This window comes from Mixophyes fleayi, chromosome 4 (genome assembly GCF_038048845.1).
Source record: "Mixophyes fleayi isolate aMixFle1 chromosome 4, aMixFle1.hap1, whole genome shotgun sequence".
Taxonomy (NCBI): Eukaryota; Metazoa; Chordata; class Amphibia; order Anura; family Limnodynastidae; genus Mixophyes; species Mixophyes fleayi.
Window position 1 is genome coordinate 117260799 of NC_134405.1, and position 144179 is coordinate 117404977.

A 144179-nucleotide genomic window follows, 5' to 3' on the forward strand; every position below is an offset into this window, starting at 1 on the left:
ACACAGCAGTCCATGATTTAGGTCCCTGCAAGACATGCTGATATATTGTATGTAGCTGCAAATAACGGTCACAATTTCCAGACCACCCAGCAGGTCACATGTTCCAGGTCAGCCAGCAGGTGCACAGGGAGAGTTCACAAACTCTCAGTTTCCAGAGCAACCAGCAGGTGCACAGGTGTATTGCCAACTGTCACATTTTCTAGAGGACAAAGGTAATGCATTGTTGTAAATGGTGGGCAGATGTTTTGTGATTACAACGCCAATATTTTTTTGCATATATACAGACCAAGACCTTTAATTTGGTATATTGCGTGCTCTGCACAGACAATGGCATCATAGAAATAAGTCGCTCATAATACGATGTCTATTAAATATCGATACTGTGACTCCACCTAGTAAACTAAGCAGTCAGAACCGGTTATAACTGCATACGTAGTAACCTTGAACCGGTCTGAACCTGCATGACAAGCTGCAAAACTCTGACGTTCAGTTGATTGTGAGTTGGTTGTGTTTTGAACGTGTCAATTTTGAAATTTTTAGTAATATTGCACAAAACACCAACAGAATGCTTTCAAATGCTTACTACGGCCTATGGGAATGACTGCCTGTCTCGTGCGCGTGTGTGAGTGGCACAAAAGATTTAGCGAGGGACGTGAGAATGTCGAAGATGATGACCGCCCTTAGACGACCTTGCACTTCAAGAACCGGAGAGAAAATATAGAAAAAAATCAGTCAGATTGTTCGAAAAGACCGCCGGCTCAGTGTTTGAAAGATAGCTGAATCCGTGAACATTGACAAAGACACTGTATTGAAAATTTTGCATGAGGATCTTAACATGATGAAAGTTTGTGCAAAGATGGTCCCAAGGGTTCTCACACCAGAGCAAAAAGAACGTCGCAAGGAATGTTGTGTTGACATTCTGCAGCAACTTGACACAGATCCAAACCTGTTTCATAAAGTAATCACTTGTGATGAGACCTGGATCTTCCAGTACGATCCTGAAACCAAAAGACAGTCAATGCACTGGAAAACACAGTCATCACCAAGAATGAAAAAAGCTTGTCAAAGCAAGTCAAAATTCAAAACAATGCTCACTGTTTGTTTGTTTTTTCGATATTAAGGGTGTAATTTTGGAAGAAAGGGTTCCAGAAGGCACAACAGTTAATCAGCATTATTATAAGGAAGTTTTGCAAAAGCTGAGAGAGTCAGAAAGAAACGGCCGCAACTGTGGAAAAATGGTTTCTTTCTTCACCAGGACAATACTCCTGCTCACACAGCACTTTCTGTGAAGCAGTTTTTGACTGACAAACACAATACTACACTTGAACATCCTCCATATTCGCCCGATTTAGCACCTTGCGATTTTGATCTTTTCCCAAAAGTTAAATCAGTGCTTAAAGCGACACATTTTGAGTCAGTTGATGCTGTAAAGAAGAAAACGGCAGATATGTTGAAACAAGTGACAGAATTGATTTGCTCCATGCCTTCGACCAGTGGAAAACAGGACTACAGCGATTTATTAGTGCAAATGGGGAGTATATTGAAGGGGACAAACATTAAATTTATAATACCAATAAATAAAGGTGAGTTATTTAATCAGTCTTGTTATTTAATAGACATACCTCGTATTTAGCCTTTTTGCGTTTGACCAGAATACCTGGATCCATATTGCCTTTATGCTTAGTTTCAAGCTCTAGTGACTTTGCATAAAGTAGGGTTATTTTAAGTTTTTCTTTCTTTTTACTAGAGACCAGAGGGGTAGGGGAGGTTATTTAGTTCAAAGTACTCGGAGAGGAGTTTTTGATATTGTTTGTTGTAATCTTTATCATGTAGAAGTGTTTCATTAATCCACAAGATCATGGGATGAGGTCGAGGAGTCAGATCATGAAGTTTTGACGTAATAGTGGCACTCTATGGGGTGAATATGTACTGCATCTAGTTTTAAGGTGAAGTAATGGCTTAGAAGAAGCATACCTATTCTTGAATAAGTATTATGAACCATCAAGATGAAAGTATAATCTCTAGATAGTGTCTCTCTGACTCTCCAAAAGTCATATGCATTTTAAATTGCTGCATATAAAATTACCTTTCTTCCACCTCTATATTTTATGTAGACTGTGCACAGTCTATGTAATAAAGATTGTGGTATTCCAGAGGCATGTTCAGTACATGTATAAGGAATATGCTAAATGTGTACTGAGCTAACAAGCAGCAAGACTATCAGAGTTGTTGCCTACACAATTTACAAGGGAACTGTAAAGATTTGCTCCTCACACACAGATCACTTAACCATAGCTTTCCTAATGCTTCTCCAGCTACCCCTCCCCATACATTCCAAGCTCCCCTCACCCTCCTCCATACAAACACAAAACAGTTTAAAAAATACCACCACTACACAAATTAACTATTTTCAGTACAGGATATATCATGTAAACAAATTGGTGGGATTTAGTGCAACAGACCATTTAAACACTAAATCAATGAATAAACATTTTCTTTTGCGAAAACCAGAATTTTAAGGAGATTGCCATCTTTTTACTGCATATAGTGGAACTCCCACAGGAACTTCCTTCGTTACCTGAAGCAGTGACAGTCTTTTGATGTAGGTCACAAAACTGAATAACCCACTAAAAGTCTGCCTAACGCTACATTGTTTTAACATATGTGTAGCTCTGGTACTATACAGAAAACAAATTGTCCCTGCCCTGAAAATTCTATTGAAAAAGTTTATTTCTTGCTATATACAGTAGTGATGCACAAGTTTTATTTTCAGATAGCATATTCATTAATCCTGATTTGAGAATGTGGCATGATGGTGAGGGGTGGGTGTTCTCTGCCAATTTTGATATAGATACGGCTTTTTTGTCAAGATTCTGTCAGAACACATGATCTACATAAAACAACTATCCATGGTTTCTTTAAAAATGTCTTCTTTATTTATTACTTAACATTTTAAATGGGTCAGTCTTCATATAGTTCATTCAAATTATGAAATGACATTATATTATTAATAATAATGACTATATTCAGAAAATCAATAACCAGATGTGCATAGCTGTTATCCAACTTAATCAGTAAAGTATGCACTTAAATTCTCCATATATATTACATTCATTTGCATATATCAAACTCATGATTACTGAAAAGATTCCTTAAAGTGTCCAGTGCTTATAATTAATAACTAAAAAAATATTATAATAAATTAAGCATACCTCTAAAATTTGGGAATTAGGGTGGCTGACACATGCAAAGACTTCATCTCTGTCCCTAAAAACACCTCTTCAATGTCCAGTGACAAATCTCACAAGACTTAATGCTATACGCATTCATTTTATATGGAGGAAAGAGAATTACCTGGTAGCACACCTCCCAACATTTTAAATGTCCAAATGAAGAAACGGCCACACCTCCACAGAAAGAGGAGTATAGTCATGTCACATTAGGGGCGTTGTCATGTCACAGTGGACGTGGCAACCCAAAGAGAAGAGCTCCATTGCTCCATTGCTAATTCTCATTGCTGAAATACAAATACTAGGCCTTGCAGGCTTTTCTTCTGACTTTTCTTTTCTGCCACTGCTGTCTGTCAATGTGTCCTAGATGTGGTAGGAATTGCTGTGTGTTTGAGTCATTGCTCTGTCACTTAGCATCCAGCCAGGTCGCTGCAGTAATTGTCCGAAAGTTTATGAAAATAATATTGTGACCTGTAGGGTGGTCAAAATTGACTGCAAATGACTTGAAATTAGTGTTATTGAGGTTAATAATAATGTAGGATCCAAAAAAGTGCAAAATTATGTGATTTTAGCATATATTAGCAATTTTTCTAAAAAAAAAAATGCAAACCCAAACCACACGAGGGTGGTTTTACTGAAACCAAAACATGAAGCTAATCCAGATGCAAAATCAAAACCACTTCACGGGGGTCAGCGGGCATCTCTACTTTTTAAGTGTATTTTGCTGTTATTATTATCATTGTTTATTTATATAATAAATCGTATTACAGGGCGCTTCACAGAGAATATGTAATCATTTAAATAATAGCTAGAGTCTTGGTTTTTTAAACCCGCCAGAAAACTCTCCGCTTGATACATTTACCCCCTGGGCTGGTTTGAAGGATTTTTCAAAAAAATGTGTCACTTTGCCCATAACTCCATCCAATACGAGTATAAACATGCAAAGGATGGTGGAGGATTACTTTCAAGAGGTAGTTGATATGGAAATATCAGACAGTGCCTTTTCTTACTGGGAAGAAAAGCAGGCCATTTGGAAACCCATGTACAAACTTGCTTTGCAATACCTAAGCTGCCCACCCTGTGTGTACTCTGAACGAGTGTTCAGCACAGCAGGGAACTTAGTCAGTGATCGCCGTAGAAGGTTACTTCCCAAAAATGTGGAGAAAATGATGTTTATAAAAATGAACTACATCTTCCACGAGGAAGGCCTTCACCATCCAAGACATCCAGCACTGACTGTTCTCTACTGGCAGATTCAAGCGGCGATGAATAAATAGTCTGTGATAATGACGTACACACTGATGAGGGTGAGGATGAAGCTGAAGGTGATGACGATAACATCTTTTTAAAACTTTCTATGTAAGTGTAGGGTGCAATGTACCCCCAAAGAGGAAAGGGACTTGTGAAAGGCTGCTGTTTGGGCAATTTATCCTGAAGGGTAGGGTGTCACAGACAGAGTGACCCCAAACTGCCTTTGTCCATTTCTCTTAATATTGTACAGCCTATAACGGCTGAATTTTTTAGTATTTTATACAAGTGGAGGGGAGCCTAGAGAGCCAGAAACCAAACTGGCTTTCTCCATGTCAATTAATATTGTACAGCCTATAACGGCTGAATTTTTTGGTATTTTATACAAGTGGAGGGGAGCCTAGAGAGACAGAAACCAAACTGGCTTTCTCCATGTCAATTAATATTGTACAGCCTATAACGGCTGAATTTTTTTGTATTTTCGACAAGTGGAGGGGGGCCTATAGAGCCAGAAACTAAACTGGCTTTCTCCATTTAAATTAATATTGTACAGTCTATAACGGCTGAATTTTTTGGTATTTTATACAAGTGGAGGGGAGCCTAGAGAGACAGAAACCAAACTGGCTTTCTCCATGTCAATTAATATTGTACAGCCTATAACGGCTGAATTTTTTGGTATTTTATACAAGTGGAGGAGGGCCTATAGAGACAGAAAGCAAACTGCCTTTTTACATTTCTTTACATATTTAACTATTAGTGTAGGGTGTAATATACATCCAAAGACGATGGCTGCATTGCCAATATGCATAGATGGAGAGGAAGACAATCTGTTTTGTGTGTAGAATAAATGAAGGCCTACCAACGAACAATTAAACTGTTTTTTGGATGATTTATTACCTCTACAATTAGATTACTTATCTCTAAAACAGTTGGAGCACTAAATTGGGTTATTTTAGGCCCAAAAACATTGATTTTCCAACAAAATAGCAAAACAAAACCAAAACACGCAATGGCGGTTTTGCAAAACCAAAACCAAAACACAACGGTAATCCAGATAAAAAACCGAATCCAAAACCAAAACACGGAGGTCAGTGACCATCTCTAATCAAAAATGAAAAATTGCCAGATATACTCCTATTCACTTTTGCTCTTATGTCACTGTTGGCTACAAGAGCATCTATGACAGGGATTAATGAATTTACCCTAAACTTGTCTCTTGGAGAAAGTTTGTCTAAGGCTTCAATACTGTCCCATCATTGTTTTTGTCACGTTGTCAGGCGCCGTCTCCGCACTGACACTTGGTGCAGGAGACGGACGCTTGCACCTTCCAAGCAACCCCGTCCTGTTGCCTAGCAGCGGGACGCTATCTCTGCTCACCTGGATACCTGGATACCCTCCAGAGAACCCTGACTCCTCCCGGAGTATCTGTTGCTCCCGCAACCCCTGTTGTCGGCTCTCCAGCTGCACCTAATCCTACTGAATAGATTCCACCTGGCCTTCTTCTCCCGCTTCCCATTCCTGATTCCCCCAGGATCAGCATCACAATGGATTTCATCACTGATCTTCCTCTAAGCCATGACTGCAATACCATCTGGGTCATGGTAGATCGTTTCTCCAAAATGTCCCACTTCATTCCCTGTAAAGGCCTTCCCTCAGCGTCTGAACTTGCTAATCTGTTCCTGAAAAATGTCTTCCGCCTCCATGGATGTCCTCAAGAGATCATCTCCGATCGTGGAGTACAATTTGTGGCTAAGTTCTGGAGGGCTTTCTGTACCAAACTCGGGGTCAAACTCAAATTTTCTTCGGGTTATCACCCTCAGACAAATGGACAAACAGAACGAGTAAATCAAGACCTGGGGGTAAATGTATGAACATGCGGGTTCTTCAACACCCGCGTGTTCGGCGATTAAATTTCAAGCGGCGCTGCATTGTAAATGGAAACTTCCCTTTATAATGCAGCGCCATGTGAAATTTAATCGCTGAACACGCGGGTGTTGAAGAACCCGCATGTTCATACATTTACCCCCTGGAGTGTTTTCTACGTTGCTTCTCTTCGGAACATCAAGCTTCTTAGAGTGATCTCCTTTACTGGGCTGAGTTTGTGTAATACTTACCTCTCCTCGCCCCCCCGCTGCTCCGTCGGACCCGGAAGCCGCACTTCCAGGTTCGGCGGTCACATGACCGCCAGACCTAGGGCAGGGAATTCAAATCTGGGACTTCCTATTTAAACAGTGCTCTGACACTCTAGGAGTCTCAGAGCAACTTACCTGTTCCTGGCTCCTGATTCCTGTGTCCTCCTGGTTCCTGCTTCCTGTGTGTATTGATCTCCTGTGTACCGACCCGGCTTGCTGACCTCCCTGATTGCCTGTGCTCCTGACCCGGATTGTCTGACGTTCCTTCCTCTATACGTTTATCTGCCATTTCTGTGTACCGACCCGGCTAGCTGACTTTGCATCTGTTCTGGTGACCCGTGTACCGACCCAGTTTGATTGACTCCGAGATTGTCTCCCGATTCTGTCTGCATTGCCTACCTGTGTACCAACCCGGCCTGGCCGACTATTCTTATCCTGCTCCTATTCCGCTGTACTACATATTGAGGAAAACCTGAGGACCGCAACCTGCGACTCCTGGCAGCAAAGCCCATCCCGCCTTGCGGCGGTTCTTGGTGAATACCGGGGAGATCGTTAGACTCCGCACCTCAGGTAAGCCAGCGCTAATCAAGATTAGTAGTGTATCCAGTAATCCGTTACAGTTTGCTCATAACAACCTCTCACACTCCTCCTCGGGATATTCTCCTTTCTTCATTGTTTATGGGAAACATCCTACACCTCCCCTCTTATCTGAAGTTCCGGCATCCACGGTGCCCGCTGTCGATTCCCTCATCCACGACATGTTGCAAATTTGGTCCAGGACCCAAGCAAGACTCACTATGTCTATGCAACGGTACAAGTCGGCTGCTGATCATCACCGAAGAAACCTTCCTGTACTAAAAGTAGGAGATCGGGTGTGGCTAGCCACTCGGAATCTCAGACCCCGTGTCCACTCCATGAAATTAGCTCCTCGTTTCATTGGACCATTTGCCATATCCAAAATTATTAATCCAGTCTCCTACAAACTCTCTTTACCTCCTTCCCTTAGGATCCACATTACTTTCCACATCTCCCTGCTGAAACCTCTGGTCCTCAATGAATTCTGCAAAGAACCAGTTGCTCCTCCACCCATCAAGACCTCCCTGGGGGAGGAGTATGAAGTAGAACGAATTTTGAGGGTCCGTTCCATTCATGGCAATCTTCAGTACTTGGTTCACTGGAAGGGTTACGGTCCGGAGGAGAGATCCTGGGTTCCTGAAGTGAATCTTCATGCCCCCCGTCTCCTTGCAAGATTTCTGAAGAAGACCAATCCTTCTTTTGGGGAGAGAGAGGGAGGGGGTACTGTCAGATGCCGTCCCCGCCGTTCTTCCACTCGGCGGGGACGGACGCCTGTCTCCGCCGCTCAGCCCGGACGGTTGCCGGGCAACAGAACAGCCGTGCCCCTCAGTCCTGTCGGGCACATGCGCACAGGTCCGTCCCGTTGCTAGGCAACGGGATGCTCTCTTCGGCACTCGGTGTGCCTGATTCTGCCTCATCCAATCCCTGCCTACCTGTCTCTATTTAAACCTGGCACTGGCGCCATTAGGGTGCCAGAGTAACCGGTTTCTGCCTCTAGCTCCCAAGTGTTTGCTCCTTTGTTGTGACCCGGCTTCCTCGACCATTCTTCAGTTTCTGCCTTCCTGTTGTGACCCGGCTTGCTGACCATCCTCCCTTCTGTGTGCCCCACTGTGTTCCTGCGACCTTGGCTTGTTTGACGATTCTCCTGGATTCCCCCTTTTGTACCACGCATACCGATTGGCTTGACCCGGACCGTCTGACCCTTTTTTCACTACACCGGCAACTGACTAATAGGACCGCGACCTGTGTACCCTGTGCAGCGAAGTCCAAACCTCCTTGCGGGGGTCCCTGGTGAAAACCAGGGGTACGTTAGACTCCGCACCTATTTGCTCAGTAGCGCTAATACTGGTTAGTGTTCCGCTCTATTCGGGCCTGACACTAACCACAACTTGCTGTAACAGATTCTGGATACTATATTACTAATCTTGATTAGCGCTGGCTTACCTGAGGTGCGAAGTCTAACGATCTCTCCGGTGTTCACCAAGAACCACCGCAAGGCGGGGTGGGCTTCGCTGCCAGGAGTCGCAAGTCGCGGTCCCCAGGTTCGCCCCAAGATGTAGTACAGCGGAGTGAAGCGGAGGTAGCGGAGTCAAACAAGCCGGTTCGGTACACAGGAATGGAGTCAGGCAGAATCAGAAGGCAAACCGGAGTCAACAAGCCAGGTTCGGTACACGGGTCACAAGAATAGGAGAATGGTCAGCAAGCCGGGTCGGTACACAGGGGTGGGAGAGCCAGAGAAGTCAAACAGGCAGAGATCAGCACACAGGTAGACACTGGAATCTGGAAGACACTGCAATCCACGAAGAACAGGAGCCAGGAACAGGTAAGTGTTGCTCTGACACTCAGCGAGTGCCAGAGTGAGGTTTTTATGCTGAAGGGGATTCAAAGTCCCCGCCTCTGAGATGTGGTCATGTGACCGCCTCCGGGTGCGGTCACGTGGTCCTGGATGCGGAAGTGCGGCTTCCGGACGGAGCGGCGGGGATAAGGTAAGTCTGTTACACTTACATTTCTTAATATCATAATCAGGGCTGGTATCTAGGTTTGCTAGGGTTTTGGGAGCATCTACAACACTAATGTCACTCATTCATCCCCCTACTGGGCACAAGCCTCTGACATGAAGAAGCATCAGCAGGCAGCTTCTTCCATGAATCCACCCGACTCCACAGATATAGTTTTTGATATAGTTCTTGTTACACTCTTGGCTGGAGGTGTCTCTATCAGCTCTCTGTGCCTCATAACATGACTCAGGCAGATGGTTCTCTTTTCTGTCCAATACAAAGAAATACTCTCTTACTGTGAAGTGGAATAGCAGGTAATAATAAAAGGTGAAAAGTAAGCCAATCAGATCACTGCCTGTCATCTGAATAGCCATATAAGCGATCAAAAGCATTGGTTGTCAGTGGACAGCAACATGTAGCTCATCGCTTGGCTGCCTGTCGCTGCATGGGTTCCACAGTGCTGTGTGGCTGACAGGAAGTCTCACTTCACTTCCTGTCTGCCTGATCTGAGGCGCGACGACGGCCAGAGCGACTAAAGGTAAGTGAGCGGGGTGGGGCGGGGCTGTCTTTAATAAACTATAGGGAGGGGGGCTTCCTAGACTAATCTTTAGAGAAGGAGGGCTGCCTATACCAAACTATAAGGAGAGGGGCCTGCTATGTGAGGGAGGAAGGGTGTATGTTGCTATAATGTGTGAGGGAGTGGGGGGTCTTAATATATTGTGTGATATGAGATAAGGGAGGTAGGCTATTAATATAAAAGAGTTTAGGTGGGGGATAATTAGTTAATGGGTGCTATTTTATTTTAGGAGTGATAGTAGGGCAATTTAATTTATTGGTGGGGCCTATTAAATTAAGATGGGGGTGACAGGACCATTAATTAAATGCTGGGGTGATTTGGTGCTATTAATTGAGAGTTTGGGGAGGATAGCTATTTATTAAATGTGAAAATGTAATTATTTAATGCCAGGCATGATTGTGGGAAATGGTTATATTTAACATAAATGCTATTGATTTATTGCTGGGGCTGTTTGGAGGGAGGGAAATAGGTTTATTTAATAAATGGGAATACTATTACTTTTATATCAGGGCTGGTTGGAGGAAAATCGATCTATTTATCAAATGTGAGAACTATTATTTTAATGTTAGGACTGGAGGGAGGGCTAATTATTAAATGTGGGTGCTATTGATTTAATGCCAGGGCTACTTGGAGTTTTCTCAATTTCATTTACCCAATTTTTTTCAGGATCCAGACAAGCAGCAACTGATCTGAAGAAACAAGCAGCCACAAGTGGTAAAAGTGACAAAAACAGGTAGGAAAGAACAAAATAGTCTGCTAACTGTGCTGAATCTGGTGGGGCAGTCCCGAATTTCGGTGACTGTCTTGCTTAGTCAGGATTTGGTCCGACTACAAGGACAGTTGGGAGGTATGTCCCACTTCACACTGTACTGCTCATGAAGGCAGAGCTACGTTCAACAGTAGTGAACATAGTTTTGCCTGTGTATTTATCTAAAATGTATCTAAAATGATAAGACAGGGTTAAGTCCCCCATGCCCCCCAGAGCCTTATTTCAGCTCTGATGATACTTTAGTGGTTCTTGCATTGATTCCATTGCCTGCCATCTACCTTGCATTGGTCTCATTCTCAGATCACTTTGTAGAACATATGGTTTTCCCCCATTGCACTGACAATATCATTAATCCTTCCTCTTTTGCACTTACTATATCACCAGCAAACCCTAGAAATAGCTCTCCCCTTCACTAAAGCCATTGTCTGCCAAACCTCCCTGCACTGTTAATAATTCAAACCACCAATCACTGGGCACATTTGGGGCTTATACACAATTGTTACAAAAGAAGTGTTTTCTTGCAGATGCTTGCAAAATTTCACCTTTGTGGTGATTGCGCTGGATAGCCATTTATTATAAGGATTATTTTTAATGCTTTATTTTTTTTTTTTTTAAACACACAGTACACATATTCCTATATTATATATAGAGAGATTTGACTGGTAGTTTGCATCTCAGGACATCAGGGAAAGATACAACAGTGGGGTAAGGTGCTCATATGCTGCTATGGCAGGCTGATCAAATACAATTGTGCCAACATGTTTTGTAATAGCTAAACTTGTTAAACAGATAGTCAGATATGTTTCTAAGAAGGGAATTTTGAAAGGATGTGTTAGTAGACAGCTAAACAAGTTTGAACACAAAGGTATAAACCAGTCGCAGATCATCCAAAAGGATTCATGTATTTTTATAGCACAGGACTGGCAACTTTTTCCCTGCATTGCCTTAGAGATGGCCCACTGTGTCTTAAATCATCGCATCCAGGTTTTTCTGTTACTACAACCAAATTCCAGTAGTTCTAAATCCTGTCTCCTATTGTTGGCCCCACCTCCAGTTGACTTGGTGCCACCCACATGAGGGCACTACAAGAATTTTTTCCAGGGCCACTTTAAGTTCCTAATCTGCCCCTGAGTGTCGGAGCAATAGATTTTCCTGCCGGTCTGACTCCCTCTTTGCTGCAGAAGCTGAACTTATCTGTGTCTCTCCCTTGGCTTGTCTCTCTACCTGGTAACCCCTCAAGTACTAGTCCTTACTCGTTTTGACCACTCTCCCTCGGAGACCCTGAATTTGAACTGCACCACTTCATGTGTACCAGATCCCGGCTTATTTTTGGACCTGCCTTCTGCATACTGATTTTATACCTCGCTACCGCCAGTGTACCAGTCCTCAGCTAGCTGACCTGCTTCTTTACTGTGTTACGCAGAGTGGATGATCAGAGGGCCGCAACCAGTGTGTTCCCGCCTGCAAAAGTCCTTCCTGCCTTGCGGCGGTTGTTGATGAAGAGCGGTACTTGATGTTAAGACTCTGCGCCTCTGTTTGGCAAGCGCTAAGCCAGGCTAACACATGTAACCATCACCACAGTGCTCTCCTCCTGAGACAATCGTGACATAAGTATTGTCACAGATCTCTCTCTTCAATGTAGATTAGCTGTCGGCTGAAACAAAAGCTAGGAAACAGAAAATGTTCATTACTGTTGTTTAGTTTTTCTTCTACGTACTACAATTTATGTCCACTAGGTTTGATATAAGTAAGATTTAAAAAAAAAAAAAAATACCAATAAAAATTAAATTTTCAGGGACACAAACATATCTGGGCAGCACAACAGCTCGTATTTATTAAGTGTCAAGACACTATTCACTCTAGTTTATATGATACTTTATTATTATTATATTGTGTACAAATATACTGAACAATGGACATCATGCACAAGTGTTGTGATATATTCAAAGTGAGGTGACCTAAAAAATTGCAGGGCACACTGTGCTCCTTCTTTGCTTCCAAAATAAAATTACCTTAGATATACAGAACAAACTGTACTGTGTACACTTAGTCAGCAGCAGGGGCCTAAGTGGAAATTTAGAAGGAGCGGTATAGAATATATGACTAAATGGAATTTGATAGGTTTACAATTAAAGCAGTAGGAAAATACCAACGTATACTGGTCCACATCGATCACTGGTCAGCAGTGAAAAATAAAGACAATAAGGCAGATTCAATTGGCCGCGATGTTCCTGGGAACATTTTGGCCGCGTTTTATAGTAACGGTTACTTTTGTTCCCACCTCTGTGGCGTGAGCAAAGTAAGCGTTCCTTTTACTAAAAAAATAAATCACCACGTAGTGGCTCACGGCTGTTCTGGTGTATTTTTTTTTTTTATTAATTGAGTTTACCCCTAAGTGACAATGATGGACCTAAAGTTTTATGAACAAATCTTTAACACAAAAAAAAAAAAAAGACTTGCTCTGGGAAACTATGTGTGTAATTATATTAAAATTCAGTTTGGTTATTGTAGTTTACCAATTATCCCCATAGACAGTATTTAAAAAAAAAAAAGAAAAAAGAAAAAAAAACATTTTCCCAAAAGTAAAATGGACGCCAGTGCGTCATCAGGCGCTTCACGTGACTCACTATTTGTACTAGGCATTCACGGACTCGCTTTTCCGCTTCCCTGTCGTGTCATAAAAGTGTCGCGAGAGATAGGGAGAGGTTTAGTTGTTCTGGCCGAGGAAGACTGTCAGCTCGGCCGGGACGGGTAGTGAAGAGGAGCCTACAGTACGACCGGCACCACCTTCTCTCAGGCTGCTTAGGAGAGGGCACTCTATGTTACTGGAGCGGGGAAGATTACCATCCCCCACCGGGTGAGAGATTCGTGATCGACCCCTTTGGGTGGGGAAGGAAGCAGCAGGGGATCTCGGATTGTCTCCGGCTACTGCGGGCAGGGTAATGAGCCGGGCCGCAGGTCTCTGATCGTGATCGGTAAGAGCACCTAGTGCGTTAGCAGCGAGAGCTGAGGGACCTAACATTGTGGGCGAGGAGGTGGATGTGGGGGAGGGGGCTATTTACATCTGTGATCTTTAACCCATTTGTTGCAGCGATGTCCACCATGAGCTGGCTTAATAGTCATACTCTAACACTTCCATTAACCTCTTCATTTATACAGTCGTTCGGTTCTCTGCAGTTGTGTGTCTATGTATGTACGGCCGTCCTAGAGAGTCTGGTGAGATAATCAGCTATTACGCATCTCGGATACTCCTAAACTGTAATCAGTTCATATTTGGCCCACATGTAATATTTTATCTGTATAAAGTGCAGCTCGGTTTTAAAAAGGGCCTTTTACAGACGGCTCTCTTGGGAGAACTGAAGCGTTGCAGCATAAAGATAAATTCTATATTATTAGCAATGTGTTGTTGACAGTTTCGCATATTACAATGCGGAAACATTGGTTTCCCAAGGTTATTTGTGGCATATTTTTGTTTCTGATAGGTTTATAAACAGTGGGGTTACTTATCATATTGTGCAATATTTTAAGCATTCAATGCAATAGCTACAGTATGTGTTGGGTATGCTTTTAATGCATAATAGTTTACAAATCAGTGTGTTCTATTGAAAGTTAATAATTTTCTTTAAATAGGTTAATTTGACCTTGCAAATTACATTACCAATTAACATTTGTTTTCCCTTTTTCCTCTTTTTTACTTCTAGTTAAATGACACTTTATCTGACTGAAAGTTATTTTGGTTGCTGCAGTTGTTCATCCATTGCAGGTTAATCTGACTTGTTTGTAACTTTATTTGGGTAAAACATCAAATATATTTATACAGACATTTTTTATTGTGCTCTGTAATATTTGTACATCAAAAATGCATGGTCACTGACTTTAAAGTGTGCTCACCATCGTAAGAGCAAATCAAGATACAGAACAGGTAATCCTTCCTAATTCTTGGATGGGTCAGACTAATTGCTATAGCAGGGCACATTTGAGACATACATTTTATTGGCTGACCTAATATTAAATCAGATGATCAATTCTCAGGTAGTGATTTTTTTTTAATTTTAATACAAAATTATTCTATTGTACTCTACTCTACCACCTACTAAATCCTATTTCACCCTTACTAGTAGCTGGGTCTAATGACACATGAGATGGATACCTGAGGGTAAATTTATCAAGTTGCAGGCTTGAAAAAGTAGAGATGTTGCCTATAGCAACCAATTAGATTCTAGCTATCATTTTGTAGAATGTATTCAATAAATGACAGCTAGATTCTGGTTGCCATAGACAACATCTCCACTTTTTCAAACCAACAGCTTGATACGTAACGTAAATTTATGAAGCTGAGAATTTTCCGGCGAGTTTGAAAAGTGGAGATGTTGCTTATAGCAACCAATTGGATTCTAGCTATCATTTTCTAGAATGTACTAAAAAAATTATAGCTAGAATCTGATTGGTTTTTCAAACCTGCTGGAAAACGCTCAGCTTGATACATTTACCCCCTGGAGTCTTAATGAAGTTCTCAAGTCATAGCAATCCCATGCATTGTCAATGCTGTTGCCAACAGTGTGAGCGTTCCATTCTGCCCAGAGACCTGTAAAATCTCAGAACAGGTTGTGAGAGGAGATCCCAGTTGACTCTCCTGTATTTTCATTAGAATACAAGGTGCTGAAATCGGCTCTGAAATTAACTCTAAAAAGATTTGTATAGAAATTCCACATTATTGCGCAAAAGTTAGGGAGAAGTGCTCATTAATCATAATAGTGTTTAACCATCACACCTCAAACAAAAATCTGAGCAAAGTAATGTTTGTTTTTTACTCTCCACAAGTGCATATAATCTGTCAATACTACATTTTTTAGAGAGATGAGCAACAAAAGCTACAGTCTTGGAACTACTTATCACTTTGAATAGGAATAAAGTTATCCCTCTTTATACCACCAGTATAAAACACAAGCCAAACAATGAGTTACTTCAAAAGTGGTGGTATAAAAGGTTGATGTATAATGGAATTCATGTGTATGAAGGTATACAGGTTAAAAGTGTGAGGGTTATAATTCTGAAAACTATTTCTAAAGGGGATCATAAAATAAAGGTTATCATTGCTTAGAGGGAATTCAGTTTGTTGTGAGGTGACACAATGTGCTTCCAGAACTGTCCACGGAGACACATTGTGCCCCAGTTTCTACTATAATCCCCACTCATTTCCCGTCGCATCCTGTAGAGATGCAAGGGAAAATGACCAGAGATTTCTGTACCGCACTGGTGTGCAGGCAGACGTTGCGGAATGACTGGCAGCACCCCTCAGTCAATTAAATTCCCCTTTTGTGTTTTGTCCTGTTTGAAGGGCTCGTTCATACTTTACAGTTTTTATGTGTTTCTTGCATTGGTCTGTATACTGCAATATTGCTTGAATGGAAATCTTGCATTAACTGATGGAATATGCACCATGTCATGATGGAAAAAGACAGCGCTCGATACTGTCCCTGTAGTGATGCAAGTGGTGCCAAGGAAGACATTCCGATTTTTTTTTTCCATGCGTTTACTGTGTCTAAAATGTATGGAGAGCAGGCTGAAGTGCATAGGTATGGCATCTGCCTTTTGCTCGTTCACACCTAACCGCTGTTAATCTGTTTTTCAGCCACTAATGCCTGAAAACTGTTAATTATAAGCTTGATTCCACCATTACATTCTACCATTTAATGTTGTGTTTAAAATTTTCATGTGTTTTACATTTTCCCAGCACATATATATTTGAAAGAGCTTTAAGTGTTCCAGTAAATTGTAAGGTAAAGATTTATGGTATCTTTTCATATTGATAAAAATGTTTTCTTTACTCCAGACTATGAATGCCTGTTCTATGTAGAAGTGTAGGGCTTGTGTTATTATTTGGATCAACTAAGCCTTGCTGCTATTAGTTTTAGATTTTTACCTTTGTTATTTTGTCCGCTTTGGATGTTTGTGGCTATTGTGATGTGAAATGGGGAATGTAAAGAGAGCGATCCAGGAGAACTTACGGTGAGTTGAGTCCTATCTCTAGAACTGCTGGTCTCCCAGATGATTGCTATGAATCTCTGGATCAGTGGTAGTGCTGAGTAGTAAGACACCCAATTACACAAAAGTGGATTTTAATGCATAGCGCAGAAGTGTTCAACACTTTCTCAAATTGCTCAATGCTAGAGATATAGCCTAACAAAATGTTTAACTGGAGAAGTATCACAAAGAATAATCATAAGATGTGGGGGAGCTGCCATTTGGAATACTCATTGGATGACATAGTAGTCATATTATTATGAACAATTGCAAGGTGGCATTACAACATTACTGTAATGATTTTTCTTCCCCTTCAGTAAAATACTTATAACTTGTCAAATTGTGTTGGACATATTCTAGTCACTGGGGGGGTATTCAATTGACCGCAAGTTTGTTTTTGTTTCTTTTGTTCAACCCCCCTCACCCCTGCAGCGTTAAAAAAACAAAACAAAAAAACACACGCTATAGTGATCGTTTTTAGTTGACGAAGCGTGAAAACTAAAAGGATTGGCATACATTAGATTGCATTAAACAACTATTCTATTTGATATCTACATTACAGTACTTTCTTTAGCATATTTTTTTATTTAGCTATTTTTTACTATAGAATCATCTATACCATGTCAAAACACATTAGTACATACATATTTGTACCAAAAACATACATAAATATATTTAGTGATTTTTATTTTTTTTTTCATTATTTTTTTCACAAGAAAATCAACTTCTACATGTTAGGCATTACTGATAAACATAGTTTCTTTTTTTTTCATTATTACATAATTTCAAATAGTTTTCTTAAGTCTTTTATTTTTATCACACCCCAAAAAGGTGCGAGATAAAACAGCATATTGGCCTGTTTAACGCGCCGCGTTAAAAAACAATTGAATAGCTTTTAAGGCGGCTGCCTCTCGCACACTCTATTCTTTCAATAGACCTTCTACTGGAGCGCGAGAGGACTGTTTCATGAAAAAAAACGGAGTGTTAAAAATGGAATTGAATCGCGAGTAAAGTTAACCCGTTCAAAAATGATAAAAAACAGCGTTTAAATGACTAAATATTGAATAAAATAACGCAATGTAAAAAAATATCTCGCGGTCAATTGAATTCCCCCACAGACTGTTCTCTACTGAATGGTTGCTCCTCATAGAAACTTAAGTAGCATAAAATGGCAAATATTTACAGTGTAAATATATTTTATTTTTATACAGATAATGTTTTGTTTTCAATGTAAAAATATAATTGCAAGGTTGATAGTTGAGCTGTAAATATGTTCCAATTTCTTCTAATTCCTGCAATAATGCCAAATGCATTATTTTACAACTAGAAGTTTTAGTGGGGCAAGGAGCCTATGATACAAATCAGGAGATTTTCTTGACAGCTGTGTTAGAATAGAATGTTTCTAAGGAGTACAATGGGCATGTTCCTGCCAGTACATGTAATGATGTCACTCTCATTAATGTGTGTGTATATGTGTGTGTATATATGTGTGTGTATATATGTATATGTGTGGGTGTATGTATGTGTATATATTTATATTTCTATCAACATTTATTTATATAGTGCCAGCAAATTCTCTAGCGCTTTACTGGGAGCGAACACAGTAATAAGACAGTACTTGGTAATACAGACAGAGAGGTAAGAGGGCCCTGCTCGTAAGCTTACTATATATATGTGTGTATATATCTCTATGGGGCAGATTCAATTACAATGTGGCCGTGCATTATTAACGTTACTACGGTAATTTCTCAGTGTATTTTTGCCCATTGAGCTGCAAGCAAAAATCAATGAAGAAATTACTGTAGTAACAGTAATAATGCAGAGAAATTACCTTCGTAAAGGTAATAAGGAGAAATTGCCGTAGTAACGGTAATAATGTACGGACCGTGTTTTTCTAAAGAACAACGTGACTAATTGTATCTACCCCTATATTTCCCAGAAGATGGGCAATTTCATGTAGACATGTAAACAAGTGAATTTGGAAGAAGCTATGCAGCAGTAACTAGATAGAGAGGTAGTTTGTGTTTGTTTATATCTTGTTTTACTATTGCATTCTTTTAATTGCTTTTACCTTTTTACAGACATAGGGGCGTATTCAATTGTTAGCGGTAACGCTAAAAAACGAGCGCTCAAAAAATATTACCGTTTATACGGTAATATTGCGCGCGAAAAGCGTTAATACGGTAGTTTACTCGCGAAATTTCAGCTCGCAGCTCAGGGAGCAGCGAGCTGAAATTCTGCGGGTAATTACCGTATTAACGCTAAGATTTTTTGAGCGCTCGTTTATCAGCGTTACCGCTAACAATTGAATACGCCCCTCAATGTCTGACTTAATTTTGATTTGCTCGATGCATATTAAATATTTGTGATTTCTATCCACCCAGCATTTTCAACCACCCCCGTGATCTTGCAAGCAGTGCAAGTTACTCAGGCCCTGGCTAGGGATGCTGCTAGGCAGGGAGCTGGAATCAACAGAACAGTTAGATCTTGGCCTACTGAATTCCTTATACATATGTTTTTTTACCCTCTGTCAGTGCTGATCTTATTAGTAAAGACATGCCTACAGAGTGAGAAGCAAAGAGTGATTGTTACATTTTTTTTAATTTTTTTTTTAAGAAGATCAACTACACTCTGTCCCTCGCAGACCCCAGCTCAGGACGACCAAAACCATGTCTTGAGCTGGAGGAATTTCTATGCAAACAGTGAGGGAAAAAGCAATCATTTAGGTGCAGTTTTTAGGTATATGGGGCTTAGGATTGCAAAAACGGGGTTTGACAGCTGAAGTACTACGTGTAGCTGAAGGGCCTTTTTTTTTTTTTTTTTTTTCTTTGAAGGGTATAAAAAAAGGCTTTTCACCTACAGACATATCTTTCCCTGTGTATACCCGAATAGCAGAAAGGTCTCCTGTGTTAGATCAGTGTCAGTGATAGAGGATAGAAGTACTTCTGATACAGGAGTTGAGTTCTCCTGGGGTGTGGTAGACAGGAGCACTAAATACTAAAATTCAAAGGGCTATTAATATGCTAGGTAGTTATTTTGAACCTCACTAAGAAACTTCGCTCCTACATGTGCCTCGGATTCAGATATTTTTTGTCACCCCACCTCTCTGTTATCTGAGATAGGGTATCGTTACCTAGGTGTATGATATAAACAGTGGAGAACGTCCTTTTTTTTTTTTCCTCCTGATTTTTGCAGAGTTAAACTACTCCTTCCTATACAGTGGCTGAGCAGGGTGGGTTTTATTTAACGTGTACACCCATGTTTTAATGATCTTCGTTTGCTGAATTAAATAGAGATGGTTTTAAAAGCTGTTGTTAATAAGCTAAGCAAGTTTTGATTTTTAAGCTTTTGTTTTTTTTATTTTTTTTTATTATTATTATACTCTTTGTTATGACCATTTTATGACTAAGTGTTATTCCCATTCATGGTATTCCGAACAGTCATGCTGTTTGGCCACATATACTCATTCATTCCTGGGAGCGTATCAAGTCTACATTGACTGGTATGATCAACTGCACGTTCATAGATAACATTAACCATACTTAGAAATGAGCTACATTTTCTTGAAAAAAAAATATGCACATTTATATTCGTGTTGCACGGTGGTGTATTTATTTTTTTGATTGTGCCATATCTGGATGATATATAAAATGTTATGGAGGTCCTACTGACTCATACTAGTGACACTAATGGCTGTTCTGAATATGTAAAACTATAAGCTTAATTTGTTCTTATTTTGTCCATACAGACTCTGTTTGGGTAAAGACTGTTATTTCCTCCTTGGGCTCCCTGGCAGTCCTCACAAATGGGTTAACTCCTTGCTCAACTGAACAGAGAGCAGAAATGAGACTCCGACTTCGCTCATGTCAGATTTTTTTTTTGTCTTTTGTTTTTTCGGTTACTTCAGCTTAAGAGATCAGAAATTAGTGTAGAGGGTAGTTGTTTTGGTATGGGATTTACCTTGTGATTCATGGGATAGATGTCTTTAAAGTCTCATGCTGCGCAATCAAGTGAATGCTAGCCAAGACGGAGATGGTTCCCCGGGCTGCTGTCTGCTAATACAGAATAGCAAATATGGGGGATTACTGCCCCTGTCAAGTAGGAAGCCGAGGACACGAACCAGCATGTCATTGAAGGAGCGCCTGTCAACCTGCACCTACTTCCAGATTGCCTGGCATATACACAGCAGCATGGCTCTGTTGAGCCATAGATTTAGTATACTACTGGAAAAACACTATTGCTACGAAGGAACCACTATTGCATGAAAACTGGACCCAGCACTTGTGCCAAAGAAGAGCATCTTCTCAAAGGAAGCCCCATAGTAATGGTACATTGTTTTCACTTTTACTTAGATACTACAATTGGTAATACTGTACACCTCTCAAGTACCCTATTGGAGCCTGCAGGAGGAAAGAAAACTAGAAAAATCCACAATACAGGGAATAAAGAGAACCAGATCACAAATATATTTAGAATCAATGATATACCAGGGACAATCAATCTATGAATAAGATGGATTATCTGAAAGTAATGAAGGAGAAATAATAGAAGATTTAACGTCCTTTAATATAGAGGCAGTAGATGGGCCACCCCCAAATCCCTACAGGATGCATTCTTTGAGGAAAATCTACTTAAAACTTCAGGAATTAACTGACAGGGGAATATAAACTAGCCCTTTGGTTAAGGCCTTGGGCGTCAAATCCACAATCTAAAAATCGTCTGCCTAAAAATTTTAACTAATGCTACATGGGAGGAAAATTCATATTTTGCGACAAGATATCAGAAAATACTGGCCTGGCAAACAATATACAAGATAGTTTGGTGGCAACATATCCAGACAAACTTTTCATTCCTCTAGTACTCGCAGCTTGGTATCAGTGGTTCTTCGATGTTGTGACGAGAGGTTACAGAACAGAATTTTGAGAGGTTCTCGAGGGGAAACCTCTTCATGAAATTCAAGAATCCCCACTGCATCTGGAGGCTTTGCACATCATTCTGGGAGTTGCTATAGAAAATAGTCATTTCACCAGTCCCCACCAACCAACAAGGCACCTCATTTTATCAAAGACACTTCCTGGTGGGAAAAACAGTCAGGAGGTATCAGGGCAGTCCTGGATTTAAAAAGAAGCAACAGACCTGTACAAACAAGACCCTTTCGTATGGAGGCTGTAAACTCAAGGCTATAGAGCAGAGGTGTCCAAACTCAGTCCTCAAGAGCTACCAACAGTTCATGTTTTCAGGATTTCTTTAATCACGTACAGGCGAGTTAATCTTTTTGGCTGGGTCAGTAGTTATCCCACCTGTTTCTACCAACCGCAAATCCTGAATACATGAACTGTTGGTAGCTCTTGAGGACTGGGTTTGGACATCTCTGCTATAGAGAAATGAGATTACTTAGCATCAATAGATATGCAGGATTCCTACCTACATATTCCTATAGCAGACCAGCATTATCTGTTTCTAAGATTTAATTCTAGGTTGCTACTTTCATTTCCTATGTCTATCTATCGGACTCTCCACGTCCCCAAGGACCTGGTAGTTTGGATTGCAGCACTGAGAAAAAAATGAGTTGCAGTTTGGCCATACATGGGCGACATCTTGGTAATAGGGAAATAAAGATGCATTGATCAGGTGGCAATCTCTTCCAGAGTGGAGAGCTCTACAGATTATGGTGTAAGTACCATTACTTGAATGTCTATCATGGCAAAAAAGTGCTTTGGACAAATCCTGAATTCCTACTTAAAGTAGTGTCAGCCTTTCACATCAACCAAGAGACTATTTCTCCACAACTATTAAGTCAAGAATTCCAGCACAGTCTTGACCTTGCGAGAGTAATCTCTCTTTATCTCTCTAGGACTAAGGAATGTAGGAAGACTTACAAGCAATTCATCCTTTCAACAGGAGCTCAAGAGAATATACCCTATATAAGTATACAATCGCAAGATGGATCCAGGAAGTTATCATTGTTATATAAGGGGAAAGGACTCGTGCATCTAAAGTAGTGGCTGCATACTTGGGAAGTAATTCTCATACTTCAGCAAGTAGCAGCTTTGTCCTCACTGCATACTTTTTGTGAAGATTATCTCTTTGATATGATCTCATCTGAGGATGGTTAATTCGGAAGAAAGATTCTTCTTACATTAGATCAATAAAATATTTTATTTGCATTCATGCCAACGTCAGTTTAACCTTTTTGAGGGCTGCCAGGGAGTCAGAAGATGAAATTATGTACAATTAATTTCTTTTCCTCTACTGGCTCCATGGAAATCCTAATATTTCCTGCCCATGTATGTTATATTCTTCAAGAAGAGCTTGGGAAATTGCCCAGACACACGAGAGAAAGAGTCACATTATATATCTGGTGAGATGTTTACTTTTCCTGTCTCTGTTCAATTCCGTTAATGAAATTGTGATGGCTACCATGGCGTCCTTCAGGGAGATGCAATTAATGGTACATAATTTTGCAAATTTTAGGGATTGATATACTTATTTATTGCTTATAGGCACTGTTTTCAGTTTAAATAGAATCCACAAGAAAATATCTGTACTGCAAGTCCAACTAAGATGTGGCCCCCAGAATGTCTGTTCCACATATTTTGGTTTACAAAAAAAAAATAATTGAGGATTATGTCCAGCACATGGACCGCAGTTTGTCAAGCCTGTTATACATTATGCCTGTTATACATTATCCTAGCAAAACAGAATACGTATTATGGACTAATTATTTATTTTTTTATTTAATTTGTCTTGCGTTGTATCTTATACACAGGCTGTTTTATGTATGTCAAGCTTAACTTCAGTGCTCAAATCTCCTTTTTTTTATCATTTGTTAGCCGTTGCTTCTCTTTACTGATATGATGGTCTCAGAAATGATTAGTTAAGCTATGCATGATATCAAATTAATGGTGGCATATTATTGGCCAAGATTAAACAATAATAATTCTCAGACTGTAATACTCATTAGCTCTAGAATAAGAATTTAAATTTGCAAGATGAGCGAAGTTATAATGCTAGATTTTATAGCTTGTAGCAAGTGGTTAGATTAGTTCACACAATGTGAAAAGCAGGAAGGTACCTTCATCATGGAATGGGATGTCGCTCATAAACTGTAACGTGGAGACTTTACAAACAATGGAAATGTTTAATACAGAATCTAAAGAATAATAACTCTGATGTGCCCAAATTCTATCTGCTTGAATTATGAAGGTCTTGTTAAGGTGTTGGGTATTACTGCTTTGTATAGTAATGTTGTGATTTGTAGATGAGAGAGCGTTATGAGACATAATCTTCTTTTATCTATTTTTCTTTACATGCTTATCATGGTACTTGGGTGCATTGTATTGAATTTGAATAACGACACTGGCTTTCCAACTATATAAAATAAAGCCTATGATGGAGCCAGCTGAATATTTTTAATTTTTTTTGTAAATGTTATTGATATTGTTACGGAAAGAGAGAGGATGGGGAAGGGAGTTACAGGGAAAAAAAAGGCAGAGCACGCAGGTCAGTAATACAATCATATACCAGCTGATTATTTTAAGGAGCATGCAAATATGTGCATCCATCAAAATGACTCCACAAAACTAGGTGCCAGCAGTAATTTTTGTTGGCACATTGACTAGCTGGATGCTGGGATTTATCCAGCACATATACTGTGGTCTGTTATCAAGCTTGGGAGAGAGTTTAACTGCATTTGAAATAAGACCATGGGGTAAATGTATGAAGCTCCGGGTTCTTCAACACCCGCGAGTTCGACGCCGAACTCGCGGGTGTTGAAGAACCCGGAGCTTCATACATTTACCCCCAGAACTGGAGATGACTCTGTCAAATGTGGTTGGGGTTACAGTGATTGGGCGTAAGCTTTGGAGAATGTGAGCATGTGCTAGGTGACGTTTCTTTATATGTCTTTCGTGAGCTTATCTTGCACAGTGGTCAAACTGGAAATTTAGAAGTGGCGGTATGAAAATTGTAATGGGAATGTAAGTGAATGGAATTGGATAGTTGTACAATGAAGGCAGTAGGAGGACAATCGGTATGGCATACCAACGCGTACATCCACACTTTGAGCACTGATCTTGCAGGCACATGCCTTCTAGCTTTTCATGTTGGTTTCAGACCACTCTTCCCTGAAAGCTTTTGTAGACTATTTTTTTTTTTCTTTGTCTTCTTGCCAGCTGTCTTTTTTTTTTTTTTTTTGTTTTTTTTAAGTGGACATCAACGCACAACTATTTAAACATATATCTGAACAGACAGCACGTAACTCATATTTCATTTGCCTTTAAGAGCTGTGTGCAGGTAAGCTTCAACCCAGAGGAAAAACATAACATTTGATCATGTTAGGACTGGTCAGAAGGGGAAGACTTTGGTGTGAACTGGTCAGCTTAACATAGTTCTCATATTGCTATATAGCGTTCCCTGTTTTTAATACAGAAATGTAGTTCTAACCGCATTAATTGTGTATTTGGTGAGTGCAGAGCATCAGTGTGTGTGTTTTATCACCCTGTTATTTAGAAAGGCTTATGACAGATGTGTTGATATGCTGAAACTTGCATTCCTAGCACAGGGAGTAGATCAAGGGAATGTTGCAGATCAGTTGGTTGTAAATGTATGGGTGAGTGTTAAGAATGATGAACACAGGAAATGTACATGGGACCAGTATGAAAAAGCATCTTATTAAAATATTATTTATTTGCTCACAATCTACTATACTGAACACACGTCTCCATTTTTTGAAAGCTCTGCAGCCTATTCCTGTCAAATGCAGGGATCAGTTTAAAGACTTAAGGATGTGCAACCAGTTTAATACCTCTTGAGATGTAACCGTATAAAAGTACAAGTTCTTTTTTTGTATTGTAAATCCATCACTGTTTATTTGAGACTCACCTTTTGATTTATTTTATTGTGAAAATAGATTTTCACTGAGTGAAACCCACAAATGGATCATATCCTAAAAAGATTTAAATATTGACCTATAGAAAATCATTATTATATAATAAGCAGAAAATACGAAGAGCCAAGTTTCAAATAAAACATATACTAAAATTAATTTTATTTCAAAGGTATTTATTTTTTTCTTTTTGCTGCATTTATCATATTTGTAATGTTACTGGTATTGGCTACAAGAGACATAGTTGTATATAACATGCACCATATTTACTTAATGTAGAGCAATCAATTTGGAAGATGGATATGTACTTACTAATATTTTCCAAACGCCCTATGAGGTTGATATAGTCCCATTGTACAAGAATGGATGTTGTAAAGAAAAGGTGATATTTCCAATAGCAACCAGCCAGTGTACATGTGATAGTACATGGAATGTACATTATCCCTCCCAAAAACGTCCTGTAATTATTGTATATAATCTCAGCTTGTGATTGTTTGAGTCCCTTCAACTACCCCACAAATCATATATTATATCTGTAACATGCAAATAAGAATGCTATTACAAAGTAATAAATGCAATACTACACTATGATCTGAACTATAATATACATGCGTAGCTTTAATTTATCACTCAAACCTCCACGTGAAAAGATTCAAACATGCCCTCAAAACCCACCTTTTCATTAAACCCTACCAATCGACCTCCTAACCCCTTTTTACCTCCCCTTTTCTTGTCACCCTCTCGTTTCTACCCCCAACAACTCCCCCTTATGAGCAGAGCTCTTCCTGCCCCTTTCCATTGTGTCGTTATATTCCATGTTTACAATAATTGTTTTGTTTGTTTTTTTTCTTCTGTTTTTCTTGCAAGTTAAAAACATTACTCTCTCCTTCAGTAGTGCATTGAGAGAGGTTCTGTGTCATCTGATATTTGCTTTTACTTGTGTGGCACACACATCTGTGATTGACACAACTGTTTTAACTTGGTATAATAAAATTGCAATACCAAATCATTAGCAATTGTTTGCAAACTATTGCATGTTCAAATGGAAGAGGATGTTCTGCTTTAAAAGTAAAGCCACTGACAGAAGTATATCAAAGCTGGGAACTAAATATAACTTTATAATATTTTTATTTGCCCTTTGTGGCATCAGTGTTGCAAGACACCTTATGAAGGCCTTCAGCTCTAGAACAACATCTGCAGCACTCCAGAAAATGAAGTTTTGCAGTGCAATTGGCCAATTCTTCTGTAGATATGGACCAGGCTATTGGTGGAGAAACTCTCTGCCGTAGGGTTCAAGTCTGCACTTTAGTTTATAAACGCTATAGGAGATAACTAGTAGCTTACATGTTTGATTAAATGCTACAAACTGTTCAATTGTTTGGTCAAATGGAAATGATATAAATTAAGTCTTAGTGGGAGACATACTGGTAGCTGAGCAGTATGGGTTTAAGTTAACCTCTCCTACTACATAACAAGTTGAATATAGGTGGTCCCTTCTTGACTTTTAAACAATGACAAGATTGTTAATTTGGTTTGAAACTATGAACTTGATGCCTGGCCAAGAAACTACTTGCCAAACTAATAACTTTTTCTAAAATCTCCCAAGGTAATGGTTTGGATGTCAACTGTTCAAATGTTGGCCTTTGAGGTCCTCTTTTAAACCTAAAAATAGGGATCGCAGGTTTCTAATATTCTACATAAACATCTGTGCATTCATTTGCTGTTTCATATTTTATCCTATGATATAAAATGTCAAAGTGACTTTTGACAAGATGAAAGTGCTTACTAGGTGTTGTCATTGTTTATCTCGGATTCGAATTCTCTAGGTTAAATAGTGTTGGCTATTGTGGACTATTATCTTTCATCTAAAGCTGGGTACATACCTATGCAATCTTACTTCAGATGAGATTTCTGTAACTATTTTACAAAATAATGAGTCCCGATGAGCATCCTGATTCATGCGTTCACACCGACACAATAGACTGTCAGATCTGAGATCTGCATATCTCGTAACAATATGCTGTAAAGATTCTGACTCTACACACTCTACAGATATCTGCCTACACTGCTGGCCCTGAGTGTGTAGACACTTCCACGTTTGCCCAACATCGTTTTTTCGTTGATCATGATTTTTATGAAGTTTATAAAACCAAATCAAATGATGCAATTTGCTTTGGTACGATCAAACTTGATCGTAAGAGCGTACGCACTCTACAGTTATCGGACCAAAAGGTTGTTGTGTGATCTACACGATAATTGCATAGATTTGTAGCCAGCTTTGTCTCTACATTCTGTTGGTTTTTTACCTCTATTTGATTATTGATGTTCCTTTTCTCATTTTAATGTTCTACAAACTACTTGGAATACATGTAGGAGCTCGAGCTTTGTATGGACTGTGACCCAGCATCTTTTTCTATCTTTGTACAGTTGTCTCTGAAGTTGAGGAAGTGTTGGCAGGCTGGCTAAATTTCTTCTCTGCTATAACCTGTCATTTACCAATTAAACTACATTATATTATACATTGTTGTGAAAATACTTTATTTTTTCAATGCATGTATTAAAAATGTTTTCCTTTTTACTTTTTTAGCTTGTTGCGGCCATCACTAATCAACTCATGGTCTGTTTGTGAGAGACGATACGTTTATATGCGGATATGAAGAGTGAGGTTCCTTCAGATGCACCAAAGAGACCGGAAAATCTAAAAGGGGTATTGCTGAACCCTGAACCTATTGGGACAGCGAAGACCTTCCCGGCAGATGTGGACATGATTGCCAGTAAGGTAGGCAACGAGTTCTCTCACTTGTGCAGTGACTCGAATAAACAGCAGAGGAATTTAAACAACAGTGACACCGATCAAGAGAAGGGCCTTGTTGTGCGAAAAAAGAGGAAAACCCAGCAGGCTGGTCCTTCCTTTTCGCAGGGCTGTGAGGTTAAGGAAAATCAGAGACTCTTAGAATTAAGACTTGACCCTCAGAGTGACGATGACAATGATTCTTCTTTCAGTGACTGCTTGTCTTCGCCTTCGTCCAGTTCACATTTTGGTGACTCTGATACTATGACTTCTGATGAGGACAAGGACAGCCCTAGACATTTCTCGTCTGCAGGTGTAAATACTACAGATAGAACTCCCAGTTCAAGGGCTCAGAAATGGCCCCGTTCTCAGCCAGAGTCTGTGCCTAGTATGCTAATGAAACGGCCTTGTTATCAGGTGAGCACCTTACGGAGGCCGGTGCATCGAAAGACTTTTGTGAAGAAGGGTTCAACTCAAAGGACACAGAAACAAAAAGAGCGGATATTAATGCAGAGGAAGAAGAGAGAAGTGCTGGCCAGGCAGAAATATGCTTTGCTTCCTAGTTCCAGTAGTTCGAGTGAGAATGACCTCAGCAGTGAGCCTTCCTCCAGTTCTTCCACTGAAGGAGAAGAGGACATATTTGTATCTCCTGGGGAAAACCACCAAAATGGTACAACTCTTCCCTCAGGTAAAGCATGCTGTTGTTATTATAATCTTTGTAAAAATACATGCACAAAATGCATGTTTTTCGCAATGCAAAATGGTGATTTTTTAACCATAACCCTAACTAGGAGAACCATGGGAGTCATCTTCATTTTTCAAAGTATGACTGGAGAATTTTGGGTATTAGCAGTGCTATTGGGGTTGCCCGACGTTAATCAGACAGAGCTGCAAATTTGTTTGATCATCTTCTCTTAGACACATTTTAATTAGCACTGAATGTATCAAATGCCACAGTTACACACATAGAATTGTCTTTTTATTGGGAGTGCTTTGCCTTGATCATTCATTGAGGGAAGCTTTAAATATAAATTTGAGTCTTACACTGGTGTTGCTACTGTGTTTTTAATTTTAAATAGGGGTGGTGCTAGACTGAAATGTGTACAGTTTGATTTCAATTGGAAAGAAGTTCAAAAGATTTCAGTTTCAAGTCAAAGGTGAATGACTGCCTTGCCATACAATGTGTTCTCTAGTAAGCAATACAGTTTGCAGTTGTTACATGTCATTTTGGGATCTATTTCTGTTCCTGTGCAAAATAAGTGTATAGAAATATTGCGTATTGCAGAAGTGAAGGAATTTCATTTTGATTTTTTTTTCCCCTTCAGTTAAAGAGCCTTGATTATTGAGCCCTGTTACCAGAGGGTTGTTGGCAATGTATCTGGGTACAGCTGGTGCTGGCTTTAAATAAATCCCCCTGCCTGACAATAAGTAGTTTGTTGCCATGGGTGGCAGTAGATATAGCAGATGGTTTGAGTACAGTGATAGAAAATTACTCTAAATCCGCAGAAAACAGCCTCCAGTAATCGCCTATCTCTAGTATTGCTGTTTATCATGCATTCCTCTGTGCTTGAGACTGTTTAAAAACAGTGTTTGAGTTTTTAAAATGCTAGAAAACAAGCTTATGGGAGAGGAGGTCCCTATTCATTAGGGCTTGTAATGTGCTGTAGATAACTAGTCTAAACAAATGCTGCAACTTATTGCAACCTAGTCTGCATTCCAGCTGTACCACCTTATTAAAAAACAGCAAAACATTGTACCATCCATTATGAGAAGTTTGGATGCATTTAAAATTTTTGATGTTTAACCGGCCGAATGGGCCGTTCTGCACTGCAAGTAGTTCTGCTGCTAACAACCGTTGTGAGTCGCGCCATGTAGCTGGCATCTACTGTCAGAAATTAGAGCTAGTCAGCCCTAGCAGGCCTCATGGAGAAACTCAGCTGATGTCACCATGTGACCCGCTGGTGCTGACTTGCTTTGCTTATGTGCCAGCAGTGGCTCTAAGTGGGTAGTGGTTACATATAGGAACCCCTGTACAGTACTAGAGCTCTGGTCACCAGGCTATGTTTGCTTGGAGCACCCAGAGGGAGCTGCATAAACATGGGCAGATCATGCAAATTTCACATCCATAGTGCCCTTGGTCAGAGTCAAACTTATTAATGGAATCCTTCTTTTAAATGGAACCCCCAGTTCATAAATGGGATTTATTTTCAATTTGTTAATAAAGTATTCAGCGCAATATGCTGGAATAAGCCAGTCTGCCTAAACAGTTTCCTGCAGATTTGCTTTTATTATAGTAGAGCTGTCCCCTAACCACAAGTGCACAATAAACTATTATCAGAGTAGACTACATTTATACATATGCTAAATTTACTGTGTATTGTATCTGTATAGTTTCTTCTAAATTTTATTTTTGGCCATCATCTGGGCACTTAAGTATTGGGGGCCAATTCAGTTAGCAGTCAGGTTCTGTAGTAACCTCATGACTATGTTTATGCTGCTATTAGCCCCAATTACAGTAATGGAACATTCTTTCCTTTTTTTCTTTTTTCTCGCATCTCTATGATGTGTGAGCAAAAAAATGAGTGGAGGTCATTACCAAAGAATCAAGCCCATACCACTAGTGCAGCACGTGGTCACTAATTGTGTGATCCTCCTTCATACTGGGAAGAGCGTGCTTAGTGTGCTTCTATGAGGCTTTTTATAATGCCCTGTTGCAGTCTTGCCAGCTTTCAAAAATTCGGTTGAGAATGATCACATAGGGTTAGATTCACGGGTTCTTTGGAACACACACATTCCCACATTAATCACTTGGTTAAATAATGCTGAAGGCCTTATGGCAAGAAGTGTTAAAGTGTTAAAGGGTTGGAGGCGAAGTGGGCATTTTTATATATTTTCTCGAATGTGTTAATATCTGTACATTGCAACTTTAGTCAAATGTTCTTAATAAGTAATAGACTAATCCTAATTTTGCCCTGTTGAATTGTCCTGGCAGTATCCCACTTTGTGTCTCATTTAGGAAGTTCTCTGAGTAGATGATATGGACATTTTTTGGTATTTGTCTCACCATCCGAAATCTATTTCTTTCTTCCCTGTTAGAAAACAACATTTGTACTTGAAGTAGTTGCAGGTATCCTCTTTTGTTTAGTGTACGGAGGTGCTCATATTCTCTCCCAATGCTTCTATAGAAAATTACTTGTAGGTAAAACCTAATTATAAATAGGTATTTATTCCCTTTTTGCAACTTATTTAAAATTGTTGAGAGTTCTTAGTGCTCCTGTTGAAGTCTTAGGTGGCTGTAAACAAACAGATGCATGTGACGCTATTGTGGACAGTCGTTACCCCTGCATCTATAATCCTGTTACGTCAAGTACATGTTTTCATTTTATGATTTGTACTCTCCCTGGGGGCATTCATGAAAACCAGTGAAAGGGAAAATGGGGTCTATGGAAACAAATCAGATGTTTACTTCTATTGTAAAGTAACACTAGAGAAAATAGTTGGGAAAACAGTTGTTATGGGCAACATACCTCTCTGTACACCTTTTTACCAGTGTCCATAAGTCTTTGTAAATGTACCACTGTACCTAACCAGGGCCGGATTAACCCGAGGTCTAACTGGGCTATAGCCCAGGGGCCTCAGGCATCAAGGGGGCCCTTCAAAGTTTTCAGCAGCATTATTGATCGGTCCGGGGGCGGGGGCGCCCCCAGACCGATCAATGCTGCTGAGCACAGTCAGTTCAGTCCTCCGTCCCCGGCGCTCAGTAATCTGTTTACTGAGGAGATCTCGCGAGTGAACTCTCGCGAGATCTCCTCAGTAAGGAGCTTACAGCATTCTTGTCTGTCTGGTGCCTGAGTTTTACTGTCTTGCAATGCCCTAGTGGAAAGAAATGGTGTGTACAGATTGGTGTATTCACACACAGGAGTATGGCCTGTGATATTTTACAGGAGGTATCGCTTCAATTTCCTCCCCAAACCCTAAAAAATACATGTTCATACTTGAAGCAGTTTGTTTTTGGTAACTACTGTTACTTTGAAAATATTTCAGTTTGTTTTTGAGTGTGTTTTACAGTACTTTGTTGGATGTCAAAAGTATTGCAAGGCATAATCAAAATCACATGTATCCTGCACTAGTTTACAGACCATTGGGTTTCCTTTGCAGGTAGCATTGATGAGGACGTTGTAGTCATTGAGGCTTCATCCACACCACAAGTCCCTGCCAACAACGAAGAAATCAACGTTACCTCAACTGACAGCGAAGTAGAAATAGTGACTGTCGGAGAAACATACAGGTTTGAGCTTTTGATTCCAGATGCCAATTATTGATTCAGTGAAAAAGTAGCGTCAGTCATTTGATTGTATATAAGTTGATAGTGTTTCATTGGTTTATGTGGGGAAAACAGTAGTGTATCACATAAAGGCTGTCTGTGTGGCAGGAGTATTATAAATGTTTACAAGTGACTTAAAGGGTTGTTAAAACTTAGAGACCAGTAAATTCAATATGAATGCATCTTGTCAAATTCCCAAATGTAGATGTAAATGTTCCCAAGATTTGATGTTGAAATATGCTGTTTACATACTATTTGGTTACCAGCCTCTTTAGACCAAGAGAGGTTGGCGGCGATGTTCTTCAGTAGGTTTTTGTTGGCCACCCAGCCGAACCTACCTCTCTGCCCAAGCACCAAGCGAAAGTGTCACTCCCCAAAATATGCCACACATGCGAGTGATCAAATTGGAGAAGATACAGCACTTAGAATGAGCAACTAGATAACTTCTGGCTTATTCAGAGGCCTGACATTGCAGTCAGCAGGTTACCGTACAACGGCCAAGAGCGGTGATCTTCTGACTGTACTTTTTCCAACATGTCCAATAATGATCTGATGACTTTTTTTTTGCTGGCTAATTATTGTACAGTACACCCATTTTGGAAGCACACATATTGCAGTGTGTGAGGCCAGTTTTAGCATGGCAATACATGGTGAGATGTGGTTGTTGCTCTGCATGTGAACCAGAAACTATTATTCTACCTGATTAATATCCTTTTAGAAAAAGTTGGATTTTCATTGGCTTCCCTAGAAAATAGTGTTAACCAGTGATTGTGTATCATGTGTATGTAATAATCGGCCCATTCTGATCTGTTCATCCTGCTCCTTCATAGAGCAACCAAATCTGCAGTCTGGCAATATTAACCACAAAATTGGCCATTCAGCAATCGGTTCAAACAGATTGTGTTGTAATCTAGTCACACACTTTTCAAAGTCTGCTGTGCATAAGTCAATAATATTTACAGCCATCGTTTTACAGAACTTTCTTAAACTAGCTCCTTACTTCTGAAACTTTAGCTTGTAGTTCACAATAGATTTTCTGTCTGTTATAGGAACCAATTAATAGGCAATGCACACATGAGCACTGATTTGTGAATGGTCAAATAGCATTAGCAAAACTGTTTTTCAAGTCCATACATCCCCATAAGTCTCCAAAGGAAAATTAATGTTCACTATGTTGTATGTACTCGGCTTGAGAATACCTTGATGTGTGAAATGACGGCTGGATTGCTGAAGTATAGATGCTGAGCATTCAATCTGTTTGCAATGTGAAATGGAAGAGGCCCAAATAATTTGGAACTCACTATGGATAAACACGCAGTTGGAGCATTTTCCACTGGCTCCTGCAATTTGCTTGGTCTGCAGTTTTTTCCGCACACACAAAGCAAATTAGACTAAAGCGTTTAACCCATTTGCTGACGAGCATTGTGAAGTCAGGTTCTACAGCAGGAGCAGAGTAAATTGGCTACATAGGGCTTATTGACATCTTGATTAGCATGGTTGTAAATTGTTTCTCATTTAAAAAGTATAACGTACACTAAATTTTTCACATAGTGCAGACAGTGTCAAGGAGTAGCAGGGAAAGCCGAAAATATATAACTGCAAATGTGATATGTTCTTTTGGTCAATTGCGTCTCTCCACCCACAATGTCTCGCAATCACATATTTTCTGATGGGAAATATTGTTTAGGTACACTTTATTTAAAAAAATAATAATAATAATAATTGGATAAAAAAAACCAATAAAAATGATGTTGGCCTTCCAGTTCTTCCTACTAAATGACTGACTCCCATGTGTGAATGTGATTGGTATACTCTGTCTATATATTTTAAACATTGTAGGTCTTATGTTTAAAAAAAAAATAAAAAATATATAGACAAATTAATTTCAGAATACTCAAATGATTTAAGCCAAAGGGATTGAAGGTATTTTGCATTGACAAAGCTTAGGTGTAAATCTAGGGAATGAAAGATGATTTAAGACTTGTACAGCAACAAAGCGGCATCATTCAGGATACCAAGAGATTATAGTGGTCGAGGAAAATTGACTTCCTGCTTTGATTAGGACATTGTCAATAGTGTGTTGGACAAATTAAAGAAACTCTAAAAAGTTATGAAGAATTAGTGTATTTACAATTCCATAAATGTTTTGGTATCTGACCATTCCAGGAAAGTTTGTGATTGAACTAAAAGGGCTATTTGGCAATTTACTATTTCTACGGTTTTCCATGCATTATGATGAGGGCACGTTGCATGCATTGTATTCTGCCTAGATCATTGATACTTGTAGTCCTTGCTCTTCAGTGTTCATGTAGCACTGTGTTAACCCTCTCATTGCCAGAGGTATGTTGTATTTTTACACCTCAGTTTCCAAATATCTGTACACATTATTAAAAATATGTATTACATATTTCTGATTTTCTGTAGAATGGCAAAGGAATCTGAGTCTAGTATATTTGTCCCATTTCATTCAATTAGTGTTATGTTAGAGGCAATTTAATCCCCACATTCTGTTGCTTGTTTTGTTTACCAAATATATGAACCTTATAAGAGGTATTTTGCTTATTATATGAGCTATAGTTAAACTACATTTTGTTGTGGCTTTAGGTAGGTTTTTGTTTCCATTGATTTGGGAGCCCTTTTTATTTCCCTTTCCGTATCACCATCACAAGGGGGGGCTGTCAGCTGTGCTCTCTGATGGAAGCTGGGAGTGATCAGATGACCAAAAAGCAGTTAGTGTGGTTAAATGGAGTTCACCCCCTGTTCCGTAACATTAAGTTTTCAGTTGTTAAAGAGGTCCTGACGATGGGAAAAGAAATGAGCTGTCATGCTTATGTGTTTACTGAACCCGGAAATGAAAGTGATCAGATGAGCGATAGCAGCTGCGCTCGCTTTGTGAGTGATCAGTTGGCTGCAGGAGGGGGGAGGTCAATACGTAATTTTCATCCTTCTACTTGGAAATGGTAGTTTGTCTATGCAGGGAAACTACAACATGCTGAGAACACTGCATGCAGCCTTCCTGGAGCTTTGTTTCTAGCTATGTAAATTATCCATTATGGAGACTAAAAGAATTAATGATTCTCAGAGCGCTCTTCAAACTGCATATGTGTAGTCAGCACACTGACTGCACTGTACAGCTAATACTTTGGGAAGAAAGAAGTGAACAAGCTAAGAAAAGACAATCTGTGGGGCTCAAGATTGAGAAGGGCGAAACCATCCGGTGGCAGAGAAGCCTTCAAACTACCAGTGATGGTAGTAACTATTTAAAGCAAAACATTCAGCGGGAATATTGCTTAGAGCAGAGTTTCTCAACCTGTGATACATGTAAACCCCAAACAGTTACAAGGAGTATTCAACCACTTACATATGGCTCGGATTGATTTGTTTTATTTATTACTTATAAATAATAGTATTTGGTCTATACCTTTAAATACCAAATTGGTTACTGTCAAACATTTATCCACATTTAAGGACACTTGCAATTAATGTATCTAATTTGCAGGAGATACACTGATACATAGTAGAGGCTACTTTGTAAACATTTACCATTAGAAGTGGGGGATACATGATGCAAACAAGTTGAAAAACCATAGCCAAGAGAATAAAGTGCACTAAACATAAAAACTTCACTGTAAACCTCCATATAAAAAATATCTACTGCACATGTGATAAATGAGAATGTTAGACTGCTTTTATCTGTCCACATGTGAAGTACTGTGTGTATGTTAAGACTAATGAAAATCATCTTAGAAAACTCATCCTTTGTTCCATATAACTCATCCTAAGTAGTAGACAAAGGCTGTGGCATACATTGTTACTAACAGGGCAATGTTTTATTAATCCAGGTCAATGATTAGGGTGGTGATACACGGGTGCTTTTCACCGTACATATATAAGGGCGGTGGCTAATTGCTCCAGGTTGAAATCCTTAATTTCTATGAGTAATGTATCACAAGCACTCTATCAAATAGTTTATAGCAGACATTCTACTTTACCTCATATTTTATTTATATAATGTTTATATCAGATGGTAGATGAAGCTGAAACTGTCTGTTTCACGCCAAGTTGGCCAGTTGTGGCAGTTTAGGATGGGATAAGAGTTCCCCTTTTCCACATAAGACATTTTTATTTTTTTTGTTACTGCTGAAGGGCTGCCGTTAAAGGCGTTGATCAAATGATATGGTCTGTCCGTCATTAAACCCTCCATCTCACCCTTTATCGCTCAGATCTCGTTCTGCACTTGGACACTCTCGATCTCATTGGGGCCAAAGTTCAAACTCGCAATCTGGAAGAACCCAGGAGCACAGAAGTCGCAGCAGGGTTTCCACCGTTATCCAGCCTCTAAGACAAAATGCAACTGAAGTTGTGGACCTGACTGTAGATGAAGATGGTATGTATGTCTTAAATGTGTTTGTGAAACAAACTAATGCAAATCTGCACATGAATTGCCTTTTCCTTTAAGTTGACACTGTACATTTATTCACAAAGGGAAGTGCTTCACAATTATTATTCACTTGGTTAATGTATTACAGTTACTGGAAAGTGATAGTTTTTATAATAGATTGCTTAGAGGTTTGTATCCTTGTATAGTACATCTTCTGTCTGTAGTCAGATAGATATAGCTATCTACATAATGCTAGAAGATTTATTCACTACCTACCACACTATAGTAAGTTTATTTCCGAGCAAGCCAGACCAACCCAATGGTTCTATTTGCAGTGGCATATTGCAGTGAGTAATCGCGAATGTTTTGTTCCCCCCTCCCTGCCAATTATCAACTTTATTAAAGAGCCAGTAAAGAAAAAAGAGAAACATTTTTCTTTATTTAAACTCTCCAGCATTACATTATTTCCCCTATCTCTGCTTTCTCTGTTGTAAGAGCTTCACTGAGAAGCCTTGCTGGGAAAACTGTCGCACTCTCATTGGCAGTTTTACAAGTGTTTGTTACAAAAAAATCACTAAAATCGAGTGTTTGTAGTGCTTTTTTAGGTTTGACATCTAGAGAAATAGATAACTCTATATTGCTGCTCAAGAACGGTGAATAACCTCATGTAACTGGCAGATAGCATTGATTTCAATAGATCTTATACATATGGTAGGTTAAAACAGTGTCAGCATGACCATCCTGATGGTGACTTGCAGAGGTTTAATAGCAGTGGCATGCTTTCATAACAGCTCAAAGCAGCTGCTATTCCCCTGCAGAACTCCCGTCGGCATGAGGTGCTATGCTCCCGCCTCTCACTAACCCCCCAGGTTTAGGCAAAGACGAAGACTCTGTTGGAGTAAGCCAGCACAGTCTGTCCATGAAGCCCGGGGGAGCAGCATGCCCCGGAAAGACAGGGATAGGAGTATAATAATGCAGAATTCACATTGAGTAACTGCATCGGCGGATGCATAAAAACAGCAAAACAAAACCTGATGGTTCTCTGTTTTGTATACTAGGCACTATGTAAGCCACTAATAAACAGAAAAGTGAATCTTTAACTTAAGTTGATCAACAATTGAAAACAAATCGTTAAAACTAGCTAAGATTTTAAATACCATTTTCACCACATCTAGCTTCCACAAAACATATCGCTGCACAGACCTAAGTTCCATAGTATTTGCAAGTGAGCTATTTACTCAAATGAGAAACTCTTAAATTTCTTTCCGAATACAGTTTAAAAAATAAATAAATAAGGAAATATTAAACATTGACTCATCTAGGCATATTTAGGTCTAGGTTTGAAATGAACCATGAATTAGTTAATCCGGTTATCTAGGAACAGCATATACACCCTTGATAAAATGTAATTTTATGTAGACGTCTTGCTTGAACCTGAATCAAATCAACCGAGTAGAAATATTAAAAGCAGTATTGGAAAAAATAAGTTGTTGGTTTTGCTGGTGATTATAGCACTTGACATTTACAACTGTTGTTTAAATTAGTGAATTAACACCTTTCATATTTGTATCAAATGTATGGATTTGGAAAATGGAATTTGTTTATGTTGGTATCATTCTTTGTGGTGCCGCTTTGGTAGTATAAAAGTGTAGAAGGGAATAAGTGGAGTTACATGCACCTGTGTATTTACTTCATACTCGTATGTAAGAGATTACTGACCATTTCTGATGGGAATGGTCTGCTCAGTAAGTCATGATTCCATCACAAAAATGGCATTCATGTCTGCTTTCATTGGCTCTGTGATGGTGATGATTCATTTAGTATTGTAGTAATGCTTGTTGGTTTTTTTTGTTTCATTCGTGTTGTTTTTTTGCATAGATCCTACAGTCGTGCCAACTGCTCCTAGCAAACTAGAACCCCAGAATGTCACCGCTGTTTCAAGTAGTACGTCAATCTCAGAGCCGGCCTCTGATGCCATTTCAGGATCCTCAGGGTCTCAGGCTTCCACAGTGCATGAGACCTCTCCCATCACCCCTAGTAACAGTACAACAGGCTTGACAGCAGGTGAGTCCATTAAATTGCACTTCTCAGTCTGTGTACTTTGCTCACACTCCAGACCATTCTCACCAGGCAACACTTAAAATTGAGGAGGCGACTAAGAGGAATGTATTCATATAAATAGAATATATTTTGTTTTAAAAGCCTGCCTGGCTGATGTGATCCAAATTAACAAAGCATTTAAAAAATTTAAAAAACACATTGTTATACAAATAATTTTATACAAAATATTAAATTAAAAAAACAAAAATGATTGCAAAATTACAGTTCTGCACAACTTCCACACTATGGGGTGGGTAAATTGTTATCTTGGCCCAGTTTTCTGTTGTAAAATTTTGGTATAAACACTAGGGATGTGCACCGGCCACTTTTGGTGTCTCGTGTTTTGTGTTTTGGATTCGGATTTGCTTGAGGTTTTGGGTTCGGATTTGTTTTGCAAAACACCTGACGAAAGGTTTTGGATTCAGATTTATTTTGAATAAAACATAAAAAGTGTTAAAATCAATTTTTTTGGTTTATTTTCACTCCTATGGTATTAACCTCAATAACATTCAATAACAATCATTTCCACTAATTCCCAGTCTATTCTGAACACCTCACAATATTGTTTTTAGTCCAAAACGTTTCACCGAGGTAGCTTTCTGGACTGCATAGTGCAGTGGTCCCGGTACACAATTTGGTACCGGGGCCACAATACCTCCGCCTTCAAATGGTCTGAATTCCACTGCACAGCTGCTTGCTCCTACATCCTCTGCAGCATATACAGGGTGTAGTTCGAGCGTGTCAATACCTCCTTGTTTTTTGATGATGACAGGTCATTTTCATTAATTTATGATTTGGCAGCAACAGTCAACGTTGTTTAATATCTGATACGCCTCTATCTGGACTGCATAGTGGAGTGGCCCCAGTACCCAATTTGGTACCGGGGCCACAATACCTCCTCCAACTTTCAAGTGTAGTGTTTATAATTTATAAAAACTACAGTAGTTATAGCACGTCAATACCTCTTGTTTTAGACGACCATGGTACAGAGCATTCATCATTGAGATCCCATCAAGTATGTGAAAGACAGACAGGGTCGAAGTGTTATTTGTTGACTTTGTTAACAAAAAAACTGTCCCTGTTGCAAATATTTGTGCAATGAAGAGTGACTTTTTCATTTAAAGGCTCAAGCTTTCAAGTGTAGTGTTTATAACTTATAAACACTACAGTAGTTCAAGCACGTCAATACCTCTTGTTTTTGATTATGACAGGGCATTTTACTTTTGGTTTAATTTGTTGAATTTGTTTTAATTTTGTTTTACTTTGTGCTCATGGCAAACGACTGTTGAATGGTCACATAATGGCAAAAAAAGAGTTGCAAGATGGAATTGTCCTTGGGCCCTCCCACCCACCCTTATGTTGTTGAAATAGGACATGCACACTTTAACAAACCAATCATTTCAGCGACAGGGCCTACCAAACAACTGTGGCTGAAATGATTGGTTTGTTTGGGCCCCCACACCAAAAAATCTATTCATCTCTCCCTGTACAAACTAAACAGGCTCTACTGAGGCAAGATGTCGTCCTCATCCTCAACCTCTGATTCCTCTCCCCCTACAGTGTGTACTTCCTCCTCCTCACACATTATCAATTCGTCCCCGCTGGACTCCACAACCACAGGTCCCTCTGTACTATCTGGAGGGCAGTGCTGTACTTGATTGAGGAATTGATAATTCATTTTTATGAACATCATTTTTTCAACGTTCTGAGGAAGCAACCTCCTTCGCCGCTCACTGACCAGGTTCCCCGCTGCACTAAAAACTCTTTCCGAGTACACACTGGAGGGGGGACAACTCAGGTAAAATAGAGCCAGTTTGTACAGGGGCTTCCAAACTGCCTTTTTTTCCTGCCAGTAACATAGCAGTACCACTGGACTTATACTGCAGAATCAGTGAACTTTGTAATATAGCAGTACCAATGGACTTATACTGCAGAATCAGTGAACTTTGTAATATAGCAGTACCACTGGACTTATACTGCAGAATAAGTGAACTTTGTAATATAGCAGTACCAATGGACTTATACTGCAGAATAAGTGAACTTTGTAATATAGCAGTACCAATGGACTTATACTGCTGAATCAGTGAACTTTGTAATATAGCAGTACCAATGGACTTATACTGCAGGATTGTTTTGGGATATTTTTTTTTTTTTTTTTTATAACTTGGGAATAATGGGGAAATAACAATGCCCTTAGAAGGACAGAGCACAGGACACGGCACCACTGGACTGAACAGGACACAGCACAGAACTGAACAGCACGAGATATAGTAGGTACAGAGGACCACCTAACACATACTCCCTCTACCTTGATCAATGCCCGAGTGAAGATGGCGGCGACTAGCGGGGAATTTATAGGATCCGAGTATCGCGAGATCCGACAGTGGGATTATGACTCGGAGCCTCGGTTTCAGTTTTGCAATTGGCGGGAATACCCGGATCTGTCTCGGATCTGCAACGTTCGGGTGGGCTCGGATTTCAGAAATCCGAGTGCGCTCATCTCTAATAAACACCACTGTTATATAGAAAATAAAAATGCCCTGTTTGCACCAAGCCCACTTTTTACATCACTGGGATTATACCAGCTCACAAAAAAACAAAAAATCCTGCAACAAATACTATGCAGTTTAAAAGTGCTCAATGTGAGATTGTTGCAGGCTTCGCTCTCGCTTTTTAGAATTTTTGGTCCTAATACATATTGGATGCAAAGAGCAAAATGTTGTCAGAACATGCCTTTATGGTAGGGGTACAGTACATATCGTCATTTTTTTCTGTTTGTATTTGCACAACTGTTTTTTTTGGTCAGTGAGAGAGAATAGAACATTTCTGCAATTCGTTATACACAATAACATAACCAGCTTACACAACACATCATAAAAAGGGGAGATTAAAGTGAAGGAACTGATGATAAAACGTTGTTACTTGGTGACTAGACCAGTGGATTCCAAACTTTTTCAGTTCAAGGCACCCTTAGGGGGGTATTCAATTGACGGCGGGATCGCCGCAAAGCCCGTGCTCGAAAAATATTACCGTTAATACGGTACTATTGCGTGTAAATACCGTTAATACGGTAATTTACTCGCTGGATTTCAGCTTGCAGCGAGATATTACCGTATTAACGGTAATATTTTTCGAGCGCAGGATTTGCGGCGATCCCGCTGTCAATTGAATACCCCCTTAGGGTCTCCAAAATGTTTTCAAGGCACCCCTAAGCCAAAATAAATACCAAGTAGTCCCCCGCCTTGCTTACCACTGGCCTTGGCCGTGGCACCCCTGTGAGATCTCCAAGGGAGCCTAGGCACACAATTTGGGTACCACTGGACTAGACTATAAAGAACATATATAAGCGGTCGTATTGGTTATACAGTTGTGATGAGATTTATGACGTTGTTCCCCTTGAATTGTGCAAACTGTGTGTGTGTACATCCATACATAACTAAGGGATAGTAACTTTTCCAGTTTGAATAGCATTGGGTTAATAACACTTTGCGTTATGCTGTCTTCTATGGCCGATGATAATGTGTAAATAGCTATTTTCTGATAGTGGATACAGATCTTTATTTTGAAATTTGATGCCAATGGATATAGCACTGTAATGTGGCAGAATTTGGCACCTTTATGGGGGAAATTGTAGTTAGTGTAGTGCAGTGTTATAGGAGGAAATGCTAGTGGGTGCATGTTGGGATACTAGAGGGTGGTGGATGGGGCTGCCTTTGGAGGTATTCGTGTAGTATTGTTTGGAGATTTGTGTTTATTACCGTATTTGCCGGTGTGTAAGACTACTTTTTTGACCTGAAAAACATGCCTCCAAGTGGGGGGGTCGTCTTATACGCCGGGTGCCAAACTCAGGGGTCTCAGGGGTGCCGCGGGCCAGCCATAAAAAAAAAAACCAGAAACACTTACCAATCCGCGCGGCGCCGGGACCCAGCATCCTCCTCTCTCACGCAGCCTGTCATATATCAGTGACAGGCTGCGTGAGAGAGGAGGATGCTGGGTCTCGGCGCCGCGCGGATTGGTAAGTGTTTCTGTTTTTTTTTTATGGCGAGGGGGCAAAGGGAGAGAGGGACAGATGAGAGTGACAGGAGGGGGACAGAGGAGAGTGACAGCAGAAGAAGGTAGGTAAGTGTTATTAGCATGTGTTATGTTATGTTTGTTTTATGTTATGTCATGTCAATGCAGAGTGTGTGATCAGCATATATGAGTGTGTGTGTGATCAGCATATATGAGTGTGTGTGTGATCAGCATATATGAGTGTGTGTGTGGGCCAGTGACTTCATGCAGTGTGTGTGTGGGGGCCAGTGACTTCATGCAGTGTGTGTGTGTGGGGGCCAGTGACTTCATGCAGTGTGTGTGTGTGGGGGCCAGTGACTTCATGCAGTGTGTGTGTGTGTGTGTGTGGGGGCCAGTGACTTCATGCAGTGTGTGTGTGTGGGGGCCAGTGACTTCATGCAGTGTGTGTGTGTGGGGGCCAGTGACTTCATGCAGTGTGTGTGTGTGTGTGGGGGCCAGTGACTTCATGCAGTGTGTGTGTGGGGGGGCCAGTGACTTCATGCAGTGTGTGTGTGTGGGGGCCAGTGACTTCATGCAGTGTGTGTGTGTGTGTGTGGGGGCCAGTGACTTCATGCAGTGTGTGTGTGTGTGTGTGTGGGGGCCAGTGACTTCATGCAGTGTGTGTGTGGGGGCCAGTGACTTCATGCAGTGTGTGTGTGTGTGTGGGCCAGTGACTTCATGCAGTGTGTGTGTGTGTGGGGGCCAGTGACTTCATGCAGTGTGTGTGTGGGGGCCAGTGACTTCATGCAGTGTGTGTGTGGGGGCCAGTGACTTCATGCAGTGTGTGTGTGTGTGGGGGGGGGGGCCAGTGACTTCATGCAGTGTGTGTGTGTGTGGGGGGGGGGGCAGTGACTTCATGCAGTGTGTGTGTGGGGGCCAGTGACTTCATGCAGTGTGTGTGTGGGGGCCAGTGACTTCACGCAGTGTGTGTGTGTGGGGGCCAGTGACTTCATGCAGTGTGTGTGTGGGGGCCAGTGACTTCATGCAGTGTGTGTGTGTGGGGGCCAGTGACTTCATGCAGTGTGTGTGTGTGGGGGCCAGTGACTTCATGCAGTGTGTGTGTGTGTGGGGGCCAGTGACTTCATGCAGTGTGTGTGTGTGTGTGGGGGCCAGTGACTTCATGCAGTGTGTGTGTGTGGGGGCCAGTGACTTCATGCAGTGTGTGTGTGTGTGGGGGCCAGTGACTTCATGCAGTGTGTGTGGGGGCCAGTGACTTCATGCAGTGTGTGTGTGTGTGTGGGGGCCAGTGACTTCATGCAGTGTGTGTGTGTGTGTGGGGGCCAGTGACTTCATGCAGTGTGTGTGTGTGTGTGTGGGGGCCAGTGACTTCATGCAGTGTGTGTGTGTGTGTGGGGGCCAGTGACTTCATGCAGTGTGTGTGTGTGTGGGGGGGCCAGTGACTTCATGCAGTGTGTGTGTGTGTGGGGGGGCCAGTGACTTCATGCAGTGTGTGTGTGTGTGGGGGCCAGTGACTTCATGCAGTGTGTGTGTGTGTGGGGGGGGGCCAGTGACTTCATGCAGTGTGTGTGTGTGTGGGGGGGGGCCAGTGACTTCATGCAGTGTGTGTGTGTGTGGGGGGGGGGGGCAGTGACTTCATGCAGTGTGTGGGGGGGGGGCAGTGACTTCATGCAGTGTGTGTGTGTGGGGGGGCCAGTGACTTCATGCAGTGTGTGTGTGTGTGTGGGGGGGGGCCAGTGACTTCATGCAGTGTGTGTGTGGAGGCCAGTGATTTAATACAGTGTGTGTGTGGAAGGTGTGCGGAAGAGGGGGTAGTCTTATACGGCGAGTATATAACAAACTCTATAATTTTGAGTGGAAATGTTGGGGGTCGTCTTATACGCCGGCAAATACGGTAGATAAGTACAAGGCTGTGTTCTGGGGAGTGATGATGGGTGCTGGACTGTGTTCTATGAGTAATTATAACATGATCTGTGTCATTGCTGGTTGATTTTGTTTGTGACATTTTGATGCTTTGCTATTGTGCCTAATTGTATTATTGGTGCTATTGACATGCTTTTTGTGGTTATTGGTTCTAGCAGGTTCTTCTTCAGTTGATGTTGGATGTGATTTTTGACAGTAACTGGATTTTGTATGCTTTCCTAAGAATCCATATTAGTGTCTGCTTTTATTCCATATATAGATAGGTTTTTTGTTTCTCCCAGTGAGGTGCTTAAGAGCTGTTTGTTTCGATGTGCACTTTAGAAAACTGAAGTGACTATATTTGTTGAATGCTTGCCCCTATCAGTTGACTAAGTCCCTCTTTCTCAAGCTAACATAGATGTCCTTTAAAAATGTTGAGTGGAACAAGTGCCACATGCTTTGTTGCACAGTCAACAGGGAATGAGGCATTGTATTTTCAGGACTTGTACAAGTGCGTTGGTCATTTCATACTCCAGGGTAAAAGACATATAATTTATTTTAGTATTTGGATTTAATAATCCTTTTAAACCATGGTTACTGTAAATTTTTACAGCCTTCCTATTATCAGTCACCCTTTTTCCACTGGTAAAAAAGTGTTATCCATGACCTCCTCAAAAGGGTGTACTCGGTTAGTGTTTCAAGAGTGGAGTGAACTTTAAAAAAGGTTTCCAGACCAATAGCCAAATATCTGTATGTACCAGTATACTTTTAGTTTATACTTTTTATGTTTGCTTTTTTTTTTTTTTTCTAATGCACAAATAAGGATTTCCAAGCCAAGTAATAAGTGCATAAGGAATCTAAAAGTAGAACGTAGATTGTTTTTGTATTCACAATGAATGAACAAAAAGAAATGAGGGTTTTCCCAAATGTCAGTAATTAGAAACCAGGCAGTTTGAGCTTTGAGGAGAAAACTCCAATCTGCTATAGACGTGACATGTTGACAGTACACAGTTTGTATGTGCATCCGAGAACACATATGAGGAATAAGTAAGTAATCATTCTATCTGCATAGGCGTTTTCAGAAATTTAGGTAGTGCTTGTCCATTACTTGTTCAACAGTATACTTCAGACCAGTGAAGGGTTCCTTGTGTGGAACTTAGCTGGAGGATGCTTTATATAAAGTGAAATTATTTTATTAACCTTGATTTTTATTCATTTTATAAAAGCAGACATTAGTCTTCATGCATTACAGTAATATTCAATACGTAGAAATGTTAGATATGTAGAACTAGAGCTAAGCAGTCGCACATTATTTTATATCGTGTGTATCATCTAATTTAAATGTCTTTACATTTATGGTTAATGATTAATTAGAATACACTTTGATGTGTGGAACTAAAGGAATTAACATCTGTTTTTATTTGTCTTGAAGATGACCCCAGAAGGACTATGGGCAGTGCTGCAGATGCTGGGCCTCCAGCAATGCCACGATTACCATCTTGTTGTCCTGAACATTCACCCTGTGGAGGATCCTCACAGAATCCCCATGTCCCAGGACATGCTCATTCAAGTTGTTATCCACCACATAGTCACCACTTTCCACATCACCATCATCACCACCATCATGGTTCTCACCCCACCGTTCCCTTGTCTCCTCCTCCTTTCCCGGACTCTCATTGTCCTGTGGAAAGAAATGCCCCTGTGCCTCCACCTTGTGGAGCAACAAGCAGCTCTTCCACCACCTATCATGACCCGGTAAGAATCAACCTAAAAAAATGGGTGTTCAAATGGTTTCACCTTTATATTTATCTGATGTGCTTTGTATTTTTTAGGTTTTTTATTAAATTCACTTCAAATTGCTGGTTATTGTCCATGTAATTAGGCGTCTGTTAGCATTACACTGACCTACAATCGTTCAGACATGTTCTACCTTTATAGTGTGTTCTGCCACATGGGTTGTATTTCTTGCTCATCTGCATGAATTTAGCAGGTATGATTTATTCAGGAGTATTATAGGAATGTAATAGGGACCTCATCAAAAGCCCACTGGACTACCCTTTAAAGAGAGGATAAGGAGATTTGAAATATTTGTTACAAATTAGTTTTTTCTGAAGAAGTGCCATGTGTATGTATATCTTCCTGTAGAGGGCTATTACTAGTCTAATGCCAGAGTTCTCTACCTTTTCAATGTAAGGCTTCCCCTTCTATTTCATAGAAAGATGTTTGACAGTTGTTATCTCTCTGTAAACGTTTAAGCGGTCAAACTTTGTGTAATGATTATATAATTTACTTTACAGCAAGCCTTGCCTGTTGATCTGAGCAATAATGGTATAAGAAGCCACGGAAGTGTTGGATTTCATAGCACTTCTGCTTTTGACCCTTGCTGTCCTGGCTCTTCATCACGATCTACAGTATATGGACATCAGTCAACTGCCAGTACAGCCCAAACTATAGCGATCGATGGATTTGGACCTAGCATGGTAGCCCAGGCACAGCCACCTCCTCAGACCTCTCTTTCCTCCTGTCGGCATTATATGCATGCTTCATGTAAGTATATCTTTAAAATGGTCTAAGATTAAAAGCACAACATTAAATGCTTCCATTACGGTGTAGAATTTGGTAACTTAAAGGAATTAACCAAACATTATACAATTTTTAAAACCCATTTGATCAGTTTTCCTTTTTATATACAAGGTTTATCTCTTGGATATGTTTTCTAGGTGATTGGGGTTTTTTTTTGTGCGTTTTTAGATTATGGGTTTTTTCTTATTGTCCCATACATGTTCATATACACTCAAGAAGCAGACCATGACAAGGTGTGTTCTAGCACTTCTTGCTAAGCCTTTCTTTAATGGAGTGCATGAGGTTACGAAGGCAAAATGCATTTGTATATGAAGAGTACTTCAAATAAGCAGCTGTTTAATACGAACATGCATAATTTATCTAGTATAGGAATTGGGTGTCCTCTAGGATTTTTTAGGTGATCCGTTATTTTAACATGCCCACAAAACACCACAACAAGTTTGATGGACCAGCTGCTGGGTGGATGGGCAACTTGACCACACACATATTTTAGTACAAATTCATCAGGTCTGTTTACTTGATAGGTGAGATAAATGGGAAGGGTGAAGGGAACAGTGTTTCCTCATGATTATAAACCATATAATAAAGCTTTATGACTGTGCTCCGAGACCAATGTGGTCATACAAATGTATTGTATCTCATCAGATTGGGTAATCCTATTGATTCAACACACAGCAAATTCCAGCGAATTTAATGTAAAAAGAAGCAAGTTGGTGATTACTGCATGTGTGGGCTGTCTTATGCTGGAGTAAAATGTGTACTAAAAGGAAAAATTATGTGTGTTCTAGAACTAGAATACAAATGTTACTTACATCTTCTAGTATACTGCAGTGGTAGGTGTAGTACCATTAAAGTCACATTGCTTACCATTACTGATTCTGTGGATAGGCACTTGCCCATTTACAGTCCTTTTATAGCAGTTCCCACATTACAATGGTAGATGTTTTATTATAAAAAAAATGGTTTTGAAAATCTCAGTTTTATGAAAACATAATTTAAGGCATACACTTTTATTTTGAAAGATATTTAGACAAGTAAAATCTGTAGCTAAAAATGTAGAACTGCTCCTATATTTTCTAAAAGTATATTTATATAGAGTAAGAGCGCAATGTTGTACAGAGCCTATTTGTTTCCCAGAATTTTCTACATGAGTAGTTTGTGTACAGCCTTTTTTTCTTTTGTTTTTTTTTTTCTTTTAATTTATTTATTTGATCATCTACACAGAGTTGGCATTGTCACAGGTTGAGTATGTTTTCTTTCTTTTTTGTTCACTTTTGTAGATGCTTCGCTTACAAGGCCTCTCCACCACCAAACATCTGCCTGTCCTCATTCACATGCCAATCCTCCCCCCCAACCACCACCATCTCAGATGGACTATGTCATTGCTCATCAAGTACCCCCTTTCCACCCATCTCTCCCCAGCCTTTCTTCCACACATCCTGTTCCTCCCCCGCCTCCATCCCATCATTTCACAAGTGCTGCTGCTCCTCTCTCTCAGCACATACCCACCTCCCACCAGTCCATGTCCCATCATATTTCTGCAACAGCACCTGCAACACAGAGGTTGCACCCTCATGAAGTTATTCAGAGGATGGAAGTTCAAAGACGGCGTCTGATGCAGCATCCAACGTAAGTATTCCTCCACATCCGTCTACCACCCCTTATTCTATCCTCTTACTATGCTGCTAAAAGATCTTTATTTCATCTTGTATTTTTCAGGCGTGCTCATGAGCGTCCACCACCACATCCGCACAGAATGCATCCAAACTATGGGCATGGTCACCATATTCATGTGCCACAGACCATGTCCTCACATCCCAGGCAGGCTTCTGACCGCTCAGCTTGGTAAGTACTCAGAATCCAGAATCTATTGGCCAACAAATGTATGCTCTTGTACTGAACTGACATACCTGAGGTACACATACGGTGATCTATTACGTACTGGCTTGGATTCATATACTGTACATTATTGGCTTTGTCACTTCCCAGGGTAAAGACCAAAAGTGCAACAGAAGTGTAACTGCAAGAATGATGGGTCCTGTTTTAGGGGTTGACAAAAGTAATGTAGTAGTAAAGAGTCTGTCAAATCTAGTAACCAGTGGTGTCTTTTTAAGAAGTTAGGGACGATGTGCATGTATTGACTTCCATGACTGCCAAAGTTGGACACCAGACGACATGTTACATTTGCAGGGGCATAAATAAAACCCCTACTTGATTGAAACCGGAAAGCAGCAGTTAGAAGGCCAAAGTCCATCATTTGACCATTGGTGCCTTCGGCAGAACCCTCTCGTTTTGGGGATTGCTGTATTTCACTAGAACTTGGTATTTAAGCTTGAGTGGGGAATTCCAATCAAATCTATTGTTTGTACATTCTTAGTGGAGTTCTTTAACCTGTATAAAAAATTTGAACTCAAAAACTTTACTTCTGTGATGGTAATTTCTGCTCCAAAAGTATACTACAAACTACTGAAGAGTATATTTCTAAAGCTGCATCTTTAAATTGATGTACATCACTTAAAATGCAAATTTAGGCTAATTTTAGCCAGTAACCATACAATGCCCTAGGTTTGATACTGTGGTAATCTGACTTATCTTTATCCAAGTTGTGTTTCTGCTGCTAAAAAAAAATCTGAATATAAATTATTTTGTTTGAATCTTACAGGGAGATAGCAATTGAAACTGGAGTGACTGCTGCCCCCTACCAAACAGGTCCTTTACATCCCCATTTAGCTCACTACCATCCACCTCCCAGGCTTCACCACTTGCAGATTGGGGCCCTTCCCTTAATGGTAAGATATGTTCACTGTGAAAACTGATGGTTTGAGAGTGATGAGTGCCACACATTGGCTTATTGCTCTGTTCAAGGTCTCAAAACAATTTGTAGAGTTTTCTAAAGCACAAAGCGGGTGCCCTTACAGTTGTAGTACCATGTTCTTATGTCAGGCTTAAGTCTAGGGCAGATGAATAATTCATTATTAGAGGCTGCCTCTCCTCTGTCTTAAAACATTTTGATATGTGGCAGAATGGTGAGTGTAATGGTAACAAATACCCACTTGAAACAGCCACCAAAATCCCACTTTTACTAATTATAGTGTGGCCGGGTTAGTGTCTGCAAAACACTGATATTTCAGCAGCCACTTTGATCAATTTTGAAAATTTTGTGAGTTAAAAAAAAAAAAAAAAAAAGGCATTACAATTTATAAATGCTCATTAACAATTAGCTAAAGTTTTCAGTTTATAAGCATCTTGCTATTATATATTTTTATTTCTTATGACACTATGGGTGCCTGCTTTTCTCTATGCATACTATCACAATGTAGTAAATGCTATGTATTTGTAAATTGTAAACGCGTATGATGAATGGATTTGTCTTTACTACATATCTCTACAACTATTACTTTAGTGTATGTGGACATAAGGGACACAAGTAATGTTTATTTCATGAAGGTGTCAAAATGTAGCCTTTTTCATCCATGTTTTTGTTTTCACCCACGTGGGAAAGCAGCATGTCGTGAAACTCCGGCTGTAGACTCTGAACTAGCTGATTTGTTTTTCTATGCTGTGACATAGCCTTAATTCCAGTGTAATATTTTGCACTAATCATTAGAGGGTGTTGTAGTTAGAGTACCTGCCTCTCTTGCTAGTATTAAGCAAGATCATGGTCATAAAGTTCTGTTATTATAGTGGACAAAACAGCAGCTATTAATGCCAATTGCAGACATCCAACTAACTCATTGTTTCAGGACCACTTCTTATTTAAAGTTTTATACATATGTTTGCCCAAAGCAAAATTCTTTCATATAAATGCAGTAACCATTTTTCTTATAAGATATAACAAATATAGAAAACTTCTCCCAAATGTAGCCTTTAGTGGCATAGATGTCAGGTTTTTTTTTAGATTGGTCTATATTTTATATTTTTCTTATCCAAAATGATTTTTGTATACAGCAATAAACATTTTATTTTAACTTTGGTACTGCAAGTGAAATGTACACTTCATGGCTAAAAGTATGTGGACACCCCTTCTAATTCGTGTGTTTGGCCGTTGCAATGTGACACTGTCGTAGGATGCCTCCTTTCCAACAAGTCAGTTTGTCAAATTTCATTCCTGCTAGAGCTGCCCCAGTCAAATGTAAGTGCCGCTATTGTGAAGTGGACGACCGCACAGCCGTGACATTTTAGGCCACACATTCTCATAACTGTATTGCCTAATGCTGAAACGTGTAGCGTGTAAAAGCAGTCTGAGTGGTGCTACAGAGTCCCAAAATACCTCGGGAAGCACTGTCGGCACAACAACTGTCCATTGGGAGCATGATGAATTGGGTTTCTATGGCTGAGCAGCACACAAGCTTTAGATTACTATGTACAATGCCAATCATCGACTGAAATGGTTTAAAGCACACCAACACTTGACTATGGAGCAGTGGAAAAACGTTTTCTAGAGTGACAAATCCAGTTTTGCCATCTGACAATGTGATGGATGAATCTGGGTTTGGCAGATGTCAGGGGAATGCTTCCTACCGGAATGTCTACTGGCAAATGTAATGTTTGGTGGAGGAAGAATTATGCTCTGGGACTGTTATATGGTTTCATGGTTGGGCACCTTAGTTCCAGTAAAGGGAAATCTTAATGTTAATATATAGCATACAATGACATTCTTGAATATTGTATGCTTCAAACGTTTGGGGAAGGACCTTTATGCCCCCATGCACAAAACAAGGTCCATTAAAAAAAATGGGTTGCGGAGTTTGGTGTGGAAGATCCTGACTGGCCTGCACTGACACAGACATGAATCCCATTGAACACTTTTGGGATGAACTGAAATGCAGACTGTGCTTCAGGCCTTATTGTCCAACATCCGTGCCCAATCATTGCCGTATTCTTGTGACTGAATGGATGTGAATCCTCGTAGCCATGTTCCAGAATTTAGTGGAGGCTGTTCTAGCAGAAAATAGGGGGCCCATCTCCACACTATGGTTTGGAATGAAATGTTCAGCAAGCACATGGATGTGATGTTTTGGTGTCCACATACCGTTGGCCATGTAGTGCATGTAATCTAGTTGCACAACTTTAAAAAAGAAAAACATCAAAGTGGTATATAGTATCCAAACTGAAAATGCTGATGTTGGCTTTAAAAATAGTGTTGTAAACCCAGTGTCACTGGAATATGTCTAGCAATCTAGAAGCCACCAATACTGCTTTATAGCTCTGCAATGAGAAGATGTGAATTGTAAATACATACCCCACCACTAGCTAATGTGCCTAAATGAAGTGGTGTGCCATTAACAGAGCCACCAAACACCCTGTATATTTGTGCTTTAGTGTCAAAAATAATTTGTATGCACTTATTGGTTCACATCATGCAAATTGTTATGAAATTGTGCTTTCATGGTATCTTTAACATTATCTATTCCCAACTTAAAAAATTCTCAGCAGATTTTGGGTAGGTGGGCAACTATTTCCGCTGGTTTAGGGATTTTTTTATGCCCGTTATTGACACTCTGCATCTGATTCTAAAGTCTCTGTACATTGATGGCTGCATATAAGCAGTTTTCCTGTGTAAGACAAGAGATGTTAACATAAGTGAATATTTTATGGATTTATTTAAAGGTTTTGTTTTTAAACTGAATTCCAATTTTATTCTGACTATTCCTTACATTGATAATCCACCTTCAAACACTTGATGACACAAAGCATTGTTTCAAATGAAGCAGTCAAAACCTGATTCATTTTTTCACGCTGTATCTGTAGAACATGGGGCTAACCGTGAAAATGTATATTATGGTATTCTTGTGGCAGATAATTTCATGCTACCTGCATTACACTGTACAGTTGGCATTTTGCTGCCACTTTTTTTTTTGGGGTATTTTGATAATCAATTTTATATATTTGGGTTTTTTTGTTTTTTTTTAAAGATTTGCTTAAAATAAACAACAAAAAAAAGTGAAAAACTGTGTGTGTGTGGGGAATGATGGATTGGCAGCCATTCAAGTGAGACCTTCTCAGAGAGAGCTCTTTGAATATCCAAGACAATCTTTTCTTAATCCATGATTTTCCCCAGCTCCCCTCAATACCCCATGGTGGAGGAAACATCAGAAACCGAAGTGGAGTAATGATCTGTTCTTTCACACCTACACAGATCTGGGGGCCAATCCAAGTACACGACCTCCACAGATATTAACAGTGGATCCCTCCTACCGGGGTATAGACTCATTAGAGACTTACTCAATGAGATCCAACAGCATATACTGCTCCAGACCCCACTAAAACGGGTTAATCCAGACCTTTTTTTCCCCAGATTATCTCCTAACTGATCCGCAACCACCAGTACATAACTTTTTTTGCAGCCACCTGCTTACATACAACTGTGGGTCCTGACTCTCCTTTCACCAGCAGTGGTATTGGTCAAAGCAGCACCTGAACTTGGCAGACTGCCGGCCTAATTACCATCTTGTGGTTGACAATCTCTCCCTCCAAACTTTGATCTGCCTGTATCTGCAACAGTGCCATGAGTTGCACCTACAAACCACTGTAGACGGTGAATTTAAGTCAGCCCTGTACATCAAGAGCACTTCAGAGGGGCGTCCCGAATCTAGAAGATTAGCAGCTTTGAAATTGTTTACCTGCAAATTACTGCAGTTTCCCCATGTCATTCCTGCACATTGATTTCTATATCTGCTTACCTGCATTTGAACTGGGTTGCCAGCATTATCATTACAACCAAACATACTATGGCTTCCATACTGCTTTCAGCCTGAATTCTACTGCCATCTTATGGCTACTTGGCAAAATACAGCTGTCGCTGCTTCTGAATTAGGCAACTTCTGAGCATCAACAGAATTACATTGCTGCCTGTGATACCTGCATGGCAGGAAATATTCTCGTAGCTTACCATAACATACTCTTAATAATTGGTTAATTAAAGAAATAAGTTACCTTGAGCCCTCCACTCAAAAAAATAAAAAAAAAATAACAGAATGCCTCTATTTGTATCCATCAATAAATAGCCAGTCTTAGGGCAATCTCTGGAAGACTAGCTTGGAGCACTGGCATCTTGTGGTAACTGTTAAGTGAGTCAGTCACCCAAGCTACTATACTTTAACAGGTACCACTCCTGCGATTTTTACTCCTGCCTGACGATAAGGGGTCACAACCATCACTCTGTTATAATCGTTGCCCTGGGCAGAAACATCCTTTGCATATTTCTTATTGTTGGTGAGTTATCTACTACTATTTCAGCAATCCCACCTGCTCCTAACACTGGTCCTAAGCTTTCTTGGCCACAATGTCTGTAATTTCACATTAGAACCTTAACTCAGCCAGTTTCACAGGGGTCGCAGTAGCTTTTAGTAATGTTTTGTCAGTGACTGCTGCCATCTGGTGGCAAAAAGAATAATTGGTATTTTACTGTGAGAACTGTTTTGTAAGAGAGAATCTTCAAAGTCACCTTTGCCTTTTTGAGTACAAAGTTGTGTTGCGAGAAGATAGACTTGTAAGCCCACAGAAATATACTCTTGAGGAAAACACTGTTATAACTACGATTCCCAGCACTGTCCACATGGGTCCTCTTGCCAATCTTTGTGCCCCTGCTGCCATCAAGTGACCTCTTAGAAAAGCATCTCCCAGTTAGAGCAAGATGTTTTTATCTAGCAATCTAATACCCCATTCATACTGCACCAAAATCCTGGGTTTTTGCCGGGGCGAGCTCAAACGACCCGGGTCTTGGTGCAGTATGAATGGTACAAGTCAAAAATCCCGGGTCTTTCAACCCGGGTTGCACAGAAAACAAGCTGATTGGCTGTCTGCCTGTCTCTGGAGGATGATGTCATCGGTGGGAGCCCGTGGAAGATTCGAGAAGGAGTTTAGGAGAAATGAAAACTGCTCTGGTGATGACTCCCACAAATTGCCAGGGCACAGACTTGTGCAGTATGAATGGGGGCAACCCGGGAAATTCCCGGGTCCGAGGTGCAGTATGAATGGTGTTTCTGAGCTGGGACGCTCCGAGCCCCGACAAAAACCCGGCTTGAAAAACCCGGGATATTGACGGGGCGGCAGTATGAAAGTGGTATAATTGGATGTTCCAGATGCCTTAAACCGCTCAGCCTCCTAGGGCTTCATTATAAACAGCAAGTTAACGTACACTTTCTTTCTGATTAGTAATTGAGCATAATTAAACCAAGCTGAAAGCTTCAACTAAAAAAAATATAAAGATAACCCACTATGTTACTTGTCAAGACAGAGTTTAGCAAACCTCTTCCCAGCCTCGCCTCAGAGTACACCAGATCTATATATGGACCCAGGAGACCCCTGCCACCAAAAGGGACATTCTAGCACTAAAAAAAGAGGATTCAGAAAACTAGGAGTGTAGTGACATTCCAGAGACTATTGAGATAAAAGAACTGGAACCCGACCTCCTGTGGTTCTAGGCAATGTTTGTTCCATCCCTAAACTAGTAACCGCTTCCTGTTTAAAGGGCCTTTTGGCCCAAATCCAGATTCAGATCCCCATGAAAATCATTTTGAAATTCTTCTTTTTAAAGTCAACAAACAGCTTATATAGCCTTAAGCGGGTATACCTCAAATAATACCCTCTTTAACTGCTCTAAGCTTCAAATACTCCTTTGATAATAACCAAGCGAAAGAATTTAAGAGAAATCGCAAATCAAAATGGAAATCCCTGTACGTCTCCCTAGATTGAAAGGATAAAGGGCCTTAAAATGAATGTCCTTCCAAGACTGTTTTATTTATTCCAGACCCTCCCATTCCAAGTCCTCAATTCCGCATTAACTTCATTACAAACACACTGTGATAAATTCATTACAATTGAAGGGGAGGGGGCGCAAGAAGCCTAGGGTCAAGGGCCATATTGGCTCAGTCAACAGAAGATAGCGGATCAGATCTTCCTATACTTCAGAACTGCAAACTTGCAGCAGAACTCAACGATATTGTCTCCTGGAATTTTAAACCAAGTCTTAAGAAATGGGTTAATATTGGAAAAAGCCTTCCTATTAGCTAGCCTCCTTTGGTTGCCAAAACGCTACAGGCCAGTCTGCCTATGCTACCCCCACCATCCATTTCACCCTCAACGTGGGATAAGGCGAATGGCTGACTGATTTGATTTAGCTACATACCCCTCTACTCTGACCCCAATATGGAAACATCCATTGTTCCCTCCAGGGTTTAATAATAAAATTCCTGTACTCCGGACTTACAGTAACAAAGAGGTTTATATACAAAACTTGGGACCTTTTTGGTTTCAGTTTAACAACTATGACACCTCCACCTCACCCATGGTATGTGTTAATGCTACCACTACTGGCCACCCCATCGTCTCCCTGTACCTCACAAAAAATCTGCTGCAGCATATAACCCATATGTATAACACATCCTCCCTCTCTCCTGTGCTTATACATATTGGGTAGAACCTATAAATAATTACAGATCGGATTTTAGTTAACTGCCTTGAAGTGTGGGAGGAAACCGGAGCACCCGGAGGAAACCCACGCAAACACAGGGAGAACATACAAACTCCACACAGATAAGGCCATGGTCGGGAATTGAACTCATGACCCCAGTGCTGTGAGGCAGAAGTGCTAACCACTAGGCCACTGTGCTGCCCTAGTTTTTGCTTTAAGTCGGGGAGGGGTAGAAAGTACAATAACTCAGGTGGGGCGGCACCGAATTGTAACTGTGCCAAAATATGATTATATTCAGTTTTAACTATATTATATTTAATTCATTTGATCCAAAGCTTCAAAGTCATGATATTGGTTTTTGTCCCAGGATTCAAAAAGATTAAAGGGCGAGGGGTCAGGATTATTGTTTGGGTTTATTGAAGCACCTTCATAATATGTTTTATATTTGTATTATTTAAACCATCTGCTGATGGGGAACTGTGGTAGAGTATGACAATCTTAGGGTCAGCCTTTCAAGACTGTGTTGAATTTTGGCTATAACCTTATTGAGGCTGGTAGATAATGGGTTTTTCCAATGTTGAGCTATTGCAGCTCTTGTTGGTATAAAATGTGGCTCAATAAATGTCTGATATGTTTTAAAATTTGGAAAGGCTCAAGGTGAAATAGTTACTTCTGGGGAACGGGTTATCATTATGCCTAGTACGTTACTGGCCAGGTTAGACCTCATTCCATAGCAGGTGAATTATTGGACAATTTGTTACGCCACATTTTACGCAATTTAGTGGGAGTGCAGTACAACCTGTTTAGTAATTTAGTGGGAGTGCAGTACAACCTGTTTAGTAATTTAGTGGGAGTGCAGTACAACCTGTTTAGTAATTTTATATGCATCTCAGACTGTCTTATGTATTTTGATATACAGTAAGAAGTAACATGGATACATTTCTATTCTATTGGAAAGGTCTTATTTCGATAGTCTTCCCATCGTAGTACAGAAGACTATTTAGATACTGCTTCAAAAGTCAATAAATATTGATATCAGAATATAATACCTTGTTTTTGGTTTCCCTTTGTGAGCTTCGATAATATAGGGCTTGGAGGTAGTCAACTGAAATGGTTATTTTTCATAATTTCAAGTTGCCCAACATCTGATTTTGGAGATATTTCTAGAATTCCTTTAAAGGATCGTTAAACTGTGTTTTTGCAGTAGGGTGATGGGCAATAATCTCTCTGCAGAGAACGAGTTAGGGATGTAACCCCCTTATGCCAAATAGAATGGTTTAAATCAAGGATCAATTTAGATAATGCTGTTAGGAATAGATTTCAGGTGGTCGTTGTAATCTTCTTTAAAGCCACCGTTCTATCCCATGCTCTCATCATGTCTGAAAATAAAATGGTTATAGTTTTAGTAGATGGTCTCAGATGTTTAGAAGTCCAAATTAGGTCTTCATTGGGTTACTCTGGGTTTAAGGCTCTTTCTGTTTCTATCTGATGTTTGCGGGATGACAGGAGTGTCTAAGTTGTGTTATCATGCAGGCATCTTGATTTCTAACAAGGTTTGAAAAAGCATACAATATTATTTCTGCTTCCCACTATAGGGGGACATTATAGAGTGGAGTTTATTTATATATTTCTTAGGGTAATGTATGCTATAGTACGGAAAATATCTATTTGCTTATAGAGTTACATGATCTTGAAGGGCTCAATCAGGAGGCCTCCTAGTTCATCCAGTCTTTAGTTAAGTTGGGGGGGGGGGGGGGGGGAGTTAGCATCCAATATTTCATCAAGTTTGGCTGGAATTTGTATGCCTGGATATGATATGGAACCACCCCCCATATATACATATTTGTATTTATTGTGTAGCTTAGTCAAATTGGCCATGGGAATATTAATTTGAAGGGATTCGTATTTAGTAGTATTTCATTTACATTAAGATGTGTCACTATATTGATCAAAAATTCCATGTGGGGCTACCAACAAAGTCTTCAGTTTGGTAACAAATGAACACAGCAAAGCAACAATGTTCATGGCGCATTCCCCTAAAGTCTTCCCCTTCTTTCACATGCAGCAACATTTTCTCAGCTAGGGGTTCAGCTGCTAAAGGAAAAAATAAAATAAAAAGGTCACAACCCTGCATGGTGCCATTTTCTAATTTTAAACTTGGTAGGTTGGAAACCATTGCTGAAACCTCTGGCAGATGGTAACTTTTATACAATGCTAGAATCTATTTCCATATTTAATCTTGAAAGCCAAATCAATGAGTGCTTCTTGCATATATTTCCAATGAATTCTATCAAAGGCTTTGGTGTGTTTGAGTGTTTTTAAGATGGGAAAAGAAACTTAAGGACTGGAATGAAATAACAATTTCCTAAGATGTAATGGCAGGGGACAGCTTCCTTCCAAAACTGTTCTCTTAAGCTAAGTGCACACAAGCCGTTTTAATTTGCCTGGATTCGGCTCTGTTTTCTATCCAATATACGGAAATGCGGGAACATTATGTATGTTAGATGAACAGTGTTCATGTTAGTGCTTTTTCTTCAAGGTCAATCATTACTAGTGCACTGGTGTCACCACATCTTCCCTCTGTCTACCAGAGGAAAAAGAAACTTACTTCAACATACACAGATTAAAGCTTCTCTTGTACACTAGCCCTAAGAGAGCATATTGGATCCCTTTTGCATCTACATTGCCTTTTATTCTGCACCCCTGAAAGCCTGACAACTCTCGTTACTTTTTAGTGTACCCCATTTTAAAGGTAAAACACATACTGAACTTATAATGTCTCCTACAGCATGTGTATGTGTCCTTTTGCCTTATTTGAATCATGAATGTGTTGATAGGCAAGCAGTAGTTGCCAATATTTGTTTAAAGATGGAAACACATTAGTTCTGTTGACCCCCATAAATGATATTTTTTTATAGGCAGATTAATTTCTAACTGAAATGTTGCCACATTTTGCTTGTTGTCCTCTGTCTTGGATGCTGTCTTTGTAAGAATAGAACCACCTTGTACATTTGTCTTTGGGCTCAAGATTCAACCATATATTTGTTTGGCTTTCTGCTCTCTGCAGTGGATTGGTACATTTAGTGTGTACTAAGTTACACATTACACTGCCACTACTTCTTCTTTCTCCCGCCAATAGAGAGAGCCAATTCCAGACGTTCACAACGGTTGTGTGTGTTAAATATCTTTTTGTTTTCATTTATGATTACAACTGATCACTTTGCTGCCTGGTGGGTGCACACCTCCTACAAACCCATCTAGCAGCAAAGAGGTCTTTTAACATAATTTCCAAGCAGTTGTGTTAAACTTTAACTTACATCTGCTATTTGAATAGGTTCCAGACATGGCGGGCTACCCTCACATCCGCTACATTTCATCTGGATTGGATGGAAGGTCATTCAGAGTTCCTTTCAGGGGCAATTTTGAGGTTTGTAACAGAATGTTAGCTTTCTGCTGTCATGTTTTTAGGCAAAGTACCTATGGAATATCTCCATGAGGTTCCTAGTTCACAGTAAATACACAAGTGATTCCCATAATCAGATGCAGAGTGTTAATTTCAGTTCCCTAAACACAAGAAATGGGCATAGCTTTCAATTTGCTACATTTATTTAAATTTTTTAAGACCTTGGAATGTAGAACCACTAAGCAGGGAAGGGAAATCTCATTCATTTCGGATTTGTTCTGTTATATTATAAATGGCAAAGGTACAATATAATGCTGTTTTTGTGCAAGACATTTTTTTCATTTTATCATTTGTTAATAAAATATACACCATTTCTGTTCTGTAAGAATTGTAAGTTCTGGTTAGTATATACAATATGTGAATACTGCAGCATCAGGCAGAGACTTGTGTAATTGTGATGTGAGTGAACACCATGACTTAATAGGATAAAAATGGTGTTACCACTATTCCTGGTTGCACAGTAAAAACCATATATATTCTATTCCTTCTTGTTCGTACATGACATGCACACAAAACAATAAAGTCCAGCAGTACACAACATCATATATATTATCCTAAATGTTGTTGCATCCGTGGCAAAAACACGCCTGACACTAAATACGGATTCTTCTCATTCACATGTTTTGTATGACAAATGCATCAGGCCGGTCTGCCTGTGCCAGGCAAGTTTCTGTAGGTCTGTTCCTATACTGTATCTAGGTGACTTTATTTACAATCCTAAGTCAACCTGAGCTGGTGGAGAGTAAACACTAAAGGGAGTCGAGTATATCTCATTGTAATACATCTGCAGTTGAATGCTCTACACCCACACACTTTGTTGTTCATGTGCTTTTAATTGAAGTCACACTGAAGGTTGTCAGGATTTTCCCCACTATATGAAGAAAAAAAGCAGGTGAGACCCCAGTTCTATGTATGGATGCTATGAAATACAGTCTAGGACTTGCCTTGGTGTGAAAAGTCTCTATTTAAAGTGACAGACATGTTTTTGCTATTGTTGTAACATAATATAATAGAATATGTTTATATTTAGAAGTGATTGAATTTAGGATGTTTGCACATATCTCCCATATCAATTCCCCACAAGACCTAATTCCTCAAACCCGTTGGAATCTGATGAGTCCATCAGCAAGCGGCGTTGTTTAGAAAAAAAATGAACACAATACCTATGCAGACCTGAGCCCCCCCCGTTCAGCTTGTTTCTCTGCATGCGCCCTCCTCAGCTTTACAAAGGGTTTTCTAACAGATTGGGGAAAGACACTGCAGCAATGGACTATAAAGAAGTGGTTTTTGCATTGGAATTTAATGACTTCAAACTATTCTAAAGGGCAAACAAACATTTGCCAATGTGTCCTCATTTTAATGTCCAGATTACTCATGCCAAATTAAAGGTGACCGTCCTGTTTGCTTTAAAGTAATTAAAATGCAGACTGACGACTTAATAAAGTTGTCTTCATTATAAATGGATTGGTAGAAGTGGGTTATTACTTTGTTTTATTTTTCTGTGCTGTGTGGGAGTGTGTGAGAGTGATGGGACATTTTGAACGCTGTTGACTTTGACTAAGGAATGTTTATGAAACGTTTGGTTACGTCAACTAATGTTTTGTTTTACAGGAGCTAATTCATCTAGAGGAAAGACTAGGAAATGTGAATCGTGGCGCTTCACAGGGCACTATAGAAAGGTGTACATACCCACACAAATACAAGAAGGTGAGCCATGCCTGACTGTCTTCAACAGTGTTGCAACACAAAATGCTTTGACTGTGATATGTTCTAAATCTAATACAGTTCATGATGTACTTCATGTTGCCATCTATATACCATAGTATGAAGACATCTTCTTTTTATCTTTATGCCATTTCATGGTATGTTTTTGTTCTTTTAATACATTGAAAAGAACGTTGGTATTGTATGATGTAAATTAGTTATCAGTGTATTAAATTAGTATATTGCCAATTAATTTGCCCACATATTCACTAAAGTAATACAGGACTTCATGATTTGTTTTCTTTAGTATAAAAATAGAGATGGAACAGTCCACGCTTACGGTTAGTTTGTTATACTAAGTATCTTCGCAGTAAAAGATTTAATATGTTGTGATCACAGCCTGTGCCATTGTGATAACCTTACTTGCTGCATCCTTCAACTTTATGTAGCTGAAATGCAATAATAGGGAACTGGGGCTCTGAGTCACTGCAGAGAAAGTGGGAAAGTGGTAATTGTTGTATGTGGTATGCATGAAACTTATATATATACCCAATGTGCCAATAATTTCATCTCTACTAATAAGGTATCCACTGATTGGTTCTCACAGAGGAAACTGCACGGCAAGCAAGATGAAGAGGAAGCCACTGAGGAAGACACTGAAGAAAAATGTACGATTTGCCTTTCTATATTAGAGGAAGGTGAAGACGTCAGGTAATATAGCAGTTATGTTTTTTTTAGAATCATTGGAAATTTTTATTTTCAAAAGTTTGTTTTAGGGCTTAGTCTCTCACATACAAATCTGGTATGCTTGTGTGTGGTTTCCTCCCAGAGCCCATATAGAGGATTTACCATATAGAATACGCTTAAGGTAAAATCCTCTACATGCGTTACCAGCCTAGTGGTGCTGTCAGTTTATAAATGCCAGCTAGAAGTGAAGTACATGCATTGTGGTGTATTCATGTTTTTCAGCAGTTTAAGGAGGGCACAATTATGTGTTTTATGTACATACTATTTTACAGAGATCTAAAACCATATGGTTTTATTATTGGATTAAAGTAGCATACAACCGCTATTATCTCTACAGCAGTTTTCCACTTCTTAATGCAAAAGTATATGATCTTCCGAACAAGCCGAATTGAGACATAAAATTAAGAGATGTCACTAAGTATGACTTTATTGGTAGGAAACCCCATATGCATCACAATACATTGTGGTGTGGCCATCTCTGCAGCAGCTAAGCATAACAGCCCATAAGGATTGCGAAGAGTAGGATGCAAATATCACATTTTGACTCCCATCCTGTCCTTGCATGAGTACTGTGGCTAAGTCCCCAGGTTGCATTGTGATTTGGTCAGGGATTCCTACCTTTTTACTCCTATGCAGAGCTTTTGTAGAGAGAGAATTGGCCTGTATAGTGCGTGGTTACAAAGGAAATAAAAAGAGCTGGCCAACTTTAATTAATATTTTTTTAGCAGTTATAGGGGCCAATTCAATTCGTCCGTGTTAATCTAAGAATAAAGCAGCCTGTGCACTTTTACCGTTGGTACGGTAATTTTAATACTGGTTTTTGCTCGGACCTCTCGGGGCTGCGAGTAAAAATCCAGGTTAAAATTACCATATTAAAGGTAATAGTACGAACGCTGTGTTAATCCTAGACTAACGTGGCCGAATAGTATTTATATTTTTTGTGCGTGTCCCTTTAATGAGTACATAATGCACAGATGATGGAAGAAACCCAAAAGTTCCAAATCCCATCTAAATGATACATGATTAATCCTTTTTGTACTTTATATAAAGCATATATTATTATATTTAAATGTAGTTACAATGATTACTGAATATTTAGAATGCAGCTGAATGACATTGACAGCAGTAATATCTGTTTCTTTCCCCACACAGGCGCCTCCCATGTATGCATCTCTTTCACCAAGTGTGTGTGGACCAATGGCTGATCACAAATAAAAAGTGCCCCATATGTAGAGTGGACATTGAAGCTCAGCTTCCTACAGAAAGTTGACATTTCTCAAATAAACATTATGCCCCTGTACACCCTTCGGTACTGCAGCCAACCAAAGATGGCATGACTTAACTGCACAGATGCATTAAAGCATTATTATGGAAGCATTAAATTTGGTGTGCCGGCTCTGCCTCAGTGACTACCATTTGTATACAGATCATATTTAGGTCCTTTGCTGCTCACAAGTTTCTTGTAGCAGGGAAGGGTAAATGTATTTATAAAGCTGTTTTTTTGTTTTTAATTTTGTTTTTTTGGGTTTTTTTTCTCCCCGTTTCCATCTTTATTTCAGTTTGTTCTACTATATGTATTTTGCATGGATTCTTGTATTGCATTTCTTTGCACATAATGGGCTTTGTGAACCCTTAAACTTGCAGGCAAGATCTAGCTGCTCTAGTTGGTAGAATTGTGAGTGTGTGTGCGCGTGTGTTTTTACATAATCCAAGGCTAAATGGATTTCATTCATTACTAACAGTGAAGTCCTTAATTTAATCGATCATTAAGTTTAGTTTGTATGTATAAAGATCTAGATGGAAAAAAAATGAATTTAATGTATGAAAACATTCCTTATTAAGGAAAGATGGGCTGCTGTATTAAAAAAAAAAAAGTGCTGATTCCAATAACATTGTTTTTGATGCCGAGATCACAATGCTTAGAGACTAACATAAAATAAATACTTGCCACACGTTTTGTTCTGTCTCCTAAAAGGTGTTTATAAATCACTTTTCAGCACAATGCAAATATATTTAAATGTCAATATTAAGAAGTTTAGACTGCTGTTCACATATTTATTTTATGGACGTGATTTTCTTTGCTTCTGTGAAACTGCTCTAACAAAGTGTCCAATAGCAAGTAGTCAGGTACCTGTTCTTATGAATAATGGTAAGAAATCTCGACAATTCTAACATTAAATGTAGAGTCTTAATAACAGCTGTTATGGCAGGTGTCCATGCATCCAGAGAACTTTTTAAAGGTCCCCAAACTCTCTCACAGAGGGTTTCTGATTTAATAAACTTAGCTAAATTAAGTTGATTTGTGTGTGTCTTTATTTCTGTTTTTGTAGTGGTGTTGAGGCCAACATCACATTTTAACCTATGTGTGTTCTTGCGATAGAGAACTAGATAAGGGTATTCTACTGTGTTAGAACAGTGTGCCTCTCCTGTTGTTCAAAATAAAACCAAAACCTTACCAATTACTTTTTCAAGCAGCAACAAAGCTATAAAACAGCCAGAAACAGAATAAATTAATTTAACCAAAATATACAGTTTCCACAGTGTGATTTGCAAGTGCTTAGTGGAAGTACACAGGTTTCCTGTATCTTCAGCAGGCATGCTCTTTTATACTGTATATGTGCCCTCCCCGTGGGGATAGCATTACTATGGTATGTTTAATATGGACTTTTTTTATTTCATATTGTTGTAAACCTACTTAAGATTATAGGAGGTGAATCGCCCCAAAATGTAGTTGTGGGGTTGTTGGGATGCAATAAAACTAAAATGTGTTTGTACCTTGTATCTGCTATTTCATCAGGTCTCCTAGACAGTTATACACGTCTCATTTCAATTTACGCAGTTATTGGGAGAGAGCAGAGGAGGGAATTACATTTTTACCTCCCTGGAAACACTGCAATAGCTGCTGGCAATGCTTCAAGAGAACTAGATGTGCAACTATACTTTCCTTAGCAGCTTTGCACTTGAAAGCAGATAATGTTGTCCTAGTTTATTCTACTGCGCTATTGAAATGGTTCTCCTGAAGGTTTTTAAATACACCCACCTTATGACTGACAGACTTGGTTATTTAGCTGATAGCGAAGAGGGGGAACTGCAGGTGGAAATAGCTATGGGGGATTTTCAGAGGTGGTATAATTCCAATATACAATACAAATGTAAATAAATACAAAGTATATGTGTTACAGAAATCCAAAAGGAAAGGTCATAACAAGGGAAAACACATGGGGAAACCCCAAACAAATGTTATTTCTAATATTTTATTACTGGTAAACATTACATTTTTCATTCAATCCCTTGTGTTGATGAAAGAAAGATGGATTAAGAATCACCTTGCAAACCTTGTTCCTCTTGTATTGAAATCCTCTGGCTGAAGATTAAACATACTGCTTGATGGATTATCTGTTAGTATGGATAATATTTGATTGATGAAGAAATGAGGAACTGATAGTCTGGTTTCCAAATTATGTATATGATTTTGATAAGGCAGATTTGTCTCCCAACAGAAATACAAGTTGCTACACTTTTCAACCATTAATTGTCCAGTACCCTGTGCCACACTGTGGGAGGTATTCAATTGTTAGCGAGTCCCGTCCCGTCCCCCCCCCCCTCCCCCCGTCCCCTGCTGCGGTATTCTGCAAAGTAGAGTGGCCATCACCAAAAACACAGTGCACAACAACCCTCCTTTAGCTCAATTCCCTGTCTTGGGAGTACTGTGCAGAATTAAAGAATAGAGGCTAAACAGGGTTTTGTGTAGAAATAAAAAGATATATAATTATAATGTGTGTGTTTTATCACCCTGTTATTCAGAAAGATCTCTGGCAGATGGGGTGTTGATGTGCTGAAAATGCATTCCTATCACAGGGAGTGGATCAAGGAATGTTGCAGATCAGTTAGTTTTAAATGTTTGGGTGTGTGTTAAGGAACATGAATACAGGAAATGTACATGGGGCCGGTTTGAACGGATCTTATTAAATATTTCTCACAATCCATTATACACCACCATTTACTGCACTGAACACATTCCTCCACTTTTGAAAGTTCTGCAGCCTATTCCTGTAAATGCAGGGATCAGAGTTTGAAGGAATTAAACTGTTGCACACCCTCAATTCTATAAATAGACCATATTATAAATTTTATTTAAATATTGACACATTCAGAATGCTTATTGTATAATAAGCAGCTTACTCGAGTGCCAAGTTTCAAATAAACCATGCATACTAGTAGTCTTTCACTGTAACATTGTATTAAATGATACATTGCACTGTATTCACTTAATGTAGAGCAAATAATTTGGATGATATGTACTTATATTTTTGTGTACTTGCTGATAATTTATGATGCTGACACTTCCCATAGAAGCATGGATGCTGTAAAGCAAGCGGCCATCTGAGCCTTAACCTGTAGCCTTCAAACTCTAGTAATAGTCAGATTTGTTTGTCAAAGCTTGTAACACTTGTTTATAATGCCTGCTGTTTTTTTTTAATTCCGATAGGTGACTCATTCTTTGATTAAATGCATTGTTTTAACTTATTACTGAAATTAAGAGCTATGTGTAGCCCCTTTTAAAAGTTAGAGGGCTGCTCATGCGACCCTTTAAATGTATCAAGTTGCCTTTCATTACTGTAAAGAAAAGGTGGTGTTACCTAAAGCAACCAATCAATGTACATGTGATATTACATGGATTGTACATTATAGGGAAAATTCAATTGCTGAACATCACAGCGATGTCCAACTGTGTATCTCTATGGGAGGCGAGGGAAAATGAGTGGAGATTGGAGAACAAAACTCTTCTGCTGTTGGATCTCCATGGACTGTTCCAGAGACATCTCGGCACCTCGCGGCCAATTGATTTCCTCCCTATGCCTAGTATTACATTGAAAAGTAAAAAAAAAGATATTCCTGTTACTTAATATAATTTCAGCATGTAATTATTGTTTCTAAGCAGAGTATAGGATGAGGGTGTATAGTGTCCGTAGGGGATAGGGAATAAGCATGCAATCTGGTTTTTGAAGGACAATTTAATTTTGTAATGCTTTCAAGTTTTAGACTATGTTAATAAAAAGACAAACTCTATGGTTCAATTGTGCTCATTCATCTAAATATAAAATATAAATTGGACCAAGAATGTGAATAATGGTAGATAAAGATGTATTCACATTACCAATTCTCGTTTTTCAGGGTACAAACAAACATGAGTTTGTTCCCCCCCCAATGCAACACATTTCTGTTTACATAATCCTACATATATACACAAGTGTGGTGACTTGGCTTGTGATGCTTTACAAACTTAATTGTACAAGAAATATGTGGTTTGAAAATACTCTGAATTGACAACTGGTGGTGTTGCAGGTTTTATGGGGGGGAGAGAAGAGTGTATGTCTACACTCCTCAGTGGTTTAAGATGAGTTTCCAATGTAAGTTAAGTACATGTAAATAGTTGGGAAAAAAAATAACTGACAAATGTGAATTGCAGTGCAGCATGTTCTTTGAAAGCTGCTTGTTCCATTTCAGAGTGTGACAGTTGAAATCTTATATTCATCTCAATAAAAAATTCTAAATGCTATGAGATGCAGTTCAGAGTTTACACATGTGTTTGGCTTAAACAAGATGCAACTTTGTATTTGGTCCCAGATGCATATTTAAAAAATATATAAATATTAAAAATGTATAAATGTAATATAGTTAATATGCATTGTTACGTCTGAGCATATGCCAGTATGTATGTAGCCTTCTGATATTCCCCTTTAGGGAATTCTGTTGCACAGACAAAATTATCATTCACTGCTACTGGCTATGACAACAGACAAACTATACATTGAATACACAGCAGATCTGTGGCATCTACCAGCAATGACCATAAACAAATCTTCCTAGGCCTAATATGTGGAATTTCTTGGGCAATATGTCTTGCATTGCAGCAGTGTTTCCCAACTCTGATCTTCAATTTCCATTAGCAGTCCAGGTTTTAAGTCCATTTGATCCATCCACCTGTGCTCAAGTATGCATATCCACTGTTACAACTTTATGGTCTTAATGAGTGAAGATCAACTGGATTACAGGTGCTTATAATCACGGTAAATGCACCAGGGATAAGAACATTCTTAATTGAATATTTTACAGATTTATACCTAACTTTTCAGATAAGCAAGTACTGTAGTGCCTATATAATTTGATTTGGGCGTTTCCTATAATCCTTAGTACTAGTTTGTGTAACTTGAAATCTACTTGTAATTCATTTTACTTATAAAGCCCAACCTTGCATCTTCATTTCTTTCTTTTTTCTGAATGAAAATGAAGATCTTCCCGGGGAATGGGTTAAGATTCGTCTGAATCTCTCTAAGACCTCTATTTGCATCAAGATTAGCGAAAACAGTCGCAAGATCTTTTACCGCTGGTATCTGGTCCCTCACCGTCTTCATATGATATACCCAGACTCCTCATCGCTATGCTGGCGCCAATGCGGTCGGGAAGGTACCCTGTCTCACATATGGTGGCATTGTCCAAAACTACTTCCTTTCTGGAAGTCGGTCCATCGGTTAATTTCTGATATCACTCAGATCTCCCTTCCCCCATCTCTTGTATTCCTTACTCCCGCGCTCTATTCCCAAGATATCAAAATCAACTCAGAAACTCATTACACATATACTTAGTGCTGCTAGATGCCAAATTGCTCTATTTTGGAAAAATCTGAGCCTTCCCTCTCTGCCATCGGTTATTAACCGCACATGGCAGGTTTACCATATGGAGTATATGACTAGCATTCTCCGCCACACCCCCATTCAATTTAACAAGGTCTGGAGTCCTTTGACTGAGCATTATGGAGCCTCCTCCCCTCTCGCATTTTAAGGCCCTTAAGCCCCTACTATCATTCCTAAACCGTGTCATGGTTCTCCACCTTCTCCTCATTTTTCTTTTCCTCGCTTTGGCTAGTGATTCCCCCTGTCCCTCTCACCCCTATTCTTTCCTCTCTCTTTCCCCTCCCTTCTTTCCTCTTTAAATCTATTTTTGCTTCTTCATATCATTAACAATATACTGTTTATATTTCGTGGAAACTTCGTTGCAGCTTTCTTTCACCTGTATTGCCTGTTTCCCTTTTTTGTCTGTTTTGTAAAACTCAATAAAATATCTTTTCAAAAAAAGAAAATGAAGATCTTCTATTTATATATTATATGTGTAGTATTTAAGTATTCAATATTCTGGGTGAGATATGCATTTCTCTAGATCTGCAAATGATTTTGTTGGAGCCTTATGTCTTGATATTACCTCATCGATAATAGCTAGACTGAATAGGTCATAATTTTGTAAATTGGGAAACTTGGTGAACCTGGGGAATAGACCTGGGGAATAGATTGTTCAATCCTGCTTTAGATAACCAGAAAGATCTCTGAAGATTAAATAACTAGTTAGCGTATTGGCCAATTGCTGCCTTATGAATTTGAGCAGTGCTACTTTAGAAGCCATTAGGCTTTCCCTTCGAGACATTAGCCCTTTGCTCCTGTTGCGTGTTGTCGTACATTAGGAATAAGGAAATGGTTGTATCAGCGATCTGGAATTGGATCTTCTTAAGTGATTTATCAAAGAATCTGTGGACACTAACCCTATAAGCTAATTATAAGCAGGGTTAATGGGGCTACTAAGGCTGAAATACTGATGTGATTCCCGAGGTCTAGGTCCTCCTATGTAAGGGTGGTACAAAAGCCCATTTAGCCGAATCTATTACCTCAGAATAGTATCTGACAGTCCAATGTGTGTGGCGTAATATGGTAGGGATAATCCTACCTGCTAGATCTACCCTGGCCACATGTTAGTCGCTGATTTGACCCCAGTCAGTGGAAGCTGAGGATCTGCGAACGTTTCTGACTAACAGACCGCCAATTGACTGGGGGAATATATAACATCCTCCTCCTGAGAGGATTAACTAGCATTTCTCTCCTGGCTGGGGCCCAGTGGTCAGAAAATGACACCAGAGGACCTGGACTGGTTCCCGGCTGCCACAAATGGGCTGATGAATCAGGCCCTGTGGTATTTCCACCACAACGGTTTAATTATAGCTGTCATTTTTTCACTTCTCATTATTAACCCAAACTATATATATCATACTTTTTTTTTCCATTTTGAATATGTCGGCTGAAAAGATGGGGGGTGCTACCTCTAGTGACCAAAATACCTCAAGCTATGTACAGTTCCCTAAGAGGGACACGTGATTATCTTTTTTGAGGTTTTTGTACTTCAAATTTTGTGTTTTTAAAAATCATGCAACTCAGAAAGGACGACGGCTTATCCCTCATAACAGATGTATCAAGGTCCCCTGACAGCAAATTCGGGAGGGCTGCCCTGGCCGGTGCCAGAGGTTGTTGTTTTGTTTCTTTTTGGAGAGACTCCTCGCACCTTGTCTTATTGTAACCTGTGGGGTGCCTCATTAGTATCCCATGACTTTTAGTTTCATGCTGTAACTAGCTCTAAGTCAGATGAAAGTGAGGACTCCAGTCAGTATATCCCCATTTTGTTTTTTAATAAGAGGAGGAACCTCCTTATGATAATGTGCCATTTGCAGCTTTAAATATCTTTATAGCAGCGGTAGAGGAGAGAAATGCTGTTATCAGTGGTAACTAGTGACACAGCGTCCTCCATCTTCCCTCTGACAGGCTTAGCAGGAAGGATCTTGGCAGTTGGTCCTGCTGATCACATGACCCTGTGCTTAGAACTCTGTGGCACACACAACAGAATATATGTAGCACATCATTTTTTCATGTCTGCGTATTCTTTGGGAGGCTGTCACCACCCACCAGCTGTTGCTAGGTGGAAAGCCCTCCTGAGAAAAAAAACTAGGTCTGCAATTATGATTTCCAAATCAGCTTGGCACTGGAAAGCAGATACTGTCCCTCATCCATTGAAATTAACCTTCCCTGAAGGTTTTAAATGCACCCACCCAATGACTGACAGACATATTTATTTAGCTGATAGCAAAGAAGAGAAACTGCAGGTGAAAGTAGGTATGGGGGATTTTCAGAGGTGCTATTATTCCAATATATAAAAAATTGTAAATACAGCAGAGTACACTACACATGTGATTTCTAATATTTTATTACTGGCAAACATATTACATTTTCTATTGCCTAGTGGTACAATCCCTTTAAATAAAATCTCTAGAAAACTAAGAATAGCTAACGTGTAGATTATGCTAATTGTTTGTTGATGCAAGAAAGATGGGTTAAGCATTACCTGACAAACCTTGTTCCTCCTGTGGTATGGAATACCTTCTGATTGAAGATTATAGTAATGCATGTCAAAACAAGCTGTGCCAGACTACATACTGCTTGACAGCTTGATTATTTGTTAGTATGGATAATATTTGATGACTGGGTTCTCAAGTCACAAAGGAGGAGCTGATATGTTTGCAAACTATGTATTTGATTTCAATAAGGTTATCAGATGTGTCTCCAAAAGTAGTTGCAAAATGTATCCTCCTTACCCAGACTTTCAATCATTAATGTCCCAGTACCCCATGTCACGCCTTGACTTATATTTAAAAAAATAAAAATAAAATGCTCATACTGTTGCAGCAGCTGTCTCTAATGCAAAGAGACAAACTTGCAGTGGCATAGATAGCCTATTCCCTTCATTATGAGCTTTGGCCCTGTCATTGTTTTCACAACCTCCTATCTCTCCAGCGAGAGAGCACTGATTGGCTGAGGTTCTTTCCTCCTAACCTAATTTGCTTCACAATACCATTTCGGCACTGACGGCAGGAAGTATTTTTGGATAGGGGGGGACTGATTGCAAATCGTAATATTTTTAGCTTTAGTTTTTTCTTATTTAAATTTTAAAAAGCCACAAAATTATTTACTGTTTTTATATTTGAATTCACCCTTTGTAAATATTGCAAACAGGGAGATGTGTGATTATTTAAGAAGTTATAATAAGTAGTTTATCTGGAATGTATTTGAGAAAGTTAAAATCAGTTGTAATGATCATATTTTATCATCATCATTTATTTATTTATATAGCGCCACTAATTCCGCAGCGCTGTACAGAGAACTCACCAGTCCCTGCCTCAATAGAGATTACAGTCAAAATTCCCTAACACACACAGACTATGGTCAATTTGATAGTAGCCAATTAACCTACCAGTATGTTTCTGGAGTGTGGGAGGAAACCGGAGCACCCGGAGGAAATCCATACAAACCCCACACAGATAAGGCCATGGTTGGGAATCAAACTCATGACCCCAGTGCTGTGAGGCAGAAGTGCTAACCACTAATTTTATTTTATTTAATGCCATGACCTTTTTAAAATACACCCAATGATATTACCTCATACTTGCCAACTCTCCTGGAATGTCCGGGTGACTCCCGCATTTTGCGAGAGTCTCACGGACTTCCGGGAAAGTGTGGCAATCTCCCGGATCTGCCCACTTCACAAGGAAGTGCCCACTTCCTAGTGAAGTGGGCAGAATTAGGTCCCAAACGCCATCGCAGCGTTTGGTCCCGCCCCCGCTGTCAAATGACGCAAATGTCATTACGTCACGGGGGCGAGTCCAAATTGATGCGCATTTTGGAGCCCCGCTCCCCATCACGCCCACCTTCCCCGGTAGGCTCCCAGAAACCAACTTTCTAAAGTTGGTAAGTATGTATTACCTCTCCTTCTACATTTCTGTGTATTCTACAGGCCAAACATCATTCAGCCTGGGGCTGCATCTGTCTGACTTAGCAGAAAGGACTGTTATGGAATACTGTCAGTGGAGATTAAAATACACTGTTGGAGATGTAACCCATTGAATAAAGATTAATTAAGTGGCGATACTACTTATTGCAATGTAATCATTACATTAGTTATATCTAGCAAGATTGCACTGTATAATGGAGCTGTTGATAACTTTATCTGACCAGCTTTGCATAATACTGTAGTCATCTCATACGTGTGAACCCTGCTCTGAACAGAATTTATCAAATTAACCAATAGAATGCAAGGAAGATGGACAGAAATCTTTCAAACCATTTTGCTAGTATCTGTTGACTTTACAAAAACAAATCTCATATATTGATAGTGTTACAGATAAACAGTATAATTGCTTTTTCCGTAGTTTGGCAGCAGTGAGAGTGCTGTGCTGAGTACTGGCCTTTTGGCTGAGTTGCTGAATTTTGAGTCATGGACTTGTATTGATCAAGTAACTATTGGGTACATTCATTGAGTAACAGCGAGTGGTGGATAACAATTATGATGAGAGGTAACATGTTTAATTTTAGGAACACCCGAGTGAAAAAAATAACAAAAACACATAGGGTTGGCTAAAAGACGTATTTCATGATGAGTTGTTTTTTTTTTTAATTGGGGGGGGGGGGGGGGGGGATGTTATATATTTTTTCCAAAGCTTCTTTATACGCAAAAAGGAAACATTGATTTTTACTAGATTAGAATAAAGTCTGGAAGTGGCAAAAACTAAAAAGTATTTGCTTAGCAGTGTAAAGAAAATATGGTTTAACTGTGGTCTTTTTCTCAATGTTATGGTATTTTTCACATCCTTTACTCTTCAGGGGAAAAGTTTAATAATATTTATATTTTATTTTCCTTCTTTCATTGTAAGTTAGGACATTTAAACGGAAAAACAACAACTTTTTTCATAGTTTATAATCAAAACGCAAACCACACTCCAAACAAAACCAAACACATTAACTAACCCTATTGCCTATAAACTACAAACCAACAAATAAACTCCTACCAGCTACTTACACTTTAGTCCCCACGCCAAAAAAATAAAAATCTATTATAAAAACAAACGTGGCTTGCTGTGGTATAATGGAGGAATGAGAAAATAAAAGTGCAGGCAACTCATTGATTTGTTCTTGGAATAGACCAGCATAGCAGCTGGGAATGTATTGAAAAGACATTTTACAGTCTGGATATATTCTGTAAGTAAATAGATTACACAAAATATTTTCGAACAAAAAGTGTTCTTCCAAAATCATAACTGAAAAAGAAAATGCTGGACCCAGTATGATCAAATGTCACATTGTACAATAGTCACCTTATTCCTCACATGCTCACAGTCAACGCTAGCAACGGGAAAGGAGCCATGGCTGAAGGACCTCTGGCGAGAGAGATGTTACTCATCAGAAATGAGTACTGGAGAGAACAATAAAAGCTGCTCCACAACGCCATAGGTCATCTAGCATCATATTCCAACTGTTTAAATAGTGAATGTAGTGGCGGAACTACCATTGGTGTGGCAGGTGTTGTGCATCGAGGCTCACAGAGATAATGGGGCCCGCTGCATGACAGATGCAGAGGGTCGGGGGTCCCTCCTCCCCGCCTTGGGCCCCACAGCTCGCAAGTTCTGCTTCTGTGTGCATGTGACACTTCACAATACATAAACACACTGCCATGTGTCTTTGGTTTTAGCACATGAATCGACTTCCTGGATCAAGGATTTTATCCAGAATTGCATATTATAGGTTGAGACCCAAAAGGATCACCACTCCCTGTCAGTGGCGGATCCAGGGGGGGGGCGATCGCCCCCCCTAGCAGACACTTGCTGCCGACGGCTGCACAGTATGTGCAGGTCCGTCCAGCCGTGACAGGCAGGGACAGTGTGCTGCCCGGCTGCTCTGACTGTGTTTAAAACACAATCAGAGCAGCCGGGCAGCACACTGTCCCTGCCTGTCACGGCTGGACGGACCTGCACATAGTGTGCAGCCGTCGGCAGCCTAAGATGTTAGAAAGGGGCGGGTCCCTTCCCCCCCCTCCCCCACAAATCGCCCCGGGTACAGCATTTTTCTAGATCTGTCCCTGCTCCCTGTAACATAAAATGATGAGAAGACAATATACACTAATTTTTCTAGTTGGCCCTGGGAGTGGAGTCATCCCCAGCCACCTAGTGTCTTTCTTGGATAAAGGTTCACTTATTTTTTGAGGAAAGTCATTTTTTTTTCCTTTTGACAGGTGTGTTTAGTCCACCCACATTCCAACATTCCATGCATTGATTTTGATGTACAATGTACTGTGTTGGGAATTGGTGGTGTTAGACTGCATAGTCAACCTACCCCCTCAACTGAAAAAATGGTGCAAATAGATGCATATTGAATTGCAAAGCAAAGAGATTACAGTCCTGAGTGACGGGTGGTGCGGACCGGTCAGTGACTCTATTTTGCATCTGAGCACCTGGTAGCTTATACAGTGGCCCTTTGCAGTATTGGACTTCATCAGTTACTATTGCTCATCAGCTGGTGTTTTCCAGCATGCCTCAGAGACTGACTGAAGAATATGGTCTGTCTTACCACTGGTTGACCTGCCAGGAGCCCTCAGTCATCCCTCAACTTCCCTAGTACAGGTGAAGGACTCCAGATAGCATTATGGCCCAACTGTGGTTAATAATAGAATTGCTGGTACCTTCACTGCAGTCATAAGATAGAAGGATACTCTAAGGGGACACTTGCAAAGGCACTTCCATGTATTAAATGAGATTGCAGCAGATGAACTGTAACATCTAATATCCACTTAGATCGGCTAGTGTGGATTACCCAGGGCCTCAGTCACCACCCACTCCACATGTAGGTGAGTGGCCCAGTAGTCAGCTATAAGTCTTCCAACAGGTATATGGAATCACTACAGCTTGCCTCATATCCTAGGGCTCATAGTTTTTCTCCAAGTTCCCCCAATCAGTTAAATGCAACTGCTTCAGGTGGTTTGGGCTCATTCACATAGCTGAGATCACCCTTTGATGAATGTGTTATTCTGGTGACCGCATACATTCCTTACACATCAGTCATCCCCTGAATTCCTCAGTACCAGTGAGGTATCCTGGTAGTAGGAGAATTTGGGTGGCTTTAGTGTTGATAAAGTGTTGTGCTCTGGATATGCACCAAGTGGTCATTTAGTCCTTCGCCATAGAAGTCCTGATTTTGGTGTGAAATGATGGACTACTGATAAAAATGTTCCTTCATTATGTTGGGGATTTGCACATCTGTAAGCCCACTCTTTTGTGGTTAAATGCAGTGAGGACAATTAGAATTACTGTAGACAGATTATTATGTCAGGAGATGTGCTACAATGTGGCTTTTCTTGATGCCCTGCTCACTGAAAGTCCAATTAACTGATGTTAAAAATCACTTTTTGTCATTAGTTTGTTAAATGCAATAGCAAAATTAGAGGGAAATTCAGGAGCAGATCAGGTTGTACTGAGTGGAATGGATCATGTTGTAGGGTCTGTTGCTATGTCCACCATGTTAAAAATAAACCTTTTAGAGTAATCAGTAGAACTTGGCCAGCCTGGGCACAAAAAAGTTTTTTTGTGCTGGTTTTTGCTTTATTCTTATTGTTTTTCTGCTTTACTTTTTTCTCAAACACAAATAAAAGGTATCAGAAGCGAAAATGCAAAACAACTCAAAATAATAACATACACAACTGTGTACTGCACCATAAACTAACTTAAGCCGCTGATGGCACAAAGCTCAGAAACTTATACAAACAAAATGTGAAAAGTGTGCTATTATATTTATAATCAACAAACATCACTTATTCAGCAGCAAAGGAGTTAAATCATTTCCACTCTCTAAAATGCTTGCCATCCAATGGTAACCTGGGGTGGGTTTTGTTTAAATTCCATTCTGGGTGTTGAAGAAATATGAGATTTTGTAGACGGTTGTCAAGGTGTTTGGTTATTAAAAAGTTGTAGTTTTAGTAAAATGGCTACTCGGAGTGTTGTGGTAAGTAGAAAGTAGTTTTGTAAGTTAATATTCCTGTTTTTCATCTTGATTGATCTCATACAATCAATTGTTTTCTTGTTGTGTATTCAACAGGAATATTTCATTAGCACAATATATATTATATAGATGATGCTGTCTTTTCACATGAACAACTTATTTAATAACATATGTTGTCCATTGCATCCAAACAATATTCTTATATGCAGTAGTACAGTTCTATATTCATATATAACCTTTATTGGCCTATTCACTAATCTATTAGGTCTCTGCACCTGAGCAGTGGCAATTCCAAAGCATTGCCAGATTACTTAACCAGGTTCTGGCCATAGGGGGCTATACATTTTCATTTTAACACTGTTTTTGTTATTTACTAAGGGAAACTCTAATGAGTCAGATGATACTTTAAATCTCCCCTACTGCCAGCCCTAAGTTTCACTAACCGCCCTTTCTATGTATGGTGACACCTGAGAGTTAAGTGCAATATATATTGATGTCCTTGCTGTCTTGTTTCATTTCAATCCAAGATTATAACATACATATATATATATATATATATATGTGTGTCATGTTCAGTATTCACTATGAAGTTAAGAATTTGTTTTATAGAATGTAACAATACCCCATTCCCAATGTAAGTGAAGATAAATTTAGATGAACGATAAAGCAGCTCAAATTGAACCTGAAAAACTTGGTGGGAATATTTTCTGTATTGCAGCACCTGTGTGTGTGAATGACTGCATCAGTAATGCATACTGCAGATAGGTAGTTACTTACAGCAAAGTCAGTTCAGGAATATGGCACAGATAGTTGGCAGCTCTGCTTATGTGTTTGTCATCCTGTAGCCACACATGCAAAATAAACACAAGAAAAGTTGTGTTAGGTGGAAGACCTGACCCACCAAATCTCTATCTCCCTATTGTGCCTCTGTCTAATTCCAATGTTACATGAGATTCTGTCACCACCCCACAGGTACTCTTGCTCATAGCTGTCTTTAGCTCTTAAAGAGCCAACTACTTGTAAAATGTTTCCCCCCACCACCACTTTGCATGCTCCTGCTTTCAGGTTGGAGCCAGCCATGTAAAATTATGTATACTAAACATCCACTCCTCCGTTGGTATTTATTTTTTGGGTTAGGACTGGGGTATGGTTTTAAAGAAGCAGTAGCTGTAATTAGAATGAAGGATGACTGGCAGCAAAATATTGATAGTTCATTTTAAAAAAATATATATTTTTTTTAAATTTATTTTGCATTGAAAGTCTAATTTAGTCATTACGAAATGGTTGGTAGTGTTAATAAAGATTAGAGTGAAAATATGTCTTTTAAAATGTACACTTGTTGCATGAGAAATGTACCTCATGATTATACTAACCTAAGGGTTAGGATCAGTCTCGGGACTGGGATTTAATCTCCAGTTTTTGGTTTTGAGCTGGAGCAAAGGTAAGAATAGGGTGGTATAATTGTGTCCTTTATAAAAAAAAAACAACCTTATCCATACCTCTAACAGGTGATTTAATTAAAAAACTTAAACAAGCACCCTCAAATACAACTTAGTGTGGAGGAAGTATGTTGTTTCCCAATTTTAACAGTCCTCCTTAAGCCATAAAAATGCAGCATACATAGTGCTGAGGGAACAGACTATCTATCTGTATCACTTCTACTCTGGATGCAATTAGCACATGTGCTTTTTGTCTTTGCACTGCAGTATAAATGACTGCAGGGACAGATTCTCTAAGATACATTTAAAAATGTGTTGAGTTTTAAAACCCATGCACTTTCTATTTAAATTCTCATAAGAAACAGAAAATCCAAAGACAAGTCTTAAATTAGGTGCAGACAAGCAAAAATGTCCCATCCATTTCACCAGGTTACAACACGGAGCACTTTTACAGCATCCTCTGACTGCAGGTGCAGGTGTGAGATGGAGAGTATAGAAGACCCTGCTCGTGATTGCTTACATTTCTGTATATGCAGTGTAAATATCAAAATTATGTTCTTGCATGCCTGTGACGTTCGCTTATCAACACTTTCTCCAGGGGACAGATTAGTAGGAAGAAATTGTTGCAGGACAGCTGGTGAATATTGTGCAATAAATAGGACACGTTCACACCTGAAACCTTCTACATGTACCTATGTACCTTACTGTCTTTTTTTGACTGTAGATCTGGGAAACTGACAATGCTATGGTGGGAGGCATAATGGCGGTGAAAAATAAAGGACATGGCCAAAGGCCACCACTTGAAGAAATCCGTAACAGTACTATGATTCCAGTGAACAAGTCGGCAACCATGGTATAAATAGTTTAGGGGGGGGGGGGGGGGGTTATTCTTGTCTTTTCAAAGTGATGATATATAAATAACATTTTTCTTTCAATGTAGAACTGTAAGATATCAAATCCAAAACAAGTTAAAAATATAAAACAAGAAGCCACTGAAATAGATGTACCAGGGAAGGTTGCATGGATAGCCGAAGCAAAGCTTGAGGTAAAATGCATTGTTTTGAGGTTTTTTTGTTTTTGTTTTGGATTTTTTTTTTGTCAAGTTGTCATGCAAATAGACCTCCCCAAAATTAGAAAATACATATGAATAATTTTACCTGGCCGCTCTGTGAGTCTGTTCCCCCAACCACCCGGTTTAGAGCATAAACACAAAGCTTGTTGGACAACCTCACAACCTGGCCTGCACTGATGAGGCCAAACTAAGCTAAAGCAGATATTTTGTTAGGTGAAGTTTGTGCCCAATCTATGCTTTAATAACCAAGTATACTGGGTTATTAAATTAATAATGCAGTATACTGGAAAGTATAAAATAATCCAATGTCAAAGATACCACTGAAGCCGTTCCTGAAGGTCAACTCGCTGAACTTGAAACTGTCCAATTTAAAAACTCAGAATGCTTCTCTACAGAGTAACAATAAGTGTTTGCCACAAGAGTTATATGCATATGACAGGGTTTCCCAAACCCAGTCCTCAGGGCTCCCTAACAATGCAGGTTTTCGACATCTCCTTGCTGGAGCACAGGTGTATTCATTACTGACTGACACATTGTAACAGATCCACAGGTGGTCCTAATTATGTCACATGTAATCCAGAAAACCTGCACTGTTAGGGAGGACTGGGTTTGGGAAACCCTGGCATATGATCAGTGGTCATGCCCTTGAACATATGCACTTGATGTGTAGCTAAATAGACAGCGATTGGATCTTATCTTATTCATCCATGTAGGGGCAGTATGTGGCGCTGCCGGGTCCCAATTAAAAAATTGAGGGATGGCTCAACAGTGCTTCTCCATCCTCCCTTTCCCCCGCTCTGTTTGAAGAGGAGCCTCTGAGCATGCCACTATGCCCTGACCCTGGAGTTTCTTGGGTTCTTTTGTTTAAATAAGAAAGACAAAAAAACTCTTGCTTATTTACACATCTTCCCTTTTAAAAACCTTTTAATAGATTTTTATACCTGCCAACATTCCCTGTATGGCAATTTTGGCATAAATAGGCCACTCCAACAAACCATTCTCAGATCTGACCAAACCACATCCATTGCAAATGATTTTCCTACACCCTAGTTAGTAGAAATCAGGACTGGCCATGAACATTAGGACTGTTAGCAGGTATGCAATACATATTTGTATACAAGAAGTGTACATTAAGACGTACAAATATTTATTTTTTCAATCATTATTTGCTCTATCAATAGGCAGGGCTGCCATTAGAAATTGTGAGACCCTCTACAAGTGGCAAAGGCAGGCCTCCTCTCATGCCCATTAGACCACTCCACATGCCATCATGCCCCTCAGACCTCCCAATATGCTCCTTACATGCCCATCAGAATGTTCGTTCACAGTAACTCACAGATCCTAGAGATGGTGCTCCATCCTTCAGTAAATGTGCGTCGGCTATCCTGTCGCTAGCATGGGCCAGGCTGAAGCAGACTCTCTCCTGCCGGGGCTCCCCACATGTTTTTCTATCTTATCAGGGCTTAGTGGCGCAGATGATCATGGACGTGAAATGCTTCTGATTCACAGACAGACTGTGACTCAGAAGCAGTTTGCAGTCAGGATGATTGGTGCCTGTGGGCCCTGATGAGATATGAAAACGTAGGGGTATATTTATTAAACCGCGGGTTTAAAAAAGTGGAGATGTTGCCTATAGCAACCAGTTTCTAGCTGTCATTTTGTAGAAGTAAATGCTAACTAGAATCTGGTTGCTATCTTTTTCAAACCCGCAGTTTAGTAAATATACCGCTTAGTATTGCCTACCTGTTTTATGGATTTATTTTTAACTTCTCCTTATAGATGCCCATAAGCATGGAGGTGACCATGAAAGAAGAAGATCTATGCCAAGCATTTTCTGAGGTCCTAAACAATTTGGAAGATATTGATGCTAGAGATCCACAGATGTGCAGTGACTATGTGAAAGATATTTACACATATCTGAAACAGTTAGAGGTTTGTCATGTGTGCATTAGTAGGAGGGAAAGCTGTGTGTGCTTATTTCCGAAAGGACATTGGCTTGTGTCAATATATTGGGCTGCTTGTAACGTGTTTTCGGATTGATTACCTGGATTTCAATATGCCACCACTTGCTTGAAAGTGCCTTGTGATGTTTTCCATAAGCAGGATATATGGTCAGCTGTGTGCTGATATTGGCATGAATACATAGATGCCTGTGTAAAGTGTGTGGTCTGGGTAGCTTTTGCCTTAAATGTGGTAAATGGGTTTATGGTTATTTTATACTAGATCAACAAATAAACAAGGATGATTTTTTTTTTTTTTTTTTTTTTCGTTACAGGTCCAGCAATCTGTCCGTCCAAATTACCTACGTGGACTAGAGGTGAATGAACGTATGCGAGCCATCCTCATTGACTGGTTAATGCAAGTTCACTCCAAATTCAAGCTCTTGCCAGAGACTCTGTATATGGCTGTTGCTATTATTGACCGCTTCCTACAGGCAAGCTCAATTTACCATTCTATTTGAGTTCCTATATAACTGTCATATACAGATAGTTTGCTATTTATGGTTGTAGGAATAAAGAGCAAAATATTGTTCAGATATCCCTTTTCATAGCTGGAAAGAAAATACATTAAAATGATGTGTAAACTAAATTTTACTATGTTCTGAAGGTTCACCCTGTCCTAAAGAACAAACTTCAGCTGGTAGGAGTCGCAGCACTCTTTGTGGCATCAAAATATGAAGAAATGTATTATCCAGAGCTTGCAGACTTTGTCTATATAACAGACAATACCTATTCCAAAGCTGAGATCTGTGAAATGGAGAGGACAATACTTGAGAATTTGAATTTTGATTTGGGAAGACCATTACCAATTAATTTCCTTCGGAGAGCATCAAGGTGTTCCCACGTACGTAGTTTTCTCCTTGTTAAAGCCTCTAGATTTGTATAAGTAGAGAGATGCTATTTTGTATAACTAGCATGAGATTAAAGACTCAGTGCACTGTCTCTTATAGCTGCATATAATATAGGTTCTTGTCAATAATGTGAGATTAGGAAGTGATGTAGCTGGAATATATCCAATCTGCTAACAAGGTGGAAGGAAGTGGATGAAGTTACAGATTATCAAATGTATATGTGTGTTGTGTGGGCAACAATTACAATGGCCCACCTTAGAGTACAAAACTATATATTTTATACCATGAATACACAAACTACCATATGGCCTTGCTTAATGATTTTGTGATAGCAGATGTTGATGTCTCCATGCTTTCCTTCATTGACTTGGAAAGCTAGACTCGTCCACTTTATTCTTGGAAAAACAAGAAAGGATCCTCTGGTAATTTTAATGGTCAGTCCAAAGCATAACTTTGACTGCTACTCACTCAAAGTTCTTTGAGCTTTTTGAAACAATTGGGACCTTCACAAAAAAAATAAACAGAACACTGTGGATGTTTGCATGATTGGATGTGTCATACTTACTGAGAACTATAGTTTTGTTTTACCTGGCATGAATTGCAAGCATGATATATCTCAGTATAGTTATGAAAAGAAGGGTGTAGTCCGATTTTCACAATCTGTACTTTTTTTTACTTTAGTAACTATTACTGATGCACTAAGGTAACTGTTGATCGAAATAGATTGTGTGCCTGTATTTCTGTGCGAAAATGAAGCATGTATTACCTTTGATAGACATTCATGACAAAGGCACCTGGGTTGTGTAATCTACCATAAATGCTGTTGACATGACCCATTTGTATACCATGTTCTTATAGGCTGAGGTAGAACAACATAATCTTGCAAAATACTTCATGGAACTGACCTTGCTGGACTATGACATGGTTCACTACCAGCCTTCCATAATAGCAGCTGCAGCTCTATGCCTGACGCAAAAAGTTCTTAATTGGGGCTCTTGGGTGAGTATTTCAGCTATAGCAAATGTTCAGTCTACAACGCTCCATTAACATTTCATCCTAGAAATGGTATGAATTGCTGAAACATTGTAAAGGAGTTTTGGGAAGGGAGTCCACAAAGCTCTCCTTTCTGAACAAGGCATGTAAGGCAACCATCTGAAATCTAAGGGTCCCTCACAACATGACAATCCCTTTTCACCTATCTCTACCAGAGATGATTTTTTTTTTTTTTTAAATCAGCAAGACTTTTGAGGGTAACTACTATTTCAATATGTGCGTATGTGGTGGGGGTCTGTTTTAATTAGAGATGGTCACTGACCCCCGTGTTTTGGTTTTGGATTCGGTTTTGGATCTGGATTACCGTCGTGTTTTGGTTTTGGTTTTGGTTTTGCAAAACCGCCATTGCGTGTTTTGGTTTTGGTTTTGGTTTTGTTTGGTTTTGGTTTGCTATTTTTTGGGAAAATCCATGTTTTTGGGCCTAAATTAACCCAATTTAGTGCTCCAACTGTTTTAGAGACAAGTAATCTAATTGTTGAGGTAATAAATCATCCAAAAAAACAGTTTAATTCTTCGTTGGTAGGCCTATTCTACACACAAAACAGATTGTCTTCCTCTCCATCTATGCATATTGGCAATGCAGCCATCGTCTTTGAATGTATATTACACCCTACACTTATAGTTAAATATGTAAAGAAATGGAAAAAGCCAGTTTGGTTTCTGTCTCTCAAGGCCCCCCTCCACTTGTATAAAATACCAAAATATTCAGCCATTATAGACTGTACAATATTAATTGACATGGAGAAAGCCAGTTTGGTTTCTGTCTCTCTAGGCCCCCCTCCACTTGTATAAAATACTAAAAAATTCAGCCATTATAGACTGTACAATATTAATTGACATGGAGAAAGACAGTTTGGGGTCACTCTGTCTCTCTAGGCCCCCCTCCACTTGTATAAAATACCAAAAAATTCAGCCATTATAGACTGTACAATATTAATTGACATGGAGAAAGCCAGTTTGGTTTCTGTCTCTCTAGGCCCCCCTCCACTTGTATAAAATACTAAAAAATTCAGCCATTATAGACTGTACAATATTAATTGACATGGAGAAAGACAGTTTGGGGTCACTCTGTCTCTCTAGGCCCCCCTCCACTTGTATAAAATACCAAAAAATTCAGCCATTATAGACTGTACAATATTAATTGACATGGAGAAAGCCAGTTTGGTTTCTGTCTCTCTAGGCCCCCCTCCACTTGTATAAAATACTAAAAAATTCAGCCATTATAGACTGTACAATATTATGAAAAATGGACAAAGCCAGTTTAGGGTCACTCTGTCTATGACACCCTACCCTTAAGGATAAATTGCCCTAACAGCAGCCTTTCAAGATGGTATGTGATATGGAAATGCCACAAGTCCCTTTCCTCTTTGGGGGTAGATTGCACCCTACACTTACATAGAAAGTTTTAAAAAGATGTTATCGGCATCATCTTCAGCTTCATCCTCACCCTCATCAGTGTGTACGTCATCATCACAGACTATCAATTCATCGCCGCTTGAATCCGCCATTAGAGAACAGTCAGTGCTTGGATGTCTTGGATGGTGAAGGCCTTCCTCGTGGAAGATGTAGTTCATTTTTATAAACATCATTTTCTCCACATTTTTGGGAAGTAACCTTCTACGGCGATCACTGACTAAGTTCCCTGCTGTGCTGAACACTCGTTCAGAGTACACACTGGAGGGTGGGCAGCTTAGGTATTGCAAAGCAAGTTTGTACATGGGTTTCCAAATGGCCTGCTTTTCTTCCCAGTAAGGAAAGGGACTGTCTGACATTTCCATATCAACTACCTCTTGAAAGTAATCCTCCACCATCCTTTGCATGTTTATACTCATATTGGATGGAGTTATGGGCAAAGTGACACATTTTTTTGAAAAATCCTTCAAACCAGCCCAGATGTTAAATTGTTCTCGTCTGCCCCCTGTGTCTTCCCTGCTTCTTTTTTGGAAATTTAATTTTTTACGAGCAACAGCTTGAGAAAGTGAAGGAGGACACGTCGTCAAGCCGAGGCCCAGTTCAGCGGCCAACTTGCTGAGCAATAGCTCCTTGCAAAAGTTCACATCTCGCTCATTTACAAGTAAAGACTCAATGTAGGTTTTAAACCTTGGATCAAGCACAGTGGCCAAAACGTACTGATCCGAGTTCAAGATCTTAATAACTCGAGGATCATTGTGAAGCGAATTAAGTACTTGATCGACAAGGCCAACATACTTTGCTGAATTGCTTGCTTTCAGCTCCTCCTTCATTTTCTCAAGCTGCTTTTCCAATAGTCTAATTAAAGGAATGACTTGGCTCAAACTAGCAGAGTCTGCACTGACCTCACATGTCACAACTTCAAATGGTTTCAGCACCTTGCACAGCACTGAAAGGATTCCCCACTGTGCAAGAGTGAAATACATCCCCCCTCCTTTCCCAATGTCATGACTTGTGCAATATGCTTGGATGGCTTTGCGCTGTTCCTCCATCCTCTGAAGCATGTACAGGGTGGAATTCCACCGAGTTACCACCTCTTGCTTAAGTTGGTGGCAGGGCAAGTTAAACTGCTCTTGGAGCTGCTGTAATCTCCTACATGCTGTGGCTGAATGCCTGAAATGGCCTGAAATTTTACGGGCCACCGAAAGCATCTCCTGCACCTCACGGTTATTTCGTAGGAAGCTCTGCACCACCAAGTTGATGGTGTGAGCAAAACAGGGAATATGTTGGAAATCACCCAGCTGTAATGCTCGCACTATATTGTTGGCGTTATCTGAAATGACATACCCTGGGGAGAGTCCGAGTGGTATAAGCCATGCATCAATCACATCTCTCAGTTTGCGTAACAAATTGTCAGCCGTATGCCTGTTAGTGAAGCCGGTGATACAAAGAGTGGCCTGCCTGTGACAAATGTTACGTAGTGGTGTACATGCTGCTGCTGTTCCTGCTGGTGAAGGTGAATGACCAACCCAGTGGGCTGTCACAGTCATATAGTCTTTGGTTTGGCCACTTCCACTTGTCCACATATCTGTGGTTAAGTGAACAGTGGGCAGAATGGCATTTTTCAGCGCAATCTCTACATTTTTACACACTTTTTGGTATAGTTGTGGAATAGCTTTACGGGAGAAATGGTGTCGCGATGGAATTCTGTAACGCGGACACAAAACCTCAATTAACTGTGAAAAACCAGCTGCGTTTATTGTGGAGATTGGACGCAGATCTAACACTAACATTGCAGCCATGGCGTCTGTGATTCGCTTGGCGACTGGGTGACTGCTGTCATATTTGCTTCCCCTCGCAAATGATTGTTTCACAGTTAATTGCTGAAATGTAGGACTGCTCATTTTATTCACCTGCCTCTGGGATGACGATTCACCCCCAGCAGCAGCAACAGCAGCAGCAGGACTAACGCTTTCTTCAGAGGAATCAATAATAGTGCCGGAGTCATCCAGCCTTAAGTGGGATGCCGGGCTAACTCCGAGCGCTACTGAGGATATTGATGAGGATGGTGTGGTGGGTGTATTTTGTTATCGTCGGTATGTCGGTGAGCGGAGGGTCTTAGCTGATGAGGGAGTGCTTGTATTCTTTTGGGAAGAACTTTCAGCTTTTCCCAACACTTTGCCATGAACTCTCGTTAGATGGCGTAACATAGACGAGGTTCCAAGATGGTTAAGGTCCCTCCCTCGACTGACTGTGGCTTCACATACACTACAAATGGCTATACAATTGTTGTCTGGATTTGGGTAGAAATAATTCCACAAATAAGAAGTGGATTTTTTTGTTTTATGCCCAGGCATGACAATGGCCTTTTTCTTGTCACGTGCCAGAACTGCTGCCACTGGTGCAGGACTTACACAAACAACCTCATCCTCATCAACATCCTCATTAGCGCCCTCGTCGCCTACACAAATCTCCCCCTCATCCTCTTCTAATTCCAAAGTGGCATCCTCAATTTGGGTATCACCGGCTACACTCGGGCTATTAAGGCACACATCAGCAGAATGCTCACGATTAGACATCCCACTGTTGGATGGACTCTCCACAGGGATTGTTGTCATTTGTGAATCAGAGCAAATATTCTCCTGTAATGCCTCACTGGTATCTTGCAGCTCAGCTTTGACGCGTAACAGTAGTTGTGCACCAATTGTAGCCTGGGTAACTTTTTGGGATCTGCCACTAATAGCCAAAGGTGAAGGCCTCATTCTCTCTTTGCCACTGCGTGTGTAGAATGGCATGCTTGCAATTTTTTTTTTATCGTCACTTAACTTTTGCTCAGTTACACTTCTTTTTCGCTTCAATACAGTAAATTTTTTTTTGGTTTTTGTTTTTTGCACTAATTTGAAAACACTCTGTTGTGTGACATCGCCTTGGCCAGATGACGTACTGGGAACACTAACATCAGGACTGGTGACAGAACCTGGTTGCTCATTTAGATCATATGTGGACTGCTTTGAATCCATTCTGAGCGCAAACCACTGGGGAGTGCTAAAAATTATTGAGTAGATACTGCTGACAGATATGACTTTTGACAGCCAGAAATATTAATGCACAATTAGGGAGGACACCCCAAAAACACTGAGGAGTGCTAAAAATTATTGAGTAGATACTGCTGACAGATATGACTTTTGACAGCCAGAAATATTAATGCACAATTAGGGAGGACACCCCAAAAACACTGGGGAGTGCTAAAAATTATTGAGTAGATACTGCTGACAGATATGACTTTTGACAGCCAGAAATATTAATGCACAATTAGGGAGGACACCCCAAAAACACTGAGGAGTGCTAAAAATTATTGAGTAGATACTGCTGACAGATATGACTTTTGACAGCCAGAAATATTAATGCACAATTAGGGAGGACACCCCAAAAACACTGAGGAGTGCTAAAAATTATTGAGTAGATACTGCTGACAGATATGACTTTTGACAGCCAGAAATATTAATGCACAATTAGGGAGGACACCCCAAAAACACTGGGGAGTGCTAAAAATTATTGAGTAGATACTGCTGACAGATATGACTTTTGACAGCCAGAAATATTAATGCACAATTAGGGAGGACACCCCAAAAACACTGAGGAGTGCTAAAAATTATTGAGTAGATACTGCTGACAGATATGACTTTTGACAGCCAGAAATATTAATGCACAATTAGGGAGGACACCCCAAAAACACTGAGGAGTGCTAAAAATTATTGAGTAGATACTGCTGACAGATATGACTTTTGACAGCCAGAAATATTAATGCACAATTAGGGAGGACACCCCAAAAACACTGAGGAGTGCTAAAAATTATTGAGTAGATACTGCTGACAGATATGACTTTTGACAGCCAGAAATATTAATGCACAATTAGGGAGGACACCCCAAAAACACTGAGGAGTGCTAAAAATTATTGAGTAGATACTGCTGACAGATATGACTTTTGACAGCCAGAAATATTAATGCACAATTAGGGAGGACACCCCAAAAACACTGAGGAGTGCTAAAAATTATTGAGTAGATACTGCTGACAGATATGACTTTTGACAGCCAGAAATATTAATGCACAATTAGGGAGGACACCCCAAAAACACTGAGGAGTGCTAAAAATTATTGAGTAGATACTGCTGACAGATATGACTTTTGACAGCCAGAAATATTAATGCACAATTAGGGAGGACACCCCAAAAACACTGAGGTGTGCTAAAAATTATTGAGTAGATACTGCTGACAGATATGACTTTTGACAGCCAGAAATATTAATGCACAATTAGGGAGGACACCCCAAAAACACTGAGGAGTGCTAAAAATTATTGAGTAGATACTGCTGACAGATATGACTTTTGACAGCCAGAAATATTAATGCACAATTAGGGAGGACACCCCAAAAACACTGGGGAGTGCCAAATATGAAGAAAAAATAATAAACCTCTATCCTCCTCTCTGCACTAGCGATTTTGGTTAGAGCAATTGCAAGAACAATATGGTATTCTCTGTCCCTGCTCTAATTAGCCTATGACTACACCCTGCTCTCTCCCTCTGTCAAATGGCGATGGATTGCTGTGGAGGCGTGTATTTATAAAGTTGAAGTATCGCGAGAACCGAGTCCCGAGATCCGACGACGTCACAATGACGTTCGGCCTCGATTTGGATTCGGAATGGGCGGGAGAGTACCGAGCTGCTCAGCTCGGTACTCGGATACCCAAAGTTCGGGTGGGTTCGGTTCTCGGAGAACCGGACCCGCCCATCTCTAGTTTTAATGTCTACCTAATAATGTGGTGTCATATAAATATTACCTGTAACGAACACGCTCCCAGCTGCCGTGACTTTGGAGTGTTTGCTGTATGAGGTTACACACGATTCCAGCCCGTAGTCTCTCTCTACCTATTACACAGGTTATAGACCTACTGTATCGCCCCCCCCCCCCCCACACAGCGCTCTCATCCCCACACACTTCAGGTTTGTCACCAGCTATTGAATACGACCCCAATATACTGTCCCACACTGGCACACAAGGCTTCTAGCTACCACAGGCTAACAAGGCCCCCACCAGCAAACAAAGGATTAACACCTCCAGACTGTTGCACAAATGTAAATGCAAACACACACTAAGTTTGTTAATCAAATGTATCAACAAAATCACACACCAGCATTCAAAGGGTTAACTTGGTCGAGCTATATTCTTCTTAACAGGCTAATTTATTCATTAGAGTATCAAGGATGCAACTTACTAAATTTACAGGTTTAATATACAAAAGTACAGGGCATTCAGATATAAAGAAAAAACATTGATATAACATACACAAGCAAAACAGTTTAAAAACGATTAGATTCATAGCATAAACTTACATTGAAGTGGTATATTCTGTGCCAAGGGAAATTGGCTTGAAGATGGACAGCTTATCAATGAATGATTGATTTCCCAAAAGACTGACAAATTGTTGTAACTGGTCTCAGCTTTTTAAAGACACCTTTGCACCTTCCCACCTCCTGGGAGTTATGGTCTGCGATACTTTTTTCAATCACTATTTGCATGTTGTCTGATTTACTACCCAATTCTACTATGTGACCTAACTTTTCTGTGGAGCCTCACACAGACCCAATTTTATTATTAATAAATCGCCTATAAATTGTCCATCTTTTGATACCAAACATGCCTAAATACAGTGTATTCGTAGAGCATACACTCATTTCCTTAACTTCTCTGTGGGGCAGAATTCTTAATTTGACATACGAGCTGCCCTTCATCATGCTATTAAGGAATACGTGGTTGATAACTACTTTTATTATGTGGCATATTTTAAAACTGAATTATTTTTGCCTATAGCAGAGTTCATGTTTTTAGGATTTCTGTCTGCAGGAACAGGTGGGATAATGACTGACCCAGCCAGATTAACTCACCTGTGCATGATTAAAGAAATCATGAAAACATGAACTGTTGGTAACACTTGAGGACTGAGTTTAGGCACCTCTGCTCTAGAGGCTGGCTGATGGACATAGCGTCTGTCTGTGGTATGTTTTCTATCTTTCTCAACGTTGATGAACCAGTGGGAAAAGTTGGACAATATATATTCACTACAGTCCCTGTGCTTTAGCTATGTATGATGAAAATCAACTGGGGTAAATGTAAGGCTATGGGGCAGATTCAATAGGCTGTGAAACATTGCTAATTTGTGCAAAAATGAGCTAATATTATTATCAGAGTAGAATTCTCAGTTTACTTGCAGTCTATCCGTGTTCACAGGAACGCCTTTAATATCCAGTACCTGTCTCTGCTTTGAGGGGGTTACAAACAGGCACTTGCCTGATGTCAAACAAATATGTCTCATAGTCTGGTGTTAAGATGTTAATAACAGCAGAAAGTAGTTCACAGTACTTGCCATTTAATGAGACTCTAGTTAGCCGTGATGTGGCGTTTCAATTTTCCAATTACTGTGTGACTTGGTGATCTCCAGGCACCACTGAATTCGGAGATGTGGGCATCATGGCTTTTTTGGCTTGCAGATCCTGAAGGTGAGCCCAGCCTAGTGGTTTGAAGCAGCTCTACAATGGAAGTATTCCTTCCTGCAGTGGTTAATATCCCCAAGTTATGTGCTCTGCGGGTGAGCTGGGGATGATACGTCGCCCACTACTGCAATGACATCCTGGGTTGGGGTGGCCACAATTTGTGAGAGGTTCATCGGGACCTCGCAACTATTTGAATCTGCTCCTATGTGACAAAAACAAACCCTGCTCAGATCTACCCCAACATTCCTACAAAGTCATGCATCTTTTGAGGTTCACGTATGATTCTGTCTCAAAATTTCAGGTACACAACATGACCAAGCCTAGTTTGTTGCTAGGCAGAACATGCCTTGACTAAATAAACTATATAACTGTACATGTAAAATTATAAGGTACACTCCTAATTTCCATGGTCAACATTTTGAGCTTAAATAATATGGTTGTCACTGGTGAGGTGGCACTTGCCTGTTTGCTCAGTAAAAGCTTGTGCTGCACTATTGCCTGTTCTTTTGATACCAAATGATTTTCTCTTTTAAGAGTGCACAACTGCTCTTGTAATGCATGTATTATAGTGGTTTGACCAAACCTGTTTGTATTCTTCTCAGGGGAGGGATGGCAAATCTTAGGCCGGGGGCAAGACTCCACTCAACAGCCTATTTTAAAGGGAAAAAAATGCAGGTGGCCGAGTGACCCAGCCCAAGGTAGCCCACTATGGGATCAGTTCGCGGGGCAGATGCCCCCCTGCCCCGCAGCCCAGCCTGATCCTGATTCTTATTCATTGTGCTATTCTCATAGTCCTTGTGTCAGATGTGCCTTATGAATATCAGAGAAAATCCTATTCTTTGGTACGATTTAACCATGTAAACACTACTCACTGGCTTAGGATATTCCTTTCTTTGACAGGGTGCTACAATGCAGCATTACACCGGCTACACAGAAGAAAACCTCCTCCCTGTCATGCAGCATATGGCTAAGAATGTTGTTAAGCTCAACAATAATATAACTACACTTGCTGTGAGTACTTCCACTACACTAAATAGTTTATATTAAATAGTTTAATTGTGTACTCTGTATGAGAACCCAGTGTTTTCAACCAGTGAAAAACCCATGCGCCCACTAGGAAAGTGGCACACTTTGTCAAACAGATTAGCAATAACTTTCCCAACCTGTTGGTTCCTTTAGAAGTGGAGTCTGTGGATGAGCAAGATGGTACCGCAGTGGCTATTTGGTCAGCAGGCTAGCACCATATCTAGTAGACAGGTGGCTAATACTCACCAGACACTGGCCCAGGACAGAGTGATGAGTCATTGTTTGTACCAAGGATGCCAAAAAAACAAAGTTTGATTCAGATGGTCCAGTCCCTACTAGACACTTGTATATTAGCCAACTGCTTCCTCTGCAGTGGTTGTTACTCGTAGTCAGTAGGCAGGATTTCCATCAGTAAATTTAGGAGGAACTTGAACTATGCACATGCAGAAAAGACGACCATAGTGGAAGGTGTGGCTGACCCATACAGATACTACTACCCTAGCATGGTGACAAATCTTTCCAAATGTAAGAATATTACACTGGTAAACTAGTATTTCTTTTGCAAACTGTTAAGTAAAAACTTTTATTTTCAGTTATTTATATAGAGCCTATATATTACACTGAACTTTACAGAGAATATTTGATAATTAATATTTGATACCTTTAAATCTGCTGCAAAATATTCATTTCCATATTTTCTGTATGGAATGTGCCTTCTGCAAGTCTCCATATTATGTATTACTTTTAGGCGATTTCCACATGGATATTTTACTTGGGCCTGAAGGAACAGGTAATATGATGCAAATTTGCTTCTACATGTGACCGTACACCTGGGTAAAGTCTGTTTGAACCTAGCATAAGAGACGGCCAAAGGCGCCACTTGTCAATGTATGTATAGATTTTTATAACAGATTAGAAAATGTTGCAGACTACCCATTCTTAAGACTCAATATTCGCAATGTCTGAGTAATCCATTCCACTGCTCTATCACAGCAGTGCCTCACAAATTATTAATTTCTAGGTGAATTAAATGTACTTTTTTTTTTTTTATTATTTATTTGCACAGAACGTGGAAAATAAATAAATATTAATCAGAAATGGAGTAAAGCAATAAAATATATAAAGGGCCAATTGTTGTACTTGGAGGCCCCAAAAAGCATAGATGAAACCTAAGGATAAAGGCAGTAGCTGGGTCTCATTATAGTGTATTGGCTGCATCACCTGATTTCAGCTGTAACCTAATGAAAATGTGTCTTTTACCTTTTACAGTATGTGAAGAATAAATACTCCAGCCGAAAACTTAATCGCATCAGCACCATCCCTCACCTGAACTCTTGTGTTGTATTGAGACTGGCTGCTCCTTTTTCCTCTGATTTGTAGCATTTTTGTGGAATACACTGAGCTCTTTGAATTTTAAACTCTTCCACACATATTGTAAATAGTTTTTATTGTATAACATTAGCTTATTTTTTTACATGTTTGTTCTTTGTAATAATAAAATAAATTCTGTTCTCAATCTAATCACTAGCTGTTTACTTTTAACAATCTTTGTATGTAATTCTGGTTGTCTAGCATTGCAACCTATTTTTTGCAAACATGTCCTCCTGTTCCAGTCAGTTCTCTCTCTCTATGCGAGTCTGAATAAAACTTTGACTAAGATTGCCTATTAATTCCCAAAGGGTATATTATGGCTCCTTAATTGGTCAGGAGTCTTTGTGGTGCACATGGATTAAAAATCTGGTTTTATTACAGGGTCTTATCAATATAAAAGTAGTGAATTCTGTAGATGCAATTTAAGATTGTTTGCTTATAAAGTACCACAAAAATCTGCAGCACAAAATCAAACCTAGAAAGAGAACCAAGGACATATGAGGTTGGAAGAGATTGTGCAGACCTGAAACAGAGGTTACTAAATTTCATTTACAAACCGCCAACTTATTATATAGTGCTTTTGGTTAAATACAAACCATAACATGAAACCTATAAGGTAAAGATGGCCCTACTCAAATAAACACTGTCTTAGATTGCAAGCTTAACGCCAGGCTTCCTGCACCCCTAAAAGCTAATGTTTAGAAGATTTCTGTCTGTGGAACACATGAATGGTCTTAGTGTGCTTTACTGTTGGCATGACACAGGACTGATGGTAGCGCTCACCTTTCCTTCTCTGGACAAGCGTTATTCCAGATTCCCCAAAACAATCTGAAAGGGGATTCATCAGAGAAAATGACTTACCCCAGTCCTCAGCAGTCCAATCCCTGTACCCTTTGCAGAATACCAGTCTGTCAATGATCTTTTTTCCTGGAGAAAAGTGGCTTCTTTGCTGGCTTTCTTGACACTAGGCCATCCTCCAAAAGTCTTCACCTCACTGTGATGCGCTCATATCTACCTGCTACCATTCCTGAGCAAGCTCTATACTGGTGGTGCCCCGATCTCGCAGCTGAATCAACTTTGGAAGACGTTGTGGCGCTTGCTGGATGTTCTTGGGCACCCTGAAGTCTTCTTCACAACTATTGAACCTGTCTTCTTGAAGTTCTTGATGATATGAAAAATGGTTGATTTAGGTGCAATCTTACAAGCAGCAATATCCTTTCCTGTGAAGCCCTTTTTGTCCAAAGCAATGATGACTGCAATTCTTTACTTCCAGAAAACCATGGTTAACATAGGAAGAACAATGATTTCAAGCACCACCCTCCTTTTAAAACTTCCAGTCTGTTATTCTAACTCAATCAACATGACAGAGTGATCTCCAGCCTTTTCCTCGTCTGTGCTAATGAGAGAATTACTGACCTGATGTCAGCTGGTCATTTTGTGACAGGGCTGAAATGCAGTGGAAATGTTGTTTTTGGGATAAAATTCATTGTCATGGCAAAGAGGAACTTTGAAATTAATTGCAATTCATCTGATCACTCTTAATGACATTCTGGAGTATGTGCAAATTGCCATCATAAAAACTGAGGCAGCAGACTTTGCGAAAAATAATATATGCATCATTCTCAAAACTTTTGGCCATGACTGTACATCACATAAAAGGGCAGTAACACACCAGAATCTTTTATCACAAGTATAAATAAAAATACCACAATGCATCCCAGGTTGTCTAGCCCCCTCAGTATTCTAAAAAAGAGGGGGGGTTACCATAACTAGAGGCCTTGTGCAAATTTTGTTGCAGGTCTGACTTCTAAGAAGGATGGATGTAGCAATTTCAATCCAACACCATTATATTCCCGAATGACTTACCACCGTAAAGTAGTGACTAGACTCGTGTCTCCTCATTTTCGGTGAGCACATGTGTAAGGTGGGGTTATGGATGGGGGCCTGGGACGGGAAAGGAGCTCACACTTACCCTACAAACCATGTTGGTCTCTGCTAGTCCTCGCGAGTCTCCCTTCTCCTCGACGGCGTCTGCACGGAAGAGGGGGGGGATGTCCGAGTACCCGAATGCAACAGGGGAGAGAGCCCCTTGTCTTGTAGGTCGGGCACTCGTTTTGCCTTAAAGGGGTGTGGTGAAAAGCGGGGAGGACAGTTCCGCAAGGTGAGTGCACCACGGGGAACAGCCCATGCCAGATGATACTCACGGAATCTGGTCCACTACGGTGACTCCCTCTGTCCCTGCTACTCCAGGGGGTTCTCACTGGCTGTAGTCTTACAGTGTCCTTGTCTGCTGACCGATGCCTGTAAACAGTGCACAGACTCCCTACCTAGGTTGACCCTATCCTAACTGCTGCTACGTTTCTAATCTCGCTGTCGCACCAAACCCTGACAACTATTTGGCATACATAATCCACAACAAGAGATACACAAAACAGCAATGATACAACCAAGAGGACAATCAGTGATGCAGTTACAATACAGCATATAAACACTAGGCGATACAATAAAACACACTTACTACAGGCGTTCGGCTAGGGGTGGCCTACTAAGGTATTACTGGGGTATGGGGTACAGGTCGGGGGACCCAGGGAAGCCAAGCTGCTGAGGTTGAGGCCTATGAATAGTGACTGTGGCCTAGGATCAGTGGCTGGGAATCAGGCCTGTGACTGTGGTTCAGGCCTGTGGGCGGTGGCTGTGAATCAGGCCTGTGACTGTGAATCAGGCCTGTGGGCAGTGGCTGTGAATCAGGCCTGTGACTGTGAATCAGGCCTGTGGGCAGTGGCTGTGGCCTAGGACTAAGCTTAAGGGAGAGGAGACTAGGGATGGCTGGTCTAAGGGTTAAGAGGCCAGGGGTGGGAGCTGGGGGTGGAGACCTGAAACTACGCTGTGGCACACACAGACAAAGAGCACATAGCACTTTCTTCCTGGTCAGTGAGAGTCCTTTCGCAGCTGTTCTCCCCTGTGGACCAGCTGTACAGTCTTCCCTTGTGGCTGATGCTAGTGGGGCACTCCTTTGCTGCTGTTTTTCCTTCACTCTGCAGGAAAACACTTCTGTTCTGGTGTCTCCTCTGTGGGCTGCTTCTGCTGCTGCTGTTGTTTCAGAGCTGCTCCTGTGTCTCTGCATGTGTCCCACAACAAACTGTTCCTTTGTTCTCACTCCTCCTCCTGTTTTAAAAGCCCAGCAAGATACCAGAGCAAAGCTATGGCTGGGCGTCGTGTGATTGGTGGGTAGCCTGATGATGTCACCAAGGCATCGCCCCCCCAGCGGGGAATGCAACCTGGCAACACTGGTCCCGGTTCTCGCACATGTAGTAACTCAGGGCCTGATTAATTAAGGATCTTAACTTGAGAAACTTCTTATTTCAGTCTCCTGGACAAAACCATGTTACAATGCAAGGGGTGCAAATTAGTATTCTGTTTTGCACATAAATTAAATACTGACTGTTTTTTCATGTAGCACACAAATACTTGATAGCTTATTTGTACACTGAAATTTAAAGTTGATATTTGTGTGCTACATGAAAAAACAGTCAGTATTTAACTTCCCTTGTGTAGCGCCGTGTCCCGGCATCCAGGGCAGCCGGGCGTGTGCGCAAACTAAGGAGGAACAGCTGGCCACTTAACTCCTGTGCCTCTGGCACTTCCTATTGGCCAGTACTTGTATTTAAGGCAGGGAGGGGCAATCCTTCCCTGTCGGTTATAGTTCCTGCTTCTGGTTGCTGTACCTGTTTGGATTGATTCTTCGTTGCTGACCTTTTGCCTGATTCCTGACTCCGTTTGATTGCCTGTGCCCTTTTGACCTCTTTGCCTGGACTTCTACACTGCTGATTTGCCTGTGACCTCTGACTCCGATTCGTTTCCTGGATATTCTGTTTGCTGCCGGCCTCGACCCTTGCCTGACCTCATTCTGCTATTACTCCCATCTGCTATTGCTGGGTTCTCCCCAGTCCGCGCATAATTCACGACCCTCAGCTGTCTGCGGCCAAGTCTGTCCCCACCACTAGGGGCTCCAGCGAAAACCAGACTTCTGAGCAGACTCCGGGTTTTGTGTTGCTGGCTGTGGGGGTTCCTAACAGTAATAAGCATCCACGCCTATCTCCAAATGCCATCAGCTGCATCCTTAGCAAAACAGCCCCGTCACTGTTAGGGATTTGAGTAGCCAGGGAGGTTCTTGCAGGTCTCTTTGTTGTTGCAGCTGGCTATCCTCTTATCACTGTCATTGTCACAACAGCATACCTGAACAAACCCAAGAGGGACATCAGCACAAACTCATTTTAAGTAGTGTCCAAGTTGAGCAAATGGTAGTAGTCCATTTGTGTATTGAATATAATATGTTGGGTCCTGTTTAATTGTTAAAATTAACTACATTTCGATTCCATTCTTCATTTAGATACCATTGATATTTTAGACAAAAATTCAGAAGGAGAGAAGGAGGGGTCAAACACCAATAGTTCTCAGGCTTCCAGTGACGCAACAGGTGTGGCTGAAAAGATGTCAAAGCTGTCAGAATATCTCAGTGCATTGAAGGGATGATGGGAAACAAAACAAGTTCAACTCGAAAAAATTATTTTGATTTGTATGACATGTATGAGAAAATAATGACCTAGCCAGCTCAAAAGTTAAATTCTTAATATAGTGCAAGCATTGGGAAGGCATATACAGTGTTCAATCACAGTAAAATTATTTATAGAATTCAATAATAGTCAAATCATATATACTATTCAATCATTGCATTCATAGTTAAATCATACAGTTCAAATATGTGGATTTATAGACTATTTTTTGTTTGATTAGAGGTCTTTTAGGGTAATTTGTTAATCACCTCACTAAATCTCTTGTGGCTATAACATTTATTTATGGTTAGATACATATATAATATGTATATATAATGTAATACATTTTTTTAAAAAAATTATACATATTTAAGGCCTTTTTATATGACCACAATAGACAATACATGTTGTACTCTTTATACAGCATGTGTACTTGAAATGGTCATATTTGTGTGTTTGGTTTTTTTTTAACGTCAATAGTTTTTATTACATTTTCAAAAATTATATGGGGTACAGAAAGCCAAAAAGGGGGAGAAGTGAAGGACAAAATGGAGGAAGGGGAGGAGGGTGCATAGTGGGGTTATAACACAACAATATATTATCATCAATTCACCTTAAGTAAAGAGATACTAAAAACTCCCTAATAGAGGATAATGCCATGTCTAAACACAACCAGAAGCCTCTCTCTGTGTTGATTGGGGAGACTCTATGAGTGTAGGTGCTGGGTATTGTGAGGTGGGACTGGGCCAAAGGGGCTCCATCTCCCTCAGAGGCATAGACATGCCAATTGAACCATTTCATTAACGGGGAAGAAGGCACAGTGGAGTAAGGCCTCTCTATTGTCTCCATCTCAAAACTAAATTAGACTTTAGACACAACTGAACAGGGGGCGGCGTAGATGATTTCCAGGATTGGGCTATAGTGGCTCTAGCAGCGATCAAGATATGGCTACTTAGCATGAAGCGGGAATTGTGGAGGGTAATGATGTAAAAGGGCTACTTTTGGCACGCAAGAGAGTGATTGAGCAGTAACCTTATTGGCCAAGACAAAGACCAAGCGGTTGGATAACTGGACAGCTCCAGAAAATATGTCCCTCGCCACGTTGCACTGGTGCCAAAAAAACTTTGATTGGGAAGGCCACATCCTATGAAACCTGGCAGGAGTGAGGTATAATCTGTTTGTTGACCCCCCTTCATCAGTTTCATGTGCAACAAGGCTGGGGTTGTTGTAGGCTGAAGTCCTGACTGGAGAGGGAGGTAATCCAGTGCCTTATCTGGAGGTATGTATAAAGCTCCCGGTCAGGAAGGTGGAATTGTTCTTGGAATTGCAGGAATGATAGCAAACCTTGTATACTTATGTACTTAAGAAGTAATTGAGTATGGTAATTCCATTGACCTTCCAGAGGATGAGATTAATATCAGGCATCAGCTTGGCCAAGCTGATGTGGATACATTCCTAGTGGGAACAGCTATGTCTGTGTTTGTCGCCAATACTCTGTCCCACACCACCAGTGAGTCAGCCGGAGTAGGAAAGCACTGGAGGGCCTCCAGGCACTAGGGACCCAGATCAAATCCTCTAAAGGAAAATGTGGGTTAAGGACTCTTTCCAAATCCACCCAGGGTTTTTGGCGTAGAGGCAGGAACCTGTCTCTGAGTTGAGAGAGCAGGTATGCATTGTGGCATTTACCTGGAAGAGCCACACTCCCCTGTTGTTTAGGCAAATACATCCGGGAGCTAGCCATGTAGGGGTGGGGGTTTGCTTTTCCACATATACCAGCATTACTTGATTGCTATATATCTTTCAACTTATGGGCCAGTTTGCTGGAAATCTTACAGGGATTTTTATTAGAGTTACATGGACATACTGATCAATTTAGTCCATTATTTGTGATTCCATATATATAGCTTTTAGTCCCAGTGTTTTTTAAATGTTTGGTTTCAATTACCAATTTACCAGTTTATGAGGCATATGTATTATATTTATTGAGACATTAAAAATATATTTTTTATATATACTTTTATCTCTGATTTTATGTATCCTGTCATGGCTTCCTTTGATTTTTCAAGTTAAGGACACACCTAAATATCACTCTTCAGCGCTGCATTTTTTTGGTTAGAGGGGGCACCCCTGTCTGGTGCCATTTGTGATCGTGAATCTATCGGATGGGCTCTCCTGTCTGCTCACACTCCAGACTTGCCAGCTGCACACTCCTGTTCCGTCACAGTGGTTGTCAACAGGGGGTCCACCGCCAGCAGAGTCCCCTTAGTCACGGCCTGGAGGTATATAAGCCGGCCACGGCATCCCCATGGCTGGTGCCGGGTCCCGGCAACCTGTGTGTGTTACAGCTGGAGGCTGTGTGGCATGGGAGGTCTGGGCTAGGCCGCGAGGCAGGCATGAGCCTGGCAGATGAAATATGCAACCACTCACAAATCCAACGCGGGCGAGCCGGTCCCGGAGGTAGGGGAATGACGGCCACGGTCCGAGTAATTCTTGCTGGAGCTGAGGCGATCGAATCCCCACCACTTTATGCATCTCTAAATGATTATATTGAGATGACAAATAACTATATTTGCTGTATAGCTTTAATTAATGAGATCTTAATTGTGAGCAGTTCATATATGTATATCTTGTTATGTATCAATCACCGAATGCTGTATTTTTGAGAAGTTTAAAAGACAATTTATAAAAATATTTTCTCTGTTGGAAAATAAAAGTATTTTGAAATAAAATTCTGGTTTATTTCGTGGCACTTCTTGATAAGCCTGAAATAAAGGCCTACACAGTTGACATTTGCTTTCGTACAGACACAGGGTGTAAACAGGTGTAGTGAACCTATGGATTTGTTCATATGTTTAAAACAACATTTATGAAATTTAAACATAGCACCACTGTAAATAAATAATAATTTATTGAGAATATGTATTTGTACATGTGTTTACAATTCATGTCGTATACACTTGGATACAGGAATAAATAGATGACATATAGCTCCTGAAAAGAACATTTATTATTAATTCGCTATGAAAAGATCACTGTATTTCCATGTGCTTAGACTGTACTTTCACACAACAGAGCAAGTAGTAGACCACTAGACAACATCATAGATTTAAATTAGGGATGTGCACCGGCGACTTTTGAGGTCTCGTGTTTTGTGTTTTGGATCCGGATTTTCTCGATGTTTTGGGTTCGGATTTGTTTCGCAAAACACCTGCCGAAAGGTTTTGGTTCGGATTTAAGGTTTTGGATTCGGATTTTTTTTGAAAAAAGCATAAAAAGTAAAAAAATCAAGTTTTTGGGCTTATTTTCACTCCTACGCTATTATTAACCTCAATAACATTCAATAACAATAATTTCCACTAATTTAAAGGCTATTCTGAACACCTAACACCTCAATAATTATTTTTTTTTAGTACAAAACCTTGCAACGTGGTACCTTTCTGGACTGCGTAGAGGAGTGTTCCCCACAATACAATTAAAAACCCATCAACTGGTCTGAATTACACCTAAAAATAGTATCTGGACTGCGTAGAGGACTGGCCACTGGCCACCACAATATAATATATAGAAAACCTTGATCAGGTCAGAATTACACCCAAAAATAGTATCTGGACTGCGTAGAGTAGTGGGCACTGGGCACCACAATAAAATATATAGAAAACCTTCAACAGGTCTGAATTACACCCAAAAATAGTATCTGGACTGCGTAGAGTAGTGGGCACTGGACACCACAATAAAAAATAAATAGAAAACCTTCAACAGGTCTGAATTACACCCAAAAATAGTATCTGGACTGCGTAGAGGACTGGCCACTGGCCACCACAATATAATATATAGAAAACATTCAACAGGTCTGCATTACACCCAAAAATAGTATCTGTACTGCGTAGAGGACTGGCCACTGGCCACCACAATATAATATATAGAAAACCTTCAACAGGTCTGCATTACACCCAAAAATAGTATCTGGACTGCATAGAGGACTGGCCACTGGCCACCACAATATAATATATAGAAAACCTTCAACAGGTCAGAATTACACCCAAAAATAGTATCTGGACTGCGTAGAGTAGTGGGCACTGGGCACCACAATAAAAAATATATAGAAAACCTTCAACAGGTCAGAATTACACCCAAAAATAGTATCTGGACTGCGTAGAGGACTGGCCACTGGGCACCACAATAAAAAATATATAGAAAACCTTCAACAGGTCTGCATTACACCCAAAAATAGTATCTGGACTGCATAGAGGACTGGCCACTGGCCACCACAATATAATATATAGAAAACCTTCAACAGGTCAGAATTACACCCAAAAATAGTATCTGGACTGCGTAGAGTAGTGGGCACTGGGCACCACAATAAAATATATAAAAAACCTTCAACAGGTCTGCATTACACTGCACATACGGCTGCTCCTCCATCCTCTCCATCATATACATGTTGGAGTTTCAGCCTGTGAAAACCTCTTGTTTTTGATAATGTCAGTGCATTTTGAATATTTTTCAATTTGCCCCACACCACTGAATGTACTTTATCTATGATACGCATCTATCTATCTTGACTGCGTAGTGTGGTGGCCCCGGTACACAATTTGGTACCGAGGCCACAATATAATTAAAAAACCCTCCACGGGTCAGAATTCCACCAAAAAAGGGTATGGACTGCGTAGTGTGGTGTGCCCGGAACACAATTTTTTACAGCGCCAACAATATAATTAAAAAATTGGGCATCAACTGTCACCGTTGTTTAATATCTGATACACCTAAATATGGACTACACAGTGGAGTGGCCCCGGTAGTAAATTTAGTGCCGGGGCCACAATACCTCCTCCAACTTCCAAGTGTAGTGTTTATAAAGACAGACAGCGTCGAAATGTTATTAGTTGACTTTCTTAACCCTAAAATTTTCCCTGTTGCAAATATTCGTGCAATGGACAGTTACTTTTTTATTGAAAGACTCAAGCTTTCAAGTGTAGTGTTTATAAAATATAAACAACAATACAGTAGTTTTAGAGCACGTCAATACCTCTTGTTTTAAATTATGACAGGGCATTTTACTTTTGGTTTAATTTCTTGAATTTGTTTAAATTTGGTTTTACTTTTTGAACATGGCAAACGACTGTTGATTGGTCATATAATGCAAAAAAAAAAGTTCCAAGATGGAATTGTCCTTGGGCCCTCACACCCACCCTTATGTTGTTGAAATAGGACATGCATACTTTAACAAACTAATCATTTCAGCGACAGGGCCTACCAAACAACTTTGGCTGAAATGATTGGTTTGTTTGGGCCCCCACACCAAAAAAGCTATTCATCTCTCCCTGTACAGACTAAACAGGCTCTACTGAGGCAAGATGTCGTCCTCATCCTCAACCTCTGATTCCTCTCCCCCTACAGTGTGTACTTCCTCCTCATCACACATTATCAATTCGTCCCCGCTGGACTCCACAACCACAGGTCCCTCTGTAGTATCTGGAGGGCAGTGCTGTACTTCATTGAGGAATTGATTATTCATTTTTATAAACATCATTTTTTCAACGTTATGAGGAAGCAACCTCCTTCGCCGCTCACTGACCAGGTTCCCCGCTGCACTAAAAACTCTTTCCGAGTACACACTGGAGGGGGGACAACTCAGGTAAAATAGAGCCAGTTTGTACAGGGGCTTACAAACTGCCTTTTTTTCCTGCCAGTAACAATATGGACTGTCTGACATGTCTACTTGGATGGTGTCAGCAAAGTAATCATCCACAATTTTTTCTATTGTGACAGCATCCAATGCAGCGAGAGTAGACATGTCTGCAATGGTTGGCAGGTCCTTCAGTCCGGACCAGATGTTATCAGCATCCACGCCAGCGCCTCTTTTGGGAAAACTGAGCTTTTTCCTCGCAGCCATAGATGTGGAAGAAAATGAGGGTGGAGCTGTTGGCATGTCACGGTCCTCTTCAGAGGACAATGTCCCGACCAGCAGGTCTTTGCACCGCTGTAGACTTGTGTCCGCCGGAAACAGAGACACAACATACGCTTTAAACCGAGGATCGAGGACGGTGGCCAGAATGTATTCCTCTGACTTTAAAAGAGTGACCACCCTCGGATCCTGGCAAAGCGTACAAAAGGCTACATCCACAAGAGCTACATGCTTGGTGTAATCGCAATGGCTTACCAGCTCCTCCCTCACTTTCTCCAGCTGCTTCTGCAACAGCCTGATCAGGGGAATGACCTGACTCAAGCTGGCAGTGTCGGAACTGACTTCTCGTGTGGCAAGTTCAAATGGCTGCAGAACCTTGCACAACACGGAAATCAGTCTCCACTGCGCTTGACTGAGGCGCATCCCCACTCCTTTGCCTATGTCGTAGGTGGCTGTGTAGGCCTGAATGGCCTTTTGCTGCTCCTCCATCCTCTGCAGCATAGAGTGGAGTTCCAGCGCGTCACAACCTCTTGTTTGAGGTGATGGCAGGGCAGGTTCATGCTTTTTTGATGTACCTCTAGTCTGCGGTAGGCACTGGCTGAATGCCGAAAGTGTCCAGCAATTTTGCGCGCCACCGCAAGCATCTCCTGCACACCCCTGTCACTCTTGAGGTAATGCTGCACCACCAAATTAATGGTGTGGGCAAAACATAGGACGTGCTGGAAATTGCCCATATTTAATGCCCGCACAATGTTACTGGCATTATCTGACACCACAAATCCCCATGAGAGTCTAAGTGGGGTAAGCCACTGGGAGATAATTTCCCTCAGTTTCTCTAATATGTTGTCAGCGTTGTGCCTCTTATTAAAGCCTGTAATACACAATGTTGCCTGCCTTTGCACGAGCAGCCATTTTGTAGATGCTGCTACTGATGCAGCTGTTGCTGTTGCTGCAGAAGGGGATGCATCTACCCAGTGGGCTGTCACAGTCATATAGTCCTTCGTTTGCCCAGAACCACTTGACAACATGTCCGTGGTTAAGTGGACAGTGGGTACAACCGCATTTTTAGAGCACTGAGGACACTTGATCGTACTTCTCTGTACATTTTTGGTATCGCCTGCCTAGTGAAGTGGAATATCGACGGGATTTGGTACCGGGGACACAATACCTCCATCAACCCTCTAAATCCCACTCCACTGATGGCGGACACCGGGCGCACGTCTAACACCAACATTGCAGTTACAGCCGCAGTTATACGCTTTGCAATAGGGTGACTACTATCGTATTTTGTGGTCATGGCAAACGACTGTTGGACGGTCAATTGTTTTGTGAAAGACTTAGCGGTCTTACGACTTCCCCTCTGGGAAGATGACCGACTAACAGCAGCAACAGCAGCAGTGGCAGTAGTAGGCGTACCGCTGCAGGATTCCTCGGATGAATCCCGTATTGAGGAGGACTCAGTCTGGCTGCTGACTTGGGCTGCAGGACTGAATCTGATGGAGATTGTGGAGGAAGTTGACGAGGAGGGTGTTGCTGGTGTGTATCCAACTGGACCACGGGATTTAGGTGTCCCTGTACCGATGAGGGTCCTAGCCCCAGTTCCTGAACTAACCACTGAACTATGAAGGTTATTCAGGTGACGTATAAGGGAGGATGTTCCTAGGTGGGCAAGATCCTTACCCCTGCTTATTTGAGCTTTAAATAAGCTACATATGGCCATACATTGTTTGTTTAATTTGGATAAAAATAACTCCAGACCGAAGAGGTGCATTTTTTGGTCTTCTGACCAGGCATGATGATGGGCTTTTTCATCCCATGGACACCAGCTGTTTCCCCCCCTGGTGCCTCATTTACAATAACCACATCACCATCCTCATCATCAAGTTCCTCCACAGCACCAGCTACATCATCAATAGGCTCCTCCCGAGCCACCTCTTCCTGTACAGTGATGGGAAGGTCAGGCTTGACAACCACCAACACCCTTGGACTCGCCTTGAGGATTTGTGATAATTTCTCTTTAGAAGGCAGAGTTGTTTGCTGTTTTGTTGCTGACAGCATAACTCTCTTCAATTTTTTGTAAGGGGGGGGAGGAGGAGGAGGGATAAGATCCGTGGGTGCAGCTGAACCACTAGTCATGAACACGGGCCAGGGCCTAAGCCGTTCCTTGCCACTCCGTGTCGTAAATGGCATATTGGCAACTTTACGTTTCTCCTCAGATGATTTTAAGTTTCTCTTTTTGCTACTTTTTCTTAACTTGGGCTTTTTGGATTTTACATGCCTGGTACTACGAGATTGGGCATCGGGCTTGGAAGACGACGTTGATGGCATTTCATCGTCTATGTCATGACTAGTGGCAGCAGCTTCAGCATTAGGAGGAAGTGGGTCTTGATCTTTCCCTACTTTATCCTCCAAATTTTTGGTCTCCATTATATGTAGCACAAGATACTGCAGAATGTGTGAACTTGGTAATATTGCAGTACCAATGGACTTATACTGCTGGATTGGTTTTGCAAATTTGGTTATAATTACTTTTTTTTAAAAAAAAATTATTTTAATATTTTTTATAACTTTTTTTTTATTTTTTAAAAACTTGGGAATAATGGGGAAATAACTATGCCCTTAGAAGCACAGAACACAGAACAAAGCACCACTGGACTGAACAGGACACAGCACAGGACCCAGCAGCACTACGGAACTCAGCAGGACAGAGCACAGGACACAGCACCACTGGACTGATACTGTAGAATGTGTGAACTTTGTAATATTGCAGTACCACTGGACTTTTACTGCTGAATGTGTGAACTTGATAATATTGCAGTACCAATGGGCTTATACTGCAGGATTGGTTGTGCAAATTTTGTGGTAATTAAAAAAAAATTAAATTAGTTTTTGGTATTTTTTTAAATAACTTTTTTTTATTTTTTTAAACACAGGGGAATATTGGGGAAATAACTATGCCCTTAGAAGCACAGAGCACAGGACACAGCACCACTGGACTGAACAGGACACAGCACAGGACCCAGCAGCACCACTGACCTCAGAAGGACAGAGCACAGGACACAGCACCACTGGACTGAGCACAGCACAGCACAGCACTGAACTGAACAGCACGAGATATAGTAGGACAGAGGACCACCTAACACACCCTCCCTCTACCCTGATCAATGCCCGAGTGAAGATGGCGACGACTAGTGGGGAATTTATAGGATCCGAGTATCGCGAGATCCGACAACGGGATTATGAGTCAGAGCCTCAGTTTCAGATTTGAATTTGGCGCCAATACCCGGATCTGTCTCGGATCCGACTCGGATCGGCAACGTTCGGGTGGGCTCGGATTTCAGAAATCCGAGTGCGCTCATCTCTAATTTAAATATGCACGCCCACAATGCTGTTGGAGGAACTAGCGGCAGAATTGTTTGACAGACGGTTGAGTGCATATACACTTCCAAATTTGCATATCATTCCATCGTTGATCATGATTTTTAGGAAGTTTATAAAACCAAATGAAATTATTTGATGTGCTTTGGTATAATATAACAATAACATGCCCATGGGAGCGCACTGTACACATTCTTGCAATATCTGACCAATCGCTCATTTATCGTGTGATCATCACGATAATTGCATCAGTGTGTACCCAACTTAACTGTATAAATAACCTTAATTTGCTGCAGAGGGGGGGCACCATCTTAAATGTTAAATAATCAATGCATAATTATGCAGGTATCTTACTTGGATGAAAAACAGCGACTCATACTGCTGTCAAGTATGACTACCTCTTCATTCCACATTACCTGTACTTTAGCAGGCTAACTAGTTTGTGTATTTAGGTCAATATTTTTAAACTGTGGTTCTCAGGTACCTTAGCAAGTAACGCTCTAAGAATATCATTATTTTCTCCTGAGAACTATTGAGATAATTACTATATTATATAAAAAACCTAACGGAATTAGAGGAGTAGCAACATCTTTTACAGTCGCCACAACTGTGACGATTCAAGGCTATGGGGTCCATTTATTAATATGCGTCTATAAGGACAAAGCTGAAGTTAGCTACTTATTCATGTTCCAGCTTCTTATTGAAAAAAGTTTTTTTTAAAAGGTTTAAATCAAGTAGAATCACTGATGTAACATTAGATTAACACTAAAGGGTGACCCTTATGCATTTTGCAATTTTATTTAGCCTAGCCCAACATGGGATAGGGCATGAAATCAGCTGGCAAAGTCCCTATATTTTATCATTTTGAATAAGTAGCTGTCATTTTGCTAGGGTTGAACCCCGTTTGGCTACAAATTTGATAGTGGGAATCAACAGAGGATTGTCAGTTACATACAACCCACTTGTATTTTGCCTGGCCCACAAAGGTTTTGGGCAAGAAATCAGGTGTCAAAGTGGGCACAGATACTATTTTGAAGAAGTAGCTGTAATTTTGCAAGGGTTAAATCCAGTTGGGCAACAAATTTGACAAACAAACCACATAACTGAGATCTAAAAAGTCATCAATTAAAGAATGGATTACACAGTCACTACATTATGATGCCAAGTTTATTGGGAATTAGGTAAAAGCCAGAACTGCCGGAACGCCACAATGAGTCATCTTACTACACCGCCCTCTGCTACTTGGTGTCTTGAGTGAAGCTTGCTGTGTTTTCTCTGCCTGTGTAGTGCATTCTCTTCTGCTACACTGATATGCTCTCTGTAATATGTGGAACAACTATTACATATATTATAGTACACATATATTGTATTATGTGTAGGTATGTATATATATTCACACACACACACATATTTATATATATTCCTGTATATCATAGCTATATATTCTAGTTATTCGTACTACCTGCCTGAATGTATATCGGAATGGAGCGCTGAGTGCATTACCCGTCCGGTCCGGCTACCGGAATGGAGCTCCAAGGACATTAACCATCCATTCCAAATCGATGTCTTAATATCTTAGCCATTCATTCCGGGTGCCAGAATGGATGTCGGAGTACCCTAACCATTCATTCAAGGTGCCGAAATGGATGCCCGAATACCTTACGCATCCATCCCGGCTGCCAGAAATGGTTTTTAAGTATCTTAGAGAACTATTCCTAGTGCCGGAATGGGGTTAAGAGTACCTGAGCCATCCATTCCGGGTGTCGGAGTAAGGTTTTGCTTATATTAATCATCCATTCAGGGTGCCGGAATGGATGATTAATGTACTCAGAGCTCCATTCAGGGTGCCGGAATGGATGATTAATGTACTCAAGAGCGTTATTCTGGCAGCCGGAATGGATTGGTAAGGTACTCAGAACCCATTCTGGGACCCGGAATAAATAGCTATGGTACTCACAGACCCATTCCGGCACCCGGACTGGATAGCTATGGAACACAGAGACCCATTCCTGCACTCAAAATGTATAGCTATGGTACTGGCAGACCCATTCTTGCACCCTGAATGATGGATAAGGTACTCACAGACCCATTCTGGTACTTGGAATGGATGGCTAATGTACTCTTAGACCCATTCTGGCAGCCGGAATGGATGGCTAAGGTACTGGCAGATCCATTCCAGCAGCCAGAAAGAATGGGTAATGTTCTCAAAATATCCATACCGGCTGTCGGAATGGATGGTTAAGGTCCTCGGGGCACCATTCCGACAGCCGAAAAGGATATATTCAAGCAGGTAGAACGGATGACTAGAATATATAGCTATGATACACAGATATATACATAAATATATTGTTTGTGTGTGTGTATATATATATATATATATATATATATATATATATATATATATTATATATATATATATACAATATATACATACATACACACACAAACTACAATGTATATGCAGTATGTGGAATAGTTGTTCCACATATTACAGATAATATATCTGTAAAGCAGAACACAAAATGCACTATATAGGGAGAGAAAGCACAACAAGCTTCACACAAGACATCAAGCAGCAGAGGGCGCTGCAGGGAGTCAAATCATTCCGGCGTTGCAGCATTCCGGTTTTCACCCACACCCCGTTTATTTTAACAACATAAGCGAACTAAAACTAAGGTCTTCGAAAAAATGGCTGCCGTAAACTACATTCTACAGTTAAAAAAAACACGTTTTGGTCGTCATACACAAAAAGCAAGCACGGCATTACGACGTCTGTAATTCCATAACAGACGATTTACCCAAGCCAAAACATTGTTAATTCAAACCCCTTAGGTTGATACGTATGAAATCCCCATAATACCTTGCGATGTTGTTTCTCGCGATATTTCTACGACTACAGCCGATTTCCATAAAGATGCATAATATAAGAAATTCGCAGCGGTGTGCTAGAAATTATAACCGGATAATTTATTATTAAATGGGAAAATACAGATATCAGGCGTTATTCTAATGGGTGAAATGATCGGTCAATTAGTTGTCATGGAAGCGCTTTCCAATGTGTCGTGCCGTTCAGCCAATAGAAATCGAGCATTCCCTACACCACAGCCCAATAGGAAGACGCGAAGCTACATTTAAAATGCCCGCAGCTGTATGAGCAGCATACGATTTGGCGACTCGTGTGTGTTGGCGGCTGCAGCGGGGATATTGCTTGGTTTTATTTTGTATTTTAGAATCCCCAATTGCATTTAGATGGCTACTCGCCGGGCTGCTGTAAGTAACACCTGTGTGTCACTATGTGCTGTAGTTATTTGTTACCCAGTCTGTGTTGTCCAACCGGGTATGTTTATTCACGTAATTAAGATGTGTTGTGTACAATGAACGCCAGTGTGAGCTGTGGGCAAGTGTTTTACTTATATATTTATACATCTATTTCTCTTTGTCCAGTAACCTGTCTAATGGTTGTTTGGTGGCCATCTTGCCGGTGTTTAGGCTCCTTGGTTAGATCTTGTCCATGTATGTAGGGGGCTCTGCTGACTCTCCTAACGGGAAGACTAGTAACGTTGGTGTGATGCTTTGCACCATGTAACCTGGTATCTAATGTAGTGAATGTAAGATTGTGCTCTGTTTGGTCCTTTTTATTATAAAGTAACCTACTGATGTAGAGGGTTAACTGTTTTGATTCAGACCAGACCTGTTGGGTCCATTATTCCAATAGTTTCCTCCCAGGGACTAAGTGTACTATTGCACTGTGCTGCTTATCTTACCCCTTTATGTTGCTGCTGTCTAGGTTAATGGCACAAAGTGTGTATGAAACTGGTGTTTTAAGCTGTAGTTTATGCTTACTACAGAATTGCAAATTTCTTGATCAATATTATATCTAAATGTAATCTTCACATTCTTTAATGTTTGTAGCTTATGTATATGTGGAGATCTTGTGTATCCTGCTTTACTGTAACCTGCCTTTCATGGTGGATACATGGTGTTACTACTAGAATGTGTTTTGGCATGTGGAAATCTTTGGTTGCTACAATGTCGTGCATTTGTGTTTACTGTAGTTGTCTGAAATTTCCCAAACAGAATAGTGGGGAATTCTGCAAGTGAATGCAATTAAAAAAAAACAAAAAAAAAAAACAAGCTGTGTTCACTTGCTATGTTGACACTATTGTTATCTCTGCTTCTGTCACAATAAATGTGCCGATGTGGAAAATGTACCTAGAGGCCAAGTAAAGTTTTCATGTCTTCGTCAGTCTCCATAAAAACCCAGTATCAACTTTTATTTAGAATAGTTGTTAGTCTATGCCTGTATTTCTAGCTCTACATGTCTTGCTCACAAACTCTACTTCCAGGGTCCCCGTGAAGCTGACAATGCCATTGCAGGAGCAATGAGATCTAAAGCCCAGCTGAATGGTAGGAGAGCTGCTCTTGGTGAAATAGGCAACAAGGTGACAGTACGTGGAAAGCAGCCTTTGGTAAAGGTATTCTACTTTATTGCCCATTTACTATACTCTTTAAAAACAAAATGTTTTTCACTGATTCACCTTTGAGCACCTATTATGATGTAACTTATTCTATTTGCAGAATGCTAATGCAGTAGTGGCAAAGACAACTAAACCTGTAACTACCAAAGGGACAAATGTGATCTCTAAACCAAAGGCTGTACCTGTGAAGGTGACTGTGATTGAATCTCCCCTAAAGGTATATTTTTATTTATTTTTGTCATTAAAGGGTAACTTCCAAGTTTGTCTATGGACAGACTAACAATTGCTTAGATTATATTGCATTCAGCCTAAGAATGTAACATCCATACTGGCAAATATGCACCTTAAAACATTTGTCCAGTATTGAATGTTCTCAAAGTAAAATTGTACACTTATGGTGTAGTAACTGTCTGGGATACTAATGTCTAACATGTGATTTGCTTACAAGGAATCTTCCCCAATTCCAATGGATGTGTCCATCAAGGAGGAAGAGGAACTGTGTCAAGCATTCTCTGATGCTCTAAGCAGTGTGGAAGATATTGATGCAGAAGATGGTGACAACCCTCAATTATGCAGTGAATATGTTATGGAAATCTACAACTACCTGAAACAACTAGAGGTATACTGTAGCCTGTATTAATTGGTCATCTACTCAAGACATGTCTGGTAATCTTCCAAATGCTGTATCTTTCTACATGAGACCTCGAAGGAGGACCCACCACATACTCACTAGCACAATAAACAGATTGTATAAAAGGTTACTTGTGGTCACAGCCTTCATTTTTTTTTTTTCACTTTGTACAAGTTTGTCATCTGTTCTAAAACTCCTATCATACACTAGGTTGTATTCCTACTCAAGACCGTATTTTCTTTGATCGTGTAGACTGAAAATCTTGTGATTGTATGCAAACTGCCTAATTGCATAATGCATAAGATATTTATGACCAAAGACAGTCTTATAGGTTGTTCTAATAACTATGTTGCTGTCCAAGATTTTGCTCCTACAGTGTTGAATATTCAGTTGGTGGTACACTTTAAAACACAATTGTGTGTATTTGTCTGAAACTAAGCAAAAACCTAAATTTGAGCACTTAAAGTAAAGCCTACTTTTTTGTGATTCCCAACCACCTTATCTGCTTCCATGTAGCAAGAGGGTGGGTCTGACACTCTGTCCGTACAATTACCTGTTGCCAACTGCTTTTATAGAGCTTCACATGGTTATATGGGTGTCGGACACTTTCCTATCCCTGTGCAAATGAACTGGTTCCTGGTTTTAAATAAAAACTCCCTTCTGTTTGACAGGGGACAAATGGTATGGAGTTCTCATTGGACTTCCCTTTAACACTGCTACATGTCATACCACACTGCTTGTGCATGTAGCTAGCTACTTGGCTGTGATTATATATGTATTTTTTTTAAATGTATTTATTAATAGAGGTTTTTTAATTTTTTAGCTCCAGCAATCTGTAAGACCAAAGTATCTGGATGGAAAGGATTTGAATGAACGCATGAGGGCTATCTTAGTTGACTGGCTGGTCCAAGTTCACTCCAGGTTTCAACTGCTTCAGGAAACTCTGTACATGGGTATTGCCATCATGGATCGGTTTCTTCAAGTAAGTTTTCTTAACAATCTCTACAGCAAATAACTTCCAGTTCATCAAATTAATGGCTCTCTACCTACTAGGTTCAGTCCGTGTCCCGTAACAATCTGCAGCTTGTTGGTGTAACTGCACTCCTAGTGGCTTCCAAATATGAAGAGATGTACACCCCTGAGGTTGGAGACTTTGTTTACATAACTGACAATGCCTACAGTGCATCACAGATCAGAGAGATGGAAATGATTATTTTGCGTGAACTCAATTTTGACTTGGGCCGACCACTCCCCCTCCACTTCCTGAGACGTGCATCAAAGTCCTGCAGTGTAAGTCTCCACATGCATTTTAAACTCTCTATAGAGAATTTTCTTGACAAGACTTCCAGTAGCTTAATGGGTGTACTGACCTACAGTGGCAAAACAAATATCTAGAAGTAAACTTTCATGGAGCAGAGTTTCTTACTGTGCAGATGGCTGTATCTTGGGCACATGACTTGCATCAAGTCTTGAGACTTGAATTCTGTCTCCTAGTATTTCAGATAACCAGTAGAAGCTGTCTACCTGCCACTGGGTAATGATATGTTGAGTCTGTTTATTTATCCAATTGATCACACAAAATATTGCAATATAATGGTATTGAATGTCCTTGGTCTCAACTGTAGTGTTACAACCTAACAGTGACTTAAAATGTGAGTTTCTTTGTTTTAAGAAACAACTCTCAGCAAAGTCTTGTTTTCACAGGCTGATGCAGAACAGCATACACTTGCAAAGTACTTGATGGAGCTTACCTTGATTGACTATGATATGGTCCACTTCCATCCTTCTGAGATAGCAGCAGCTGCACTCTGTTTAGCCCAAAAGGTGCTTGGTCAGGGCAGCTGGGTAAGTTATAATTAAAGGTTTTGCTTAATTAGAAATTGTACTATGGGACAGCCTAAACTAGCAACTTGTGGTGGAAAATTAAAATGTTTGCTCTCATAGCTGGAGCAGGTCATATCACTTAAGACTGCCATTTGAGGACTGTTTGTTTAACACTTAAAGCTGGGTAACCCACCCTGGACTGATTATTCTGTCTGACTCATTTAATTGAAGTAGAGGAGTGCATATAACACTAGTTGGGCAGTGTAGAGCTGCAGTTTGACTACATGTAGGGCTAACCTTAAGACATCTAGCATACATACTATATTTGATGGCTAATGGAACCTTTTCTTCCTTCCCCCAGGGAGCCACACAGAACCACTACACTGGCTACTCTGAGGAAGACTTGTCTCTGATCATGAAGCACATGGCTAAAAATGTTACTAAAGTCAACCAGAATCTGACAAAGCATGTGGTAAGCTAAGGGGCTTCTAGGGGCCAATCTTTATTGCTGTTTAGTTTTAACTTTCTGTGATCAAGAGTGTTTTTTAAAACAAACCTTTGCAATGAACTGGTATTCTGTGAAATATCTAAAGCCCTGCCTGTGTGGACCTACTAAAGAGTCAGTCTTAATGGTGTCTTGTCTTTTCAGGCTGTGAGAAACAAGTATGCTAACAGCAAGCTAATGAAGATAAGCACCATTCCTCAGCTGATGTCTCCAGTTATTACTGATCTTGCTGCAAGTCTTGCCAATAGAACGGCCTCCTGAACATCCTAGGGATACAACAATTTGCACTTTTAATGACTTTGCCAATTGGGCACAAATGCTGCTGACTCTGTAAATATGTTCCCTTTTTATGACCTTTTTTAAGCTTTGGGGGTTTAGAAACTGCGGGGACTCCTGTATCTGAAATAAACTTTCCATTTTTTTAAGAACTTTGTCCTAATCTGTATATCTAAAACCGTATAATTTCTACATTCAATGTCTAGCTAGTGTTAAACACATTCGACAATCAAGATATCTTTAAGGGTATTTGATAAGGTAAGTAAATAGGATTCGCACTAAGTTTAAGACTGCTGGCTCTGGACTAATTGCTCGGCTATACTCTGGACCTTTTTAGTATTGGCATTCAGTCTTGTGTAATCTCTAAATGCTAGCAAAAAAATTCATATGCCTATTGCAGCTTAATGTTGCCAGGGTCTGCACATGATGTGCTCATAATCTGTTTGTACAGGCTGCTATGATCAGTGAATTCATAGTACACCTACACTTGCATGAATTGTAGTATAGATGCATACGCAATCATTCTGCACCTGGATCCAAGCAGCTATTGGGATTTTTGTATTGTGCTGTATATCAACCCTTTACAATAAAGCTATAGATCTCAAGCTCTTGGGTACAAACTTTGTCCATGTAAAACCTGAGTAAACATACATTGCCCTGTCAATGTAGCTTTGTGACCCTTCACCCCCCCCCCCCCCCCCCCCCCTCAGTTTTTCATATCTGGAAATACCACAGCAAAAGCTTGCTTTACAAGTGGCACTGTACTAATCAAAGTTAATCCTGGACCAATACAATCAGTAGCTATTAGCTTGTTTGAAAATGTATTAAACTTTAACTACATTTGTGGTCACCATGACTTAAAGACCCATGTTTAACATGTGTAGTTAAGCTCTATCACATGTCTAAACTGTACAGAAAACAAATTTGATTGCAAAGGGTTACCATACAACATATGACTTGCACCACTGGCCTTGAAGCATAAATGAGGGTTTAATGCACAACATGTGACACTATAGATGAAGATGCTTATACTGACATTGCTCTTGTATGACAATTGTAAGTATAGGTTGTCGGTGCCTGTCTCTTCTTGCATTGGCATTTATAAGAGTAGTGAACTTGCCTGTCTAGCACAAGTTTTCATGTGAAAATTTAATCTATGCACATAAAATACTAACATGGATAATATCTGTTCACTAACAAAACTGTCGGTGGAATTTTGTATTGGAATACAAACTGTTTCAAAGCCTAGCTACCCAGTGAATATATGGTGAGGTGATGGCTCTCCAGAAAGACTAAATATGCAGCCACTTGTTAACACTTGGGCTCAAATGGTCTGAGCTTATAGATGCCAAGCCTTTTGCATTCCTGATGTAATTGAGTGTTTAGTTGGAGCTGGCTTGTTCTACAGAACATAATATGTATGTAGTTAACAGCTGATTTTACAAACTCTGGCCCTTGCTAGATGTGGCAGATTTAAATGACTTCCAGAAATGGAGCACTGTAGAATACAATGACCTGGTTCCTCTTTAAAATTGGGAACAATTAGCCAGCTTCTAAACTGGTCATTTGCACTCTACTAGCTTGGCTGTCTGAACAGTCCAGGAGATCTGATAGCATGGCAGAATGGCCGGCTTCATAGTTGACCACCAAACCAGATTTGGTTTGAAGTGTATTAAGTTTGTGAAGAGGAGTTTCACGAGGGTACTTAAAGTACTGTCCCTGAAACCACCCCGTCCCCCCTTCCTCACACACAAAAAAACTGAGCTGTGTATGAGTTGTCTGCATACATATGCACAGAAGATGATTTACTGGGCAAGTAGCTTAAAAATAAAAATAAAAAACAGCCCCAGATAAGAGCCTTGAGTAAACTCAGATAATCTCTAGGAGGCTGTAGTTTAATACATAATGGGATTTTAATGATTCAGTTGGAGCAAGACCACTTTCGTGCATGTGTTCCAATACCTGTTTGTCATGCCTTGTGAATGTTACCAGCTCACATAAGAGTATAGCAAGGAGGCAATACGTCGGGTGCACTGGTTGTAGGAAATGTGACTGCCTCCGGTTTGGATGACATTGCTTGTTTAGTTTGATATAAACTTAGTTTCAACCTCAACATGCTGGAGTAAATTTTTTTTTTTTTCAATTTTTTGGGGGGGATGGGTAGGAGTTATAGCAGGAGTGCTGTTATAAAAAAAAAAACTGGAATTTGGATGAATTCAAGTAATATATGTGCTTATACTTTAAATAGATAACATTTTGCAGGGAAGAATAGTCTATTCGATTGAGGCCTCACAAAGAGGGAGATGAGACACATTCTTTAATGTTTGTCTGTACCAAGGTACTAGAAGACTATATTAAACTAGATGTGTAGTTGGCTCCTCATGAGACAAATTATGTATTGGGTAGTGCTAAAACTCTACCCAGCAGCTGTAAAGGTATATAAGATTGTTCAAATGCATTGTGTTTTGTTCAGGCTCTTGTTAGAGTGCTGCACCTATGCTTGCATGAAATCACCATTTATTTAGCACCACTGAAATAAAGAAAAGAACATTTGGATTTTGTCTTATGTCTTTGGCTTCACAATGATTGGTAAAAACTAAGCTATAACAGTACCTTTTTAAACAGAGCATCTAAATTCTGATTGTTGACTAAAATAAAGTAGCGTACCTCAGTGTTTGTTAAATGATCTGACAATAGCTTTGTCAGCACTATAATTCCTGATGTTACGAGCTGCGGCGATCCGTGGCTCCTTTCCCCTGCTTGTGTCCTGGCTGTTATAGCAACAGCCAAGACGTCACTTCCAGTTTCTAGGTCCCGGTCTTCACTATGGCAGTGGCTGGGACACTTGCTTACAGCTCTGCGTCCCAGAATTAGAGACAGCCAGGTGCAGTTAAAATAAATTACCTGTTCACAACATCAGGTGGCTGATAAACCCCAGCACCTCCTGTATTCTGATAAGGCAGGGAGGGCTTAGCCTCCCTGCTGGTTATAGCGTTCAGTTTCCTGGCTGCTGACCTGCTGTTTTAAATTGTTCCTGTACTCCTGGATAGACCCTTCAGTGTATGACCCTTGGCTTGTTTATTGGACTGTAATTGATGGTGACCCTGACTTCTGCCTGTGACTTGGATATCCTGTCTTTCTGCCAGACCTGACCCTTTGCTTGTACCTTGCTGCTTGCTTGTGCGCTTTGACCTGGGCCTGTCTCAGTTTTTGTTTGTCTCCTGCCATCATCCCCTTGCCCGGCCTACGGTTATTTCCATAAGCTTATACTATGCAGAGCATAAGACCTGGGGGCATCTGTGTACGCAACAAGCTCTACGGGAAAGGTGGCTGCTATAGGTGAAGACCTCTACCACCTGTTCTACAAGCTTATGACAATAGCCGTTAGCCGTGACAGATAATAGCAGGTTCCTAATAGCAAATGGACACAAAATTAATGACCTTGCAGTGTTTTGCCAGGTGCATATATTCAATGTGTGTCTATAATCATGATCTTTAGCAGACCACCTATCCCTCGCTTTCAAAAGGTGCTGCTTAAATGATAACTGGGAAGGTGAGCCCTTCACTCACTCTGCATGGTGGACTGGTATAGCAGAGTTTTAGGGACTCTAATACCAGACATTGATTTTGCATGAGAGTATTCTTAAACTGATTCTATACCATGGAAGTGTAGGCAAAAATGTCCTTGTGTAGAGGACTTTAAGATTTTAGAAGCTTTATTTTATGCACACAATACAATTGCATGATTGCAAATGGATGCAGCAGGATGAAAGTATCCAGTCTAGGATGTTTGCTCCAGAATGATTGGAGGAATTAAGATTGGTGGTTCTTTGTTTAAATTTAGTGACTTGGCCCAGAACTTGCTGTTTGCAGTTCAGCCAATTTAAAGTCCACAAGTAATAACAGCTCACTCTGAATTCGGAGGGAGTTTTTCCTAGAAAATATCACAGCAACAAGGTTCTGGCATAAGAGGTCGATTCATGCCAACTATAATGATCTGATTGGTGAAAAGGCACAATTTTCTAATGTAGATAAACCACCTTATGATTTCTGTCTAGTGGATTAGATATAACCAGGAGTGGAATAGGAACTTTATACCTACTCTGGGAAAGTCTGAAAGTGACAACATGTTGGCAGGGTCACCACATCATTGGCCCTAGATACAGTGGTAAGTAAGGCTAAAGCAATCCAATAAGAGAGCAACGCAGGGACTGCCATACAGATAGAAGGCATCCCAGGCGGAATGAATATTATAGCATTTGCTCAATTATTCAAATACTTTAATATAAAACACACAATTTGGCTGCTGTGTCAGATAACTGACACCACAGCAAAGTTTCTAACAAGACTTTCCAAAGGTGCCTATAATATACGTTTTGCCTATAATTCATAAAACATTTAATCCACCAGCCAGGACAGTTATCTCCCCTCAGCGCTCCTTGTGCCATCCTTTTTTTTTTTTTTAAATATGAATACCAGTGCTCCTGATCATTGATGGATATTAGTAGGGGTTGAGCAGGGACCTACATTTACCCTACCTTCCATTATACAGCATTTAAAAAAAAAAGGCATCCTGTTATCAATGCTTCAACTAATGCCAAGTTGGTTCTTTTAATGCCTAGGATGGAGTATAGTCCATAATGTCCTTTGAGAATTTATATAACTTGAAATCGCTATATCTCTGCAACCACAACCGCTCATGAATGAAACGCTCACCACTTGAAAGGAAGGGGCATAGAGTTTCAAATGACTGCCGCTAGATGCCTCTCCCAGCGCACCAACAGCCCCTAGTCTCAGTCGTTCGCAAGATGATGACCCCGCTACAAAAGGCGTTTTGCATTCTGCAGTTCCGCAAGACTGTATCTGTATTTGTGGTGCAGCGTGTGTTTCAACAGTATTTTGCCATCGATTCGCCAATGCCAAAAAGCATTCATCATTGATTCCGAAACTTTGAGGAAATAGCAAAGGGTGACCAAGCACTTCAGAGGAAAATGTGAAAAGAATTCGGGAGTTTTCTGCCTAGCTTCTTACCACATTTGATTTATAGTGATCAAGCATCGTTTCAGCTAAGCTGTGAAGTTAACTGTCACAATGTGTGCATATGGGGATTAGAGAATCCACACGAAACTGTAAAGCATGAGCACGATTCCCTGAAAGTGAACGTGTTTTGTGCCGTTTCTCAAAGAAAAGTTTATGGCACTTTCTTTTTTGAGGGAGACACAGTTATAGGTCAAACCTAGCTCGAAATGCTACAGAACTGGCTCTTTCCACAACTTAATGAAAACTCGGACTTCATTTTTCAGCAAGATGGAGCACCACCATATTGGATGCTTCAGGTTAGAAATTTTGTAAATTACACACTCCTCCATGTTGGATATGTCGCACAGGACCCCAAGAGTTGACACTACACTCTTGGCCCCTAAGATCCCCAGACATTACACCCTGCAACTTTTTCTTGTGGGGATTTATAAAAAATAAAATGTGTTTTTGTGCTACCAATAGCGACTAATCTGAATGACCCTGAAAGACAAAATCATGGCAGCATTAAAATTCAGTGGAAAAACCACTGTGAGAGGCATTTGGGACGAATTAAACGAACATCTCAATGTTGTCAGCAGTTGGAGGGCACATACAGCATTTATAAAGTGGTTAGTAAAATTTGATAACTCATCAAACAGTTGTTTTTTGTGTAATTGTAACATGTTGCCATCGTGGAGTATATTACTCTGAGTGGGTTAATTTTTTTTTTTTTAAAACCCTGTATTATACTGATTATTTGTCATGTATGTGTGTATGTATATATATATATATATATATATATATATATATATATATTATATCTACTATATAAATGCCTAGTGGCGTGTGTGAAAAAAAACAAAAACCAAGCTGCAGCGCCACCTGCTGGGCAGAGTTATACACTGACCTATATATTTCTTGAAGGAGAAGTGACAGTTGGGAGTGGTTGCTGGGGATGACAGTGGGGAGTTTTTAACACCTTAAGTAGCTTGATGAAGGATGTGGCGATGAAGATAAAGGATGAGGTGATGGAGAAAAATGATGAGGTGATGACATGTGGACAAAACCACGTTAAAAAAGGGCACTTGCATCAGGAAGTAACGCTCTTCCCCTGAGGAGGCCTGGGCTAGGCCCAAATGCATGACAAGAACCTTTTTAACACCTTAAGTAGCTTGATTTGACTAGAATGCATGAGTATCATGCACGGGTTAACACGTATATATATATATATATATATATATATATATTTATATATATATATATATATTTATATATATATATTTAATTTATATACAGATTTTTTTGGGTACTTTTTCTTTCAATCATCACCATTTATTTCTATAGTGCCACTAATTCCGCAGCGCTGTACAGAGAACTCACTACACCAGTGTAGGACCTGCCCTTATTTCATGTCAGCACTGGGATTTATTTTGAGCCCCTTGATTATTAGTTCTGACTATATAGATTGAGACACTTACCTATTTTGGATATTTGTGTTTTTTTTTTTTATTGTCAGTCACATTATGTGAAATTGGAATTATCGGATATAATTCAATCACATGACTTGACAATATAGAGCAGTGGTTCCAATTACTTTATTGCTCAGTCATCTCTGACATGATCGGCTCTATAATAGGTTTTTGATTTTCACAAATCCAGATAGAAATCGATCAAATGTTTAGTTTGACAACTGATGGGCTTTATACCTGCCCTAGGTTTTTTCACAACCAATATTGCCACTGCATCTATGGGTTTACCTGATAAGAGGGGCATTACATTTTTTTATTTTTTTTTTACATTAAAAGGAACATTTTGCCTTAGTTTAAAACCCCTTTCTGATTCTAATAATCGTGAATATATAATGTTTTTAATGTTATAGCTGTTTTAATCACCATATTAGGTTTAGTTGGGATATGTGGATCCAATTGTAAAATGGGCCAGTGTTTTTTCAATATTCTCTTTTAGAAGAATTAAATTGGGTGACGTTATTCTCTTCTGGTGGTGGTTTATCTTTGTAAGAGACTTTCTTTCAAGACTACTCACTCTTTCTACACTTTTCTTCAAGTATTGAAGAATAACCCATTCTAGAATACTTTTGATCAGCAACTGAAAGTATATATAAAATTACTGATTACTACGAAGTCAGGTAAATTGGGAAAATAGTTTATTTTTTCCAGTTGTCTAAATAACAGCTTTTATAATCTAAACTAAAACTATTACCATAGACAGTCTTGATGAAAGTGAATTTTCCTATATTGCCGTCTCACTTTACGCCGGACTAATACTAGAACTAGAAATTTTGAATTTCCAAACTAATACATTAAACTGAGATAGTAATTATTGATATTTCAAGTTTCAGCAAAATTCTTAAAACTGGACTCCTCACCATCCGGTATCGTAGGTCATCTATATACCTTCAATAATATGCAAAATAATGACTTTATGGGTTATTTTATCTAATTATATTTCTCCTACCCATACGCGAATTAGCATAGCTAGGGGGCAAGAATTGGTCCCATTGCAGTAGCTTTGGATTGTGCATAAAAATAAAAGCAGTCTAAATTTTGTTTCTTTAATCAACAACTGTTCCAACCTTCACATGCAAATTATTGGTTTCAATCATTAAGGATTTTCTTACATTGTTCAGATCTATTTTGTAAATCAGTTGCATGAAAAATCATTTGTTGATTAAAGAAACGAAAATCTGGTGGCACATTTTCCAATAGCTTTATAAAAATAAAAGCACTAAATGTATAAGGATATTGAGATTAATCTAAGTCATTTTATTTTTAATTATGCTTGTAGAACGGATACGGTTACTCCTATTGATCAATAGATAGTTATATATGCCAATAAAATAAATATCAACTGAAGGGTCACTCATCTATATCTCAACCGCATGTGCAGAGCTTCTGTTTGTCTACCTTAACCTTCAGTAGCCTAGAGTGGTAGAGACTGAGCAACAGCCCGTCGGTCACCTCAGGGCATCACCCAGTAGGTGTGATGGAGGATACACTACTACAACATATCCATGCAAACATGGGGTACATTGAAATGAACACCAACCTCCTTTTAATCTATGGGGAGAAATTATGTAATCCATCTTCCAACCACATCCACTAGGGTGCAGAGTTTCTCTATAGGTATCCCCATACATACAATTATGCCCATTGCACATATAGCTTAGAAGACGGGGTGGCAAAATTGACCTACCCACCCAAATTTCAGCATCAGGTACTCTGTCCTGTTACAGGAAACTCATCTGACTAATATAAAGTCTGCTTGCATTTTCTGTAACTGTGTAAGAATTTTCTAATGCTTAATTGGAATATAGTACTCCATTACATTTCAGCTAATTACCATGCATTACCCAAGTATAACAATATATTTTAACAAAACTAATACAGTAACTGGATGGCCCCCTAGGCTTCCATATGAACCATCTGTAGCCTTTAAAACGAAAATAAAAAAAAAAGAACATTTGTAAGCTAATAATCACATGTATAAACATGGTCTTGGAGAAAGCCAATAAAAAAAATAATCTAGAGAATATGAACTTTTTCAGTCCCATATAAAGTACTTTAAGGATGTTGTTAGAAACTTGTTTGGAATTGAAGTGGTCTAAGTAGCTCACCAACAAATAACTTCTCTGCATTTGGATTGGTGAAAACTTGGATACCATTGGCCATGGGGATTTTCAATTTTGCTAGGTATATAACCACAAACCTTCCCATCTGCATGAAGATGTTTGCTGAATTGATTGGACAAATAATGGTGTTTGTGCCTTCAGTATGTGCAGAGTAATTCTTGAACAAAAGCAGCTTGTTACTGATATAAGTATTCAGTGACATGGTGGTATGCTCTTAAAATGACGACTTGTTTGCAAAGTCTAGATATTTGACCATTACCAGATGCAATGTCTAGATATCTGATAATTACCGCAAAGGTCAGAGGTCAAATGAGCTGCAGTAGTTGAAATGAAGCAAAATCCAATAATTTTTGGCCATTGACCGATCCTGGGAGGTCTTTTATATTTAAATTATTGCACTTTCACTTTGATCGGTTCTCAAATTCATCCATATTTACATTGGGGCTGAAAGAACATCGTCCATATTAGAGTACCTCTCCTCAAGTCTTGAGAGCCACAAGTTGTTTAGCTCCAAAACATCCTTGAAATTGCTGCAGCTACTTGCCAAGGAAGAGGTCTATAGTTCTGCATCTGCCTTTAGGAAGATTCAGAAATGGATTTGGCCTTTGCAGCATCTTTGTTAGCAGGTTTGATGAAACCAGTTAGCTATAGAACCTATAAATTATCAAGGCAATGAATAGGTAGAGAATGTACAGTCTACAGTCATGGCCAAAAGTTTTGAGAATGACACAAGTATTGGTTTTCACAAAGATTGCATCTTCAGTGTTTTTAGACTTTTTTGACAGATGTTGCTATGGTACACTGAAGTAAAATTACAAGAATTTCATTAGTGTCAAAGACTTTTATTGACAATTACATTAAGTTTATGCAAAGAGTCAATATTTGCAGTGTTGACCCTTCTTTTTAAAGACCTCTGCAATTCGCCCTGGCAAGCTGTCAATCAACTTCTGGGCCACATACTGACTGATGGCTGCCCATCCTTGCCTAATCAATGCTTGGAGTTTGTGGTCAATCCTGAAGAGGCGGGTGGACAAACAAAAACCCACAAATTCTGACAATTTCTCAATGGGATTAAGGTCTAGGGAGTTTCCTGGCCATTGACCCAAAATGTCATTGTTTTGATCCCAGAGCCACTTAGTTATCACTTTTGCCTTATGGCAAGGTGCTCCATCATGCTGGAAAAGGTATTGTTCATCACCAAACTGTTCTTGGATCATTGGGAGAATTTGATCTTGGAGGGTGTTTTGGTACCATTCTTTATTTATGACTGCACAAAAAGGGCTTTAACAGCCTAAGAACACAAAGCAATGATGACTGCACGTGTTTCCTTGCAGGTAACCATGGTTAACAGAGGAAGAACAATGATTTCAAGCACCACCCTCCTTTTAAAGCATTCAGTCTGTTATTCTAACTCAATTAGCATGACAGAGTGATCTCCAGCATTGTCCTAGTCAACACTCTCACCTGTGTTAACGAGAGAATCACTGACCTGATATCAGATGGTCCTTTTGTGGCACGGCCAAAATGCAGTGGAAATGATGCTTTTGGGATAAAGTTCATTGTCATGGCAAAGAGGGACTTTGATCAGATGAATTGTAATTAATTTCACTCTTCATGATATTCTGAAGTATATGAAAATTGCCATCATAAAAACTGAGGCAGCAGACTTTGTGAAAAAAAACCATTTGCGTCATTCTCAAAACTTTTGACCCTTACTGTAGTCTTTAGTTAGAGAACTTACATACGACCACAAGTAAAGCTGGCGTCTGCATTGAAGGATCAGAAAGCTGCAGTGGGTGACCGAGCACCCCTATGTCATATACTAAAGGCAGAGTGATGGCGGTACATAGAGGAAGGGATGTAGTGTGAAAGTTAAACCCAAAAAGGTTGAGCCAGTACAACAATGAGCACTGTTTTATTATATAGCCCTGAACTGGAGCTATAAAGCTTTCACTGAATATTTGGGATTTTATAACTTTGCAAACAAACAATTATTACTACATCAAATGCCTTTTTAGCACAGTTAAAGCCTGCAAATACGTTTCTTACAAGAGGTCATTAGGATAGGTTAGGAGGGACTGGGTGCCAATAATGAATTCCAATGGTTACAGTTACTCATTGCCATGAACCGTATCACTTGTAGGTGCTGTGCAGCACTAATAGGGGCCCCCAGTCACATCTTCTCTTTTTTATGTTGTTAAAGTCAGATTTATACAAGTAATACAATTCGAAGAGTGTAACCTGATCTGCACTAATATATTAATGATGTAGACTGTTTAACCTTTAAAATGGCTGATGGATATTTACTAGAATGTAGATCCGTGTTGGCGATTCATCCACTGCTTTGTAACTGCTCATGTGACCTCCGTGATGACTTCATTTTTTATATACCCACTATTGTTAAAAAGTTATAAATTGGCTTGTAATCAGAGCTGGTTTTCTCTCTGTCTGCCAGGAAAAAAAGAAAGAACAGGTTGTATGCAATTTATATGCTGTGAACCTTATTATTGCTGTAACTTAATATGTAAAAAAATAAATCTTTTTATTACAAAATTTAGACTTGGAATGGACAATGTACATTTATTTTAAAAATGTTTCGTCTCTACATTTAAATATTTGGGTATGGTTATATTTTTGGACATTTCCTATAATGTGGCTTGTATTATTGTTCTTCAAAGAACACTTCATTCCCTTTTAATATTTTTTTTTTGGGCCGCTCTCTATGCTGAGGCTTAAATATATTTAACATGAAGATGCCATCTAAATTGTTACATTTTCTCCATAATTCTTTTGCTTGGATTCCAACTTCTGTATTTAATGGTATTGAGTGCTTGGGGCTCCTCTTTGCCCTCAATTCGCTATTACACCCTTCAACTTGCTGGTGACCTTACAGATTATTATTGTCAACAGGTCAGCTGCTATATGCCTGTTGGTCCCCTTCCCATAAAATATTACCATGCCGTTGGAAGTAGTATTTATGGCTTACAAGGCCTAAGCAATTCTTTAATTAGTGGAATCTTCTCTCCTGGTTTCCAGATGTTGCCTCCATGAGTGGGATAAATATAATAACACTATTGATAAAGATGACAGTGAAGACATTTCAGAGGAATTTCCTGCAGAAAAAAAACTTTCAAATCAGGTTTTTTCATTGTATATACTTAGATGGCTATCTCTGAGCTGCTGCAAAATGCAAACTTTGCTGCTGGGTGAAAATTGCCGTGCACGCCTCTGAGCAAGGAATGAAACTAAAATGAACCCTTTCTACTCCTTTATTATTTATTATTATTATTGTAGATATGTAAGGCGCCACAGTGCTCCGCAGCACCGTACAGTATGGAAAACAGTACATACATAAAACAGGGACATACAAGGTAGACAAAATAAACGCAGACATGAAAGCAAACGTTAAGGACCCTGCTCATTAGAGAGCTTACATTCTAAATGGAAGAGGGCACAGCTGAAGGAAGAGGAGAAAATGTGGCTCAGAGTGGAGATTAGGACAGTTGTGAGGGTGCATTAGTGTGAATAGTGTTATCAGAGACAAGGTCACCTCTAAAACAAGAGGTAGGTTTTCAAAGAGCATCTAAAGATTTGAAGGTTGTGGGAAAGTCTGAGTGTGGAAGGGAATTCCATAAGTGGGGAGCAGGACAGGAGAAGTCTTGTAGGCGGGAGTGAGAGGTGGTTACCAGAGACAAGGCACCAGGCGCGGGCTGGCAATGTTCAAACCGGGGGGCAGACAGGCGGCCGCATCACATGACACGCGATGCAGCCGCGTCATTGATGACGCGGCCGCATCGCGTGTCACGTGATGCGGCCGTCTGTGCGCTGACGCGGCCGTATCACGTATATTGTGATGCGGCCGCCGATAATATTTGGAAAATATAGTATCTCCGGGGGTGGGCGGCCGGCCCGAAAAGCCGTCAGACTGACCGGCCCGGGGGGCCGATGCCCCCCTGCCCCCCGGTCCAGCCCGCCCCTGCAATACACAGGTCAGAAATAGATCTAAGAGAGCGGGAGGGAAAGTATTTTGATATGAGATTTGAAATGTGAGCAGGGGGAGTGTTGAGGGCTTTGTCGGTAAGGATGAGTAATTTGAATTTGAATCTGGAGGACAGAGAGCCAGTGTATGGATTTGCAAAGTGGTGCAGCAGATGTGGAGCTGTGAGAGAGGAAGATCAATCCACCCTAAATGCTGCTGAAGTGTGTATATATGGGTGTCAGGAATGCCAGATAGCAGGAGGTTGCAATTGTCGGGGAGATGATGAGAAAATGGATAAGAGCTTTGGTAGCATGTTGGGTAAAAAAAGGGCATATTCTGGCAATGTTTTTAAGGTGGAGTCAACAGGACTTGGAGAGTCTACATGTGAATAATAAAGCAGAGGGCAAAGTCAAGTGTGATACCAAGGCAGCGGGCTTGGTAAAGTGAGGAAATTGGGGTGTTATTGTCATTGAGGGAGATTTGAGGGCAGGTGGTGACTGTGGCAGGAGGGAAGATAACAAGCTCTGTTTTGGACATGTTGAGCTTTAGGTAGCATTGGAACATCCATGTGGAGATAGCAGAAAGACAGTTGGTTACACGAGATTGTACAGAAGAAGAAAGGTCAGGAGAAGAAGTATAGATTTGGGTGTCATCAGCGTAGAGCTGGTATTGGAGACTGGGTGAGCGAAATAGTACCCCAAGAGAAGAGGTGTACAATGAAAAAAGTAAAGGGCCAAGAACAGAGCCTTGTGGGACCCCAACAGACAGTGGGAGTGGAGGGGATGAAGTGCCATAGGTAGGAAGTGAACCAGGAAAGAACTGTGTCACAAAGGCCAATGGAGTGCAGGCTGTGTAGGAGAAGGTGGTGATCAACAGTGTCAAAAGCAGCAGAGAGGTCCAGGAGAAGGAGTATGGAGAAATTTCTTAGACTTTGCAGTAAGTAGATCACTTGTGAGAGTAGTTTCAGTGGCATGTTGGTAGCAGAAACCTGATTGCAGAGAGTCAAGAATGAAATGAGAGGAGAGAAAGTGAGACAGGTGTTTGTACACTGATTACTCGAGTAGTTTGGAGGCAAAGGGGAGGAGAGAAAATTGGGCAATAGTTTGAAAAAGAGGCTGGATGGTTTGTTTATAATTGGTGAGATGAGCGCAGGTTTAAAGGAGGTTGGAAATGTGCCAGTGGAGTTGAAGAGGTGAGTTAGAGGTGGGCATGCAGTGAAAGAGAGGGAGCGGAGAAGTTGGAAGGGAATAGGGTCAAGGGGACAGGTTGTAGGGTGAGATGATGAGATGAACCAACTTTATCTTATTTAAATGCTATTGCTCCAGCATATCAAATCTCATTTGTGCATTGCTGTTCAAAAGACCAGTGCACCTACTTGTATTTATCAAAAAAACACTTCACTCTGACCAACTCCTCTTGTACAAACTTCTACTACTCCTCTGCTCCACAAACCCAATGCACTTTGGTGGAAATATAGGCACATTTGTGCAAATCATTGCACACATCAGACAAAAGCCGATTTTGTGCTGCACCTTGTTGATTTTTCACCATGTATATAAACTATTATGACTCTGAATTACACAAACTGTGGATTGTTACTGCGGTTAGAGGAGGACAACTTACACAAGCTGATAATAGCCATCTTCGACTACTCGTTAATGTTCTGATCGATTTCAATTGGATTGTTATTGGGCTTATTTGTGGGACCACATAGGTAGTTTGATTTACAGGTACAGAGGAAACCATTTATAAGTAAAGGGGAAATAATAATGTTAAAGGTTGATGGGGAAGGTGGGAATGGTTAGTCCTAGAGCTAGTTTGTCTACACATTGTGATTATAGAGGAGTAATGTGGTAATAAGTTTCTTTGTGCGTGAACACCAAAATCTATTCAGAAAACACATAGAACAACTGGTGGGTAAAAAGAAAATTATGTTTATTAAATAGCCTAATATATGGAGCAGAAAGCAAATCTGCTTTGATTGGGCTGGCTTATGTTAACTGGCATTCAGGAAATTTGCAATACCTAAGGAATTTCCATCGTATAAGCAACAGCAAAGGCTAGAAAGCATTAAAAACATGGCCCTAAGTGCATATTTTGTAAGTACCTGATATAATAGCCCTAAAATTGCCATAGATACATTTGAGTACTATGGTATACATCCATACATGTTTTTAAAATATACACACAACACACAATAAATATATATATATATATATATATATATATATATATATATATATATATATATATATATATATATATATATATATATATATGTGTGTGTGTACAGTATATGTAAATTGCTTTATAAATTTACAGCCTACAAGAATGAGATGCTCCTTATGACAGGTAACATCATTCTATACAAAGACATTAACATGGACCAGCCATATTCCAATATATGAGTATACAACTGTGCAGCGCATACATCTTTTTCAATATGCAGTGCCTTGTGGAGTTGGTCAGATATTCATAATTAGCACATACATTCTTACTGTATCCCACTTCAATAAGTATTACATTTCCTCCACTGGTCAGTGAGGTGATAGCAGCATATGAAACCGTTTCCTTCATCCACATGCACATGGAGAGAGGAACTGTGCATAGAACTCAACTTCTTATAACTTAACATCAGTAAACAAAAAAAAGGCACTTGCTATCACAAACCCTTCACTCTGTTTAACCCTCATGCTACTGGAAAGGCTTGCAACACACTGCTCAGCAATGCATCATGGTCCAACAGGCAGCAAATAGTCCAAAAATAGGATTAAACGTAATAAATAGCTTCCAGTTCAGTGCTTTGGTGTCCCTATTTCTGCAGCGTGCAGCAGTCACTGAGGTGTAATTTGGTTTGGGCTTCTCAAGTAAATGCATGGCCCTTTTCCCCATGTGACAAGTTACTGGAAGGCGGTAAATAGAGAAGGATAGAAAAAGTCTAGTCTCAGTTGAACTATCAATCCTAGATCTTGGTGACATAATTGTTAGGGAAGAGTCCTTGTTTGCCTCGTAGTCGGCCAGTCCACCATCCTGAGCCATCTGCAAAAGATAAGAAAGTTGTGCATTAGGTTTCTGATAAAACACATGTAAATCCATATACAAATATAAGATCTTTTATCCAGAATTCTTGGGATTTGGAGTAGAGTTTTTACAGACCTTTAGAGCATTATAGCTACAATCTTCTTTAGGTATGGTGTTCCAGTGACTGTAGGAGGAGACACATGATCTTTCTCCTTCCTCTACAGGAAAGACGGATTCCTGATCCTGACAAACAATGCTCTTTTTTGGGCAGGGTGGCATTAACTTGTGGTTGTTAATTAGTGCCCATTACTTGTTAATTAGTGTTTGTTATTTAATTAGTAGTGACGGCTATGTGGGGGCAGGAGGGGCCTCTCAGGAATTGAGGAATGTGAAGAATTCTGAAGGGAGCTTTGTAGTACCATGTGGGATCTGAAGGCATGTGCAGCATTTTGTTTGCAAGTGTAAGTCTGAGGGTATGTGTGGATGTGAAGGTAATTTTGGGGGTTTATTTGTTTACAAAAAAATGTTTTGACTTGGGCAAACCTCTCTCCTCTGCACATCTGACCACTCCATCACTGATATAGGTGTAGTAGTGCAAAATAAAAGAAATTTGCTATACACATCAAGTGCACGTTACAAATGCAGCCCAGACACATATGAGAAAACCACTGGCTCACAAACACTCAGGGACACATTTTACACCTTCTTAGGCCCTTTAAATAACAATTTCCTACCAGGCAACAACTGTGTCACGTGTATTTCTTAGAGTACAGTAACTGGAATGACCACTTCCTTGTGAGATTTAAAAAGTTTCCATACATGCAGTGGTGGGATTCATCTGGTTCTCACCGGTTCGCCAGAACAGATACCTAATTTTAGGCTCCGTTCGGCGAACCGGTGACTACAGACTGTCCACGCTCTTCGTTGGTGGGGGGAGCAGGTCCTTTAAAAAAATACTCACCTGTCCTCTGCATCGGTACGCTTCCTCCCTGCTCCGTGTGCACTGAATGTAGGGCGTGACATCATCACACCCGACGTTCAGTAAGGAGCGGCACCGAGAGTAGTCGGCAAGAACGAAGAAGAGAAAAAAAAAGAGAAGAAAGTAGCCAATAGAAAAGGTAAGAGAAGGAACAGAAGAAAGGTTGTTACTTTATTTGAATCCCCCCTCTGCATACATGTACTCTTGTCTCTGTCACTTTGTTTTTTTGTGTATGTCTTTTTGATACCTGATGCATTTTACGGTCATTTGAACTCCGATTGTTTCTGTATACTTTCTTCTTTTAATATTAAATAAAAAACTTTTTGAGTTAAAAAAAAAATAAAAATCCATTTCCATACAACAGTGATTAATGTGTGGAAATGTATCAGTCAAGTTTGACAAGATGTTTCCAATTTCTTTTTTTAAAGAGAGGATATTTATATAATAACTATCATATGCTCATGAAAAGTAGCATAATTTGGGTTTAATGTATGAAACATGTTCAAAGCCATGGTATAAATAAAGCATTTAGCTAGTGCTAGACAAGTACATATTTTACTTTACAAAATGTTGTAATGATGTAAATCAGCAACATTGATTGTACTGAATTATACTTCCATTCTCTTATGTAGATTGGAAGGCTCAATATCCACATACAGTATTTGAAAGGGTCATATTGACATCTTTTTATTTAACAGGTTGGAAAAAAACCAATTATAATGATCAATATCCCAAATCTAGTGGAAAAGCCATTGTCGTATTTACAGCTTGTGCTTACTTGCGCTATACTGAATTAATAAATCCTAAATTAATAATTTATTCCAGCATGTTCCATACATAATGCCATTGTCTACATGGCTTTTTCACAGACATAGGGCCTTATGAACCTTAGCAGACATGCATGAAAAGACAGATTTATATGTACATGCTCTGACGATGCATTCAGCTCTGCATACACTAGCATACACGCTAGGTATACATCAGGGACAACAAATGCTAAGCGTCATGACAGCATATAGAAAGCGTAGAGATGTGGTTTGACAGGGTAATGCGACTTTAGCATTTACTACTAACACTATTTATACTCAATGTCCTGTTGATGTAGTTAATAACATTTAGTAGCCCACCATAACAAATGCTGGTAGATAAACCTCTTTATTCTTATTTATTAATGTTTATTTATGTAGCGCCAACACTGTGCAGAGACTATTTTACCATTCACATCAGTCCCTGCCCCATTGCAGTTTACAATGTAAATTCCCTACAAAAGACTCCGCATCTCCACACACACACACAAACACAGGTTTATTTTAGTCAGAAGCCAATTAACCTGTCAGTATGTTTTTGGTCTGTGGAAGTAAACAGGAGCACTCAGAGGAAACAGATGCAAATACAGAGAGAACATACAGACTCCACACATATATAACCCTGGTCGGAATCAAACTTGTGACCCCTGCACTGTGAAGCAGCCATGCTAACCATTGTGCTGGCCAAGTCACTATAGCACTGTTCTCCCTGACACACTGAATAAATACTTTCAATATATTAACATATCCTGAGTCATTAAGTAAAGCAAGGCAAAAAAAAGGAGTAAATTTGATCCTGGAAAAACCATGTTACAATACAACGGTTGCAAATAAGTTTATTATCTTGCATTTAAGGAAAACACTGGCTGTTTTTTCATGTAGCACACAAATACTTGATAGCTTTATTTTTACACTGAAATTTTAAGCTGAACTAGGCCATGCCTTACCCCAACTATAAATCTGTCCCCACATTTACCTTCCTCTCCAATGCAACATGGTGTTTGCCAAGGTGCAAAGTTACTCCTTTTTTTTTTGCTTTGCTCTCCTTAATGACTCAGGCCCGTAGCGTTTAATTAAGCAGAATTAAATGATGAGAGCCCGTAGTACAGGAAGAGAGAACTTCTGAACACAGCAATTTATACAGTGGGCTCACAATGGTTTTGTAGAAGATGGCGTGTGATTGTATGCAGTTTGTGCTGAGATAATTATTACCTTCTTTGATAATGTCTATGATGTCATTAGCATTAAAACTAAGCTCATCTGTGTCCTGTGCATCATATGCATACAAGGCCTTGCACTGCGGCACATGGGGTTTGGGTTTTGGCTGAGGTTTAGGCCTTCCTCCACCTGGAGGAGGTCGGTTTGTTGTCTGTCGACGTGCACTGTAAAATAAAAAAGACAACAATGACATCTTCAATGATAAAACATACATTCATTGTGAGAGCAACTAACTAATGCCAGATAAATATGCTTCACACACTTGCTTATATTCATGCTGGATATTTTTATACTTGATAAATGGCTGACCAGTAGATGGCGCTGTTTTACAGGCATCAGACAAGGACATTTAGAAAATTACAATTTCTCCCTATGCACAGGCCCGAGCAACACTCTGCATATAAATATTTAATTTATTTTTATTTTGTATATGAATAATTTATTATTTACATACTAACATTTACCATTAATTCAGTTAGTGTGCAATATGATCTGTATGAAATACATACATACATGGGAATTATTCAGCACTAACATTTCTAATATATTTCACATTAAAGTTGAATCAGAATGGGAAGGCCAATCAAAAGCTGCAATTACAGAGATTGTAACTTGTGATTAGTCCTCCTGCACCCCCAATTCCTCTGAACAAAATAATGTTCTGCCACTTAGGTGATAATGCAGCTTTAAGAGAGCCAAATAAATATTTAATTTCTACTATATATCAGTTGAGAGCTCTGCAGGTCAGTTTTATGCAGTAGGAAATAGAAAGGAAATAAAATCTTAACCTGCTTCTGGCCATGCTTGCTGTCTTAATTTAATATACACCAAATCTGCCTGAATATATATATATATATATATATATTTATTTATTTATTTTATTTTGTGAGCAAACACCCAAACCACCATATAACAAAACGCAGGTACAGTCCAGGATTAGATAGATACCTATGAACTGAAGTTTAATACCAGACTTCCCCTGTCTACTTATGACCAGAAGTAGGTCTCTATGGAGGTTTCCCTTTTGTATTTAAAATACAGGAAATGCAGAGCAATAACTGTAAAAGAACAATTTTACCTTTTACCCATGATATACGAAATATGTAAATCACTAAACTGAAAACTTTTAGGTTGCACTGGGCAGTTTTCTTCTATGCCTACCGCCAGCACCCTCTTCTAAGTACTTCTAGGTCTAAGGATATTAGAGAGCAGCAAGGAGGGCCTATATGCTGGGGGTACAGTCGGCATTCAGCTCTAGGACATTCTGTCGATAGGCCTACTTTAAATTGTGCGTCTTGGCAAAAAGGTAGCAAGTTGCCAACTGTGCATATAAATCCCGAAAATCAACTCTAGGGACACCACTGTAACATGTAGCAAATGCTCAGAAGAATATGCTTGATCAGAAGTAGACAAGCAATTGTCCTTAGAATGAACCTCCTAATGCAGTAGAAAGGTGAAGTTCCACAGGCAGAATGTGAAGAGTTATTATAAGCAAATTCAACTCTTGGTAGATGCTTTGCTCAATCATCCTGTAAAAGAAGATCTAGCACCTAAATATTGCTTTATGGTCTGATTAAATCTCTCTGTCTACCTATTCGTCTGTGAATGATATGCAGATGAGAAATAGAGATCTATTCTGAGCAGTTATAGAAGACTTTCCAAAAGGGAGCTGTGAATTGTACACCATTGTCAGGGATGCCATGGAGCCTCAGGAAATGCTGGACAAATAAGGGGGCTAACTTCTCAGCAGTGTAATAATATACAAAGTCACAAAGGTCTTATTGCCAGGGGTGCCAGCAAGCTGTCATCTTCCCAATACCAGGGTGTCCAGATAGTGTATGATCATGGAACTCTGTTTTCGACAACAAGTCCTGTCAATCAGGGACAAGCAAGAGGTTCTCATGAGTCTCAAGTGAAATCATGACTTGGTTCTACCTCAAAGACTCAGACAGGTCAGGAGTCAGTGTAAGCAGCGCTACTATGGATGAAAGAATAGGATTGTTATCAGGAACGGTCTCATGGGAAGGCATGTTCTTAGAGTGTGCCAGCTTTGATATTTTTGGACCCTGGCCGGTATGTAATCACAAAATTAAATCTAATAAATATGATGGCTCATCAAGCTTGTCTAGGAGTCTTAGCAGAAGTTATGTATTCCAGGTTTTTATGATCAATGAGAATGGTCACTCTGATTTACACTCTCCAACCAGTACTGCCATTCTTCCAGAATCCATTTTACTGCTAAAAGCTCTCTCCTTGTGATTATGCTCAGCAGATGACATTGGTTTTTTGTTTTTAGAGAAGAATGAATACAGATGGCTTTTCTTAGATAATTGCCCCAGCTCTCACATTCGAGTCATCTACCTCAACAAAGAAGGGCAAAAAACTGGTGCAGAAGGAAAAGCTTTCTTTATAGATTCCAACAGTATACTTCAGCGGGATGATTGGTTTGTCTTAGAGCACGTGATAAAGATTTTGCAGAGCATCTCCTCTCTCGGTCAACATACAGGATCAAAAATGCAGAAACTAACGCCTTCACTGTCTGTAATGCATGATCATGAGGTTTTAATGAAAACACCCAGGATTCTGGTTCACCTTGTTGGAGTGAGAAAATGAGGCCCACTCATTGTGATTTAGTACCAGAGGACACTGGTCACAAATGGAAATACAATGTACAATAGTTTTCATCTGCTTTGTATTCTGCTTGTTACTCAGATCTGCTATGCATTTCAGGTGTGTCATCCTCCCAGTGCTGATTGGAGGGCCGTACTTTATAAGCTCTCATCTGTCATGTACTTATTGCCAGTGACAGCGTTACATAAGCCTTTATCTGTGTCCTGGGTGATTATGACCTTGCATCAAACAGTTCAGGCTCTGCATTCAGCAGCTCCTGGTTCCGGATACCTGGTTTGCAGCTACATGCTGTTCATATAGCTCTACAAAGTAACCTCAGTCACACATAGTCACATAGCTGCCACATGTCCCAGATAGTCCAGGAGAGACCTGGCATATGGCTAAATGTTGGTCTCTTGATACAAAGGTATCCAATGCAGAGAGCACAATAAACCTGTGTTGTATCCAGGGTCAGTAACAATAAACAACGTTGAAAGTATAGAAGGAAAGAAGATAGATAAGCTATGTATTTAGTAAGAGGACATACATACAATAATGTAAAGTCATACAAATGGTGGAAATGCTGTTCATTTGAAAAAAACATGGCAAAATACAATTTTGTGTTATTTTGAACTTTATCTGAATTTAATTTCCTGTCCACAAGTATGGGCCACCTTGCCCTACAACCAAAAGCATGTTTCACATGATTATATTAACTTTGGCTGCTGTATAGATAGCTAAATATAGTTTTACAACAAATTTTACTGCTACATTGTACTATATATATTGTTCTGAAACCAAACCAAAGTTTAGCAACGTGTCATATTGTGGATAACTTTGATACTTTCCATAAACATATATCTATTTTTTCTTGAAAGTTATCAAGCCGTTTTTACAGAGTATGTATAAATTCATTGCCCAAGCTGTTTTTTTTTGTGTGTAATATTTGTTTCATGGCACATTTTATAGCGAGTTGTGGTTTTTACACTGCTGCCTTACTGTAGTTAAATCAACATTGTCTCAATATTAAAACATTAAGTTGGTTTGCAGCAGCTGCTGAGTACAAAGAGTCTTTGACTTGCAGTGGGCACTTTTTCTGTGGTCTCTTGTTTTGCTTCACAGTGCAACCATGTCTCCATTTACTGCACTGCAAAAAACTCTGATCACATAATCTTACTCTAAACTGCAATGTCATTAAGGGCTTTTCTGCTGTCTTCAGTACTAAGAAAGATAAAAAGCACGTCCCCTAAATGAGTCTGGTGCCAAATAAATATTTTTATTCACTTTAACTCTATAGGCTTACTGTCATTTCTCAGATGTTGCATGACTAATGTGCCCCCAATTTGCTCTGTATTTTGACATATCTAGGCAAGGTTTTGCTGCAAGGCCATGTGGGGCCATCTTAGGGTAGCAGAGGTGTTATTTACTTACTTTGCACATTGTTGTCTTGATACATTTAACACAGTATGTAAATTACACACTTTTTAAAATACTGTGTTTGGAATTTGTGTAATTTACATACTAACTTTTAGCCAAGAGTCAGTTAAAGAAACTATTTCCAAGCACAGTATTTAATTTATACAGATGGGATGCAGTGGGGCTTGGGACGACGGAGCGCTGTCATGGTTGGGGAAAGGGAAACGTTGATATGTTATAGAAAATGCCTTAAAAAATATGCAGATGTACATAATGTGATTATTAGATTCTAGGGGGGGAAAATTCAGTTCCCCCTGAAGTACCGCCACGCTAAAACTATTAACGTTATTACGGTAGTTTTAACCCGGCTTTCTTCTCACAGCTCAGGGAGCTGCGAGCAAAGAGCAGGCGTTAGAACTACCGTAATAAATGGTAATTATGCGCACTATTACCGTAATAACAGTAATAATGCGCAGGTCACGTTACTTTTAACAGTAACACGGCCAATTGAATCCCCCCCTAGTTATCTCTGCAACTTTCTGGTTACTTTTATAAAAAAGGTCTCTATCTCTAAAAGACAGAGTAAATAATTTTTAGAGGATTTGATTGACACGTAAATCCTACATAAAAGGTGTCCTTCCACTGGATTAATAACCAATAAAATATACCATTGATTCTGGATGTCTGTACGAAACTTTACTGATTCTTAAACTCAACTACCAAGTTATCAACAAGGAATACTTTGCCTAATCAGCCTTCTCATAAATCCCCCTCTGCTAGTCAACATTATTTTCACCTTTTATGGTAAAAACCGCCCACACTGTCATGCTCATATAGTAAGCTTATGAATATGGAGGTATAACATTGGTAAAGGGTCATTCACACATGTTGAACATGCTGTGCAGAGCACAATCCTTGCTATTGTATATGATTCCTGATTCAAAATGATTAGCAGTGAAAGAATTTCAAATAACTTTTTTGAAAACTTCCGTTCAGCCCTTCAATCTAAACAGTGTGGGCCTCAGAAGCCACCCATTGGCTTTGCTCTAAATCTCAATGATAGTATCAATGAAATGTACTTAGAGTAGCAAAATGTTTCTTAAAATTAATAACAATCGAATTAAGAATGAAAGTAAAGCACACAAAATCCCAACCTATTTTTGCAAGATGTTGGGTATCATTACAGAGCCTGAAAACATGACTGGCTGCAATATCATTTTTATGTGCAAATGTGACCATATCTGCTGTGCATACATTGGGCTATGCTCTCATTCCACATTTGTATCTCCATCAGCACCTGCTCAGGTGCTTTGCATGACTAAACATGCATCTACAAATGTCACCTCAATGGTAGTACTTCCTCATAACACAATTGGAGCAGCACAATATTAGCATCTTTTACTCCCCTCCCCCCTAAAATACTGCTTCTTCAAGCACCATTTATGCCTTAAATAACTTATGATATTAATCCTGACCACATGACATCTGTAAATTGTCAGTATCTTCGCATGTATTACTGTATTCTTTATGAGCTTAAGTAATCTACCTCTATTTCATATGACAACTTTAAAGTAAAATATTTTACTTACATTTTTTTTATGCGTGCATATTAATGCCCTTTCAATATAAAATGCAAAAGGTGTCATATGGAAAATAAAAGCCAAGTACTGATTTGTGGTACAGAAACCTGAACGCTTTTGCTTGAATAAAAAAAACAAAACTCTGCGGACACCTAAATAAAATTCATGCTCTGTACCCCTTGAAGTTCATTATAGTATCTCACAGTAGTAGGCACATTACTGTGACTACCTGCATTGTCCATAGAATACCACTATCTTGCAGGTCGGGTCAGCTTCACCCATCATAAGTAGTACAAATGTGCTTCACTTGCAATCAGTGACATCTTGCCACACAAACCCATATACATATCCGCACAAACAGATGCAATTGTGCAAAAGTAGGTGGATGACAGCAATAGAGGAAAACAATCAGCTTTACATTACTTCTCCACATTCTTTACAGTTCATACGTGACCCCCACTGAGTTGAGAAGAGAAGCAGAATAGAATCCTGCTCCAGAGATAACAAGGTACACGGTTTGCATTTCTACGAAGCCTGTCCTATAAAAACACGTTACATCCTGTAATAACAGCCTAAAAAGTGCAGTTTCAATTCCAATGAGAAGAAAGACTTCTCCTTGTTTTATAATTTACCAGTCACAAAGGAGTTTTGGCCACAGAGTGGCAGGCTCCTCCACAACATTAACACAGCCTTGCTGCAAGCATAAACCATGAAAGGAACCCTGCTGGGAACTAATTAGCATTTATTAAGTCACAATAAATCTATTATATGATCTATTTAAAGATCAAGCTAACTGTGTGGAACCTACCCATAGAAAGGAGGTCTGCTTTAATTAATCATTGTAAATCCTAACCAAAGAAATGACAGGACTTTACTTGGTTAATGAATTTCATTGTAGACTACTGGCCAAAAGTAACGATAGCTTAATGCAGTGCTGAACAAGTCTTACCCTGCAACACCTTGGTCTGGCACACGAAGAAAGTCTAAGCTTTGTGGCTGCTGAGGATTCCTGGCTGCAGCTCCACTAGCTTGCCTTGGTAACGTTGGGTGGTCCAAAGATGGATGGGACGTTCTGGAGTTATTTAATGGCTTTCCTGGTTTCTGTTGCCGGTGCCCATATTGATTACTTTGTATCACCCCATTCTGGTGAGATCCTGTATTAAAAAAAAAGTAAAGTGTAATGAGTAAAATAATAAAAGCAATGGAAATAAAATACATTTTACTCATAAAAAGAAAATGTGAACAAGAGATGCAATATACATAGAAGCTCATAGACACTGATGTACAAGGGAAAATTGCTGGTATACAGCTCTTACCGTTTGCCTGACATAAATACTTGTAAAATATATCACCTTATGTAGAAGAGCATGAGTGTATTTTTTTATTTTTGTTTCTTGTCTACATTTACTGTAGTTTTTTCCCCCTCTATATTCTATTTGCGTGTTTTTCCAAAGTGCAAGTATAAAACTCTGAGATTATTCCAATAAAAAAAAATTATAAGAAATGGGTCATTCTGTTAATATCATTATCCAGCAAAGTAAAGTAACATGTGGCTGGCCAGCTGTTGTAGAACTACAAGCCGCAGCATGGCTTGCCAAGCTCTGCGTGGCAGGACATGCTGATATTTGTAGACCCACATGGCTGGATAGCCATGGGCTACGAAGCTTGTTCTACAATAAGGAATACATTAGTTGCATATCAATCTATATAGCTTGCAATAAAAAAATAAAACAATTTACATTGATTTGACTGGTGGAATTAATATTCCAGAAACGAAGGAAGCAGACGCTATTATGAGAAGCCTTGAAGACAAGTGACACATGACCCCAAGAGAGAGCTTTGAAATATTTATGCACAAAGATAAGCACTGTCACTTCAACTACCCCTAAATGTAAAATACATTACTGCTAGTGTTGAATATTTTACAACTACTGCAAATAAAAAATGGATACATTGATTTGCTACAAAAGATTAAAGTTTCAGATAATGTATTTTCGTTTAATATCAGACTTTCTTGATTTGTCCTTGCTCCAAAGGTTGTGAAAGTTTGTTTTTCTCATTATTGATTTGTATATTTAATTTGCTTGGTGTGTACATTGTGTTCTGCACATTTTGTATTTCTATATCTATAAAAATATAATAACCACATATAGTATTAAAATTTGTTAAAAACTGGGCTCTTTGAAACTATAAGGTAGTGTGCAGAGTGCCCTTAGAAGCGCCCTTTATATAGTACCTCTAAAGCACTTCGATATCTGATATCAACATGTGCACAGGCTTCCACGTAACCACATATGTGCACTAGTAAGCTTGGCTCTACTTAAATAGTTTCATTCATTTCCTAACAGGAAGCAGCATTTCAAGGCATTGATTCTCACTGAATACAAGAAAAAGATTTTAAGCTCAGAACAATTATATGATCAGTTTTTCTTAACATTTTTGGCTGTGGACATAGATTAATTTTGAGAGTCAGATTTGGGACCAGGGGCTCAGATTTGAATAATGTTTTCTTTAACTGCTATATTTTTGATCAGAAATTCAGTATATTATTTTATTTAAATGCAACTGCTAGGGAACTAATATGGCTTCTAAAACGGATATTGATGATGCAATTAGTACTTGGTTATACACAATAATTTTGCCAAGAAGGGTTGTGGGAACCCACCTTAAATTACATGTGGCCTCATTTTTGTGCTGTGACCCACAGAACCACTAAGCAGTCAATTTAATTTGTGTTTACTATTACGCCAAAGCAGTGCAGGCTGTCACAGGGATTTAGGGGTGACATCCAGAATGCTTTGTAATAGAATATATTTCAGCTTTTTTATCTTCATTATTCATGCAAGATTTCTATGACTAAATTATGGTGTCACCAAAAACAATAAAATATAACATTGAAAGGGTTTGAAACCATTATATTAATTGAGTAATTTGTTTGCTTTGAATCATTTTGAACCTTCTGTATTAAAAGATTTAGAATAAATCACCTACTGAAGCACAGAGGGACTGACAAGATGACCTAATAAAATACAGTAAAACACTGTACGAGATGTACAACATTTTGATAAAATACAGTGGGGTGATCTGCTATGAATTCAGAATGTGTGTGTGTCGGGGGACAAGGGGGACAGCAGCGAACGAGGGGAGTCTGGTCTGCACATCCCTGTCATTCTAAGTCACTACTACTGCTCCGCAATATGCTGCATCATGAGCAGCACTGACAGAGAGTGATGCTGGGGACAGAACAGTTATTCCATCTCGCAGTATAACTATCCTCTCTCCCACATATCCCATGCTGTCAGTCAGGAACGCCCATGGTAAGATTAGGTATAAACAGATGCACACTTAAATGTTCAAGAAAAAGGCTACAGACTCACAAATCGTAAAGTCACAATGGATTTATTATTGTAACCAAATTATTGGCTGCAGTGGTGAAGTGGAAATTTAGAAGTGCCGGTATTTAAAATTATAATGGGAATGTAAGTGAATGGCATTTTATAGTGTTACAATGAAGGCAGTAGGATTACTGGATGTATGGCAAACCACCGTGTACACCCCTACTTCAATCACCGATTGGGTGAGTAAAAACGATCAGAACATCACATTTGATTTATAGAAGGTCGGAAGACAGTGGTTTAATTAAACAATTCGGAGGCCTTGGCATTTTTTTTTTAGCTGCCATGGCACAGTCAGGGAAAATCATTAAAGTACAGTAAAGAAAAACAAACAGTCTGTTGATTTTGACTTGGAAATGAATAAGTATTATACTGACGCAGTGCCAATTCTCTTGTTCTATATTATGGGATATCCAACAGTATGTACACATTTGATGTTTGTAATGTTATTTAAACTATGAACATTTTCTACATATCGTTCTCATAGTAGCCTTACCCTCAATGAGACCACAGCCACACTTTTTATTACGCACTACAGTCTTTACTGGCAAACTAGCGCTGCTGTAGAATGCTACTGTTATATCCCTGGCAATATCAAAGCTGAATTCTGAGCCTCTGTCATGAGCTACTGA

At 39.9% G+C, this 144179-nt stretch overlaps 4 protein-coding genes across 8 annotated transcripts in view; 3 read left to right on the forward strand and 1 right to left on the reverse strand.

Annotated features, from left to right (window-relative positions):
- The first annotated feature begins 13191 nt into the window (after window positions 1–13191).
- On the forward strand, window positions 13192–65152 carry RNF111 (ring finger protein 111). 4 transcript variants are annotated; one of them, XM_075208074.1, is made up of 14 exons: window positions 13192–13504; window positions 28028–28919; window positions 32390–32519; window positions 36779–36942; window positions 38815–39000; window positions 46379–46701; window positions 47244–47493; window positions 48810–49158; window positions 49249–49374; window positions 50192–50318; window positions 60279–60371; window positions 62019–62114; window positions 62695–62822; window positions 64011–65152. In XM_075208074.1, the coding sequence occupies exons 2-14, from the start codon at window positions 28094–28096 to the stop codon at window positions 64126–64128; spliced, it is 2916 nt and encodes a 971-aa protein (XP_075064175.1). In that variant the 5' UTR covers window positions 13192–13504; window positions 28028–28093; the 3' UTR covers window positions 64129–65152. The 4 variants fall into 4 exon arrangements, with proteins under 4 accessions (XP_075064175.1, XP_075064176.1, XP_075064177.1 ...); XM_075208075.1 differs by having other exon boundaries at window positions 62719–62822; XM_075208076.1 differs by lacking the exon at window positions 60279–60371.
- Window positions 65153–71646: 6494 nt separating this feature from the next.
- On the forward strand, window positions 71647–94475 carry LOC142149939 (G2/mitotic-specific cyclin-B2-like). 2 transcript variants are annotated; one of them, XM_075205214.1, is made up of 9 exons: window positions 71647–71844; window positions 79718–79846; window positions 79934–80038; window positions 81845–81997; window positions 82341–82499; window positions 82673–82909; window positions 83775–83915; window positions 92829–92939; window positions 94224–94475. In XM_075205214.1, exons 1-9 carry the CDS (start codon window positions 71695–71697, stop codon window positions 94332–94334), a joined length of 1296 nt encoding a protein of 431 aa, XP_075061315.1. In that variant the 5' UTR covers window positions 71647–71694; the 3' UTR covers window positions 94335–94475. The 2 variants fall into 2 exon arrangements, with proteins under 2 accessions (XP_075061315.1, XP_075061316.1); XM_075205215.1 differs by lacking the exon at window positions 71647–71844 and adding an exon at window positions 77451–77557.
- A 16647-nt stretch (window positions 94476–111122) lies between these two features.
- Window positions 111123–116027, forward strand: LOC142151948 (G2/mitotic-specific cyclin-B2-like). Its single transcript, XM_075208079.1, has 9 exons — window positions 111123–111431; window positions 112508–112636; window positions 112740–112856; window positions 113088–113258; window positions 114094–114252; window positions 114324–114560; window positions 114975–115115; window positions 115456–115566; window positions 115744–116027. Exons 1-9 carry the CDS (start codon window positions 111411–111413, stop codon window positions 115858–115860), a joined length of 1203 nt encoding a protein of 400 aa, XP_075064180.1. The 5' UTR covers window positions 111123–111410; the 3' UTR covers window positions 115861–116027.
- A 14742-nt stretch (window positions 116028–130769) lies between these two features.
- The window catches only part of MYO1E (myosin IE), a 138854-nt gene continuing 125444 nt past the window's right edge, over window positions 130770–144179 (reverse strand). Inside the window, exons 26-28 of the mRNA XM_075208080.1 lie at window positions 141102–141306; window positions 134541–134710; window positions 130770–131561 (exon numbers count right to left, since the gene is read on the reverse strand). Coding sequence (XP_075064181.1) covers window positions 131485–131561; window positions 134541–134710; window positions 141102–141306 — 452 coding nt within the window. The 3' untranslated portion in view covers window positions 130770–131484. The remainder of the gene's footprint in view (window positions 131562–134540; window positions 134711–141101; window positions 141307–144179) is intronic.

Bases quoted from the DNA above. Each gene is read 5' to 3' on its own strand.
- RNF111 (XM_075208074.1), top strand. From the start codon at position 28,094: ATGAAGAGTGAGGTTCCTTCAGATGCACCAAAGAGACCGGAAAATCTA. The intron at 49,159-49,248 runs GTAAGTATTCCT...TGTATTTTTCAG, and splicing joins CGTCTGATGCAGCATCCAAC to GCGTGCTCATGAGCGTCCAC. The intron at 49,375-50,191 runs GTAAGTACTCAG...TGAATCTTACAG, and splicing joins GCTTCTGACCGCTCAGCTTG to GGAGATAGCAATTGAAACTG.
- LOC142149939 (XM_075205214.1), top strand. From the start codon at position 71,695: ATGATTTCCAAATCAGCTTGGCACTGGAAAGCAGATACTGTCCCTCAT. The intron at 80,039-81,844 runs GTAAAATGCATT...TTCTCCTTATAG, and splicing joins TAGCCGAAGCAAAGCTTGAG to ATGCCCATAAGCATGGAGGT. The intron at 92,940-94,223 runs GTGAGTACTTCC...TACCTTTTACAG, and splicing joins ATAATATAACTACACTTGCT to TATGTGAAGAATAAATACTC.
- LOC142151948 (XM_075208079.1), top strand. From the start codon at position 111,411: ATGGCTACTCGCCGGGCTGCT. The intron at 111,432-112,507 runs GTAAGTAACACC...CTCTACTTCCAG, and splicing joins TGGCTACTCGCCGGGCTGCT to GGTCCCCGTGAAGCTGACAA. The intron at 115,567-115,743 runs GTAAGCTAAGGG...TTGTCTTTTCAG, and splicing joins AGAATCTGACAAAGCATGTG to GCTGTGAGAAACAAGTATGC.